This window comes from Gobio gobio, assembly GCF_949357685.1.
Source record: "Gobio gobio genome assembly, chromosome: 3".
NCBI classification, from domain to species: domain Eukaryota; kingdom Metazoa; phylum Chordata; class Actinopteri; order Cypriniformes; family Gobionidae; genus Gobio; species Gobio gobio.
In genome coordinates, this window is record NC_137099.1 from 67,219,674 (window position 1) to 67,359,506 (window position 139,833).

Here is a 139,833-nt window from a genome sequence, read left to right on the forward strand (position 1 = left end):
TTCACATTAATGCATGGCACCCAATCTGGATCATCCTTCTTGTACAGGTCAGATCTTTTACCTAGAATACAATAATAATAAATATAGCACCATTAACTAAATTTCAGTAACATTTTACAGAAAATATGTAAGTCTTGTACTATTGGAGTAGGTTAAGAAATTCGATTTTTAGCCAAGAAATTAACAAACAGCAATGTAATATCAATTTGAGAGTATAATATTACACAACAAAATTAGTTAAGATAGTAGCCTAATATTTCACCTACCTGACAAGAAATGAGAAGAACAAAGGCGAATGTTGCCTAGATTCTTGGCCTTGAAATCCTGGTTCAGCTTGGCCAACCACAAATGCCTTCTTTCCTCAGGCAGTTTTTTTTTTGTTGCACTCTTCTCCTTGATTTGTTATTACTTTTGGTAGTCTATAAAACTCCAAATGTTTTTTCCGGTCCGACCGTTTAGTACAGCCTAAAACACGACAATAATTGCCAATTTTCAAAAGCAATAATCAGCAAAAGTTTGCGAGTTCTGTTCAGTTCAGTGGCATTGTTTACGTTCAGTATAGCCAATGTGGCCGACTTCCGGATTGATGATATGTCGTGGAAACACACCATAGAGAACGTAATCGGGAATGCCGTGCCAAAAGACTTGAATTTTTTCCACATGTCTCATTCTTCAAGTCTTGAGTCAAGTTTCGGGTCAGTTGTTCGTGAGTCCAAGTCAAGTCACAAGTCATTTTTATTGCGACTTAATGCTGCCTTCATGTGCTCTCGGAATGATCAAAAATACCAGTTTCCTAGGTAAAAATAGCATATGAATGCCCTCTAATTTCAAAATTTGAACGCAATAATCAAATTAATCACGACCTCAGAAGTGGAAATTATCAAATTTCTGATAGTACGTGAAGGCGGCATAATTGTGACAACTACTAACTGTACATTATACTTTACATATTTTTTATTTAAATGGTGCTTGCAGTAACACATTAAATAAGTGCAATTTGTACATCTTTAATCAATAATAATTTACTTATTATATAATAAACTTATTCTGAATAGCTTGTGTTTTGCTCTCAACCACATTTCCTGTAGCTCAAACAGTAGAGTGTGGCAAGGTCATGGGTTCAATTCCCAGGGAAAGCAAGAACTGACAAAATGTAAAATGTGTACCTTGAATGCAATGTTAGTCGCTTTGGATAAAAGCGTCTGCCAAATGCATAAATGTAAATGTAATTGCTTATGCTGTGAAAAGGGTCAAAACAAACAAACATGGTTATTGAAAAGGCTACCAGTATTTTTCCTTTTTCAAAACTGTTTTTATTGGACACTGTTCTGCTTTTTTCTAGAACTACTTCATGACTCTTTGATTTCTGAGTAAAGCTGGTGTAACCAGTGGAACAGCTAAAATTGAAAGCAGAAACAAACAAGAGCTTTACATCGGCAAGGAAAGAGGCTGACAAAGCAGCATAAACCAGCAGGATATTTTCATGGTAAGTACACGTTTAAAGCTAATGGCTTTTCTGTATGTAATGTGTCTACTGTCTTTATATGGATAAATTATGTGAATTTTCCTCATATATAAAGTATGTATTGGCAGGGCTAACAGCTTTCTGGATATAAAGAAGAGCAACGCTGGTACTAAAATGAGTCTCAAAGAGAAAACAGAAGAGAGATGTTCTCAGTCCCGGAGATCTCCAGAACCCAGCTGTGTGTCCATGAAGAGTCATCAATCCATAGACATTCCTTTTAATTTCAGTGATAAATCAGTGACTGATCCTACGTGAGTATAAACACACTAGATCAAGTTATTTATTTATCTGTTAACATACTAGTTCATGTGTGAACATTCATTAAAAAACATATACAGAAGAATTACATTTTATAACTTAAATTTACATTCTGCATACAGCTGTAAACTATCAAATCTATGGAAGAGCCACAATTATATCTAGTGAAACCAATATATGGCATTATGCATTGTGAGAATAATTAAACACATATACAATAGATATTTGTCAATACAATAGATGGACTTCTGCACATGAAACACACAACCTTCTATGTCATGTCATCTTCAGCAAACCGTCATCTATGTAGACAGAGATGGAAATTATATCTATTAGTTACTGATGAGTACATTTTTTCACCGTTACGGTATTGTTATTTGTATAAATACTGTCAATCATAGTGCTATGAAAACAAATATAACAAATGCATCTGTCTAGGTTATGCTATAAAGTATGTGCAAAAAGTGTTATAAAATAGAATCAATCTAAATAAAAAATCTTGACGCTCACTCTCTCGACTTCAGGCTTGACATTACTTTATTTACCATGGTAAACATTTACTATATAGAATACTGTCTATAATATACTGTCTATAATAAGAATATTAAGAATGTTAACAAATTATACATTATTTGAAAGTTCTAAGGGTTTAGTGTCAATCTACGGCATCTGTTTTACGCTATAGATGCTCCAGCAACAGTAATATTGTAACTCTCCATAATCTTTCTTCAAGAAATTAGGCAGTATGAGCACCGTTTATGTTGTAAATGTCAGGGTTTCTGAAACTGAGGACCCAGATGCAGATTGAACAACAAAGATTTTATTAACAAGACTCTAGACAGGGCACAACAAGGAAGTGGTAAGGTGTTAGTTCAAACAGCAGGGCAGGGGACAGACACCACGATGACAGGCAGGGAGGATGACCACTGAGACCAGTCCAGGGAGACCATGGAATTGAGGATGCTTGGAAGGCAACACCAGGCAGATGGTGGGAAAACCAGGCTGGTACACCAGGAAACTGAGACTTTATGTCCTCTCCCAGAATCAGCTCCAGTCTTGATTGCCAGGGACAGGAGACAGTGGCCAAGGGAGACTCAGGACACAGGGCAGGAACCAACACAAGACACACACACACACACACACACACACACACACACACACACACACACACACACACACACACACACACACACACACACACGCGCACACACACACACACACACACAAGACAACAAGAAATAAACAATAGGGAAATAGGGAAAATGCAACTAAGAAACAGAAATCTAAAAAGAAAACAAAAGAGAGATAAATATATAATTCAAAAATAAACTATAACAAACAAGAGGAGCTAAATAAATACTTGAAATAAAAGACTGGAACTAGAAACAAAAATAAAACAAAATAGCAAACTTGCAGGAAACTAGAGAGAGAAAAATAAGACACTAAACTAGAGGGAAACAAAATCAAAGCTAGAGAAAACCAAAAAATAAGGCTAGGGAAAATAAGGCTAAGAACAATAACTAGGCAAGAGCAACAGCTATCACAAGGACAAGATAAGCCAGACAACGAATGCAAACAAACGTAACGAACCAGCAAGGACATGAGGGAAAGTAGCAAAATATAAAGGGACCAGAGCACATGAGGATCTGGGGCCTCATTTATAAAACTTTGCGTAGGATTTGCGTCAGAAGTGGTGTACGGATGAAACATAGGACGTGCGTACGCACAGAAATATTCAGATTTATAAAACCGTGCGCACGCACATCCTACGCAGTTTTCCCTTAATAAATCACAATCAATTCTAAATGTAGCGCAGCTTTTGCGGCTTCATGTCACGCCCATAGTTGCGAATAAATAGTCCGTGAAACGCCCACAAGTTAATATTTATCGATTGCGAAATCATGGCAAATACAGAGAGGAAATCAAAAAAACGTAACTTCACTCAATGTGAAGTAGAAATTATTGTTGGCGAGGTGGAAAAGAGGAGAAAAATATTTTTTGGAGGGCACAGTGTGGGCATCTGCCTACTAATGCCAAAAAGGCACTTGAGTGGCAAAAGGTTGCAGACGCCGTAAATGCTGTAGTCTCACAACCTCGGACCGCGGCCGAAATAAAAAAGAAATGGTCGGACATCAAAGTCGAGGCAAAAAAGCGTCTAGCGCTCCATCGCCAGAGTGTGTCTGCCACGGGTGGGGGAGAGGAACACCGGAGCTGAGCCTCTTGATGAGAGACTGGCGGCAATTATTGGGGGATCCCTATTAATCCCTATCCCTATTATCTACGTGGAAATGGGAAATAGTTCAGTGCAAATGTAATTTCTTGCAGCTTTCTGAATGGTTGAGACATACGTCATATGTTATTTTATCGAAAATAAAACAAACTAAAGGCATTTGCATGAATACCATGATTCCGTAGCTGATGAAGAAATTTTTACTATGAAAACAACTTTCCCCAGTGGACAATTAATACATCTATCTATCTATTTATCTATATATCTCCCTAATTATCTATCTATCTGTCTATCTAATTGCATCTATATCTGCTCCGCCAGACGGACACATATCTCGGTTGACGAGAGTTTTGTACATTATTTCGTTCTGTTTACCATATTATTTATGAGGATGAATTGCATAACATGCCAATATTGTTGCAGAACATATTTCACTTTTTTTTTTTTGCATTTCTGTTGTAATTTTCGTTTGATTTTGTTTGTTTTACACTGCAGATCGATCAAACGGGTGTTTGTGTAGGCTGTTAATTGTAATAGCCTACTTGCTTTGTGAAGTCTTCAAGTTATTTATGAGAGGCAGTATTGCCATTTCTTTTACACAACGGTCTGCAGTTTCACACACTTTCACGTGTTTCTTCCATCTGCCGACGGTGTCGCCATTTCTCATTTCACCCGTTTTTGTGCGTACGCCTGGGTCAGAGTTTGCGTGAAGAACCGCACATTTTCCCGTCAAGTTTGCTTTTTATAAATACCAATTATTGCGTAGAGAGTGGCGTACGCCTTCTTTTGTGCGTACGCAACGTTTATAAATGAGCCCCCAGGTGAGCACAATTAGTGAAATGAGGACTAGACAAAACTAAACAAGGGGGCGTGGTAAAGGGGTGTGAGTGTGGTGAACGAGGGCCGCAGTGGGACGTTGAGGCGGTTGGTGACACTGGGGTGTGACTGAAGTGGAAATGGAAGGAAATGACGTTGCTTCTGGTAGCGATGAGGAAATGGAAGAAGGATTGTTTGGTGGGGATTTTGAAGGTGGTAGGAATGGTAGATGGTCAAAAGTGGAGAATAGGAAAAGGAAGAAAATTGGAAGTCAGGCATCTGGATCGGATAACGAAAGGGGACAACAAAAACAGATAAAGGTAAAAAAGGTTGAATATAAGGTAATGATGACATTTTTGAATGAATCAATGAATACTCTAAACCCAATAAAAGTAACAAAAGCATTGAAGGAAGCAGTAGGTAATATAGAAAGTACTAAGGTAGTGCGAGATGGGAAATTACTGATTTTCTGTAAAGACAATAAACAGCAAAATAAGGTGGCTGCCTTAAATAATTTGATGGGTAAAAAGTCACATGCACAATAATGGATGTTCGGAAATGGGTTAGAGGAGTACTTTACAGGAGTTTCTACGAATGTATCGGTTGAGGATATAAAGGAAAATGTCATTGGGGCTTCAGTAATGGAAGTTAAGCGACTGAAATATGTCAGAGATAACGAGAAAATGGACAGTCTATCAGTAATGATTCAGTTTGATGAGGAAAAACTTCCCAATAGAGTGTATCTTGGGTTTGTTAGCTATGTTGTTCGACCCTATGTCCCTCCTCCAGTTCGATGTTACAAGTGTCAGAGATTTGGGCATGTGGCAGCGGTTTGTAAAGGTAAACAACGATGTGCAAGATGCGGAGGTGAACATGAATACGGAAAATGTGGAAACGGAGTAAATCCGAAGTGTTGCAATTGTGGGGGGGCCCATAGTGCGGGCTACGGTGGTTGCCAGGTCAGGAAAGAGGCAGAAAAGGTTCAAAATGTAAAAGTGGGAGAGGGATTGTCTTATGCGGATACAATCAAAAGTGTGCGGAAAGAAGAAAAACAGAAAGAGCAAAATGATTATGAGAAAACACCATCGATAAACCCATCTGAGAACCACTGTAGTGTGAGTGACAAAACAATGGTAGTTGAGAAAACAGCATTTATTGCTTTCATGGCTGAAGTGATTAATTGTTCTGCTCAAACAGAAAGCAGATCTGAAAGGATAAGAATAATAATAAGAGCAGCTGGAAAGTACTTGGAAATTGAAGGAATTACGGTTGAACAAATAAATGAGATTATTAAAATTCAGGTGAATAACTCGCAGGCACCATGTGGAGCTGGATATTAATGGTTTTTATTCTACTACAGTGGAATGCAAGAAGCTTAATAGCTAACGGACAAGAATTAAAAAAATGTATAGACCAATTAGAGTATAAACCACATGTTATTTGTATTCAAGAATCATGGCTAAAACCTCACCTGAGTTTTGTAGTTCAGGATTATACGGCATTACGTAGGGATAGGATAGGAGGAAATGGTGGAGGGGTAATTACTCTTATTAAATCAGGATTAGGTTTTAGGAAAGTGGAAATAAATTCTGAACATGAAGCACTAGTGGTGGAGGTGTGGATTGGGGAACAGGATGTAAGAGTAGTTAATTTTTATAATCCCTGTAAAAAATTAAGTAATGAAATACTAAGTAATATTAGTACAGGAATAAGTAGGATAATATGGAGTGGTGATTTTAATGCTCATAGTACAATATGGGGAAGTAGATGTATGGACCAAAATGGAAAAGTTGTGGAATAATTTTTAGATTTGGAGAACCTAATATGTATTAATGATGGAAATGCAACCAGAATGGATGTGGTATCAGGGAGAAGTTCAGTTTTAGATTGAACTTTTATGTATCAAAATTTAGCTAGAATTAGTGATTGGAGAGTATTGAGTAATACTTTAATGGGAAGTGATCACTTCCATATAATATGTAAAATAGGGATTGAAGTAGATTTAGAAAATAGAGAAATAATACTATTTAATGATTATATGGGGAATGATTAGGAAGATGGGTGGAACACAAAGATGTAATAACCTTCCTGTTTTAATTGGGGATGGAAAGCAATTAGTCTCTAATAGTGAAAAAGCAGAAGAATTAGTAAGAACATTTATTAAAGTGCATAGTAATGGAAATGTATCAAATGAAATGAAGAGGCAAAGGGAGCAATGTTTGAAAGAGAACCCAGAAGTTTTGATGAGAAAAATGTTTTTGGATCCTCAATGGATGTATTATTTTCTATATTTGAATTGAAACAAGTGTTAGTGCGATTGAAACATACTTCTCCTGGAAAGGATGCAGTATGTTACGAAATGATTAGAAATCTATCAGACATATCATTGAATATTATTTTAAGACTTTTTAATAGGATATGGACAGAAGGAAAGCTACTTGGAAACATGGAGTCATTGTTCCTGTAGTAAAGCCTGGTAAGGATCAATCTAACCCAAGTAATTATAGACCTATAGCCTTAACATCTCTGCAAAATAATGGAAAGAATGGTTGTTTCACGGTTAGTTTATGAAATTGAAAGTAAGAGTATGATGTATCCTCATCAAAGTGGTTTCCAAAAAGGGAGAAATACAATGGATTCAGTTATATCATTAGAAACAGATATCAGAAAAGCTGTAGTAAATAAGGAAGTTTTAATTGGTGTATTCTTTGATATTGAGAAGGCGTATGACATGATGTGGAAGGAGGGACTTTTAATGAAACTGGAGAAAATGGGAATTAAAGGAAGGATGTATAACTGGGTAATGGATTTTATGATGGATCGAACTATTCAGGTTAGGGTGGGAGCATCATATTCAAAAACTTACAAAATTGATAATGGTACACCTCAAGCTAGTGTTTTTAGTCCTATTTTATTTAATATTATGATTAATGATATTTTTTCAAAAGTTGAATCAGGAATAGGTAAATCTTTGTATGCAGATGACGGAGCATTGTGGAAAAGAGGAAGAAACGTTAAGAAAGTTGAAGGTAAAATGCAGGGGGCTATAAATGAAGTTGAAAAAGGGGCTAATAGCTGGGGATTCAGATTCTCTATAAACAAAACTAATGTAGTGTGTTTCTCAAGGAAGAAAAAAATACCAATAATAAGTCGAAGGTTGTATAAACAGGTTTTTAGAACAAGTATCAGAATTCAAGTTCTTAGAAATATGGATGGATTCTAAGGCAACATTTGGATTGCATATTCAGAATATTGTAAATGAATGTAAGAAGGGAATTAATGTACTCCGATGCTTGGCTGGGATAGATTGGGGAGCAAACCGGACATCATTAAGAAGAATATATTGTGCTGTAATAAGATCTACAATAGATTATGGTAGCATTGTTTATTCTTCAGCATCAGCATCGCAGATTAAAAAGGTTGAAAGTATACAATCTCAGGCGTTAAGAATTTGCTGTGGTGCTTTTAAGACATCTCCTGTTGCTGCATTACAGGTGGAAATGGGAGAAATGCCTGTGGTATATAGGTGGCAACAGTTGAAAATGGTTTATTGGATATCAGTAAAAGGACACAAGAATAGCCACCCTGTTAAAGATGTTCTTAAGAACTGCTGGGAATATGAATATTCACAAATAGCAAGTTTTGGATGGGATGCTAATAATGAGGCACAAAGAATGGGAATTTTTGAGTATGAAATTAGTCCGACAGTGGCAATATCAGCTATACCCCTGTGGTTGTTCCCAATGCCATTTGTTGACCTAAACTTGATTGAGGAAATAAATGACTGTAAGAGAAAGATTCCCAAAGATATGTTGGTGAAACAATATATTGATCAAGAATATCATGGGTGTACTCAAATATTTACTGACGGCTCAAAAAATCCTGAATCTGGGTTTACAGCTTTTGCAGTAGTAATTCCACAGTTGGATTTTAAGATAAGTAATAGAACGTCTAATTTTTTATCTGTTTATTCATCAGAATTGATTGCCATTCAAATGACCCTTCAATGGGGGGAAGAGGCACAGTTGCCTCAAGTTGTGATTTGTTCTGATTCATTATCAAGTCTTATTAGTCTAAAGAATGGAAGATCTGACTCTAGACAGGACATTCTTATAGAATCTTTTCAGACTCTCTTCAGAATAAATCAGTTAGGAGTAAAAGTCTTTTTTATGTGGATTCCTGCTCATGTGGGCATTGCAGGAAATGAAATGGCAGATGAATTGGCAAAAAAGGCCTTAAAACAGTCACAAATAAACGTTAATGTCCCGCTGGGGAAAGCTGAAATGAAGGGTATTATTAAAAAGATAGTGAAGAATAGATGGCAAGAGTCATGGATACAGGAAGGAAAGGGAAGATTCTTATTTGAAATAAATAAAGAAGTCGGAAATATGAGAGAAGTTTGTGGAAAAAGAAGGGATGACAGTAATTTCTCGACTTCGTATTGGACACACAGCTTTGAATCAATCACTTTTTAAAATTGGTAAACATGATACAGGATTGTGCAGCAAATGTGGATTACCAGAAACAGTTGAACATGTATTATTAAAATGCACTGGTTTTAAAGAGGAAAGATCTCAGCTCAAAGAAGAGGCTAAGGCTCTGGGAATTAAAAGGATAGCATTAAAGAACTTGCTGAACAATAATTCAAAACTGACCACTGCTTTATTAGAATACCTTAAGAAAACACATTTGATTAGAAGAATTTGATGTTTTTTTTTTATTTTATTTTTTATTATCATTATTATTATTATTTCTTTATCTTTCTTGTCCATCAAAGCTTCACACTCCACCCCAGTAGGTGGCGGAAATGCACCAAAGCTGGTTTGCCAACCGCCATTAAAATACAGAAGAAGAAGAAGAAGAAGAAGAAGAAGAAGAAGGCGTGGTAAAGGGAAACAAGGAGGCAGGACAAGAGGAACACACAAACAAAGACACAGCCATGTGCTCAAGCACAAGACAAACAAAGAAACACTAAACAAGGACAAAACAGACAAGACTGTCAGGGCAGGATCCTGACAGTACCCTCCCCCCAACGGACGCCTCCTGGCGTCCACACTGGGCAAAGGAAAAAGAGGTGGTATCAATTGGGAGGGTGGGCGGGGAACAAAACTGGGAATACCAGGGCAGACAGGAAACACGGGGGGCAGAACTGGGGAGGAAAATAATCCAGGAGAGTAATTAGGGACTGACCAGGGAGGTGCTGACTTTGGGAACACATAAGAGCCAGGTAACAGGAAGGGCGGGATGGGAGGGGTAGGGACAAAATTAGGGGTCCTTCTGGGAACATGGGTTTGCTCTAATGGGTGGGGTTTGAAGGTGACCTTGGTGTCAGAAACAGTCTTAGGGAAAAGTTCTTGACTGGGGAAAGATTTAGGGAAGAACTCAGGGGCCATGACTGCATTGGCACCGAAGGTGGATCCTTGGGGAACAGACTCAGGAAACAACCTAACATTCCTCAAGACTTCAGGGACAGACACGGGACTAGACTCGGAGGCTGCGGAAAGGCCCTCCAGAGCTTCAGGGACAGACACTGGACTTGAACAAGGAGCGCCATCCTGGGCTGCACTGGGGAGCTCGGGGAAAGGCTCGTGTGCGCCCTCCTGGGCTGCACTGGGGAGCTCGGGGAAAGGCTTGTGTGCGCCCTCCTGGGCTGCACTGGCGTGCTCGGGGAAAGGCTCGTGTGCGCCCTCCTGGGCTGCACTGGGGAGCTCGGGGAAAGGCTCGTGTGCGCCCTCCTGGGCAGCACTGGCGAGCTCGGGGAAAGGCTTGTGTGCGCCCTCCTGGGCAGCACTGGCGTGCTCGGGGAAAGGCTCGTGAGCGCCCTCTTGAGCTGCACTGGCGTGCTCGGGGACAGGCTCGTGAGCGCCCTCCTGGGCTGCACTGGCGTGCTCGGGGACAGGCTCGTGAGCGCCCTCCTGGGCTGCACTGGCGTGCTCGGGGACAGGCTCGTGAGCGCCCTCCTGGGCTACACTGGCGTGCTCGGGGACAGGCTTGTGTGCGCCCTCCTGGGCTACACTGGCGTGCTCGGGGACAGGCTTGTGTGCGCCCTCCTGGGCAGCACTGGCGAGCTCGGGGGAAAGGCTCGTGAGCGCCCTCCTGGGCTACACTGGCGTGCTTGGGGACAGGCTTGTGTGCGCCCTCCTGGGCTGCACTGGCGTGGTCGGGGACAGGCTCGTGTGCGCCCTCCTGGGCTGCACTGGCATGCTCGGGGACAGGCTCGTGTGCGCCCTCCTGGGCTACACTGGCGTGCTCGGGGACAGGCTGGTGTGCGCCCTCCTGGGCTACACTAGCGTGCTCGGGGACAGGCTCGTGTGCGCCCTCCTGGGCTGCACTGGCATGCTCGGGGACAGGCTCGTGTGCGCCCTCCTGGGCTACACTGGCGTGCTCGGGGACAGGCTTCTGTGCGCCCTCCTGGGCTACACTGGCGTGCTCGGGGACAGGCTCGTGAGCGCCCTCCTGGGCAGCACTGGCGAGCTCGGGGAAAGGCTCGTAAACGCCCTCCTGGGCTGCACTGGCGTGCTCGGGGACAGGCTCGTGAGCGCCCTCCTGGGCTACACTGGCGTGCTCGGGGACAGGCTCGTGTGCACCCTCCTGGGCTGCACTGGCGTGCTCGGGGACAGGCTCGTGAGCGGTCTCAGGGGCTGGAGCCGACACTGGACTTGGCACTGGGGCTGGAGCTGACACTGGACTTGGCACTGGGGCTGGAGCCGACACTGGACTGGTCTCTGGGGCTGGAGCCTCTTGATTCAGGCCCTCCTGGACCAACAGGTTAGGGGCCTCTAGAAGGGCATCTGACTTGCCAACATTGGTCTTCCTTCTCCTCCGCTTCTGAGGGCATGACAATTCATACGGAGCGGACTCTGGACTGGCAGGAGCGGACTCTGGAATGGCAGGAGGGTCGGACTCGACTGGCTCTGGACTGGCTGCAGGGTCGGACTTGACTGGCTCTGGACTGGCTGCAGGGTCGGACTCGACTGGCTCTGGACTGGCTGTAGGGTTGGACTCGACTGGCTCTGGACTGGCTGCAGCGTCAGACTCGATGGGCTCTGGACTGGCAGGAATGGCCGGAACTGACTTGGTGGAACAAGAGACAGATGCAGCAGTCCGAATCGCCCTCTTCCTTCTCAACCGTCACTGCTCAGTAGGACTCAGAAGATGATCTGGGACTTGACTCGACTAGGGTGGGAGAGCAGGTTGGCCACCGTGATCAGACTCCGGGGGCGTAAGTATAATAATGAAATTTATTCATGGAAAGCCCCTTGAGATGCAGCATCTCGTTTTCAAGGGGGACCAAGAACATACAACAGATACAGTGCACTCAATACAATACAAAACAAACAAAACATTACAAGACAAATCTGCTCAAAGATCCCCCCTACCCTCCCAGGACCATTTCAGAGTCTGCAGAGTATACAAATGTTTACAAAGACAGTTGTTTCAGGAACCATAACAATTACAAAAACTGACTTTCAGTTTTTAAGAACAAGATATTTCAAGAAACCATTACAATTAAAAGCATTTACAATCAGTTTTCAAATAGTTTAACAAAGAAGTTCTAAAGGAGCTTAAAGTAGTATTAGATCCCACAGATGGAGGCAGATTATTCCAGTCTGAAGGAGCATTATAACAAAAGGACCTCCGACCGACTACTTTGCACATAACAGGGACAGTAAAAGTCAGACATTGAGAATGTCGAAGAAAATAAGTTGGAGTATATTGTACAAAAAAACTTTTCAGATATGGTGGTAAGTTCAAATAGATGCATTTAAAGATAAATTGAAACCAGTGATACTGTCGTCTTTTATCAGGCAGCAACCAGTTAAGCTGATTATATAATTGGCAATGATGAGTTCTATATGGGCACTTTAAAATGAACCTACACAGATTATTAAATAGAACATCTAATGGTTTAAGATATATATTGTACATGTTTTGATAAACTATATCTGCATAATCAATAATTGGTAAAATGAATTGGGTAATTATCTTTTTTCGTACTCTAAATGTAAAACAATTTGATGACCTGTATAGAGGCATTAAACAAGAGTATGTTCGTTTTATTATGTAATCAATATGTGGTTTGAAATTTAATTCTGGATCAAGCCAAATTCCCAGATATTTAACAGAGGTCTCTTTTGTCACCGGAGTACCATTATCAAAATACAGGTTAAGTTCAGCAGATTTAAGAGAATGATTAGTACCAAAGAGCATACATAATGATTTTTTCATATTGAGTTTTAAGAGGTTACTTTTAAGCCAATTTTGAACAGATTTAAGATCTGTCTGTAATTTGTTCTGAAGAAGAAATGAGTTGGAACTTGAAAAATAGACAACAGTATCATCTGCATATAAATGTACTTGACAATTATTACACACTTGCGGGAGATCATTAACAAAAATAGAAAAAAGAAGGGAGCCAAGGATAGAACCCTGTGGCACACCTTTTTCCATAATACATTTGTCAGACTGTGCATCTTTAAATTGAACAAACTGACGTCTGTTATGGAGATAAGCATTAAACCATAAGAGAGCATTTCTATTAAAACCTATGGATTTAAGTTTGTCCAGGAGCAAGTAGTGATCTACCAAGTCAAAAGCCTTGGAGAGGTCAAGAAATATAGCACCTGTACATTGGTTCTTGTCACAGGAGGAAAATACATCGTTAGTGAATTTAAGTAAAGCAGTTGTAGTAGAGTACCCAGAACGAAAACCTGATTGATAAGGAGATAATATGTTTAATTGATTAAGATATTTATATAATTGTTGATAAATAATCTTTTCAAATATTTTGGTAACTGTACAAATAATAGAAATTGGACGGTAATTTCATAAATATGTATTGTCACCTCCCTTAAATATTGGAGTTACTCTTGCTGTTTTCCAAACAATTGGAATGGAACTCATATCTAAAGACATATTGTACAAATCAGAAAGTGGATGTATTAATATACTGGATCCAAGTTTAAGAAATTTGGCTTCCAGCCCATCAGGTCCAACACTACCATTTTTTAATTCAGAGATGGCTTGAAATACTTCAGATGGCTGAATTCTAGAAAATGAAAAGGATCCATCAGTTTGATTTGATGAACTAGAAGAAACTAAATAATCAGAATATAGTGAACTACTAATTTGAGAAAAATGTGTATTAAATGCCTGAGCGATCATAAGAGAATCAGAAATAACATTATCATTTACAGTAACGCTATTAATAGAGTCATTATTTGATTTATTAAGGAGGTGATCTAGATGTTTCCAGAACTGTTTCGGATTATTCCAATTTTGACTAAAGGCATCCTTATAATAGTTAGATCTTGCATTCCGAGTTTGTGTTTTGCAGTGGTTCCTAAGTTGTCGATATACTTCCCGATCAGTAGGGTCTCTAGATTGTTTACATTTTTCCCACGCTCGATCACGTTTTTTAAAAAGGCATATTAAATCAGGACTAATCCATGGGAGATGTTGACCTTTCACATGAATTGTTTTAAATGGAGCATGTCGATTAATTACATTGTTAACTTAAGAATAGAATAAATCCCATGCATTCTCAACAGAGGGAATTAAATTAAATCTAGTCCAATTAATATTAGCCAGGTCATTTATAAATTGTTCAGTATTTATGTTTTTGCATTGTCTAACTTTAATATATTTGGGTGGTAGTTTGGGTATTTTGATTTTCCACACACAGAAAACAATTGAGTGGTCACTAAAGCTGTCAGACAATATGCCCGATGTACTTATTCTATCTGGATTTGTAACTAGTATCCAGTCAAGCAAGGATGACGAACAGCGACCAATTCCGGTTGGTTCTTTTATTAACTGAGTGAAATTGGCACTTGCAATCATATTTCTGTCTCTCGAGGAGGAGCAGTGAAGCCAATTGCAGTTAAAATCACCAAGAACCACCATTTCACTGTTTTTTCTGAGAGAATTAATTGTATTAATAATTGACTTAATTGAATCAGATGAAGCAGATGGTGGTTTATAGATATTAGTTATAATTATATGTTTATGGTCATGGAAAATTATTTTTTACAATAAGTGATTCAAAATTAACCGGCTCAACAGTTGGAATGAGAAGTTCACCTGTTAAATTTGTAGAGACTTATGTTACTAACCCACCTCCCCTGGAGCCTCTGTCAGCTCTAAAAAGAGCATAACCATCCATCTTTATTTCAACATCTGATATTTTATTGTGTAACCATGTTTCAGAAAGGGTGATAATATGAGGCTTATGATAGGAAACCCAAAATCTCAGAAGATACATTTTTGGTACTAGACTTCTTATGTTAAGGTGAATTATTTTTAGACCCTTAAACGATTCTATTCCTCAAATTTAATAAGTATGAGATGGGGCATAGGAGAGAAAGAGGACTTAAAGCAGAAGACATACATTGACAAACACACAACAGACAAACACACAGACAAACAGGACATGACATACATAAAAGTGAAAAATAGGAGGCTCAACTGCAATTGCAGATAACAGGTACAGCCTGCTGCGTCTCTTAATTAAACTACTTTAATTAAATGTAGGAATAATAATATAATAAGGAAACTCAAATAGACACATAAAAATGTGTATTAAATCACCAGAGAAAATAAACTCAAAATAGCAAGCACATAAAAATCACAATTTGCCCACTAGGTATTTCAATGAATTACACTCTCTGAGGTCTTACGACATTAGCATAGTAATGTGCGACAGAACACCGCAGAATACGGCAAACATAGAATATGCTTGTAGAGTCATTAGAATACAAAAAACGTAAAGAAGTGCTTGCAGTGACATGACCTGGCATGTACAGTACTTAAATGAGAAGTTTAAAGTATTTACCGCATATGGTGTCAAACATTATTCAGCCGTTAGAAGAATGACCAGGATTATAAGTTACATCATGGAGAAGAGACGAGATCCCGAAAAAAACTCATATGCTTCCCCGGGAGTGCGAAAAAGCTTGGGTTTGCCATCGATAATGACTCTCAGAGTAGCAGGGTATAGTAATGAGTAACTTTTGCCTGCTTCACGCAGCTTTTTCTTGATGTCATCGTATTGGCGGCGTCTTTTAAGCAGATCTGTGCTGAAGTCGGGATTGATGTATATGCGTCTGCCTTGGAAACTGAGCTCTTTTTTCTCTCTGGCCAAACGCAAGATTTTGACTTTATCCTGGAAGTGTAGAAACTTTACAAGGATAGGCCGTGGAGATCTCGCACTACTTATGGAGCTGTATGTAGGAGAACGATGAGCCTTTTCAATCACTGGCGGTGTGGGAAAGCTGTCACTGCTGAAAAGGTGGCGTAGAAGCTGAATTATGAAGCTAGCCGTGTCGGTGCCTTCACTGTGCTCCGAGACATTATTGAAGCGAAGATTGTTAACCCTGCTCCTGTTCTCGGCATCATCGGCTTTTTCCCTCAGGTATGTGTTCTCCTTTTCAAGCGCAGCAACTCGCTTAGTCAGATCTTCGATGTTACATTCATTGGCACTTACACGATGCTCTAACTCTGTGATTTGGTCACATAGTGTAGATAATGACCCTTGTATATTGTTTAAAGTAGTCTGCACAGGTAGAATCATATTGTCAATATGGGCAGTCGTTTCCATTTTGCTTTGTTTTATGGCACCCAAGATTGTTTGGAGGGAAAACTCACGTTGATCCATATTCTCCATATTCTCCATTGTGACAGTGTTTGATAGAAATTCTTTCAATTGTTGATAGAACAGACTTTTAGGTTTAACTTTAGGTCACATAAATTTTATAGCACCTACTCAAGAAGTCAAGTTATTAATGCAGCAGGCTGAGACCTTTTGGAGCTCTCAGTCAGTAGCGGCCATGTGCGAAGGATCTGCCAGTCTTTGCGGTGGTGCAGGTAATTAGCAAAATTCCAATAGTCCAGGACCGCTAGCTGATCCACCTCCCATTGTGGTAGGGGATCATTCAAGCAGAGATTGAATGCCACTTTAAGGGATGAGTCAGGGTACTTCAAGCCCCTTGCCATGGTCCAGAAAAACTGGGCAAAGGACCGTACCTCCCGGTCCTCCTGGCGAAGCGATAATAATCCCTTCTGGAATGCCAGTCTCTCTTGGGCAGTCGCAGGGGGAAAAACACGGATGCTCATAGCTGGGTCCTGTCTTGGCTGGTTCGTTCTGTCAGGGTTTCTGAAACTGAGGACCCAGATGCAGATTGAACAACAAAGACTTTATTAACAATACTCTAGACAGGGCACAACAAGGAAGTGGTAAGGTGTGAGTTCAAACAGCAGGGCAGGGGACAGACACCACGATGACAGGCAGGGAGGATGACCACTGAGACCAGTCCAGGGAGACCATGGAATTGAGGATGCTTGGAAGGCAACAGCAGGCAGATGGTGGGAAAACCCAGGCTGGAACACCAGGAAACTGAGATTTGATGTCCTCTCCCAGAATCAGCTCCAGTCTTGATTGCCAGGGACAAGGAGACAGTGGCCAAGGGAGACTCAGGACACAGGGCAGACACACACACACACACACACACACACACACACACACACACACACACACACACACACACACACACACACACACACACACACACACACACACACACACACACACACACACACACACACACACACACACACACACACACACACACACACACACACACACACACACACACACACAACAAGAAGAAATAAACAAGAGCAAAAATAAAAACTAAGAATAGGGAAAATGCAACTAAGAAACAGAAATCTAAAAAGAAAACAAAATAAATAAAATAAAGAAATAAAAAGAAATAAAAGAAATAGAAATAAAAGACTGGAACTAGAAACAAAAATAAAACAAAATAGCAAACTTGCAGGAAACTAGAGAGAGAAAAATAAGACACTAAACTAGAGGGAAACAAAATCAAAGCTAGAGAAAACCAAAAAATAAGGCTAGGGAAAATAAGGCTAAGAACAATAACTAGGCAAGAGCAACAGCTATCACAAGGACAAGATAAGCCAGACAACGAATGCAAACAAACGTAACGAACCAGCAAGGACATGAGGGAAAGTAGCACAATATAAAGGGACCAGAGCACATGAGGATCAGGTGAGCACAATTAGTGAAATGAGGACTAGACAAGGACTAAACAAGGGGGCGTGGTAAAGGGAAACAAGGAGGCCGTACAAGAGGAACACACAAACAAAGACACAGCCATGTGCTCAAGCACAAGACAAACAAAGAAACACTAAACAAGGACAAAACAGACAAGACTGTCAGGGCAGGATCCTGACGGTAAAACAGAATATGATCGTAAACATTAGACTCTCACAAACAAATGAGCCTGCCTCCAAAGTTTATTTTTCAAAATAGGGCGGTAGTTTTATTTATAATATCCAAGCAGCGCCTGAAAATAATCCCCAGCACGCTCTCTGTGTAAGTAGGTTGTCACATTGGTTATGTTGACAGAAGTTAGCCTATTTTCAGGTGCTGTGTAATATCATTGCCCCGCTGCCCCATGGTACGGAACAAAGTTCCTTGATTATTACGCAGGAAAGAGAGTATAGTTCCTAGCCATATCGGTCTAAAAAATCACAACTTTTAATTTTCCGTCGGTCTTAGTACACAATGTAACTATACACATCACAACATGTAAATAGGAAAATGTTGGTGTTATTTTGTCACTTATTGAGCAGTAGGCTAGCTGGAGCTGTTTACCTCCAGTCTGTGTTCTAAGCTAGGCTAACGGTGGGTGCGTCAGACAGAGTTATGGCATGCACGGAGATGAGAATGGTATATATGGACTTATCTAAATCAGGGGGATACGGTGAATAAACTAAAGTCACAAAAAGTCGCCGTGTTCCTTTAAAGGGCACCTATTATGCCCCTTTTTACACTCAAGAAGTAATATAAGTCTCCGGTTTCAGATTTCAGATTAAAATTCCTAACAGTTTTTTAATATACCCTTTTGAAAATGCCAATTTTTGGGGTCTCCTTTAAATGCAAATGAGTGGCTGCTCCCCACTCCCACTCCCCACATCTGTTTGGATTTGATGATCATCTCTATTGCAGACATGCTCATGTGACATTGCAGTTCATGAAATATTTTCATCGGCATGCGTTTTAATCCAGAGCCAGATCACTCCCAACCTTATAGTCTATGCAGGGCCGGCGTTTGCTATAGGCGAGCTAGGCGGTTGCCTAGGGCGACAAATGTGTTGGGGGCGCAGCCAGGCGCCCTCTTGTGGCGCCCTTAAACTTACTTCCCATTAAGCATAGAATTAAAACAAGCGAAATAAAACAAACTGTTTATTAAACATGATCATCCTTGGGCGCCCCCTCAGCTGCACGTTTAATTACTTAACCTGATTATTAGATTGAATTGATAGTGAGTATTGTCGAACAGAGGCGTTCAGGCGGTTGGTCAGGCATGTGCTCATCACTGGCGCGTTCTTCAAATATGAAGCGGTCTAAACCCTCGAGTGCACAGGGACGGAAAAAGAGAAAGGCAGACGATCACAAGAAAGCCCAGTATAGAGGTAAGTCTTCTCATCTCAGCCATAAAGGTGTCAAACGAAATAAATTTACTTCGTATTATCGATATTATCAACTAATATTGGACGGCATTGGACGTTTTATTGCTGTCACTAAGCTATCACTAGCTAGCTAGTTATCTACATATTACTACGCATTTCACTGACAATAAGGAAATCCAGACGAGCCAAATTTTAATGCTGCGTCAATTTTGAAGGTGAATAGAAATGCCAGAAACAACTGTTCATCTTTTATTATTTAAGATAGGGATAGAGCTACAAGAACTTATATATTTTAATTTTGTAGTGGTAAGTACAGTGTATCCATAATAGCACTTTTGTTTGTAGAGGGTATAGTTAATCCAGTTTATGGGTCATAATTTGCTTAAGTGTCTTTACAGGTGCTTAAGAGAGTTTTTGCACAGTTTATGGAGTTAATATTTGGTAAATATCCTTGAACATTCTTTCTAGCATTTGTGTATGACCAATTTATTGCAGTTGATCCTTCAAGTCTTAATTTTCTTGATTAAGTGTTGGAGTGACTATAAAAGCCTTTTTGTTTGTTCATCCATAGTTTGAGTCATAATTTGTTAAATATCCTCCAACGTTCTTTGTAACATTTTTGTATGTGCAATTTATTAGAGTGTATCATTTAAGTCATAATTAGCTTTTTAAGTCTTGGAGTAACTACACAGTAAAATCCCCAGTGTTAAATTAACACTGTTCAGAGCACATATGGTCCCACTCTACAGAGTGTTAAAGTAACACTGAATCAGTGTTAAAGTTAATGAGATAATTGAGAGATTAATAAAGTGATGATTGGCCATTAGTGATGAACACCTGATGATAATGAGGAGAATCACTGAAGGAAAGAGAAAAAGAAAAACACAAGAACTAAGACTGACTATAAAAAAGACATTAAATCTCTGAAGATCTCAGCAGAGGAGGATTAAACAACTCCACAAACAGCATTACCAGCTTCACACATTACTAACCAGACTGACTTTATTTCTGTCAGACATCTCTTATTGAGAATTAACAGATTTGTTGTTTGATTTTGTTGTGAAAATTGTTAGTTTTTAATTTGACCATCATGGTGATTAGTGTTTTCTTTAGTTGGACAGTTTGATTACTTTTTAACATTAGCATTTCTCTGGCTGCTGTAACTGAGTTTGCTATGGCAAGAAAAGCAAGAGTAAACACAATCAGATGCTGTTGGATGCTCGATGTTGATAATATGATCATTGTATAGTGATTTAATTCATCGATTTTATGGCTGAGGATGAGCAATATACTATCAACTATTTTTATTGTGATTCTAGAAAAGATCCAACACGGTTTTAATCAGAAAAGCTGGATAAGTTTTGAAATAGATTGAACATTAATCACTTCTAACTCCTGCGAGATTAACTCACACACAGAGATCAAGAATCTGCCTATGAATCTCAACAATGGTGACATGCTTCATGCCACAATGCATTCAGGGAGCCATAGATGAGTTTTGCATGATGCGCTCAGAATGCATTGTGGCATGTCACCATTGTTGAGATTCATAGGCTGATTCTTGATATCTGTGTGTGAGTAAAACTAGCAGAAATTAGAAGTGCTTATTGTGTGATGTGTTATTAAAACCGCAGTACAAAACATTTGTAAACATTTTTTGATCATCGTTTAGTTTATCCGATAAAAACATTGCTGGATCTTCTGCTCTAGAGTCACAAGGCTACTAAAATCAATGATTCTCAGGAGATCAGCAAATAAGGCCATTATATGATGATAACAACTGTATCATAAACAACAAGCATCAAGTTTCTCTTGCCGTTCTCACCGTAATGAACAGTAACAGCAGCCAGAAAAAAACTTATGTTAACAAGTTAAGGGTCAAGAGCCCAACTAAAGCAAACACTAATCACCATAATGGTAACTTCAAACAACTTTTATTTTCAATAAAACATTAAAATCTAAACCTCAATAAGAGCTTCTGTAGACGTCTGACAGAAATCAAGTAAATCTGGTTAGTAATGTGTGAAGCTGGTAATGCTGTTTGTGGAGTTGTTTAATCCTCCTCTGCTGAGATCTTCAGATATTTAATGTCTTTTTAATAGTCAGTTGTAGTTCTTGTGTTTTTATTTTTTCTCTTTTCTTCAGTGATTTTGCTCATTATCATCAGGTGTTCATCACTAATTGTCAATCATCACTTAATTAATTTCTTAATTATCTCATTAACTTTAACACTGATTCAGTGTTACTTTAACACTCTGTAGAGTGGGACCATATGTGCTCTGAACAGTGTTAATTTAACACTGGGGATTTTACTGTGTATAGGAGCATTTTTGTTTGTATAGTTTTTTATAAATACTTAACCCATTTGTGCCCAATTTTTTTCTGAATGGCATGTCCTGCATTTATTTTCCCCAGGTTTTTGTATTTTTTCTTGAAAATCGTATTTTAATCTGTGGCAACTATAGTTGCCGGTGGGCAAATATGTTGTAGCCTATGCACCCCTTCAATGTCAAATATGTATAAGAGGAGAACATTTAGCATCTAAATCAAAATAACTGCTTTCAACAGATCAATCTGTATTCATAATCAAATGTATTATGTTTGACTAAGTATACTAAAAAACTATAGATCTGTTGTAAGATTTGTTATGTTTGGATGATTCTAGAGACCTTCATGATTATGTTGATATATGTCAACAAAAAATACTTATTAGTAACATGAAAATATCCTTTCTTTGGGAGGGTTTGCCTTCGTTGTGCTCCCTGGAAGTAGGGGTAGGAAGTTGGCAGTCTCATGTGACAGGAAGGAAATTAATACTTTTTTTTTCTTGAAATCCTTTATTTGGTTGTCTGCTTGTGTGTCATTAAGATATAAAACATGGATAATATCTAGAAAAATACTTACAGAAGGAAAATGACAACTATACACTGGCAACTATAGTTGCCGGTGGGCTTAACAATTAGGGGGGGGGGGTGTAGGGGGGGGCGCAAAACTCAATCTCGCCTAGGGCAACCAAAGAGCTAGAGCCGGCCCTGAGTCTATGCTCTCAACTTGAGCACACACACACACACACACACACACACATACCTGATGCATGCGCGACAGAGACTGGATGTCGGCACGTCCATGAGTATTAAACTACTCGACTAGTTCTCTTTCGTGTGTTATTGCAGTTAAACTCTTGCAGCACACTTGGTTATGTCAGAAACACACAAAGTTCACATGAAGACAGTTGGTTATGCCTGTGCACGTATGCAACAAGTACAGAAGTCCTGTGTGTGTATTAGATCTGTGTATTCCCCTACGAAACAAAAATATACTGCAGTATATTGGAAAATATCATGTAATACATTAGGCGATATATACCAATATATGGGATTTAATATTTATATTTTCCAATATATTGCAATATATTGAAAGCGGCAATCATTTGTATATTTTGCAATATACTGCAATATATTACATATATTGTATATATGTACCATCAATATATTAACAATATATTATAATATATTTCAAGTAATATATTGGTAAATATATTTTCCTTTCCTAAGGGTTATAGTGAGAGCAGTGTAATATACAACACCTACTGCTATATCTGCTGTTAATACGAATCAAACAACAAAAGATAAACAGAAAATCACTGACTGCTCTTGACTGAATGAACTTTAGTAGCTATATTAAGAACACATTTCTTATTTGAATGCTGTTGTTAAATACTCTGGCGAGGAGATAAACATGGCAGACTGTGTACAGCTCTCTGAGGGTGGGGTCTATGCTAATACGGCAGTGTCCATCAACACTCATGGGTGGGGCCTGTGAAAAAAAGGAGTAGGGGGATTTTTACCATTATAGGGTGGTTGGGTACACATTTATGTTCAAACTATCATGTTTTTGCATAATAGGTGTCCTTTAAAAACCAACATGAAAAGAATTGTGATAAGATTGTGGATAATGATCCTGCCTGGAAAAATTGGATGTAATATTTTTCCGTTATCGCCCACCCCTAGTCTAGTCTTATACCAGACGCTAGCTGATAGATTGCTTTGGTCATTATGGGAAATATCCATCTCTGTTTTTTAATTTGTGCGTCATCAGCATATCATATGCAGAACTTTCCACTCCCATCCATGCTTTTTTGGAGTTGCACTCTAATTAGCTAAATCAAATTTGCCATGTTTAGTAAATCTGGCCCTAAATGTTCTCCAAAAGCAGACTATTCAACATATGCACTGGACAGGGGTGAAACACAAAAAGGGGCATCAAAATCAAATCTGATGACTGATTTCTCCAACTGTCATTGTAAAGATATTGTTCCCTTTCGTTCAGTCACTACGACGTAACGTTAGTGACTAACGAATGGGGGTTTCGCTTAGAAGCCTATCAACTTCGAGTTTAGAGAAAACGCCCAATGGCGTGCCAATGCCATGGGGCATGCGGAATTTGCATATGTAACTCCGCCTCACCGCGTGAGTATATAAGGAAGTACGTGGCAATATCGCATTATGTTCTGCTTTCCGAGCCAAGAGAACCTACCTCTTCACTCCTACAGCCTTCTGAGACTCTGTCAGCTTCTTCGAGACGAGCAGCTTTCCAGTCGGTGTTGGTATAACGGCGCGTTCCAGTGATCGCATACTTCCTGCCTGCTGATCTGCGCAGTGGTCCGTTTGACAGCTGGTGTGTGTTTCCCTGGGCGCTTCGGCATCGACTGCGAGACTTTCCTCTCACAAAAAGAGCTTGCGCGTGACACGTCTTTTTCAAGATGGCTCGCCCGTGCACTTCCGGGTGCGATCGATTTTCCGCTGCTGTCTATGGACGCATTTACTGCTCGAGCGTGTTTGGGCTTCAGCACGTTCGGGCAGTGTTTGCGGATGTGTCACGTTTCCATTGCGGGGGCGTGACCATCGCGATGTCGCGGTCGAGACTCAATGATCTCCGTGAGGAGAGAGAGTCCCCTCTACCACACCCCAATCTACCGTCCCCGAGTGAGATGGTACTTTGGCTGGTGGCCAGGGTGACCTGAGGGCGGTGCTGTGGTATTAAGAACCCCGACGCTCATTCCTCGGGCCATGCCCCCCTCTTATACATCGCTCCCGCGAGTGTTGGATTGAATCTACGGCCCGTCTCTGACGCCCCGTTCGTTCAGTTCACGCTCCGGATAGCAGTGAGATGTCGATCGCTGCATCCCAAGGTGGGCTGGAGTCCTTTGGGGATGACGATTAGGTTGTGCTCCGCCTCCGGGTGTGTCAGCACTGCCTGATCTGACCTAAAGTTGACAGCCATGTTATCTCGGGAAGCCGCGAGTCTCGCGCTGGTGTGGAACTCCGCCCAGTCGCGGGTGCTCGTGGTTGCGCGATTGGTTTTTGGGGGCGGCACCCGACAGCTGTTGGGCCCCGCCCCCAATGCCTTTCGCTCCCGGGGTGCATGAGGAGATCACGCGGTCCCGGAAGTCCCCGTGCTTCCCGCGACCGTTTGGTGGCCTCCTCCGCCTTGGGGCCGCGGCCTAGGGTACACTGGGGCCCCCTCCCCCCCACTGTTGAACTCTCTGTTGCGCACTACGGTGTCCACAGAGGGCTTTGACATGGCGTGGTGTGGCTGTCCTAAGCACCCTCCCAAAGCCTGTGGGCTCGTCTACTTCGGTGGCGTGGTCCCGCTGAGCTACGGGCAGGCCGCCGCCCCTTTGCACATGCACAAGGGTGGAGCCGACCCAGGGCTCTTCATTGAGCTGCGTGCCGCAACTGACCCCGCCCCCGGGCAGTGAAGGTGGCCACACGCTCCCTGGGTCGGGCGATGTCCACAGCTGTGGTCCGGGAGAACACCTGGCCTTACCTGGTGATGTGGAGGACGTTGAGCGGGCCCGCTTCCTCAACTCACCCATATCCCAGGCTGGCCTCTTCGGCGGCGCGGCTGAGAACTGCGCCCAACAGTTCTCGGCCGCCCCAGAGCAGACTGAGGCTGTAACACGTACTGCCCCGGCGGCCAGCTGCTGCACCAGCCGCCGGCTCAGGCGCCTCAGTCCGTTCGCCGCCGAGGGCGCCCTCCCTCTTCCCGCCCGGCCCCAGCAGCAGCCTTCACCTGGGCCGCGCCGTGGAGGTGGTTGAGGATGTCGCCCAGTCCGCTCCCCAGACTGGTTAAACGCCAGGCTGGAGAAAGACAACTCAGAGATGGGTTTCAGTTCTTCCCAGGGGATGGTAGCAGGGCCTCTCCTTCCCCCGGTGGAGGGCCGGGGGAAAATCCTTCCGCTGCTGGCCCCGGGCTAGCAGAACTTGGGAAGAACTCATGTTCCTGTCTCTGAGGACCCAGAGACCGGTGATGACGGTGCGCGCCACCCTCGGGTCTCGCCACTCGCATCCCTCTCTGTCGCCAGCCCTCTGGCAGAGCAGACCCCAGTGGAACGTGCGTCCTTCCCTTGTCTCCTCTGTCAGGACGCAGCCGTTAACCGTGCCCCGACCCCGGGACGCCCAACAGCCTCCCCTGTCCGGGCCGGTAACGCTGCCTCGCTGCCCCACCCTGGGTACGTCTGCCGTCCGTATGACCCCGTTGGTGCAGTCTCTGGAAGCATGGCTTCAGCTTCCGGGGCTGTCCCGCTGGGTTGCGCGGACTGTCAGGCTCGGCTACGCGATTCAGTTTGCGCAGGCTCCTCCCCGTTACAGGGGAGTCCGCTATACCGTCATGCGTGCAGAGATTGCCACCCTACTGGCGAAGGGTGCGATCGAGCATTTCCCTCCGGCCGAAATGAAGTCGGGGTTCTACAGCCCCTACTTCATTGTACCCAAGAAAACCGGTGGGTTACGACCAATCCTGGACCTTCGCATCTTGAACCGATCCCTTCACCGGCTTCCGTTCAGGATGTTGACTGCGAAACGCCTTTCGAATGCGTTCGTCCTCACGATTGGTTTGCAGCGATCGACCTGAAGGACGCCTACTTCCATGTCTCCATCCTTTCTCGACACAGACCGTTCCTACGGTTTGCTTTCGAGGGGCGGGCATATCAGTACGCGGTTCTCCCATTCGGGCTATCTCTGTCCCCTCGCGTCTTCACGAAGATTGCCGAGGCAGCCCTTGCACCCCTTCGGCAGCACGGGGTCCGCATCCTGAACTACCTCGACGACTGGCTCATACTGGGCCACTCTCGAGAGCAGGTTTGCGGACACAGAGATCTGGTTCTCCACCACTTAGCCCGTCTGGGCCTTCGGGTCAACTGGGAAAAGAGCAAACTTTGCCCCGTGCAGAGGATCTCTTTTCTCGGTATGGAGATCGACTCGGTCGCCATGTGCGCGAAGCTTACGAGCGAGCGCGCGCAGTCTCTGCTGGCTTGCCTCCGTCAAATCGAGAGCAAGAGTGCGGTTCCACTGAAACTATTTCAGAGGCTCCTGGGGCATATGGCATCTGCAGCCGCGGTAACGCCGCTCGGATTGCTTCATATGAGACCGCTTCAGCACTGGCTTCGCGATCGAGTCCCGAGATGGGCATGGCTGTCTGGCACCCCCCGGATCCAAGTGACTCAGGCCTGCTTACAGACGCTCACCCCGTGGTCGAACCTCAGTTTTCTACGGGCCGGTGTGCCCTTAGAACGAGTTTCCAGGCATGTTGTCGTATCGACGGATGCGTCTGCCACGGGCTGGGGTGCCATGTGCAATGGACAAGCAGCCGCGGGCTCCTGGACAGGACCCCAGCGCCTCCTGCATGTCAATTGCCTCGAGTTGCTGGCAGTACGGTTCGCCCTGCACCGCTTCCGAACGCTGCTGAAGGGTCAACATGTGCTTGTCCGGTCAGACAACACGGCCGTAGTAGCGTACATCAACCACCAGGGCGGTCTACGCTCCCGCCGTATGTCTCAACTCGCCTGCCATCTCGTTTTATGGAGTCAGAAGCCCCTGAGGTCCCTTCGTGCTGTCCATATTCCGGGGGTCCTGAACCACGCAGCCGACGAGCTCTCGCGGTTTCAGCCTCTCCCGGGAGAATGGAGACTCCATCCCCAGACGGTCCAGCTGATTTGGGAACAGTTCGGCGACGCACAGGTAGATCTGTTTGCCTCCCACGACTCTTCCCACTGCAGCCTGTTCTTTTCCCTGACCGAGGGCACGCTCGGCACGGATGCACTGGTGCACAGCTGGCCGCGGGGCCTACGCAAATATGCGTTCCCCCCCAGTGAGCCTACCCGCACAGCTCCTGTGCAAGATCAGGGAGGACAAGGAGCAGGTCCTTTTGGTCGCCCCGTACTGGCACGGCCGGACCTGGTTCCCCGAACTCATACTCCTTGCGACAGCCCCTCCCTGGCCTATTCCTCTGAGACCGGACCTCCTTACTCAGAGACGGGGCACCCTATGGCACCCGCGTCCCGACCTGCCACCTACGGTGGTCGCCACCATCACTTCCGCTAGGGCAGAGTCCACTCGGCATGCCTATGCGTTGAAGTGGAACCTCTTCGTCACCTGGTGCTCTTCCCGCCAGAAGACCCCTGGAAATGCCCGATCGGGTCCGTGCTTGAGTTTCTCCAAGAGGGGTTGGAGCATGGGCTGTCTCCCTCCACCCTCAAAGTTTATGTGGCCGCTATATCTGCCGGCCACGATTTCTTGGAGAACAAAAAGGTAAGTCAGCACGACCTGATCATCAGGTTCCTGAGGGGGGCGAGGAGACTGAATCCTCCTCGCTCTCCTCTCGAACCCTCTTGGGATCTCTCAGTAGTTTGAAGTGCTCTGCAGAGGCCTCCCTTTGAGCCTTTGCGGTCGGTTGATATTAAGTTCCTGTCGATGAAGACGGCTCTGCTGACCCCGTTGGCCTCTCTTAAGAGGGTCGGGGACCTGCAGGCTTTTTCGGTTGACGAAGCGTGCCTGGAATTCGGGCCGGCTAACTCTCACGTGATCCTGAGACCCCGGCCTGGATATGTGCCCAAGGTTCCTACCACTCCCTTCAGAGATCAGGTAGTGAACCTGCAAGCGCTGCCTTGGAGGAGGCAGACCCAGCCTTGGCATTGCTCTGTCCAGTACGCGCCCTCCACGCCTACGTAGACATGACGCAGTGTTCAGGACCTCAGACCAGCTCTTTGTCTGTTATGGTGGAGAGCGGAAGGGAAGTGCTCTCTCAAAGCAAAGGTTGTCTCACTGGATAGTGGACACCATTGTTTTGGCTTACCAGCAGCAAGGTCGACCATGTCCCCTTGGTGTGAGGGCACACTCCACTCGGAGTGTGGCCTCCTCTTGGGCTCTAGCGCATGGCACCTCGCTGACAGACATCTGCAGAGCCTCATCCTTGGCATTCCCTCACTGGGATATGCTTCCCAGTGTACCTTGGTAATCCTGTGATAACTGGGAGTCCTTCGTCCGTACTAGTCTTACGACAGGGTACTCACACTTACGCAGGGCACTGGAAGACAGCTGAGTGGCGGGATTATATTGGGACCCCCATTCGTTAGTCACTAACGTTACGTCGTAGTGACTGAACGAAAGGGAACGTCTCGGTTACGGATGTAACCCTCGTTCCCTGAGGAGGGAACGGAGACGTAACGTCCTGTTGCCACATCAGCTGTGCTACCTGGAACGCAGGAGTTCAGTCATGGCTCCTCAAGCAGGTAACATAATGCGATATTGCCACGTACTTCCTTATATACTCACGCGGTGAGGCGGAGTTACGTATGCAAATTCCGCATGCCCCATGGCATTGGCATGCCATTGGGCGTTTTCTCTAAACTTGAAGTTGATAGGCTTCTAAGCGAAACCCCCATTCGTTAGTCACTAACGTTACGTCTCCGTTCCCTCCTCAGGGAACGAGGGTTACATCCGTAACCGAGACGTTTTTGTTTGTTTTTTGCTACTTTTGATTCAGCAGGGGACAGATAGATAAGCAGATGAGATCTGTTTCGTCCTCTATATCCCACGATCAGACTGACATCAGGCCGGACAAAACTGAAGCAGTCCAGCAGACACACACACTGGAGACTGAAGACCTGCAGAGAATCAAAGACCAACACAAAGCCAGCATGAAGAAAAATTATGAGAGATTATTTGAGGGAACTAAACTCCAAGAAAATGAAACTCTCCTGAACAGGATCTTCACACAGCTCTATATCATAAAGGGAGAGAGAGAAGGAGTGAATAAAGAACATGAGGTTTCACAGATGGAGAACACAGGCAGAACACAGCACTCACAAGACACTCCAATCTACTACAATGACATCTTTAAAGCCTCCCCTGGACCAGGACGTGAGGAGAAACACCAAATCAAGACTGTTCTTACTAATGGCATCGCTGGAATCGGAAAAACCGTCTCTGTGCAGAAGTTCATTCTGGACTGGGCCGAGGGAAGAGCCAATCAGGATGTAGATTTCATGTTTTTGCTTCCATTTCGAGAGGTTAACTTGATCCGAGATCATCAGTACAGTCTTCACAGACTTCTGCTGGACTTTCATCCTGAACTTCAAAATCTGGACTCAAAGATTTATGAGGAGTGTAAGGTTGTGTTGATCTTAGATGGTCTGGATGAAAGCAGAATCACACTGATTTTTTCAGACATTCAGAAAGTTTCTGATGTGACTGAGACTTCATCAGTGGGTGTGTTGATGTCAAACCTCATGAAAGGAGAGCTGCTTCCCTCTGCTCTCATCTGGATCACCTCCAGACCAGCAGCAGCCAATCAGATCCCCTCCAAATACATCAACCGTCTGACAAAGATTCAGGGATTCAATGAGCCTCAGAAGGAGGAATATTTCAGGAAGAGAATCAGTGACGAGCATCAAGCCAGCAGAATCATCGCACACATCAGAAGAGCAAGAAGCCTCCACATCATGTGCCACATACCCGTCTTCTGCTGGATCTCATCCACTGTGCTTCAGAAGCTCCTGGAAGAAGATCTGAGTGCAGAAATCCCTCAAACTCTGACTGAAATGTACATCCACTTCCTGCTGATTCAGATCAACATGAGGAATCAGAAGTATGAAGAGAGAGATCCAGAGAAACTCCTGCAGTCCAAAAGAGAAGTGATTGTGAAACTTGCTGAAGTGGCTTTCAAACAGCTGATGAAGGGCAATGTGATGTTCAATGAGGAGGACCTGATAGAGAGCGGCATAGACGTCACTGATGCTTCAGTGTATTCTGGGATTTTCACAGAGATCTTTAAGGAGGAATCTGTGATTCATCAGAGGAAAGTCTACAGCTTCATTCATCTGAGCGTCCAGGAGTTTCTTGCTTCTTTCCATGTGTTTTACCATTACGTAATCAAACATGTTGACACATTGCAGTTTTGTGATCTGATGCATAATCTGCATAGGAATGCAGTAGATAAAGCTCTTGGCAGTCAGAATGGACACCTGGATCTGTTCCTGCGGTTCCTGCTGGGCGTCTCACTGGAGTCCAATCAGAGACTCTTACAGGATCTGCTGACACACACAGAGAACAGCTCAGAGAGCATCAGAAGAACCACACAGTACATTAAAGAGAAGATCAAAGATGGACATGAACTCTCCACTGAAAGATCCATCAATCTGTTCCTCTGTCTGCTGGAAGTGAAAGATCAGACTCTGTCCAGAGAGATTCAGGAGTTTGTGAAATCAGACAAACACCCAGAGAAGAAACTCAATCCTGCTCACTGCTCATCAATCGCCTACATGCTTCAGATGTCAGAGGAGCTGCTGGATGTGCTGGACCTCAAGAAATACAACACCTCAGATGAGGGGAGAAGGAGACTGATACCAGCTGTGAGGAACTGAAGGAAAGCACTGTGAGTGTTTAATCATATGTTACAGTCCTTTTTTTACCAGAATGAAGATGACATTATTGAAATTCCAGTTTTAAAATAAGGTTAAGAATTTGTTTCTTGTGTGTTTTACTCTCTTTCAGTCTTGCTGGCTGTAATCCCACTTCTCAGCATTGTGAAATAGTGTCATCAGCTCTTCTATCCTCTAACTCTGTCCTGAGAGAGCTGGATCTGAGTAACAATGACCTGTGTGATTCAGGAGTGAAGTTGCTCTCGGATGGGCTGAAGAGTTTAACCTGTCAAGTGAAGATACTGGGGTTTGCCTTTCACATTGAGTAATTTATACGATGATACATGAATATTTGAATGTTAGGGTTCATTCCAGCTTTAAAACAACCCTTGTTTACTGCTGTGTGATTGTAGATTCGCCTCTTGATATTTGTCTGTAGGTGATCTGACTGTGTGTATGTAGGTTGTCAGGCTGTATGGTGACAGAGGAAGGCTGTGGTTATGTGTCTTCAGCTCTTAGTTCAAATCCCTCACACATGAGAGAGCTGGATCTGAGCTACAATCACCCAGGAGATTCAGGAGTCCAGCTGCTCAACCACAAACTGAAGGATCCAAACTGCTCACTGCAGACACTCAAGTATGTGGGTACAAGTTAAGAACCTGGATGGCTGAAGTAGTAGCTCTTAACCAAACTTTGCTTTGAAAGTAAATTGATAATTTTGGTACTTTTGGTACTTCTGATCTCTACATGTAATAATTAATTACAATGTTGGTAGAAAGTGGTTGTTGAAAGTACAACATGAAACATACATTATTTTAGGTAGAACAGTGATGTCTCCATTATCAAACTCACCTGATTCAACTCATCAGCTCAAAGACCATTTTCACATTTTCGGATTTCTCATAAGAGAAAGTCATCATAGTTGGGTAAACTTCTATAGTGGTGAATGAGAGACTACATTAAATATATTTTTTTCTGTTCATCACAGTCTTTGAAAAGGGTCCATTAGAAGAAACTCCAAGACCTCAGAACGCCAAGGGGTGTCAGATAAGAGAGCCATCCAAAATGTGCAGTACTGGGGGGTTCCAGGACCAGGGTTGGGAACCACTGTATTAGAAGATATAGATTGGGTTATTGGGTTATTACATATGCCGTTACTAATAGGTTACAGTTGAGGTGCCCCATCCTGTTACTGGAGATATACCTTCCTGCAAAGATCAGCTCTAGCCCTGATCTAACTATGCAGGAAGGTTTACCTCCAGGAACAGGGTTGCAGAGTTATTGGATGCAAAAAAATTACAACTGAATATTAAATAATTTGTTTTACAATCATATGCATATATCAAAACACTTTTAGCTCATTTAGATGCTTGCTAGAGGCTCAAAAACACTGCAACATATTTCTTATAAAGCTGTTCACTAGGACCTAAAAACACTGAGACACTGACACATATGGCTCTGTGAAACTGGTTTAGAATATGTGTCACTGTAAAGCTGCTTTGAAGCAATCTGTGTTGTAAAAAGCGCTATATAAATGAAGGTGACTTGACTTAAAGCATTATACAAATAAATATGTTTGACTCTTTAAATTAATGGATTGTACGTTAATAACTATTCCAACTATTTATGATTAATTTTGTCTGTATGTTTGTTTAATTTTAGTTTGGATAATGGAGGGCCCTTCAGGATCAAACCAGGATTACAAAAGTGTAGGTTCTTCCTGTTAAACACTCTTGCACGTTTAATGATAACAAATGAGATTAATAAACTGTTTTTATCTGTCATCTTGTGTTCAGATGCCTTTGATCTCACACTGGATCCAAACACAGCAAACACTCAACTCATCCTGTCTGAGGGGAAAAGAAAGATAACACACGTGGACAAGAAGCAGCCATATCCTGATCATCCAGAGAGATTTGCTGATATTCCTCAGGTTCTGTGTCGAGAGAGACTGACTGGACGCTGTTACTGGGAGGTTGAATGGGGCTCTTGGGCTCGTATAGCAGTGGCCTGTAAAGGAATCAGCAGGAAAGAAGGGACTGTCTGTAAGTTTGGATACAATGACAAATCATGGTGTCTTTTCTGCACTTGTGATGGATTCACTGTCTGGCATAAAAATGTGTGCAATAACATAACCCATGTACCACAATCTAAGAGAGTAGGAGTGAATGTGGACGTGTCGGCCGGCACTCTGTCCTTCTACAGCGTCTCTGACACACTCACACACTTACACACATTCAACTCCAAATTCACTGAACCCCTCTATGCTGGATTTAAGGTTTTTGAGTCCGAACTGTCTCTGTGTCAGATTTAACAACAAACAATGGCTTAAGGCAAGACACGGCAGGTGAAAACGTAGTTTTTTCTTGCAGTGGTCAATTTTGAGATTTAAGCCCAGTTTGCTCCCTTAACATGTAAGCTTTCATGTCAAAATAAAAAAAATGTCAACATTACACATTAAGTTGTTTATTTCATTATATTTTGTCACCGTGCGCCCTTAGATTTCTACCCGAAATCTTCCAAAGTTATTCTAACGCGAGCTCCCGTGCTGTCTCCATTCACAGAAACATGTCATGCTTGGTATCATTATAAAGCTCTCAATCTCACACACAGCGCTGTCTAATCAAAATATGGGCATTTCCTTTGTGGACCTAACCAACCACGAAAGTTTGCAGCCGAAAACCACATCTGATTGGTCAATGTAAATTTCTCACTACGCGCTGCCGCTTGCTTGTGTATTCTCCGCCTGAGAGAAAGTGTAGACAAGCCGAAATCGGCTCATAAACGCTCACAGAAAAGGCCAAGTAGCAAGAGCTAGTAAAAAGAAAGTAAACAACAACAGATTAGACGACGAAACCCCGTCAGAATTAGATTCAAATAGTTATAGATGGAGTGGACATACACAGTAAAATCCCCAGTGTTACTCTACAGAGTGTTAAAGTAACACTGAATCAGTGTTAAAGTTAATGAGATAATTAAGAGATTAATTAAGTGATGATTGACCATTAGTGATGACACCTGAATCACTGAAGAAAAGAGAAAAAGAAAAACACAAGAACTAGACTTACTATTAAAAAGACATTAAATCTCTGAAGATCTCAGCAGAGGAGGATTAAACAACTCCACAAACAGCATTACCAGCTTCACACATTACTAACCAGACTGACTTTATTTCTGTTATACGTCTACAGAAGCTCTTATTGAGGGTTTAGATGTGGATGTTTTATTGAAAAAAATAGTTCCCTTTCGTTCAGTCATTACGACGTACGTTAGTGACTAACGAATGGGGGTTTCGCTTAGAAGCCAATCTTCTTTGAGAATTTAACAACGCACAATGGCAGTGCCAATGCCATGGGCATGCGGAATTTGCATGCGTAACTCCGCCCCACCGTGTGGGTATATAAGGAAGTACGCTGGCAACATCGCATTATGTTTCTGCTTTGGAGCCAAGAGCGTCTCTTCACTCCTACAAGCCTGAATTCTGAAGTCCTCTCTTCAGTCTTTGAGACGAGCTGATCACCGATCTCACATTGCCTGCCTGCAGATCTGTGCAGTGATCTGCAACAGCTGTGTGTGTGTTTCCCTGGGCGCTTCGGCACTCACAGCTTTCCTCTCACAAAAAGAGCTTGGGCATGGCATGTCTTTTTCAAGACGGTTCGCCCGTGCACTTCCGGGTGCGATCGATCTCCGTTGCTATGGGCGCATTCACTGCTCGATGTGTTTGGGCTTCAGCACGTTCGGGCAGTGTTTGTGGATGTGTCATGTTCCCACTGCGGGAATGTGACCATCGCGATGTCGCAGTCGAGACTCAGTGATCTCCGTGAGGAGAGAGAGTCCCCTCTGCCACACCCCAATCTATCGTCTCCGAGAGAGGTGGTACTTTGGCTGGTGGCCAGGGTGACCTGAGGGCGGTGCCCTGGTATTAAGAACCCCGACGATCATTCCTCGGGCCACGCCCCCCTCTCGCACATCGCTTCCCGCAAGTGTTGGACTGAAACAGCGGCCCGTCTCTGACGCCTCGTTCGTTTCGTTCACGCTCCAAATAGCAGTGAGATGTCGATCGCCGCATCCCAAGGTGGGCTGTAGTCCTTTGGGGATGACGATTAGGTTGTTCTCCGCCTCCGGGTGTGTCAGCGCTGCCTGATCCGACCTAAAGTTGACAGCCATGTTATCTCGGGCAGCCGCGAGTCTCGCGCTGGTGTGGAACTCCGCCCAGTCGCGAGTGCTCGTGGTTGCGCGATTGGTTTTTGGGGGCGGCACCCGACAGCTGTTGGGCCCCGCCCCCAATGCCTTTCGCTCCCGAGGTGCATGAGGAGATCACGCAGTCCCGGAAGTCCCGGAAGTCCCCGTGCTTCCCGCGACCGTTTGGTGGCCTCCTCCGCCTTCTCTGCCCTTGATGGGGCTGCGGCCTAAGGGTACACTCCCCCCCCCCACTGTTGAACTCTCTGTAGCGCACTACGGTGTCCACAGAGGGCTTTGACGTGGCGTGGTGTGGCTGTCCTAAGCACCCTCCCAAAGCCTGTGGGCTCGTCTACTTCGGTGGCGTGGTCCTGCAGAGCTACGGGCAGGCCACCGCCCCTTTGCACATGCACAAGCTGCTCTTCAATGAGCTGCGTGCCGCAACTGATCCCGCCCCCCGGGCGGTGAAGGTGGCCACACGCTCCCTGGGAAGGGCGATGTCCACAGCTGTGGTCCGGGAGAACACCTGGCCTTACCTGGTGATGTGGAGGACGTTGAGCGGGCCCGCCTCCTCAACTCGCCCATATCCCAGGCTGGCCTCTTCGGCGGTGCGGCTGGGAACCGCGCCCAACGGTTCTCAGCCGCCCGAAAGCAGACTGAGGCTGTAACACGTACTGCCCCAGCGGCCAGCTGCTGCATCAGCCGCCGGCTCAGTCGCCTCAGCCCGCTTACCGCCGAGGGCGCCCTCCCCCCTCCCGTCCGGCCCAGCAGCAGCCTTCACCTGGGCCGCGCCGTGGAGGTGGTTGCAGGATGGCGCCCAGTCCGCTCTACAGCCTGGTTAAACGCTAGGCTGGAGGTGGACAACTCAGAGATGGGTTCCAGTTCTGCCCAGGGGATGGTAGCAGGGCCTCTCCTTCCCCCAGTGGAGGGCCGGGGGAAAATCCTTCCACTGCTGGCCCCCGGGCTAGCAGCGCTTGGGAAGAACTCATGTCCCTGTCTCTGAGCACCCAGAGACCGGTGATGACGGTGCCCACGGGTCCCGCCACTCGCATCCCTCTCTGTCGCCAGCCTCCTGGCAGAGCAGACCCCAGTGGAACGCGCGTCCTTCCCTGGTCTCCTCTGTCAGGACGCAGCCGTTAACCGCACCCCCACACCGGGATGCCCAACAGCCTCCCTTGTCCGGGTCGTTAACGCTGCATCGCTGCCCCACACCGGGTACGTCTGTAGTCCGAATGACCCCGCTGGTGCAGTTCCTGGGAGCCTGGCTTCAGATTCCAGGCCGGTCCCACTGGGTCGCAAAGACAATCAGGCGCGGCTACGCGATTCAGTTCGCGCAGATTCCTCCCTGCTTCCGGCATACCAGTACGCGGTCCTCCCATTCGCTATCTCTGTCCCCTCGCGTTTTTATGAAGATTGCCGAGGCAGCCCTTGTGCCCTTCCGGCAGCACGGGGTTCGCATCCTGAACTACCTCGACGACTGGCTCATAATGAGTCACTCTTGAGAGCAGGTTTGCGAACACAGAGATCTGGTTCTCCACCACTTAGCTCATCTGGGCCTTCGGGTCAACTGGGAGAAGAGCAAACTTTGCCCCGTGCAGAGGATCTCTTTTCTCAGTATGGAGTTCGACTCGGTCGCCATGTGCGCGCAGCTTACGAGTGAGCGCGCGCAGTCTCTGCTGACTTGCCTCCGTCAAATCGAGAGCAAGAGTGCGGTTCCACTGAATCACTTTCAGAGGATCCTGGGGCATATGGCATCTGCAGCCGCGGTGACGCCGCTCGGATTGCTACATATGAGACCGCTTCAGCACTGGCTACGCGATCGAGTCCCGAGATGGGCATGACGGTCTGGCACGCTCCGGGTCCAAGTAACCCGGGCCTGCTTACAGACACTCACTCCGTGGTCGAACCTCAGCTTTCTACGGACCGGTGTGTCCTTAGAACGAGTTTCCAGGCATATTGTTGTATCAACAGATGCCTCCACCACGGGCTGGGGTGCCATGTGCAATGGACAAGCAGCCGCGGGCTCCTGGACAGGACCCCAGCGCCTTCTGCATGTCAATTGCCTCGAGTTGCTCGCGGTACGGTTCGCCCTGCACCGCTTCCGAGCGTTGCTGAGGGATCAACACGTACTTGTCCGGACAGACAACACGGCCACTGCAGCGTACATCAACCACCAGGGCGGTCTACGCTCCCGCCGTATGTCTCAACTCACCTGCCATCTCGTTTTATGGAGTCAGAAGCACCTGAGGTCCCTTTGTGCTATCCACATCCCGGGAGAACTGAACCGTGCAGCCGACGAGCTCTCACGGATTCAGCCACTTCCTGGAGAATGGAGACTCCATCCCCAGACAGTCCAGCTGATTTGGGAACAGTTCGGCGACGCACAGGTAGATCTGTTTGCCTCCCACGACTCTTCCCACTGCAGCCTGTACTATTCCCTGACCGAGGGCACGCTCGGCACGGATGCACTGGCGCACAGCTGGCCCCAGGGCCTGCGCTTATATGCGTTTCCCCCAGTGAGCCTTCTCGCACGAGTACTGTGCAAGATCAGGGAGGACAAGGAGCAGGTCATGTTGGTCGCCCGGTATTGGCACGGCCAGACCTGGTTCTCGGAACTGCTACTCCTTGCCACAGCCCCTCCCTGGCCTATCCCTCTGAGACCGGACCTCCTCTCTCAGAGACGGGGCACACTATGGCACCCGCGTCCAGCGCTCTGGAAGCTCCACGTGTGGCTTCTGGACGGGACGCGGCAGGTTTGAGTGGCCTACCACCTACGGTGGTCGCCACCATCACTTCCACTAGGGCAGAGTCTACTCGACACCTCTATGCGTTGAAGTGGAACCTCTTCGTCACCTGGTGCTCTTCCCGCCAAGAAGACCCCTGGAAATGCCCGATCGGGTCCGTGCTTCGTTTCTCCAAGAGGGGCTGGAGCGAAGGCTGTCTCCCTCCACCCTGAAAGTGTATGTGGCCGCAATATCTGCCCATCACGACCTCTTGGGAGACAAGAAGGTAAGTCAGCATGACCTGATCATCAGGTTCCTGAGGGGGGCGAGGAGACTGAATCCTCCTCGCTCTCCTCTCGTTCCCTCTTGGGACCTCTCAGTAGTCTTACAAGCTCTGCAGAGGCCTCCCTTTGAGCCTTTGCGGTCTGTCGATATTAAGTTCCTATCGATGAAGACGGCTCTGCTGACCGCATTGGCCTCCCTTAAGAAGGTCGGGGACCTGCAGGTATTTTCGGTTGACGAAGCGTGCCTAGAATTCGGGCCGGCTAACTCTCACGTGATCCTGAGACCCCGGCCTGGATATGTGCCCAAGGTTCCTACCACTCCCTTCAGAGATCAGGTAGTGAACCTGCAAGCGCTGCCTTTGGAGGAGGCAGACCCAGCCTTGGCATTGCTCTTTCCAGTACGCGCTCTCCGCGCTTACGGAGACATGACGCAGTGTTTCAGGACCTCAGACCAGCTCTTTGTCTGTTATGGTGGAGAGCGTAAGGGAAGAGCTCTCTCAAAGCAGAGGTTGTCTCACTGGATAGTGGACACCATTGTTTTGGCTTACCAGCAGCAAGGTCGACCATGTCCCCTTGGTGTGAGGGCACACTCCACCCGGAGTGTGGCCTCCTCTTGGGCTCTAGCGCATGGCGCCTCGCTAACAGACATCTGCAGAGCTGCAGGCTGGGCGACACCTAACACATTCGCCAGATTTTACAATCTCCGAGTGGAGCCAGTGTTCGACTATGTACTCGCCCCCCCGAGGGGCCGGTAATGGACCAGGCTCTGGTGTCTCCGCTTGCTCGCCACTCCACTCCACGGACTGGATACGTGCGATATTCTCCTCAGGTGAGCTCCACGAGCGCCCTGAGTTCCTCCAGCACTGTCGACGCCGACATCAGTTCAGTCTGCCCTTTCGAGCCCAGACCCTCATGTCCGGCCAGGTGCCCCGTGTGCATGGTTCCCCTCCGGCGACCCCCACACGAGTATTTCCACCGTAAGGCTCCTCAGTGAGCAGGTGTCTTTCCCTTGGCAAGCCCCTGCCACCCCTAGGGTTAAAAATCCACCTTCGGCTGGTACCCCCATATGCAGCCCACAGCGGGTCATATGTATACTCTTTAAGTCCTCCCCACGGGTAGGCATCTTTGGCATTCCCTCACTGGGATATGCTTCCCAGTGTACCTTGGTAATCCTGTGATAAGTGGGAGTCCTATGGCCTTAAGTGGCGGGATCTCACACTTACGCAGGGCACTGGATGACAGCTGAGTGGCGCGGTTATATTGGAACCCCCATTCGTTAGTCACTAACGTACATCGTAGTGACTGAACGAAAGGGAACGTCTCGGTTACGTATGTAACCCTCGTTCCCTGAGGAGGGAACGGAGACGTACATTCCTCTGCCACGTCAGCTGTGTGGCTGGAACACGGAGTTCAGGTCTTGGCTCCGCAGCAGATACATAATACTTGCCAGAGTACTTCCTTATATACCCACACGGTGGGGCGGAGCATTGGCACAGCCATTGGGCGTTGTTAAATTCTCGAAGATGATTGGCTTCTGAGCGAATACCCCATTCGTTAGTCACTAACGTACGTCTCCGTTCCCTCCTCAGGGAACGAGGGTTACATACGTAACCGAGACGTTTTGTTTGAAGTCACCATCATGGTGTTTACTTTAGTTGGGTTCTTGACCCTTGAGTTGTTAACATTGTCTTTTCTCTGGCTGCTGTAACTGTTTGATATGGTGAGAACAGAAAGAGAAACTTGATGCTTGTTGTTGATGATAGAGTTGTTATCATCATATAGTGCCTTATTTGCTGATCTCCTGAGAGTCATTGACTGTAGTAGACTTGTGACTCTAGGGCAGAAGATCCAGCAGTGTTTTCATTAGAAACGATTAACGATTATCAAAAAATGTGTACATAAGTTTTGTACTCCAGTTTAATAACACATTCAATAAGCACGTCTAACTCCTGCGAGTATTACTCACACACAGACATCAAGAATCAGCCTATGAATCTCAACAATGGTTACATGCTTCATGCTGCAATGCATTCTGGGTGCATCAGTCAAAACTCATCTATGGCTCCCAGAATGCATTGCGGCATGAAGCGTGTCACCATTGTTGAGATTCATAGGCTGATTCTTGATGTCTGTGTGTGAGTAAATCTCGCAGGAGTTAGAAGTGATTCGTGTTTCAAAACTTATTCAGCTTTTCTGATTAAAACTGTGCTGGCTCTTTTCTAGAATCACAATAAAAAAGGTTAATAGTATAGTGCTCATACTCAGCCATTAATTAATTAAATCACTACACAATGATCATATTCTCCTCATCGAGCAGCTGACAGCATCTGATTGTGTTTCTCTTGCTTTTCTTGCCATAGCAAACTCAGATACAGCAGCCAGAGAAACACTAACATTAAAAAGTCATCAAACTGTCAAACTAATGAAAACACTGATCACCATGATGGTCACATTAAAAACTAACAATTTTCAAAACAAAATCATACTAACGCTTCAGCTCTCCAGACTGCCATCACTTCCCGTAGGTGAGGTCAAAATTTCGGCCGGGTCATAGATATATACATAGATACCTCATTAGTGCCTGCGTGGATCGCTCGAATGAGGTATCTATGTATACATATCTATGACCCGGCAGGAATTTTGACCTCACTCACGGGAAGTGATGGCAGTCTGGAGAGCTGAAGCGTTCGTCTGATATGAGGTGATATATTTGCATAAATATCATTCGGTTTCTCTCAGAAACCGATCGTTTCGTGTCTTAAGACATCAATGTGTCGTCACGAGCCGCGGGGTTTAATTTGAAGTTGTCTGTCCATGTTTTTTTTACTCTAATAGAATTAGACCCCATTGACAAGCATTATATGAGTGCACACAGCAACGGTTGGAGTTAAAAATCTTCATTTGTGTTCTACTGAAGAAACGAAGACACCTACATCTTGGATGCCGTAGGGGTAAGCAGAAAAACATCAAATTTTCGTTTTTGAGTGAACTATCCCTTTAAAGACAGACTGCATTAGTGGTTACTGCCACTTTAAGATCTGCCACTGCCGAACATGATGCGGATCTCAATACGTGTCCCATTTTATCACAACTCTTTACGTTCATTTAAAGGCACAATATGTAAAACTACTAGAACAACGTTATATATTTTGTTGACTTTTGTACTTGACAACAAATAAGCCCTTATTTTCTATTACATTCTATTATTATTCTATTACAGTTTATTTAATTGCTTACACAGAATTTCTGAAGCTCTGGCTCCATTTCTCAAAACCAACACACAAACCCACAAAACATGCACATGTTACTGTCATAGGTCAGTAAGAGCTGTGTGTGTAAACTGTGTGTGTAAACTGAGCTGTGTGTGTGATCTCAAGAGGCGCTCTAGCAACACACAAACAATTAAATGATTAGCCACATACACGTCAAACTACACACAGATGTGACAAATGTAAAACACTGGTCTCTTGTGTCTTTTGCTTGTTCAGTGGAGTGGAGTGCACACATACATTTATGTGCACAAATACACTGTATGTACAGCACAATTGATAAACTTTACAGTTATTGAACTGAATCAACACTGAACTGACTTGAGCTGAATAATGACACTATTGGCCTATTAGAGGTGCTTTACAGCAGAATTTTAATTTGTTACTATTGTGAATTTGCTTTGCAAACAATCTGTATTGTGTACAGTGTATATTCAGTATATATTTACAAAATAAACAGAAATGCAAGCGGGATAAAATATTTTATTTCTGAAAAAAATTTTTTGATTTCTAAGTGATCAATTTATGAATGTGTTTTCGCACATGATCACTGGGTGTAGGTAATTGGGAAATTATTGTGGCATTTACAGTAAAACACTTTTCAATTAAATGATTGTTAGGCTGCATTAACTAGGTCAGCCGGAACCCGGAACACTTCCCATAACACCTGATGTACTCGTTACATCATCAGAAGAACGGCATCTACGCTAATGATAGTCTCTCTGTTTTATCCCGAGGTTTACTGCAGTCAGCCGGATCCGGGCCGTATCCAGTTCAGATGGTGGACCTGCGCCCAGACATGACCAACGCATGACCCTGAAGTGTCTGAGAGACCGTGTCAATCAGACTCCCCCTGAAATTGCCTTGTCGACACGGCATCCTCAATAAACCCGTCTCCGGCTTGATGACTCCGATCGTTCGAATATTCCTATTAAATAATTGTTTAATCGATGTGTCATCCTCAATAAACCCGTCTCCAGCCGTCCCGTCTCCGATCTTTAGAATATTGCAATTTAATAACTGTTTAATCAATGCAGCATCCTCAATTAACCCGTCTCCGGCGTGATGACTCAGATCTTTTGAATATTGCAATTTAATAACTGTTTAATCGATATGTCATCCTCAATAAACCCGTCTCCAGCGTGATGACTCAGATCTTTTGAATATTGCAATTTAATAACTGTTTAATCGATATGTCATTCTCAATAAACCCGTCTCTGGCGTGTTGACTCCGATCGTTTGAATATTGCAATTTAATAATTGTTTAATCGATATGTCATCCTCAATAAACCCGTCTCCGGCGTGTTGACTCAGATTTTTTGAATATTGCAATTTAATAACTGTTTAATCAATGCAGCATCCTCAATTAACCCGTCTCCGGCGTGATGACTCAGATCTTTCGAATATTGCAATTTAATAACTGTTAAATCGATACGTCATCCTCAATAAACCCTTCTCCGGCGTGATGACTCAGATCTTTCGAATATTGCAATTTAATAACTGTTTAATCGACACATCATCCTCAATAAACCCGTCTCCAGTGTGTTGACTCAGATTTTTTGAATATTGCAATTTAATAACTGTTTAATCGATATGTCATCCTCAATAAACCCGTCTCCGGCGTGATGACTCAGATCTTTCGAATATTGCAATTTAATAACTGTTTAATCGATACGTCATCCTCAATATACCCGTCTCTGGTGTGTTGCCTCTGATATTTCGAATTTTGCACTTTAATAATTGTTTAATCGATACGTCATCCTCAATAAAACCGTCTCTGCCGTGATGACTCAGATTTTTTGAACATTGCAATTTAATAACTGTTTAATTGATACGTCATCCTCAATAAAACCGTCTCCGCCGTGATGACTTAGATTTTTTGAAAATTGCAATTTAATAACTGTTAAATCGATACGTCATCCTCAATAAACCCATCTCCGGCGTGATGACTCAGATTTTTTTGAATATTGCAATTTAATAATTGTTTAATCGATACGTCATCCTCAATAAACCCGTCTCTGGCGTGTTGCCTCCGATCTTTCGAATTTTGCACTTTAATAATTGTTTAATCGATATGTCATCCTCAATAAACCCGTCTCCGGTGTGATGACTCAGATTTTTTGAATATTGCAATTGAATAACTGTTTAATTGATACGTCATCCTCAATAAAACCGTCTCCGCCATGATGACTCCGATTTTTTGAATATTGCAATTTAATAACTGTTAAATCGATACGTCATCCTCAATAAACCCATCTCTGGTGTGTTGCCTCCGATCTTTCGAATATTGCACTTTAATAATTGTTTAATCGATATGTCATCCTCAATAAACCCGTCTCCGGCGTGATGACTCTGATTGTTCGAATATTGCAATTGAATAACTGTTTAATCGATGTCATCCTCAATAAACCCGTCTCCGGCGTGATGACTCAGATCTTTCGAATATTGCAATTTAATAATTGTTTAGTCGATACGTCATCCTCAATAAACCCATCTCTGCCGTGTTGCCTCCGATCTTTTGAATATTCCGATCTAATATGACCCCTGACCTGTAAAGTTGCCAGAATAATAATCATACGCTGTTTGTTAATTGGCCAGAGGAGAACTGGCACCCCGACTGAGCCTGGTTTCTCCCAAGGTTTATTTTTCTCCATTAGGTCACCTGATGGGGTTTTGGTTTCCTTGCCACTGTTGCCTCTGGCTTGGCGTGCTCAGTTGTGGACACAACATTTTCAACTAAATGTCCAAATAAATCTAATTAGTAAACAAAATTAACCATATAAACTAAATTACTGATCTGCCCACATTGTCACTGTATGATAATTGAAATGAACTGATGACGTCACCGTTTTCTCCGGAGCGGCTGTACAGCCGAATCAAATTCTGCTGCATTATTTTCCTGTTTAAGTCTGTGAAGCAGCTTTGAAACAATCTGTATTGATAAAAGCGCAATATAAATAAAGTTGACTTGACTAATCCATTAGAGGAAACCCAGCTATTTTATTTAATAAATGCATTAGCCAAAGGTACAAGAGCTAATGTAGATGTCGTCACTGTTTCAGTGGATCCATCTGATCCTGTTAGACTGTCACAAACTGTTAATGGGTGTTTTCTTTCTGATCAATATATTAGGCAAATAAAATCACCCCATTGTGAAATAATCCTATGCAACAATGATATCATGTATTGCAGAATGTGTTTTGTTGTAAAGTAACTTGACTCAGTCTGATTGTTACACTATTTTCTTAGTGAAGTGTTGCTATCTTTAACAGTATAATACTTTTTTTTAGTAATTCATATTTTATATACGTAATGTGTTGCTCCCTTGACATTTTATGTTACTGTTTACATTTTCCTTATTAATGTACTATTAACTATGTATTATTATATTATGACACTGATTGCCCCTAGAGGGAGTTTGTTTTTCATATGGATGCGTCAAAGGTAAACAAGACTCCTTAAAGGGATAGTTCACCCAAAAATAAAAATCCTATCATCGTTTACTCACCCTCAGATTGTTCCAAACCTGTATAAATGTCTTTGTTATGTTGGACACAAAGGATTATATTTTGAAGAAAGTTTGTAACCAAACAGATCTCGAGTCCCATTGGCAACCATAGTAGGAAAAAAAAATACTATGGTTATCAATGGAGGCAGAGAGCTGCTTGGTAGAAACGAAAGTAAAATAAGGAATAGAGACACCATTTTGAGGATGTAAACCTGTTGACACGGGGCATTTAAACAGACACATATTTTGTGGTAAGTCCAGAAATTATTCTTTGATTCTTATAACATGTATTCATATATATATGTGCAGATATTTCAGTTTTGGTCAATAGTTTGAATGGGATTTAAAACCTGAATCATATTTCAACAGTTTAATCAAACTAATCAACCAAAATGGTGGAAACAATGGTGATTAAAGTGCTTACGTAAATAACTTTATTTCTGTTGCACAAGTGTAAAAACGAAAATACAAAAAAGTGCTTTTACAAAATAATTTTTGCTTTTAACTGTTGAGATGTGGTAAATTCGACAGTACAAAGCAGTGTAGAAAACTGAATTCAAATGCTCAATGTTTAAAGGAATGTGAAATTACAGACAGTTATAAATATAATTATTATTATGAGTAAGAACTATTTTTAAGAGTATACTAAAATTAACTAATTACTTTACATTATGGGGAAGATAATTTGATTAAGAGTTTAATATAGCTGTACACAATTTAATCAGTTATTCATTTGTATTTAACTTATCAAAAGAGTTAAGAATGGTTTATTTAAGTTCTATTTGTACAATAAAGTGCCGTTTTTCATAATACTTTTAGTTGGAGAGAGCAATGTTCTGACTGGATAAAACTGCAAGCTTTTCAACCTAACAGAACCAGAACTAACAATATTACCACATTTGTTTTCAGTACTGCAGTGTACTAACGTTAAAACATGTTAACCAGTACAGCATGTACTACAGAAAACTAGAGATCATTTTTAACTCTTTTTTCCACGTAAAAGGTCTGAGAAATGAGAGTAGGAGGACATTGCCTCTAAAATGAGCCTCCATGACAAGAGAGAAGATGAATTGAGTGATGCAAGAGTGACCTCTGACCCCAGGTAAGACACTAGCTATTTTTTAGTGCTGGAAATCGATTATAAAAAATTAACTAATTAATCGCATTGTTTTCTGTAATTAATCGTAAGTTTTTAATATTTCTTGAGTTTTTAATATTTTGATATTGTAATTTCAATTACCCTCCAAATTAATATTTAAAAAGAGTTGTAATGGTATATTTTTATGAATAAAGGCCAGTATCACTGATACTAATGTCTCTATGAAACATTAATGACATTACATTTGTGAGGATTTCATAAGTAACCCCTAATTCTTGTATAGGCCCTATGTTTGTTTGGTTTATATTACTTGTATAAATGTTTATGTTTCTTATTGTTTGTATAAATATGATTTGTGGTTACCTTTTTCTGTTCTAAAAGTGCACATTAGATTAGAGATAAGACACCAAGAGTTTCTGTTTTATTTCTTTATTTAGAACTTATACATTAGTATTATGGTGACATTTTCAGAGTTTACCTTTTGTCTCCTGATTCATGGCTGCATGGTTCCGGGGGTGGGGTTTAAGAGGAAGTGCGGCCTTCCTGTTCCTCATTTTCTACCATTCTGAGGGATTCTGGGTAGTGTAGGCATAGCCTATTGTCCAGTGGGAGCAGGGGGGTTGTTTCATTGTTTCATTTGTTTATGTTGTTAAATGTATTGTATTGTTTATTATTTGTATTTTGGTTCTTGTAATATTTATGTTATTGTATTTTGATGTTTTATTGCCAAATGTTAAGGTTAATTTATGTATTTATGTGTGTTTGTATTTACCCTGTCTATTCCCCTATTGTGAAATATATACATATATAATAAATATTATATATTATATATAAATATATATTTACCGTATTTTCCGGACTATAAGCCACACTTTTTTCATAGTTTGGCTGGTCCTGCGAGTTATAGTCCGGTGCGACTTATATATCAAAATTAATTCAAACTGACTGACAAGAATAAACATTTAGCTCCATCTACAGCCACGAGAGGGCGCTCTGCTGCTCCTGTAGCCTACCCCTGAAACAATTCACTGAAAACAACTGAAAACCTGTTAACTGAAATAGTTACTTAAAGAGAACTGAGAAAGACTGAACACAAACAAAATGCCCCCCATAAAGAAAATCCTATTCTGAAAATTACAAACTGCAGGTAGTGAAATATGCAGCCGAAAACGGTAATCGAGCAGCAGAAAGAAAGTTTGGAGTGAGTGAGAAACTTGTGAGGGACTGGCGAAAAGCAGAGGTTACTTTAACTGTAATGAAGAAAAGAAAGAAAGCTAATCGCGGACTGAAAGCAAGATGGCCAGAGCTGGAGGAACGCGTCCACAGATGGTGCTTGAACACTCTGGCGGGAGAGGCTCAGCTGCGCGAGACAAACGCTGCCCGTGTGAATGCACGGCTCCTGCTCTTCACACTGCTTCTGCCCTGCCAGCGCTTGCGTGTGCGGTGTAAAGCCGGCGTTATAGTCCAGTATAATGCGACTTATAGTCCAGTGCGACTTATATATGTTTTCTCTTCATGACACATTTTTTGACTGATGCGACTAATACTCCGGAGCAGAAAATACGGTACTCGTGGCCTTCCCTGTTAGACACATACAGAAATGTAATAGTTATCAAACACCTTTCTTAACTGCATAAATAATAAATTAAATATCGATTAATCATAATTTCTCTGTTCCCGTTGTTCTTTTATTAATATTAATGACAGATGTCATCAGTGCTACTGTCACTTTAAGATCGGCTGCTGCCGAACATGACGCGGATCTGATGCGCTGTCACGCGCATCTCATTTTCTCACAAGATCATTTAAGATGTTATTTAACTAATTTAAGACTCCTATTAAGAGAATGTAATATGAAAACATATTAACCCATTTAAGCCCACTGGCAACCATAGTTGCCGAAGTGTATAGATGTATTTGTATTTTTTTTTTTGTATTTTTATTTGTATTAGGTGTATTTTCCTTTTGTAAGTATTTTTCTATCCATGTTTTATATCTCAATGACACGCAATAAAACAACCAAATAAAGGATTTCAAGAGGGAAAACAAGGTATTAACTTCCTTCCTGTCACATCAGGCTGCCAACTTCCTACCCCTACTTCCAGGAAGCATAACGAAGGCAAACCCTCCCAAAGAAAGGTTATTTTCACGTTACTAATAATTATTTTTGTTGACATATATATATATATATATATATATATATATATATATATATATATATATATATATATATATATATATATATATATATATATATATATATATATATATATATATATATCTACATAATCGTGAAGGTCTCTAGAATCATCCAAACAAAACAATTCTTACAACAGATCTATAGATTTTTGTATACTTAGTCAAAAGTCCAAGCGGCAACTATAGTTCTACATATATAATGGGGAAATGGGGTATACTGTGTTAACAGGTTAATAAATCAAGATTTTTGGTCTTTAGTGCTTTTTGCTTTCATAATATCCCACCTAAAACATAACTTAACCCTTTAACTGACATCTCTACTGTACAGTAGACCTTAATTCGATAGGGAGAAATATAATATTTTATGATATTATGTCTTGTAAGGGCCAAAATATTGAGGACCCTTCATCCAGTTTGGAATGGATGCGTTTCATTCTAATCAGTCAAGGACCCTCATTCTTTTAATGAATAGTAGCTTATGATTCCATTATAATGTGGAAATTCAGACAAGTAATGAGTTTACATTTAAATTATTATATGAAATTACCTTCTACAGTCAGCCATTGAATACTATCGGACTATTTATTTATTTTTGTTATATAGATCTAATTTTGTTTCATCATTTTATTAATTTATTTTCATTTAACTTTTTGATACACAATGCCCTGGGCTGCGTTTCCCAAAACCATCGTAAGCTTAAGTTGATCGTAGAACAATTGCCACCAATGGTCTCTACGATCAACTTAGACTTACGATGGTTTTGGGAAACGCAGCCCTGTTAGTTACTTTGTTCTGCAATATGTTCCACCATTTTAAGACAAATGTATTTGTTGTTTGTTGTATTTTCATATTCAAAAGATTATAAGATAGATGCAGCTTTTTTGAGTTTGCATCGAATGTTCTTCAACTTTTATACATAATACATTTGTTTATGAATAAAGATTGATCTGTTGAAAGCAGTTATTTTGAGTTAGATGCCAAATGTTCTCATCCTAGTCAAATTTGACATTGAAGGGGTGCATACCAGTGATGTTACGTATGACACTGAAGCGTCGATGCGCGTATCGCGCATGCGACACATTTTGTAGTGAAGCTCCGTATCGGGGTGTGTATTGGTTTCCTAGAGTCACGTGATCGATGACAAATGAAGCCTCACTTTCTGTCCAATCACGTGCGCGTTTCACTTTGCGTGTCAGAAGCTTCGAACCCCCAGATCTTACTCAACAAGTCCTTGTTGCCTCAGTCTGGTTGATGGTTTTGTGAGGAGAGTGCTGTACTTTGAAAGTTAAATAATATATTACATTTAGATAAACATTTATTTGTCACTATTTATTATTTTTTGTTTGTTGGAGTTGTGTCTTTGTATTTTGGTAAAATATTTGCCTTACTGTCATTCCTACTGTTACACAAGCACTATCACTGCCAAGTGCCAGAAGCACATTTAATTACAGATGATCCTTAGCCTGGATGCCAGCCGAACTTAGCCCCGCCCATAACATTTTTACTCGGGCAGTTTGGTCTGGACTTGCTCAATAGAGAAGTAATTATGCCCGGACAGAAGCTGTTCGGACCAATGAAATTGTCTGGGCGGGCTTTAGACGATGATGGACAGATGATAAACAGTAGCGTAATCATCCACGACATCAAAGAGCGCTTGGGTTGAATTTGTTCTAATCCTAAACGGAGAACTTGTTCATATATGCATTCACCTTTACTATTTCTATCAGAAATGATGATCGTGTTTGTAAGTACTCTATGTCTCCTTAAATTCTTTTTTTACAACACCGGCAAAGTTCGTTTACACTCATCTTTTTCTTCTAACGCTAGGCTACTTATTCCAGCGTGCGTGCAGACAGGGTTGCCAAGTTTTACAACAAAACCCGCCCAATTGCTAACGTTCCTCAAAACTAGCCAAAAACAAGCCCAAAAGTTTTCCAGGGGAGTTCTCCGGGAAAAAAAGTCATTTGGGGGGTAAAATATGTTTTTTTATTTTGGAAGGACTGCCTGCTAAAATTCGCATTCCTGGGTCTGTATATCACATAATTGGGGTCGCTTCAACCCGTGGACTTGGCAACACAGTGCAGTTCAGAGTTCTGTTGACATTTGACAACTAATGTTATGCGTCGCTCGGTCGCTCCGTTGCTCTGTTTGGTTGTAGGTCTATCCAATTGAGGTCTTTCCTGGTTCGGTTGAAACACGCCCCATAATCACAGCCCAACGGAGCAGTATCAGACTCATATTCTGACTAGAATTGAGTATGACGACGTCAGGCTAGATGATCCTATCACACAATGTCCTTATTTTGTGTGTTTGTGTGTGTGTGTGTGTGTGTGTGTGGAGAGAGAGAGTAGGCCTACGTTACATCTTATTGAATCATATAAGCTCATATTATATTTTATTGACACACTTTAATGGGTAAATTAATTTATTTACTGGACACATTAAACACAAACATATAAAGCTTTTATTTGTACACATAGCATTGAAACGATGGAGTGTGTTGTGGTTGCTTCATCTGACAGAGCTTCTTCCACAGACTTCTGCCTGCTTTATTTTAAATAAGCACCAGATGGCGCTGTTCTTGACACTCTCGAAGCTTTGAATCTTTTCCCGAAACAGTCAGGGTAAAGCCTCACTGCTTCATGAGGTTTCATTTCCACATCCCTAGTGCATACAACTTATTTGCCCACCGGCAACTATAGTTGCCGCACATTCAAATACGATTTTCATGAAAAAAAAACTAAAACTTGGGAAAAATAAATGCAGAACACTTTCACATAGGACACTATTAACATGACTATGTGCATGAAACCATTCAGAAAAATTTAGGCACAAATGGGTTAATGTGAGAATACTCAACAAAACATTTTGGCAAAATTCTCTGTGTTGTTGTTCTTGTTTATTCAAGATGTCACATCTGTTCTGTGTCTTGCATGTGTGGGACTTTTATGTTGAAGTTTATTTGTGCCTAGGTTCTGTGTTCTTTTCTGTGTCCTGTTCCTGTGGAGTTTTGTAGTTCTTTATAGTTTTTTAATGTTGATTAGTCTTCCCAGGTGTTTTCCATTTACCACTCCCCTTGTTATCTTGTTAACCTTGTTCCCCTTGTGTAGGCTATATATACCCCAGTGCTTCAGTTGTTCTCTGTTGGTTGTTGTTTAATGTCTTGCAGGTTATTCTATTCTCTGTTCTATTTGTTTTTCTTTGTTTTTTCCTCAGTGTTATTGGGTTTCCTGGTTTCTTGATTGTTTATTTTTTCATTAAATTCTCCCTGCATTTGGATAACTCATCTCTGCCTGCCGCCTGTTATTTCCCGTTTCGTGACACAAGAGCGAAAGAGAACTCGATGTGTGCACGAGACTGGCACAACTAGGGAGCGGATTGAGACAGACAGGCAGAGCCAGCCCAAGGCATAAGCGAACTAAGCAGCTGCTTAGGGCCCCCTTGGCCACCAGGGGGCCCCCAAGACCACATGAAATTACTTTTTGCTGTACATGTTATTTTCATGATTATTGAAATCGCTAAATGGCTTTAAACAATTACTAAATTACTAAGTTCAAAGTCCAAAGTGTGAGAAAATCAGCGCTAAAACGTACTCGTCAGTTGCCCGGTAACCTTTTTATGAATGGATGGATTTAGTAAACACGGACTGTAGTAAACACTGTAGTAAACACGGATGTTCAAATGATTGCGTAACGCGCGAAAACAACATGAGAGGGAGTAAATGCAGAATTAAAATTCTTGGATGAGCTAAACATTTACAGTTTGAGTGGTCATTTTGACACGTTTTCTTGTGATGAGAACTGTGACTGATTGCATTGATCATCTGAAGTGCACACGCTGTAGCCACATATCCCAGTCTGAACTGTAGTACTGTAAGGCTTTGAATATTAACATCTGACCACTCCTGTGGGTTTGCTACTGTCACAATTTAAAACTGTGTACGGGTAAAAACATGACAGGCAGACATTATATAAGCAACACAGCTAAAACTACTAACATTGATATACTGGGTGTGCGAATGATCAAAAATTGACAATAGTCAATCGTATTGGTGGCACCAAGGGGCCCCCAAATAAAAATCTGCTTAGGTCCCCATAAGGGCTTGGGTCGGCCCTGCAGACAGGGCATTGACATACAGCGCGTTCTCTTCTGTCTTATCGTGCTTAGATTGTTTAAAAGCATTTACATGAATAAGAGAGTGATCATATAATGTAACGCTGGGCAAAAATTTATATAAAAACGAACGCTGCGTTAAATGCGTTAAATATTTTAAATGCGTTAAAATGAAAACAGCCCGTGTTAACGCGTTAATTTGCCCAGCACTACTATTTTTGCTTTTGACAGATGTTTTATCCACAGCGTCTAGTGCATTACAGAAACCTGCAGTTAGTTAGTGAGTGGCACCTCATGGTACCTGTCACAGTCATGATCAGATTGTTTTGGTTTTCATTCATCATGTGTGTTCCTTTGTTCTTAATCTCACACTCATCACAGCTGCTTGTCTTTGAGATAATCATCTCTGTGTATTTAGTTCCTACATGTGTTCTGTTCATTGTCCGGTATTGTCTGTGCACAAGCACACTGTTTTATATGTTGGCTGTTATTTTAAAATTATCTATTATACCTTGTAGTATCCTATCTTCGTCTTCATTGGATTAAGGTAAGACACTACAGGTGAATAGGGATTAGGGAATAGGAAGTTATTAAACATAATTTTGGGAGCAGTACGCCCATCTAATCTTCCAATTAATACCAAGGTATAAAACCAGCTGCTTTCCTCTTCCCGTTGTTAGTTCTTGTTGCATCCCTCCTCCTCCCCTGCTCCTCCTATTTTGTACAATTTTGCCTGTAATCGGAGCTCGGGTATAATACCCTTTCCGAGCCCCTCTTTAGCAGACAGCAAGCCAAATCTGTTTACCACTTTCACTAAGATTATATGGGCACACAAACTTGTGAAATTATAAGATATCACTGTGAAACGTATCCAGTTTATTACTGGTTTAAACATAAGAACATTTTTTATTACAAGTATTGTGTAAATTAATGTTTTAATATGCACATGAGGCCTTATGTACTTAAATATACGCTAATTTGCATACATTTCCAAAACCAAAATTCTTGGTTCCATTTGTTGACATATTAGATAAGAGGGCTTTTACAGAGAGGATTATGTTTCTCTTATTTTGTGCTTTAGTAAATTAGAGAATTCTGACAATATCCTTAAAAAATTTAATTTTGCCATTTTTTTAAGTAAAAGGACCCATAACTAAGGGTAGGAATGAAATATCAAAAAAAATCCCTCAGTAAGAGACTTCAGAATATAGTCAAGTATGAGACTGGAAAGGTTGGTGCTTGTAGGTGCTACTGAAGTGGACTCTGAGTGTGAAAAAAAACTCATTTTGAGAAAACAGCCTTTAAAGTTTTATATTGTATAATTTCATACATTTCTATTGAAACTCCCAACCTACAAACAAAATATTCCATTCATTAATATCAGTGGTGTATAATATTTACACATGGAAATTGATAAATGAATAAATTATTAATAGCAATACAGCCTTAAACTGAAGAGAACTACCTTTACAAACACACATAAAAACAGTCACAAAAACTGCAGACGAACTGTCCCTGTTTGTTGTATGTCCATCTATAACTAATTGAATCTAATTCGCAGACGGGGTTCCATCATCTAATCTGTTGTTAACTTTCTTTTTACTAGCTCTTGCAAGTGACAGCTGTTGCCATCTTTTCTGTGAACATTTATGAGCTGATTTCGGCTGATTTCTCTCAGGCAGTGAATAAACAAGGGGAAACTAGAGTTGACTTTTGGTGATTTCCGGTAGAAATCTAAAATATAATGAAATAACCACCTTAAAGTGTAATGTTGACATATTTTTTATTTTGACTTGAAAGCTTACGGGCCCTATTTTAACGATCTGAAACGCAAGTGTCAAAGCGCGAAGCGCAAGTAACTTTGTGGGCGGGTCTCGGCGCTGTTGCTATTTTCCCGGCGGGATAAATGGCTCTTGCGCCCGGCGCAAATCTAAAATGGGTTGGTCTGAAGTAGCTTCATTATTCATAGGTGTGGTTTGGGCGTAACGTGAATAAACCAATCCGAGCGTCATCCAACATTCCCTGTAAAAGCAGGTGCGCAAGTTCCATTATGGATTGCTATTATTATGGCGTATTTACCAGGCGCACGCCAGGAGTGGTTCACAGCCGAGGAGACTGATGTTCTTGTAAGAGCAGTGAAAGACAGAGAGGTGAAGTTGTAATGTTGTACATTATGGTAAAGGTGATTTCACAGTCTTTTTTTTTTCAGTCTTTCAGTTTTTTCAGTTTTTCAGTCGATTTTTTTTCCTGGTTCTTGACGGACAAACCAATTTGTCAGATGTCCTTATATACATATATGTCTTGCCACTATTGGGCAAACAGGTCTTATCCTCAATTATTACAATTAGCCTGAATCATTTGTAAGCTAGATTTATGCCTATTTTTTCACATCTTCGTGGCACACCACAATGATTTCCGTCATCTCATGTGTTAATTTTTTTTAGTGTAACAATTTATGATTTGCAAAAATAACTGTTGCATCTGTGTAGATTACATGAGCAAAGTGTATGCGCGTTGTGCACGCTATACATTATGGTCAAGCATGCGCCCTTAAAATAGCATAATGAACAACGCGCAACGCGCCACTGACTTTAGACTAGGTTTTTTCTGGTCAGTGGCGCAATTGTTTAATGGAACAGCAAAATAGCACCAGGGATTGTTTGCGCCGGAACACCCCTCCTATTTTGCGCTGAACCGCCCAGGGAGCGCAAGTTCATTCACTAGTTTAGCGACGTGCTTCTGTGGAGGGAAAAGCGCGCTTTGCGCGGGTGCAAAATAGGAATGACACATGCGTCGGTGTACAAAGTCAATTGCGCTGGGTGCAAGATAGGGCCCTACATGTTAACAGAGCAAACTGGCCCAAAATCTCAAAATTGACAACTGCATGAAAAAACAATGTTTTCGCCTGCTGTGTCTCACCGTAAGCGATACAGTACCATCACAGAGAGACACATTAATTAATTTTGTTTGTCTTTTGTCATCATCATCATCATCATCATCAGGAGAAAGAGATCAGAATCCACAGAACCCAGCAGTGTAAAAATATTCCAATCAATGGAGCGACTCACCAAATTCAGTGATGGACCAGTGACCTCTGACCCTAGGTATGACAATAGCCAATTTAGCATTTGACAGATACTTTTATCCATATTGACTTGCAGTGCATTCCAGAAGCGTGCGGTCCGTGAGTAAATGGCTTTGCTATCACGGATCCTCATTGGTGAAACGATCTTACTGAAACCTAACTGAGTAACTTTTTTCAAGACACATATAAAGCCGTGGTTTTTGCTTTTAATAATAAATTAATTTTTAAAATAATGAACATATAAACATTTTAAATGTAAAAATGTATTGTCTATTCTACTGTCTTGCAACGATACAAGTTTATGTTCTTTGAATTCAGTCAGACGTTTATCCTGTGACATTAAGGTCTTCTATTGGTCATACATTTTTTCAGCATGCAGGTTAGAGTTTAACTTTTTAAAATTTTACTTTTGAACACAGTAAAAGCATGTACAGTCTCCCAGGTGTTCTGTTTAAGCACTTAATCTAAATATATTTAAAATAGTCTATTTACAATAAGTGCAAATCATCTGCCTTGTCGGCAGAGGCTATTTACACTAACTTCACCCATTATCGTCTGATTGAGCCAGACAAAATTACAAAAGAAATTCTGCTGCTAACAGGATCAGTGGCGTGGAGAGTAAGGTGGGTGGCGTTTGCCTTTGATGTGGCTGACTCGAGTTCAAATCTCAGTCTTCTCACTTTTCCCATCACATACTAAAAATTAAGTGGAAATAAATTGCCTAACAGGTATTTTATTGTGGAAATTAAGTGTTAAATGGGTAGGGTTAGGAAAAGGTGTAGGGGAGATAATGTCAAGTACAAGTAATATATAAATAAATAAAGCAGCATCCATTTATGATTTTAATAAATATAATATACACTGAATATGTTGTTGTTATTATTGCACACTGTTTTGTAATATAATACAATACACTGGGGTGAAAATAGTATCTGCCACTACACACTGTTTTACACTTAGTGTCACATGTATGCTATGTTTCTGTTTAGTTTCCTTTTTCCTTATTTCCCCACTTAGTCTCCCTAAATTAGTTCATCACACCTGTTTTTGTTCTGATAATTATCTCCTAGCTAGATATACTCTTAGTTTCCTCAGTTTCTTTGTCTGATAGTATGTTAATGTATAGCTAATGATCTCCAGTCTTTTTTCAATGATCTCCTGTGTTTATCATTAAAGACTGTTTAAAATATTCCTAGTTTGTGCATGTTGCTTTCAGCATTCCAGGTATACAATATAGCTAGTGCTCTAATGCCCTTTTGTTTGTCCTTTGTCAGTATCAGCAGGAAGAAGAGACCAAGATCAGAGTCTCAAGGACCGAGCTGCATTTCTGTAAAGAGTAACAGGTCTATGGAGCTACCCATTGATTTCAGTGATGGACCAGTGACCACTGACCCTTTGTTAGTACAAACATGTATTTGCTAATTTACTGTATTACATCTCAAATGAATAATTATATAACTGTATGCCCCAAATTATGTAAGAGAAGTGAAACACAAAGAGAGGCCCTAAAATCCTTCACTGTAGCCAATACTCTTCTGACGATTCTTAATGGCCATTGTAATAACTGTGATTTGTCTTTTTTATGAACTTTTTAATTACGTTTTTCAGCATTCAAGAGACACATGAGCTGATCAGATCTGTGCCATCCTCAACATTCCACATTCAGACCCACATCAGACAGAATGAAACTGAAGCAGACCTGCAGACACACACACTGGAGACTGGAGACCTGCAGAGAGTCAAAGACCAGCACAAAACCAGCATGAAGAACAAGTATGAGAGACTATTTGAGGGAAGCAAACTCCAAGATAATGAAACCCTCCTGAACAGGATCTTCACACAGCTCTACATCATAGAGGGAGAGAGAGAAGGTGTGAATGAAGAACATGAGGTTTTACAGATGGAGAAAACAGCCAGAACACAACACTCACAAGACACTCCAATCTATTGCAATGACATCTTTAAAGCCTCACCTGAACCAGGATATGAGGAGAAACACCAAATCAAGACTGTTCTTACTAAAGGCATTGCTGGAATCGGAAAAACTGTCTCTGTGCAGAAGTTCATTCTGGACTGGGCCGAGGGAAAAGACAATCAGGATGTAGATTTCATGTTTGTGCTTCCATTGCGAGAGTTGAACTTGATCCGAGATCATCAGTACAGTCTCCACAGACTTCTGCTGGACTTTCATCCTGAACTTCAAGATCTGGACTCAGAGATTTATGAGCAGTGTAAAGTTGTGCTCATCTTTGATGGTCTGGATGAAAGCAGAATCACACTTATGTTTTCAGACATTCAGAAAGTTTCTGATGTGACTGAGACTTCATCAGTGGGTGTCTTGATGTCAAACCTCATGAAAGGAGAGCTGATTCCCTCTGCTCTCATCTGGATCACCTCCAGACCAGCAGCAGCCAATCAGATCCCCTCCAAATACATCAACCGTCTGACAGAGATTCAGGGATTCAATGAGCCTCAGAAGGAGGAATATTTCAGGAAGAGAGTCAGGGATGAGCATCGAGCCAGCAGAATCATCTCACACATCAGAAGAGCAAGAAGCCTCCACATCATGTGCCACATACCTGTCTTCTGCTGGATCTCATCCACTGTGCTTCAAAAGATCCTGGAAGAAGATCTGAGTGCAGAAATCCCTCAAACTCTAACTGAAATGTACATCCACTTCCTGCTGATTCAGATCAACATGAGGAATCAGAAGTATGAAGAGAGAGATCCAGAGAAACTCCTGCAGTCCAACAGAGAAGTGATTGTGAAACTTGCTGAAGTGGCTTTCAAACAGTTAATGAAGGGCAATGTGATGTTCTATGAGGAGGACCTGAGAGAGAGTGGCATAGATGTCACTGACGCCTCAGTGTATTCTGGGATTTGCACTGAGATCTTTAAGGAGGAATCTGTGATTCGTCAGAGGAAAGTCTACAGCTTCATTCATCTGAGCATTCAGGAGTTTCTTGCTGCTCTCTATGTGTTGTACCATTATGTAATGAAAAATGTTGACACATTGCAGTTTTGTGATGTGATGCATAATCTGCACAAGGATGCAGTAGATAAATCCCTCACCAGTAAGAATGGCCATCTGGATCTGTTCCTGCGGTTCCTGCTGGGCATCTCAGTGGAGTCCAATCAGAGACTCTTACATGATCTACTGACACACACAGAGAACAGCTCAGAGAGCATCAGGAGAACCACACAGTACATTAAAGAGAAGATCAAAGATGGACATGGACTCTCCACTGAAAGATCCATCAATATGTTCCTCTGTCTGCTGGAAGTGAAAGATCAGACTCTGTCCAGAGAGATTCAGGAGTTTGTGAAATCAGACAATCACTTAGAGAAGAAACTCTCTCCTGCTCACTGCTCAACAATCGCCTACATGCTTCAGATGTCAGAGGAAGTGCTGGATGAGCTGGACCTTAATAAATACAACACATCAGATGAGGGGAGAAGAAGACTGATACCAGCTGTGATAAACTGCAGGAAAGCACTGTGAGTGATTTATTGTGTATTACAATGAAGAGTTTCTGAATATAATTACAATTGTTGTGATACCATCCATCTTTAGTATATTTAGCTATTTTTAGAATGTCTTTTTACAAGAATGAAGCTGATATTATTTATTGAATGCAGTTAAAAATATAAAATGTATTTTTCAGTCTTGTTGGCTGTAATCTCACTGGTCAGTCCTGTAAAATTGTGGCATCAGCTCTTCAATCCTCAAATTGTGTCCTGAGAGAGCTGGACCTGAGTAACAATGACCTGCAGGATTCAGGAGTGAAGCTGCTCTCAGATGGACTGAAGAGTCTAAACTGTCAGCTCCAGATACTGAGGTTTGACTTTCACATTGAGTCATTTAAATGTTAATGATTATTTGAAGGTTATGGTTCCATACTGGCGTTAAAACAACAAATGTACTGCTGATGTGTGTCTTTAGATGATCTGACTGTGTGTTTCTGTAGGTTGTCAGGCTGTATGGTGACAGAGGAAGGCTGTGGTTATGTATCTTCAGCTCTGAGTTCAAACCCCTCACACCTGAGAGAGCTGGATCTGAGCTACAATCACCCAGGAAATTCAGACAAACTGGACCATCTAAACAATAAACTGCAGATACTCAAGTATGTGGGATACAAGTTAAGAAACCTTAATATTTGCAGCGGGAGTCATCGAGTAACTGCTTGCTTTAAAACTAAAAACAAACAGGACATTTGTTAGAAGATGTAAAATAGATTCATAAGAATTGAATTAAAAGGATAGTTCACCCAAAAATGAAAATTCTGTCATCATTTTCTCACCCTCAAGTTGTTCCAAACCTGTTCCATTCTTCTGTTGAACACAAAAGACATTTTGAAGAATTTTATTACTAGAAAGTTGACACTAGCCATTGACTTCCATAGTAGGAAAATAACATACCGTATTGTTCCCGATACAAGAAAAAGTTTTTTTTTCTTGGAAATACATCTGAAAAAACGGGGTTGTCTTATATTCCATGTCTAAACTTTTACATGTCAATAATACACCCGCAACAATAGGGGCAACCAAATACATGTAAATACGAATCATCAAACATCAATACGAGTCATCAAACAACTCTCATTAGGCAGCCAAGAAAAATGATTTGTGAGAGTGTAATGTTAGAAGATGTAGAGCCCAAAAACACTTGGTAACAGTCAAAGAAAAGTTTATTGCAGTACTAAAAGTGCCCGCTTTGAAGAAACTGACAGGCAAGTGTGTCAGTGCGCAGCTGTGCTGGGGCTGCCGAAAACCAGAGCTGTCATCCAGCTGAAATCAACATTAATATCCCCCCTGGATCAGATATGGTGTGAAATCAGTATTGTGAAATCTACTAAATGGGGGGGGGGGGGTCTTATATTCAGGGTCAGAACAATGCAGTACTATGAAAGTCAGTGGCCACCATCAACTGTGTGGTAACCAACATTCTTCAAAATATCTAATAATAATAATAATTTTGTGTTCAACAGAAGAGCGAAACTCATGCAGGTTTGGAACAACTTGAGGGTGAGAAAATAATGACAAATTTTTATTTTTGGGTGAACTATCCCTTTAAGAATTTAAATATGCCAAATATTAATATATATGTGTGTTACTGGATGCAAAGAATTTACAACTAAATATTAAATGGCCAGTTTCACAGACAGGGCTTAGACTAAGCCAAGATTAGGCCTTAGTTCAAGGCTTAATGCATTGCGATATATGGCTCTGTAAAGCTGCTTTGGAACTATATGTATTGAGAAATGTGATATACAAATATATTTGACCTGACTCTTTATATTAATGGACTGTGTGTGACTATTCCAATTACTTACGATTCTTTATGATTGTATTTTTTACGTCTGTATTTGTCTTTAGTTTGGATTATGGCGGGCCCTTCAGGATTAAACCAGGATTACGAAAATGTAGGTTATTTTTCTGACACACTCTTGCTCATTTATTGATAGCAAAGGATTTCTGTGAAGCTGCTTTGAAACGATATGTATCGTGAAAAGCGCTATACAAATAAATTTGAATTTAATTGAATTGAATATTAATAAACTGTTTTTATCTGTCATCTTGTGTTCAGATGCCTGTGATCTCACATTAGATCCAAACACAGCAAACACGCATCTCATCCTGTCTGTGGACAACAGAAAGATAACATATGTGAAAGAGAAGCAGTCGTATCCTGATCATCCAGAGAGATTTGCTGATATTCCTCAGGTTCTGTGTCGAGAGAGACTGACTGGACGCTGTTACTGGGAGGCTGAACGTAGTGGTTGGGCTCGTATAGCAGTGGCCTATAAAGGAATCAGCAGGAAGGAAGGGACTGTCTGTAAATTTGGATACAATGACAAGTCCTGGAGTATTTTTTGCACTGATAATGGATGTGCTGTCTGTTTCAATAATACGTTCACTGACATACCTGTCCCATCATGCCCCTCTACCAGAGTAGGAGTGTATGTGGACGTGTCGTCCGGCACTTTATCCTTTTACAGCGTCTCTGACACACACACACTCACACTCTTACACACATTCAGCACCACATTCACTGAACCCCTATATGCTGGATTTAAGGTTTTTGAGTCTGAACTGTCTCTATGTCAGGTTTGACTCAAAACTGAAATACACACATCTTTCAATTCTTTCTACTTCAATGTTCTTCAATGTATTTCTATAATAAAATAATAATGGGAAGAATAACTGAGTAGTTTCAGTCTGCTGCCTCAACTGATGTACACAGCAGAGATGAAAACTCAAGATTGCGACTTGGACTCATGAACAACTGACTCGAGACTTGACTTGGACTTGAAGACAGAGACTTGTGAAAAATTATTTTGGTACATATTTTTGTACCTTGAAAAACAAGTATTTTTGAAGAACACATTTTTTTGGTATGACAATCATAGTTCCATATGTGCACTTTATTATGAAACACACAGATATTTATGTAGTTAAATTGCAGCCTTTGCTGCAAACGATACACTAGTGTCACGATTCGATATAAATCACGTTACTGAACTCTCGATATGATATGTATCACAATATTTTAAGCTCAAAATAAAAAATAATAAAGGAGAGGGTTTTTTTATATAATAAAATGCCCCCCCCATTGCATCATTATACATTATATAATAGCATACTATATCTAATTCCTCTCTATATAAGATAAGTTGTCCACAGAATGCTATTTAATTACACAGAACCACATGTATTCAACCCATTTTTGAGCTAAAATACAAGCTAAACCTAAATTGAGCTAAACCTATACAAATACCACAGCTGTACAATTTTCAATCCCATTACTAAATTTACCCAATACAATAGCCTACTGACATAGCATTATTTAAAACTCTTTGTACTTCTGTCCAACTTCCGACTTTTCGGTTATTTTTTTTTGTTCCAGCTATATATCATTTGTTGCGTCTAAATATGAATGAGGATACGTTTATTGATAAATAAAATTGTTATTGTTGTTGTTCTTATTATCATTTAGGGGGGCTTAGGAACATTTTGGGGTAGCTTCAGCCCCCCTAAAATAGGCCCAACGACTTCCCTGGTAATGTCACTGAAACTCTGTAAACTTTCAATGCAGACAGCATTCTCTCCCGGTGCTCGCTATGTCTCGCCTCTTCCGCTATTACAGTTTTTTACAGATGCTAGGACACATTTCTCAATACTTAGGTCACTTTTGCAAAACTCTTCACACAGTGAGCACTGTGGGCTAATCTGAGGATCAATTATCATTGCTTTGGCACAAAATGCATTCAATGACTACATCTCTCAAATTTCATGAATTATTTTCTCACTCAGACACAACAACTGCCAAAACTCTACCCAAAACTGAACGTACAGGCCAATTTGCACATGCTTACATACTGTTTTCAAAACTGTTAAACTTATGTTCACAACAATAACATAATACAAAACTGAATAAGACACAAATCGTACATTCCTACAGTAATATTTTAATGAAATACATTTTAAATCTTACAATTAAATGCTATAAGGACAATTTGACCAGCCACAGCTGATTCTCCTTGTGGATGGTGTGTGTACAAATTCTTGTATTTTAGAATTACTCAAAAATATAAAATAAAAATAAATAAACAACATCAAATATTGACGAATATTCTGCATCATGTCGGATTCATTCCAGTAACATATATTGCAGTGAATTATAAACAGAGATGTGTCCTTGTTTTAAACAAGAAAACATTGTATAATGCTACATGTTGTTAGTGTTTTTTAGGTCATTGTTTTGTGGGTGACAAAGTGTGTTTGTCGGCTGTCAATATTTGCTAGTGTTCTGGAATAATGAGTTGATTTGAGACCTGAATAAAGTGTTTTGGTAGTTGTAGTGCATTTTGAATGTGAAATGAACTGCTTTGCCAAGCTGAAAGTTGGTTAGGAGAACTGTGTGAAGAGTTTTGCAGAAGTGACCTAAGTATTGAAAAATGTGTCCTAGCGTTTGTAAAAAAAACTGTAATGCACTATACATATAAGAATAAACCACCTAAAATGCTTTGAAAAATCATGCTACTAAAACTGAATGTGATCTGGTGATTTAAATGACGTTTTCTCTTTGACCATTCTGACAGCGCTTGCACTTCAGATCAACGCAATCTGTCACAGTCACACACAAAGCGTGTCAAAATTATTATTCTCAAACTGTATATGTTAAGCTTATCCAAAAATGTTAATTCTGCATTCACTCACTCTCATGTTGTTTTCGTGTGTCACACAATCATTTAAACGTCCGTGTTTACTACAGTAAATCTGCCGTCATGTCTCTTCAGAAGATTTGGATTAGATACTCGATTAGTTATTTTTACGATGCCTTTATGATTTTTTTGGATCTTTTAAGTTTGAGAGGAATGGACTTTAAATGGAGGGACAGAAATATCTCAGATTTCATAAAAAATATCTTCATTTGTGTTTGGAAGTTAAACGAAACAACATGATGGCAGAATTTACATTTTTGGGTGAATTATACCTTATAAATACAGCAAGTTGAGCCTTGGATAAAACAACTCTATATCGCAAATCAACAATACATATCGTCGTGATTAACGATATATCGTTACAGCCCTAATGCTTTCCCTCGCTGTTGCATTCATTAGAAACGCATTAAGAATATCCAACCCTATGCATGTATACCTTTTTTTTAAGTAATAGTAAAAAAAAAAAACTACTATTGAAACAATGCTAAATAAGTGTTAATGTGTCAACGTTAATTGCATTAAATCAACATCACTTATGCACCCGCAGTTATTGTTTAATTTTTTTTTTTAATATTATCAATAATCAATGGTAATGGCATTGAATCAGTGTTACAATGTGATGTTGGTTCAGCATCATGTTTGGTAGCAATGTGGTTGATTATCGAATCCAGTCATTCTGAATAGTTAGCACATTTGATTTCCTTAAAATGTTACTGTAGAGATTGGAGTTAGTAAGAGTTCTCCCTACAAGAAGTGTGTGTGTGTGTGTGTGTGTGTGTGTGTGTGTGTGTGTGTGTGTGTGTGTGTGTGTGTGTGTGTGTGTGTGTGTGTGTGTGTGTGTTGTTTGTGTGTGCGTGTTTGCATGTATGTGTACATGTGTGTGTGTTTGTGTGTGAGAGTGTGTGCATGTGTGTACACTCTAAAAAATGCTGGGTTAAAAACAACCCAAGCAATTGGTTTGTTTTAACCCAGTGAATGGGTTGTTTTAACTCAGCCATTGGCTTGAGTGTTTGCTTAAAACAACCCAATTGCTGGGTTAAAACAATTGTTTATAACCCAGCATTTTTGAGTAGGGCTGGGCAAAAAATATTGATTTCTAGATTTTAATCGATTCTCACTTTTACAAAACAATATCGATTCTTAAATCCCAAGAATCGATTAGTCATCCTGTTTTCAATTAATGAATGAAATAAACATTGTAGCACGCCTCCCATCCAATAAATCGCAATAATCTTTGTGCTTTATTACTATTGATATGAAACAAAGTCTCAGATTTCAAATGTCTATTTTTTTACGAAATTCAAAAACATAAATACTGTTTTGGCGCTGTGGCGCGAGATCGTTCTGCCGCTCAGCTCAAGAGAACCAGCAGCGCGGAGCAAACATGAACGGATCTCCTCTTCCGCTTTATACCAGTAACAGCGCGAAATAAACACGAATGAGCTTCTGAAAGTGTGTTAAAGGTCCCATGGCATGAAATTTTCATTTTATGAGGTTTTTCAACATTAATATGAGTTCCCCTAGCCTGAATATTGTCCCCAAGTGGATAGAAATGTTGATCGGTGTAAAACCGAGTTGTGGCTGTCTTTCTCTGCCTTTGAGAAAATGACAGGCCAGACTAGCCAATCCTGAAGTCTCCTGGTTTGACGTCCAAGCAGGCACGGTTTCCTCCCTTTCCTCCGCCCAGAGAATCTGGCACGCCCATGCAAACGCTCGTCGAGAGATCATTGCATCATTGCTTGTGAACGAGTGAACGCTGGCAGTTTCTCAGTGTTTGGATGTACAAATGAAAACAGAAGTCTTTTTTCAGTTCCTTCTGATCTGTGATCAGTGATTTCTGATGTGTAGCTAATTATTTATTATTCGTGCACACAATGCGGCTTCTCTCTCTCCAGACAGAACGGTGTTTTCGTGTTTTATATCTTGTGAGTCAGTGTTTTTGTACGTCCTCGTCGCGTCTATCGGTTCTAAAATGTGCATACAGTCATGAGTTTCTGCTCAACATCTTTAGAGATAAACCTCACACACGCCGAAGCTCGGCCTTCAACATCCCCGACCCACAGTACTGCATCTGGCCCACAGCGGAGGCACCAAACGCGGCGTGAGATTAAGCAGAAGGGGGGTAAGCTTGAGCATATCCGGGCTAGCCAGCCTAGCCCCACAATAAACTGGATTACATCCGATTACTGCTGTTGTGTCTTTGTTTGCGCTGTGTACTCAACGCGCGTCACTGACGCTTTTATTTTATTTTAAAAATAATGCTATTATCAACACTTACTTTTAACTCGTTCATCTCGACAGCTGTAATGGTACTTTGCATGTGTTACAAAGTTGGTAGAATAATGATGAAGAGACGGACTCGGTGTGACTGTTTATTCAGAACTCTCAGATACAAACACAATAAACTCGCGCTGACTGACAGCGCTCTCATAACTCAGTAGTTACTATAAATAACTTTGTTAGCAATCGCTGAGCTCAGTCTCTGATACATTAGTGATGTCCGGTTCGCGAACGATCTTTCTTTTGAACCAGTTCTTTTTAGTGAACCGAATCAGTTCACCAAATCGGACTGAATCGTTCTAAACGGTTCGCGTCTCCAGTCAGCGCTGATCCATAATTTACTAAAGTTACTAACTTTCATACATGAGTGACAGTCCCTCCGACTAGAAATAGACTAATAACCTAAAGTATATGCTGTAACTAAAACAGTTCAGACATGCTGAGAACTGATGTGAAGTGAACTCAGGTCCATCCGTCTCCCTGGCAGACTCGTGCCTGCTCGTGCCTCGATAAACCACGCCCCCTCCGCTCATATAAAATGCAAAGATGTCAGCCAATCACAACAGTGGGCGTTTTTACTGAAGTCTCACAGCAGACACGCCTCTTGAAGCAGGGCATTCAGCCACAGGGCAAACAGCAGTATAGAAAAAATGCCTTTTATTTCTAAATTATGACATTTTATGATGTAAAAGTCATACTAACAATATAAGTACAGCTCAGGAAACATTATACAATAATAGAAAAATGCCATGCCATGGGACCTTTAAAAGATACAGGACAACTTACCGAAATCCGTATCATGTCACATAGAATCGCTCAATCAGTGTTTCAACCACAGAAAATGTGTGTGTGTGTGTGTGTGTGTGTGTGTGTGTGTGTGTGTGTGTGTGTGTGTGTGTGTGTGTGTGTGTGTGTGTGTGTGTGTGTGTGTGTGTGTGTGTGTGTGTGTGTGTGTGTGTGTGTGTGTGTGTGTGTGTGTGTGTGTGTGTGCGTGTGTGTGTGTAATAAATAAACGTGTGTTTCTGAAACATTTGTCTGAGGTCTAAAACCTAGAAACCTCCTGACTAAAACAGGAAAAACAGGTCAAGCAACACACACACACGCACGCACACAGGTAATTCGACAAGGAAGTTGGCTGTAACAGCGGGAGGGTTCTTCTACGTAAGTACATTTATATACACCAGCTAGAAATGTGTTGTTTAGATTATAAATCCATGGTTGTTATTTTGCAGTTGTTTTTGAGAGTGTTTTTAGAAATGGTTGACGGGAAGGGCGTTGTTGTTGTTGTTACGACGCAGTGGAAAATTAACCTGGATACATGGCGTCTAAGGTGACTGAAAAAAAATCCCACAACAAATTAAGTTAGGTGTTATGATGTTATAAACTGGAGAGATACACGCGCACGCAAATCATTTTACCCGGCTTTCCATTAGATCCGGCGACAGATTCGTCAAATGCTATTTTGTACAAAACACAAATAAACCAAAAATGTTTCCACATTATTTGAAGGCTAAATGTTAGTATCATTATTGGACCGTGTTGATTGTTTCCTCGGTCTCTGTTCAAATGTATTTAATGCAGTTTAAGGGAGAGTTTTAATGTGTTTTCATGACGTGCCTCACAAGCCACGACCATGTTATTGTTAGACGTTTGTTTCAATGGAAACTGAGGGTGACACTTTAAATACATTTGAGCAAGTAAAGTAAAGTTGATTTATTTTGTTTCTTTGTAGCACTAGTCTATAGGCATTTTTATGGCTATATAAAAGCTATATTTATGGTTTATTTACATTTTGAGGTTATAAACTTAGTTGTATTATTATACAGTACTTTCAGACCTTTGCATCGCCAATACTACAGCCTGTTTCATCATTCATATTGAATGCAGGGTCATTACACAGGAGCATAAATGGAGAAAACTGAGTCATTCCCATTGCATTTAAGCATCATCGACTCATGACCTTGGAATTGCCAGTGTCATCCTTTACTTTTTTGAGCTACAGGAACTTGGCATCAAATAAAGTCTAGCGTATGCATCATATCAATTATGAATAGTTAAAGACTTTATTACATGTCACTTTAATGAGCCATACATGACACATTGAAAAGGTAAATATGACACTGTCACATGACATGAATAACTTGTATAACTCACAATATTTGTAACTTTATAACAATGTGAAGAGCACAAACCACATGGAATCTGACTTCCATATGTGGTACTAAATCAGATACAGGTAATACAGATACAGATAATTTTGCAATGTGACCAGTCTGAACAAATCATAATTCATGCAACTTATCCCTTACGGAACAAAAATATATGGAAATATAAATGGAGAAAAGTGAGTCATTCCCATTGCATTTAAGCATCATCGACTCATGACCTTGGAATTGCCAGTGTCATGTGAAATGTGAAGAGCACAAACCACATGGAATCTGACTTCCATATGTGGTACTAAATCAGATACAGGTAATACAGATACAGATAATTTTGCAATGTGACCAGTCTGAACAAATCATAATTCATGCAACTTATCCCTTACGGAACAAAAATATATGGAAATATAAATGGAGAAAACTGAGTCATTCCCATTGCATTTAAGCATCATCGACTCATGACCTTGGAATTGCCAGTGTCATCCTTTACTTTTTTGAGCTACAGGAACTTGGCATCAAATAAAGTCTAGCGTATGCATCATATCAATTATGAATAGTTAAAGACTTTATTACATGTCACTTTAATGAGCCATACATGACACATTGAAAAGGTAAATATGACACTGTCACATGACATGAATAACTTGTATAACTCACAATATTTGTAACTTTATAACAATGTGAAGAGCACAAACCACATGGAATCTGACTTCCATATGTGGTACTAAATCAGATACAGGTAATACAGATACAGATAATTTTGCAATGTGACCAGTCTGAACAAATCATAATTCATGCAACTTATCCCTTACGGAACAAAAATATATGGAAATATACTGCAAAATATAATGCAATATATTACATAGTACATTTCCATATGGGAAACTAGTGCTTATATCTTTCAATACACTGCAATATATGTATTGACCAGGTGTGGCTTTATATTGATACATATAAAATATTTAGAAATTAAGACAAAAATAGAATTACATGTAATATTCATAAAGTTTTATCCACTTTACAGGGAGATCTGTTAAAGTTGTATTATTTTGTAATTGAAAAGGGTTTCTGGTGTGTGTGAGTTGTTGGGGTTACCATTGACCTGTGGCGAGGATGACGATTGGCTGAACACCATTAAGACTATAATTACTTTATTTAAAAAGTAACGTCTGTGCTCTCTTCAGTGCAGTGACAGTATCTTTGCTAGTATATATAGTATATACATTAAATGTGAAACATTTATAATGTAAGTTAATATAAATATAAGAAATAAATTACATTGTATATTTCTCTATGTAAGTGTGTTTATACTGCATGAGTAAATATATCTGCAATATATTATACACATGGACTATCATGTCTGATCACATATATTATGAAATGTATTACTGAATATATAATTACATACATTATGATATATTTGTAAATATACAGTCACATATTTTTCAATACATGAAAAAAATCCTTATGTATTATGCAATATATTTTAATAGATTAACACAATATATTCTTCTGTATATTTTAAAATATACCGTTATATTATTTAATATATGGATTATTCATATATAGGGAAATATATTTTCTTTCCATTAGTGTAGTAGTAGTAGTAGTGGGAAGTTCAGATCATAATATGAATTTGGATCTTTGAATCTTGTTCAACAAAATTAACAAATCTTTTTTTCAAGTCATTTTGTTCATTTCAGCAGAATATAATTAATGTCACATTAAATTCCCTAACACATCTAGTGCTTACTCAAACAATTGGAATAAAAAATAAACTATAAGCTAATACAGCCAAGGCCAAATTATGAGAAAGAAATGATTAAGCTGGGTCTTCGGGCTATGAAGTCTGTTAGTTCTCCAAATCTGAGGCTGAATCCAAATATTTGTAGTGGTGTCCGAAATAGTGGACGTTATTGAGTGCACTCAATCAATCTCACATTGCACTGCAATAACGAGTGTTCAACCGATGTACACACAATGGCTGTCCAACTTCACGCACTTGTTTTCATTCACTCCTTCAAGTGAACTGTATTAGTGGACTAACGTAGGGAATAGTGAATGAGGGTATAGGGGGCGATTTGGGATTCAACCCGAAACGTTCTTTCTTTTGTAACTTCACATTTAATCACGTCTGTTCCCTGGAAAGATACACCTCTCGTGTGTTTGGGTTCGAGTCGTTAGTTTCGTCATCAGTGTCTGTTCTGGGCCGGGACAGCCCCATATAAGATGCATGTGTAACGGAGGTCAGCTAGTAGTCGCTGTGCGAGTAACCCTCACTCCTCTGATCTCAAGAGATGCTCTAGCGACTGATGCTAGAGGTTGCAGCCTTTAACCTCCTTATTAGAGCGTCCGACTCTCATGCCGGCAGATCCGGGTTCGAGTCCCGCTTGGAGCGGGCGGTTCGAACAGGAGGGGTTACACATGCAGTCCCGGAAACAGAAAATATTAGTTAATCTCTCGAGGGTTCAAGTCGTTCGTTTAGGTCACAGCCCCATAGGCTGAAACAGAAAAGATTAGTTAATCTTGCGAGTCTTCGGGTCTGAGTCTCATTCTTTTGTCACGTGACCGCTTCCCGGTTCAGTGACTCGCAAATTATTCAACATTATATTCATATTTTTGATTGTATGCTGTAATACTGTATATTTAGGAATTATTATAAAATCAAAAGATATGTGCAATAAACATTTATGTTGTGCCACTATCCCTTCTGACCAATCCAATATGTCCAGTCTTCATAGAAAAATCTGTTATTATAGGCTACTAGCTAAAATGACCCAAATATTCAAGCATTTGTATGAACTGTATCAGACTGGACTTCATGCTGGATTGTCATTTGAAAATCTAGTTCCTCTTTGAACTCTGATGATCATGTAGCGCCTCCTCCTGGACAGAGATGGTCAGATACACAATCAGATTTGTGTAAGTAAGATGAAAGCACTTTAACAACTAAAACTTAAAATTAAACAACTGTTTCTTTTAATATGTTTTATGGATCAATGAGGTCTATAACACCTGGAGCTCATTATTGTAACCATTGCCATTCGTCTCAGTGGTAGTTGCTTGGCTAGAACGTGTCCTGCTCGCTGCCATGTCTGAGACAGACATTGTAGTTGGACCACAGGCCATAAAGATAGGAATAAAAACTAAAACTGATGTTCACTATATGTTGATGGCACAATTTGTTGTAGGCACAATATGATGATATGCTCTGAACCACATTGCTTATGCTGTGAAAAGAGTTAAAACAAACAAACATGGTTAATGTAAAGGCTACCAGTATTTTTTCCTTTTTCAAAACAAAACACTGTTTTTATTCAACACTGTTCTGCTTTTTTCTAGAACTGCTTCATGACTCCTTGATTTCTGAGTAAAGCTGGTGTAACCAGTGGAACAGCTAAAACTGAAAGCCGAAACAAACAAGAGCTTTACATCGGCAAGGAAAGAGGCTGACAAAGCAGCATAAACCAGCTGGATATTTTCATGGTAAGTACACGTTTAAAGCTAATGTCTTTTCCATATGTGGTGTCTAGTGTTTTATATGGATAAATTAAGTGAATTTTCCTCATTTATTAAGTATATGTATTGGCAGGGCTAACAGCTTTCTGGATATAAAGAAGGCGATGCTGGTTCTAAAATGAGTCACAAAGAGAAAACAGAAGAGAGATGTTCTCAGTCCCGGAGATCTCCAGAACCCAGCTGCGTGTCCATGAAGAGTCATCAATCCATAGGCATTCCTTTTAATTTCAGTGATAAATCAGTGACTGATCCTATGTGAGTATAAACACACTAGATCAAGTTATTAATTTATCTGTTTACTTATTAGTTCATGTGTGAACATTCTTTACAATACATAAACAGAAGAATTACATTTTATAACTTACATTTACATTCTGCATACAGCTGTAAACTATCAAATCTATGGAAGAGCCACAATTATATCTAGTGAAACCAATATAAGGCATTATGCATTGTGAGAATAATTAAACAAATATATGAGTCAATACAATAGATGGACCTCTGCACATGAAACACTCAACCTTCAATGTCATGTCATCTTCACAAATGCGGGTTATTACTATATGCCTACAGCATATCATTAATCTACAGTAGGTCTATGTAGACAGAGATAGAAACTATATCTATTAGTTACTGATGAGTTCATTTTGTGCAGTCTGAGCACCGTTTATGTTATAAAACTGAATGCAATTGTATACATTAGACTCTCACAAACAAATGAGCCTACCTCCAAAGTTTATTTTTCAAAATAGAGCTGTAGTTTTATTTATAATATCCAAGCAGTGCCACCAGATTCTGTGACGTCTTGAGAAGCCTATTCTCCAGTCATTGTCGTTGTAGTAAATCTGTCGGACAATACGTTTATTCAAGTGTTCTATTAGTATACTTCTTTTAAACTAAAAATAAGAATACTTTTCAGTCTTCTTTTTATATACTATACTACTTTTTATATTCTTTATGTACTTCGCAGAAATATACTTAAAATTGCACTTAAGTATACTTGACTTATACTGACAGAAAACTCTAAGTATATTTGTATATGTTCTTAAAAGTATAATTAAGTTTTCAAAGTGTACTTTGCTTGTAGTTATGTTTAATATTTTGATTGAGTACCCTATTAAATATACTTTCTTTTACATGGTTTTACATACAGTCTCATTAAACTTACATTGTTGAATAAACTTACAAATATTGATTAGAATACTGATATAAAACAGATATGTTCCAAATTCTGCAAATCTGAATTTTTGTGTAGGCCAGTACACTGTAGTGTACATAGGAATTTACTTAAAGGGTTAGTTCACCCAAAAATGAAAATTCTGTCATTAATTACTCATCCTTATGTCGTTCGACACCCATAAGACCTCCGTTCATATTCGGAACACAAATGAAGATATTTTTGTTGAAAGCTGATGGCTGAGAAAGGCTTCAGACAGGCCTCCATTGGCATTCAGTACATTAATACTCCCAAGACCCAGAAAAGGCACTTAAAACATCTTTACAAAGTCCATCTCACCACAGTAACTCTACAATCATTTTACGATGCAACGACAATAGTTTTTGTGCGCAAAAAAAAATCTAAATAACACCTTTATCCAACTTGTTATTGCCTTCCGTGTGTGCCTCCACGACGCATGCGCGAGAATATGACGCAGATCCGGCATTTCGGACAGATGACCCAGAAGCGATTTGTTGACAAGCAGAGGAAGACGCACGTGTCTAAGCTGTTGGATTCTACATTGATCGTGCTTAAGGTCTCGGTGTAGTTCTCAAAATGGGACTAAAGTGTGCATTTCATGGATTCCCGAACCCCGGCGCTACGTCATATTCTCGCGCATGCGTCGTGGAGGCACACACGGAAGGCAATAACAAGTTGGATAAAGGTGTTATTTTGATTTTTTTTTTGCGCACAAAAACTATTGTCGTCGCATCGTAAAATGATTGTAGAGTCACTGTGGTGAGATGGACTTTGTAACGACGTTTTAAGTGCCTTTTCTGGGTCTTGGGAGTATTAATGTACTGAATGCCAATGGAGGCCTATCTGAAGCCTTTCTCAGCCATCAGCTTTCAACAAAAACATCTTCATTTGTGTTACGAATATGAACGGAGGACGGGTGTCGAACGACATGAGGGTGAGTAATTAATGACAGAATTTTCATTTTTGGGTGAACTAACCCTTTAAACACTAAATTAATCTTTCCCCTTGTCTGGCTATCACCAGACCAAGCTCAATTTAAGATTGAACATTGTTCTGGGGAGTCTGTTCTGTATTTTCGCAGCATACATTCACACAAGAGGCGTGATAAACAAGTATAATTAAAATGACTCTGTACGCAATTGGATAGTCCTTCAACCAATCAGACCACAAGAGGTGTGATCAACAGGCATTGATCCATCACTTCTCTATCCGTTATTGTGTTAAACCAGCCAATAGCGCGCCAGGTGGATAAGCCAGAAGTCTTCTAATCCCTTTAATAATTTCATTACACATCGTGCATCTCTGTAGTTAGTGGATGGCCCTGAACCCCTGTATACACTTATTTTTCTTCTTGTTTCAGCAGTGTGGAAACAGATGATCAGGCTGCAGACCAGCAGCCGGATTCTCCTAAACCAATGGGTGATGTTTTGCTTAGAGTCAAAGATCAGCACAAAACCGGCATGAAGAACAAGTATGAGAGATTATTTGAGGGAATCAAACTGCAAGAGAATGAAACCCCCCTAAACAGGATCTACACACAACTCTACATCATAGAGGGAGAGCGTGAAGGAGTGAATGAAGAACATGAGGTTTTACAGATGGAGAAAACAGCCAGAACACAACACTCACAAGACGCTCCAATCTACTGCAATGACATCTTTAAAGCCTCACCTGAACCAGGACATGAGGAGAAAGACCAAATCAAGACTGTTCTTACTAAAGGCATCGCTGGAATCGGAAAAACCGTCTCTGTGCAGAAGTTCATTCTGGACTGGGCAGAGGGAAAAGCCAATCAGGATATAGATTTCATGTTTGTGCTTCCATTTCGAGAGCTGAACTTGATCCGAGATCATCAGTATAGTCTTCACAGACTTCTGCTGGACTTTCATCCTGAACTTCAAGATCTGGACTCAAAGATTTATGAGGAGTGTAAAGTTTTGCTCATCTTTGATGGTCTGGATGAAAGCAGAATCACACTGATGTTTTCAGACATTCAGAAAGTATCTGATGTGACTGAGACTTCATCAGTAGGTGTGTTGATGTCAAACCTCATGAAAGGAGAGCTGCTTGCCTCGGCTCTCATCTGGATCACCTCCAGACCAGCAGCAACCAATCAGATTCCTTCCAAATACATCAACCGTCTGACAGAGATTCAGGGATTCAATGAGCCTCAGAAAGAGGAATATTTCAGGAAAAAAATCAGTGATGAGCATCAAGCCAGCAGTGTCATCTCACACATCAGAAGAGCAAGAAGCCTCCACATCATGTGCCACATACCCGTCTTCTGCTGGATCTCATCTACTGTGCTTCAAAAGCTCCTGGAAGAAGATCTGAGTGCAGAAATCCCTCAAACTCTAACAGAAATGTACATCCACTTCCTGCTGATTCAGATCAATAGGAGGAATCAGAAGTATGAAGAGCGAGATCCAGAGAAACCCCTGCGGTCCAACAGAGAAGTGATTGTGAAACTTGCTGAAGTGGCTTTCAAACAGCTGATGAAGGGCAATGTGATGTTCTATGAGGAGGACCTGAGAGAGAGCGGCATAGACATCACTGATGCCGCAGTGTATTCTGGGATTTGCACTGAGATCTTCAAGGAGGAATCTGTGATTCATCAGAGGAAAGTCTACAGCTTCATTCATCTGAGTGTTCAGGAGTTTCTTGCGGCTTTCTATGTGTTCTACTGCTACTTAAACAGCACCATGGAGGCCCTTAAGGTTTTTGATGGAATGCATAATTTGCTTAGAGGAGCAGTAGATAAAGCCATTGAGAGTGAGAATGGAGAGCTGGATCTGTTCCTGCGGTTCCTTCTGGGCATCTCACTGGAGTCCAATCAGAGACTCTTACAGGATCTACTGACACACACAGAGAACAGCTCAGAGAGCATCAGGAGAACTACACAGTACGTTAAAGAGAAGATCAAAGATGGACATGAACTCTCCACTGAAAGATCCATCAATCTTTTTCTCTGTCTGCTGGAAGTGAAAGATCAGACTCTGTCCAGAGAGATTCAGGAGTTTGTGAAATCAGACAAACACTCAGAAGAGAAACTCTCCCCTGCTCACTGCTCAACAATCGCCTACATGCTTCAGATGTCAGAGGTTATGCTGGATGAGCTGGACCTCAAGAAATACAACACATCAAATGAGGGTAGAAGAAGACTGATACCAGCTGTGACCAACTGCACAAAAGCCCTGTGAGTTTTTAATAATACGTTACAGTCCATAATAAATTGAAATAACAATTCTTTTGTTGTGCCAAAAAATATGTGTTTTTTTGGTTTTTTTTTTACCAGAATGAAGATTATATTATTGAAACACTAGCTTTAAAATAAGGTTAAGTATATGATTCTCGTTTGTTTTACTCTCTTTCAGTCTTGCTGGCTGCAATCTCACTGATCAGTCCTGTGAAATTGTGTCATCAGCTCTTCAATCCTCAAACTCTGTCCTGAGAGAGTTGGACCTGAGTAACAATGACCTGCAGGATTCAGGAGTGAAGCTGCTCTCAGATGGACTGAAGAATCCAAACTGCCAGCTGGAGATACTGAGGTGTTAAAAAGCATTAATCGTTTATAAATTCTCTTGCATTTTTGTCAAGGCAACAGGTCATTAACATTGCTTGTTGCCAACCAACTTCTGCATTGCTAATTATGTTTTTGAGTACTGGTGTACAGGCCCTTTGCAATAAACAGACTATGATTATGTCAGGCAAATCAATCCAGCTATTTGTTCGGACATTTGAAAAACTGTTAGCCAGTTGCAATTATTTGGCTGTAGTATTTTAAGTTTTTTTTTTTTTTAAATCAAATTCATAGGCATCTGCCAGCTTAATGATTTGGGTACATGTAATGCAGTTTCTCTAATGAGTGAGGTCAACAAAAATTCCTCAGCTGTTTGTGAATTGAGGGCTACACAGATTGTCATTATCACTGTTCATGTGTGTTTGTATATAATCTGTCTCTGTGTGTATGTAGATGATCTGACTGTGTGTGTCTGCAGGTTATCAGGCTGTATGGTGACAGAGGAAGGCTGTGGTTATGTGTCTTCAGCTCTGAGTTCAAACCCCTCATATCTGAGAGAGCTGGATCTGAGCTACAATCACCCAGGAGATTCAGGAGCCAAACTGCTCTCAGACAAACTGAAGGATCCAAAATGCTCACTACAGATACTCAAGTATGTGGGGTACAAGTTAGGTTTGCATTGGAAGTTGCAATAATTTCTTCTAGGACTTATCTGTGTGTACTGATTAAATCCCTATAAAAGCTCAACAAATGTAATAACATCATATTTTTAATGCTGTTTTATATATCGACTAGTATTTTACACTAAAAGTGCAGCATGGGCAAACTAAAAGTTAAACTGTTAAGTCTAAATCTAAAATGGAGAAAGTCTGAGTTGAAAATAAAACAAACAACAAACAGGACATTAATTTGATGTAAGTTGGGTTAATAGAAATGTGAACATGGCAAAGATAACCATAAGATGATATTTATAGATAACAGAGTTACTAAATGCAAATCATTTACAACTGAATATTATATAAAGCAAATAACCTGTAAAGCTGTTCATTCGGATTTGACGATATTGAGGGTCCTATTTTACTGATCTACCTATTTACCGAGCGCATGGTCTGCACCGCATGGTGCAGGTGTACTTAGGGTGTGTCTGAATCCACTTTTGCTAGTTTACCAACGGAAACGTCTCTGTTACGTATGTAACCCTCGTTCCCTGAAGGAGGGAACGGAGACGGACGTCAGAACTGACCGACGAATTGGGATCTGTTTTCAGAGATCTACTTTCACATCTACTTCGAGTGTATAGAGACGAGCCAATAAACATGGTTTCTATACACTCGAAGTAGATTGGTCTCTGAAAACAGATCCCAATTCGTCGGTCAGTTCCGACGTACGTCGAACGTGACCGACTGAAAGGGAACAACATTCGTGCAATATACGAATGCTCAAAAAGGTTTCTACCTAGTCTCTTAATGAGTCATGGGTGTGTTTTGGGCTTCCAAAGTCCAAGTCCAGTCTCATCTCCCATTCCCTTTAAATGCGCTTGTATCATGGTGGATTAGATATTTACACAGCGGAATTTGCGATCGGAAAGACTGAATGCTTTTCCAAAGAGGAATCCTTTTATTTGTAATATTTAAAAATGTGTGTGCCCTATAAATAACACAAAAAATACTGCGCTATTTACTTTAGACCAGGTTTATGTTGGTCAATGGCGCAGTCGTTTTCAGTTGCTGCAAAATAGCAACTAGCCAAAAATGCGCCTGAACACACCTCATTTTCAGACTAGCACACCCATGGGTGAACAGATGCACCAGTGCATTTGCTGTTTTTACAACGTCTGGACATGAAAATGATAACTGCTTCGGGCTCAAACTATCAGAACACAGTTGGGTCCCACCTGGCATCACCGGGTGTATGATAGGGCCCTGAGACTGCAAAGCTGCTTTAGCTCTTTAAGGTGCTATAAAATAAATATAAATTGACTATATATTGTGGACCGGATGTGAATAATAATTCCAGCTTCTTATGATTATTTTTGTCTGTATGTTTGTGTGTCTCTTTAGTTTGGATCATGGAGGACCCTTCAGGATCAAAGCAGGATTACGGAAATGTAGGTTATTAGTTTTGCTAAGTTTTTGCACATTTAATGAAAACAAATGAGATGAATAAACTGTTGTTAACTGTCATCTTGTGTTCAGATGCCTGTGATCTGACGATGGATCCAAACACAGCAAACACTCAACTCATTCTGTCTGCGGACAACAGAAAGATCACATATGTGAAAGAGCATCAGCCGTATCCTGATCATCCAGAGAGATTTGCTGATATTCCTCAGGTTCTGTGTCGAGAGAGACTGACTGGACGCTGTTACTGGGAGGTTGAACTGGGCTCTTGGGCTCGGATAGCAGTGGCCTGTAAAGGAATCAGCAGGAAAGAAGGGACTGTCTGTAAATTTGGGTACAATGACAAATCATGGTGTATTTTCTGCACTGGTAATGGATTTGCTGTTTGGCACAATAATGAGAGCAGAAACATACAAGACTTTTTACCAAAATCTAACAGAGTAGGAGTGTATGTGGACGTGTCGGCCAGCACTCTGTCCTTCTACAGTGTCTCTGACACACACACATTCACACACTTACACACATTCACCGACAAATTCTCTGAACCCATCTATGCTGGTTTTAAGGCTTTTGATTCTTCGCTGTCTCTGTGTCAGATTTAACAGCATACACACAAATATCATATATCCATTTCATAGTGTTAAAGGGGTGGTTGATTTATGATTAATTAGTTAGTGTGTAATGTTGCTGTTTGAGAACAGTTACGATGTTCAAAGTTCAATGCAAAGGGAGACATTTTCCTTTTTAAAAATCGCTTTTTAAGGACTTTCCTGTAGCTCAAATAGTAGAGCATGGCCAAGGTCATGGGTTCGATTCCCAGAAAAAGCAAGAACTGACACAAATGTAAAATGTGTACCTTGAATGCATTGTAAGTCGCTTTGGATAAAAGCGTCTACCAAATGCATACAAGTAAATGTAAGGACTACAACAAACAGCCGGTAAGGACTACAACAAGCTTCTCATGGGTTAGTGACATCACTAATGTCATGGTTAGAACGATTATATGAAAAAGGCTACTAGGCAATCATGTATTCTGCTGTACTAAAGCTTTAATAACGCTAAAACCGTATATATCAAAGCTAACATAAACAGTAGTAACTTTTAAAAATAACAGCATAGAGTATGAGACCACTACAAATAAAAAACCATACCATTCTGAAATGTCCTGTAACAGCTGTTCTTGCACAGGTTCTGCTCGATCCTCTTCACTAATATTCTATGGGTCTGATTCGAGCTCAGATTGATAAGGCAATACATGCAACTACCCATAGTGCTGAGGAGCTTGACGATTCCCGACAATAAGCACTAGGCGGTTAGCGAGTCACAACACACTGGGCCAGCTAACCAATCTGAGCCCATTGCATATTTATAAGGAGAGGCTTCATAGAACTAGAAACTCAACAGATCGAGTTTTTACGAGAAGGGACACAGCGGTGTAGAATAAAAGTAAATATGTCAAAAATGATGCAGGTTTTTTTTTTTTTTTACTTCGAAAAAGGCTGATCAACTACCCTTTTAAGACCGCATTAGTCTCTAATGACTTACTATCAGCTGCTGACTCTGGACTTTTATGTTTACGATTTGAGTGCAGCATTTGATACTATCTCACACAAGTCGATCTGGGGTGTGTTTCCTGTACAACGACGTTACTCATTGCTTAACTAAGAAATCAACTAGCTAGTCACGTCTGTTTCCCGAAACCGTATTGTCGCAAATCTGTCGTTCACCTCGTTGGTTAATGATGTCACGCAAGTGGTGAAGTAAAAACTATGGACATGGCATCTGAGCACTAATTCTTATTTTCTCAGTTATTTTACTTTATTTCCAATCACAGGCTTGTTCTTACGTACTAGAGCACGTCCGCACATGCGCACTCTTCAAAAACGGTGCTTTAAATCTCTTGAAAAAACTGAAAGACATAAATGACATTTGTATGTATTCGAAATAAAAGATACAGATTGTACTAAATTTCAGTTTGCTTATTTTGCTCAAGGTAAGGATTTATTAAGTCATGCACATGTCATAAAAACAAGAAACTCAGCTTCTATCCACAGGTCGAGAGCTGTCGTTCCAACCACACAAGTGTGCGATGCTGTTTGCGAATGTTCATTGGAACTATGGTTTCGGGAAACACCGACTCATTGAACTATGTTGATAACGACGGAACTTGCGACCATAGTTGGCTAATGATGCTTTTGGGAATCGCACCCCTGTCAGACATATTGGAATCATTGGCACCCCCTTGGCTTGGCTTCGATCTTCGACCTCAAATTCTTCTTGTTGGCTCAAAAACTAAATGTTCATGTTTATCTGTGAATATTCTTAACTTTCCAGTGTCTGTTTCTAAACATGTTAAAATTTGGGTGTCATCTTTGACAGTACTTTTTCATTTGAAGCACATATAAACAGTGTTATTCGCGCTGCATATTTCCACATACATAATACTAACTTCATTCAGCTCTCTCAGTAAAGAGTACTGCGATTCTTGTTCATGCTTTAGTCACATCCTGTATTGATTACTGCAATACTCTTTTTCATGGCCTGCCTTCAAAGCTTCTCTGCAAACTCCAGCTAGTACAGAGTTCAGCTGCTCGAATCATCTGCAGAACTCCTCTAACTGAACACACTACTTCCATACTACAACACTTGCATTGGTTCCCAGTTAAATATCATATTGATTTTAAAATTCTTCTTCTTTTTTACAAGGCACTCAATAATCTTGCCCCTTCATACTTATCTGACCTTCTTCATATTTACACTCCTACCCGTACTTTAAGATGATCTTCTGCACTTACTCTTGTTCTCCCTTGAACTCGCACTACTTCTATGGTCCAGAGCCTTTAGTCATGCAGCTCATTTATGGAACTTGCTGCCACAGGATGTGCAAAACTGTGAAAGTCTTAGTGTTTTTAAATCTCGCTTTAAGACCCATCTTTTTAGGCAGAGTTTTATGTGATTACTTTTATGCTTGTATCCAGTCTGTCCAGGCTGTAATAATGATTGTTTGTTTAATGTTGAATGTTTTATTGTATTTGTAAGGTTCTCATGTGCCTATAAACAAAATGTATAATAATAATAACAATTGACAGAAATACACTTAATGTGAGAGACTTCATGTCGCTCTAACACAAACACACACATCAGTCGATGCTTTCTACCTCCATAATAATCTTGGTCATATGTCTATATATGAAAAAGATGAATGACACCTGTATACTTATATTATTATAATAATCACGTTATACATTATATAATGTATGATTTTAATTACAAAATTAGTAAATGCAAAGTGTAATACACGTAAATATTTAGAAAAACATTCTGTAAATGCAAGTGTGTTAAAATACTAAATATAGTCAATCATATAAGAACAATTGACATATCTTCTTTATCGAAATTCATTTTAAGTGTATAATACTGAACTTGAGCTTTCAATGTGTTATTAAAACAATGCAAAATTACAGTTATATTATAGTCCTAGTCGCATTCAGCAGGTTTGAAGTTCATCTGTGCATCTCTGGATCTTCTCTGTGATGTTTCTTTGAATCAAATTATCAGTCATAGATGGTGCTTCTAGTGCTGGATTCACCTCTTGATTCTCGGGAAAGTCTTTAGATTTTAGTGCAGTAAAGTTAAACTGTAAATAATGAAGTTCATCAAACCTTTCTGGTGTTGGGTCTAGTTTCTCTGTGAGATAGCTCTCTCTACACGCTTCAGATCTTAGAGACTGTTTTGTAAGCATGAGGCTGGTGGAACCATAATGTATTACAACCCTATCGTTTGTGTTTTGTGCAACGCTATCTCACGACCAATTCGTACATATTTTACGAGGTGGCTAATTCGTACGAATTTGTACGACCTTACTTGTACGAATTTGTACGTTTTGTCTAAACCCCACTGACGGGTAGGTTTAGGGGCGGGGTTTGAGGTAGGTCATTCGTACGAATTCTTACGAATTTGTCAACTCTCGGCAACTCGTCAAATACGTACGAATTAGCAAAAATCGTACACATCCGTACAAATTAGCCACCTCGTAAAATATGTACGAATTGCCGTGAGATCGGATTGGTTTTGTGACATCTCTATAGTTTTGTGAGTCTCTGTGTGTGTCTGTCCAGGAAGTTCATCTGATTGGTTCTTGCAGGCTAATTGATACTTTGTCCTGATTGGTCCACAGTACTTTAAAAAGCATGTCATCACTTCCTCTATCCAGAGAGAGAGAGCGCGCAACCCAGAGACCTTGTGTTTTGAGAGAGTTTTGTGACCTGTATAGTGCAGAGTGTGTTTGTCTGTTTTCTGACACTGATTTGGACTGCCCTTTTCAGTTTGTTTGCCTGGTTGTACATGTATTGTAAATACTGATTATTTGGCAAAGTAGGGAGTCTGACGCCATTTTTGTTTTTTGTAAACTGCTTTTGACCTCGTTTTTGGTTAGGGAGTTAGGTTTGTATATTGTATTTTCCCTTTCTTTTCTTTTTGGTTTAGGGTTTAAGAAAGAAGTTTTAAAACAAGGAAGTTTTGTTTGTTATTTTGGCCCAGTCAACTCCTGAATCTAAGGTCCCAAATTAAATCAATAAATTATTTTTGTTCATATTATACTGCTTTTCAGAGTTTTCATGTTGCACCCTTTTCCCTAGACGGGGCGTAACAAATGTTATAAGAACTGTATTTTGAGTAATGCAGTCATTGAGATGCTCCTGTTCTTTCACAATTGGCAAATATAAATTAACCGGTTCCTCCAGATGTACCATTTATGCAGCTTGTTTAGTGTAAATCTGATAATGAGCATCCCGTATCTCTGACACAACCCAAGTCTGACACAACCCAATTCAGTCTGTGTGTACTGTCGGTTTGCTAATTAATTATTGAACTGTACATGGGATTACATTTGTTTGTTGAGCTCAAATTCACGTTTACACAAATGCACATATTATAAAAGGCAGATGACCATATATTATACGGATAAATGCACTAAGACATTATGAATGCTTAAATTATAAAATTGAAAGTTATGATGTAATATCTGATGAGCATGTCAGAGATGGGACTGGTCAGATTTTCTGTTGCGTACTGGAGCATTTAGAACATTGTTAGAACATAAAGAATTTAGAACATAAAGATTGTTAAGATTGATTGGTGTTAAGATGGCGCCGCCGTGCTCGGTCGCCGTTCAGGTCGCTCCGCTAAGACTTTGCTTTTATTTATTATTCTACTCTCTTTTACTCTCTATTTTTTCCAACGGATCATCTGCTTTGATCTGTTACGACAGCAAAACACTTCTGGAAATTGGTTACCGCTACACTGACCTGATTCAGGACACTTTCTCCAATCTTCCATCTGATATTCGCCGGGACGCCGAGTTGAACAATGGCCACTCGAGTCGACGGCGAAGATTCAAAAAACACCGCGGGAAACGCGCTGGGATCCGCAACAGACTGAGAAAAAGAGCATTCAGTCCTCCTCTCCCGAGCATTTTGCTCGCAAATGTCCAATCCTTGGAGAATAAGATGGACGATCTTAGAGCCAGGATAAGTTTTCAACGGGACATGAGAGACTGCAACATCTATTGTCTGTCCGAAACATGGCTCACGCCAGCGGTCCCGGATACAGCCGTGACGCCGTCCGAGAACTTCTCTGTTTTTCGGATGGACAGAACAGCCGAGGCCGGGAAATCTAAAGGCGGTGGAGTGTGTTTCATGATAAACAAGAAATGGTGCGATCCTAGGAACATCTCCATTCTTTCGCGATCCTGCTCGCCTCACTTGGAACATTTAACTCTCATGTGCCGGCCTTTCTACCTGCCGAGGGAGTTTTCCTCGGTCATCGCCACTGCCGTTTATATTCCACCACAGGCAGACACGGGGCTGGCTTTATCTGCCCTCCATGATGTGACCAGCGGCTTCATAAACAAACACCCCGACGCTGCTTTCATCGTCGCGGGTGATTTTAACAAAGCAAACCTAAAGAAAGTATTGCCAAACTTTCACCAGCATGTCTCCTGTCCCACACGAGGAGCAAACACACTGGATCATTGCTACTCTCCGTTTAAGAACGCCTACAAAGCTCGTTCACAGCCAGCTTTTGGCAAATCGGACCATGCCGCCATTTTCCTCACACCGGAATATAAACAAAGGCTCGTTCAAGAGCCCCCGGTGAGGAGGGAAGTCAAACGCTGGTCATCCCATTCAGAGATCACGCTACAGGCAGCTCTTGATGACGTCGACTGGGACATGTTCCGCGCGAGTTCTGAAGACGTCAGCGAGTTCACAGAAGTGGCGCTCTGCTTTATCAACACACTGACAGAGCAAGCCACACAAACAATAACTATAACGTCCTTCCCTAATCAGAAACCGTGGGTGGACAGTTCAATCCGCACTGCAGTTAACACGCGCACTATCGCGTACAATGCCGGTCTCCAAACGGGGGATATGAGGGAGTACAAAGCTTCATGTTACGCCCTCCGGCGCGCCGTTAAAGCCGCAAAACTCCGCTATAAAGACAGAGTGGAATCTCATTTCCAACTCAACGACTCCCGGCGGATGTGGCAGGGACTGAGGACCATCTGTGCTTTTGGAACTAAATCCTCTGCAGAGGTGAGAGCTGATCCGTTGCTGGTGAACGAGTTAAACTCTTTCTACGCTCGCTTTGATGGTAATCGCGGCAGCGCGACTCCGGCGAGTGACGCGTCAGAGAGAGTCCCTCAGAGCAGCAACGGTCACGTGATCTCTGTCTCTGGAATAGTCTTCCGGATATTGTTCGAGGTTCAGACACGCTGTCCCAGTTTAAAACTAGATTAAAGACGCATCTCTTTAGCCAAGCATTCACATTATAATTAAGTTTTATACTACAGTTAAATCGCACCAACAGCATTAATATTCTGAACAGCAGCTATGCTAATTATTTCCCATCTGCTTTTCTGTTGTTATCTCGGGACACTAGTCCCGAGGTAACTAGTTCGTCAGCTCCAGTTTGTATCCAGCCTCTGATGGAGACTTCAGATGCCCCGACACCTGTGATGAGACGACTCGACGCCTGTGAAGAGACGACTCAACGCCAGCGTTGTTATGGCCTAAAATAATACATGATTGATTAACTTATCCTAACATTTTTTCTTTAACATTCTCTTTTCTAACATTTTTCAATGTACATTTATGAAATGCACTTTCTGTGAAGCTGCTTTGAAACAATGTGTATTGTGAAAAGCGCTATACAAATAAATTTGAATTGAATTGAATTGAATCGGAGGACGAGGTTCGGAGGGCACTCAAACGTGTGGATGTCAGGAAAGCTGCTGGGCCGGATGGTATTTCAGGTCGTGTTCTGCGGTCCTGTGCTGATCAGCTCGCAGGGCTCTTTACATCCATATTTAACGAGTCCCTTGCTACATCTGTTGTCCCCACCTCTTTCAAACGATCCTCCATCATCCCTGTACCTAAGATCAGTAAACCCTCTTGCCTAAATGACTATCGTCCAGTGGCTCTCACATCTTTAGTCATGAAGGTCTTTGAGAGACTCATTAAAAACAACATTTGCTCCTCCATTCCTGACACTTTGGACCCTCTTCAGTTTGCCTATCGTCCCAATAGATCGACTGAAGATGCCATCTCTCACGTCCTTCACTCCTGCCTCACTCACATCGACAGCAAAAGTGGGAACTATGTCAGGCTGCTATTTATTGACTATAGCTCAGCCTTTAACACCATAGTTCCCATTAAGCTAACACACAAACTCCTGGATCTAGGCCTGAATTCTTCTCTCTGCCTCTGGATTGAAGATTTCCTCACTGGCAGACCCCAGGCGGTGAGAGTAGGCCAGTTCACCTCCACCTCCATCACCCTGAGTGTTGGAGCTCCACAGGGCTGTGTGCTGAGTCCCCTGCTCTACTCTCTCTACACCCATGACTGTTTGTCCACACACAGCTCCACCTCGATCATCAAGTTTGCTGATGATACTGTTGTCCTGGGTCTCATCTCCAACAACAATGAGACGGCATACTTGGACGAAGTGGAGCAACTGACATCATGGTGCCAGGACAACTGTCTCTCTCTGAATGTTAACAAGACCAAAGAACTGATTGTGGACTTCAGGAAGAGACAGCATCGGTCATACTCCCCTCTCATGATCAGCGGGACACCGGTAGAGAGAGTGAGCAGCTTCAAATACCTGGATGTGAACATCTCCGAGGATCTGACCTGGACTACACACATCCAGACACAGGTGAAAAAAGCCAGGCAAAGACTGTACCACCTGCGCCAGCTGAGGAAATTCAGGGTTTCACCAGCCATCCTGAAAACTTTCTATCGAGGGGCGATAGAAAGTGTCCTGACTCAGTGCATCACAGCGTGGTACGGGAACAGCACCAGTCACGATGGCAAAGCCCTGCAAAGAGTGGTGCGCTTATCCGAGCGCATCTCAGGCTCAGCTCTCCCGTCTCTGCAGGACATCTACACCAAACGCTGCAGAGGTAGAGCTACTAAAATCATCAGAGACATTAATCACCCTGCAAACTCTCACTTCACCCTGCTGCCATCTGGTAAGCGCTTCCGTAGCCTGATGGCAAAGACTGAAAGACTCAGGAGGAGTTTCTTCCCCCAGGCCATCAGACTCCTGAACTCAGTCACGTGACTTCACTTCACCCCGCACACGCATAAACATCCAGTTTAAACATTAACATCCACATACTGCCATTGCACTGCACTTTACTTTCCTATTGTTACTGCGTAACAACCTGTAATAAACCTTGCACATTATACTTCTTTATATATACATATATATATATATTGATGTTAACCACTTATTTCTAAGTCTACAGTTTATCTCACTTATCATATCCACTTATTTTTCTATATTTTTATATTTTAATTTTTATATTTTTATTTTTATCTTATTTCCTATTTTTATCTTTTACTTGATTTATTTATAATTCTACTTATGTTAATACTTTTTATTCTAATTTTATTCTATTTCTATTTTAATTTCTTGTAACTGTTATTTGCACTGTCCATGGAGCGGACCTGTTTACATTTCACTGCCAGTTGTATATTGTGTATATAACTGTGTATGTGACAAATAAAACTCTTGAATCTTGAATCTTGAACAGAGCTCCTCAAATAGTGGACTGTGGTCTGATTTCGGACCCCGACTTGGCTCCACCAGACCGTGAGACATAATTACACAGTAGCACCATTTTTCTGTCCCTACAGTTTAAAATGAACAGCACGTCAAAACAACGGAGCGGGGCTCAACACAAGTGCTCAAGGTTGTATGATATTATCTTTCAGCGCTATATTATATAATATTTTTATCTAGAGCCAAACACACTTCATTCAAGGCCTTTCCTGCCCCATGTGTGTTGCTTCTCTCTGCTAAAGAGGTAAACCACTACAAGAGCTGCAGATGACACAGTTACTTTAACAACTGAAGCAGAAACATGTGAACAGCCAAATAGATTGATACTTTCACTAAAACACTGCAGAAATAAGAATGCAGCTAATACAGATATACAATCAAGAGGCTACCCTTGATAGCCCCATTAGTACCACTTGCATGGTGTCTGGGAGCCTGGCTACACCTTCTCAGCCCATCTCACTGGCTCATTGGGATCATCAGACATGGCTATGTGATTCAGTACATGATCAGCGGCATCTGGTTTACCTCAGTGGCAAAAAAGGATGCTCCAGTGTCCGGAGATTGTGGTCCTACAATGGATGCAAAAGAGCTGGTCCCTCCAGCCAATATGAGGTAAGAGTTTTACAGCCTGTACTTCATTGTTCCAGAGAAAGGTTGTAGGTTACGGCTCTGCATGTCATGGGCATATTAGTACAAGGTCCTCCCCTTTGGGCTGCCCCCGTCTTGTTGAGGAGGCTGTCCTTGCATCCTCAACTATGAACTGTCCTTTTTCCGCCCCACCAGGTGTAGGGGGGCTAGGCAGCTTACACGGGGCACTGGGAAGGTGCAGAAGTTGTGGTCATTTTCTTATGGATCCCAATTCGTCAGTCCGTTTTAAAATAACGCAAGCGTGACTGTCTGAAAGGGAATGTCTTATATAAGACCCGTTCCCTGAAGGAGTGAACAGATGGAGCCAGAGCCTAGTTTCAAATCGGTTCTTGGTTTTCAACACCCAAAGCACCAGCTCCGAACCAGGAAAAGTGATTCTTAAGTAGCACCAAAACATTGCTGCTCTAGAACAAAGAACTGTTCACGTCAGGGGCTAGGGGCGGGGTTACCGTGACCAACAAGACGAACACAAACTTGTGACCGTCATTTTTGAAATAGCAGCTAATTGAGCTAATAGCTGCTCGATTGTTATCTCTGTCTATACAAATTATGGTGAGCTGCACGAATGTTTTGGATTTGCTGTGTTTTGATGCCGTTCGCCATTGTTGATGGAAGGCTTGTTCAAGATGCATCGCGGTATGACATCAAAGTACAACAAGAGCATAAGACTCCTTATGTTTTTTTAATCGCTCTTGCGGTATTTTGATATCAAAGATGAGATGTACAGTGATGTAAGACCTGGATCTGTGGTGGCTCTCTAGTCTGTGGAAAGGCAAACCGGTTTTTAGAAGGCTTGTCAGTCGAACCAACTCCGACCCGGCACTAGCACTGGCTCTGAACTAGTGATCCATTCTGGTGGAAAAGGGGCAAGAGATGTTACGTCCTTTCGCCACAGCTCCTGTGTCCGCTGCCCGTTTGTATGGGGAGTGGCTTGCAATGCAAATCTCACTCAACAATGGCCATTGGCCAGTTTTGTTCCCACAAAAGATAATTGGGTAACAGGTGAGATCCCAATTCGTCATTCTGTTCTGACGTAATGTCCTTCAGGAGTCAGCGGTTAGACATTATTTTGTGTGAGTCTGTTGAGACTTCAGTGAGTCAAAGATTATGGTCTGTAGAAACACTCTGGTTCTTCATTTGGTGTGATCTGATTGATGATTGATTGACATGATCATAAAAATAAAAAAATAACTTCTGCAACACTGGAAAGTGCAGTTTTTACAGCTTGGGCTAAAAACAACTGTACAGATAAGTTTTTTGCATATTGTATGCTCTTGTGGTAATTCAGCACTTTCAGACAATGTTTATGTATGTATGTGCAGGAAAACTCCTTTTATAGTATATTCATTTTCTTTTTATTTATTGAAATGTGGCACTGTAAATGCTGTTAGCTTATTGTCAGTGCACAAAGGGGGCAAATATTAGTTTTAATCAATTTAGTGTTGTTTCTTTTAGTGTTGAAACTGCTCTGTGAGAAATGCTTGATCATTTTGGGTTACGAACAAACTGACCAGGACCCGTAATTGTCACAGATGGTTGCAGACAAACAGACGATGATGATGAATACATTTTAATAACACAAATAGTCCTCAACAAGACAGGCAGTGGCAACACACATTATACATAGACGATACCAGGCAAATAGAGAATGAAACAGAAGAACATATATCTGGTGCTGGGTGGTGATTGAAGCATGCATGCAGGTGGTGGACCAGGAAGGATTCTGGGTAATGTAGTGCTGAATGTGACAGATGATCGTGACAGTAATGTCTGTATATAATAACAGTCTCTTTACTAATCTAGAGATACTTTAATATGTGAAAAAAATGCAGCAGCTTGACTGTCAGAGAGAAGCTACACTATTCATGACAAAAAAAATCTACAGAAGAACACATTCACTCAGACAAAAAGAAAACTCAGAAAAATTGAAGAGTAAACATTCTCAGGCCTATCTAGTGGCTTGTGGCACCTGTTACAGGTATTCAGTGTTGTTTTCTCACAGGTGAACGTGCAAGAGAAAAGCGAATGAACCGGTTCATCCAGATATGTTCCTGCTCCATAACACACCACTTCTATTAGTGACAAAACATTTTAAATATTTAGGCTGGGGCCCGTTTCAGAAAGGAGGTTAAGTGAAAACTCTGAGTAGGTTAACCCTGAAATAAGGGAAACTCTGGGTTTTCTGTTTCAGAATGGGAGGTATGTCAAACCCGAGAAAGCAGGGTAAGCCAAGCCCGTTTCCGAAAGAGAGGTAACTTATACTCAGAGTCAGTTACCAGGGTAACTTACTCTGTGAACCTAACCTGGTCAGAAGCAGGTTTTCTTTGGTAAACCCAGAGTTTCTTTCGTTCTCCTCCCCCTTTTTAAAGCACCAGCAGTGTTTAAATACTTTATTCATTCATTCAAACGCCACAAATGCTTTTCTTACTGAGTATTTTGGTCGTATTTCAAGTATAAATATAAACAAATTATAAATTTAATCTAAATCTAAAGTAAGCAAAGTTTACTTAAAACAAATACAATTTTCTGCCACTTGACAAAAATACAAAGTAAGAAAAGCATTCTTTGCAGGAACATTCATTGCTCATATTTCCATCATGAGGACACTGTCAAAGTGACAAAACTGGCATGTCCTTTTATACAGGATCCTGACGTTCACTTGATAATCCTCTAGAAGTAACCTAATAATTAGAATTTCCTTTAGGATTTCCAGGTGTTGGGTGCATTTATGACACTCATATACCCATCATCACACTTTCTGAAAACGGATTATTGTATGGAATGGAAGGATGCTGCCAGATGGTAGTACGAGATATATGCCATAACCACCACCACAGCTGTTAAATACATTTATTTACATTTTTTATAGTCATCTTCATTTCCTACAAATACTTTATTCTTTTTCCTGTTGGATGTTAATATTCTTCCTCCATCTCCTCTTCATCTGTCAGTGGTGCTGGAGTTTGGCTGGCCTGAGTAGAAGTCAAATGTTAATATCATTCCCCTGATTAATAAATGTAACAGGTGGGATTAGAGCACATTTCATTATGTGAAAAGAGCATAGACCCTTTCACATTTCAGGGTTTCCTAAGCTGAAGTCGTCATAGTTGGGTTAACTCTTATAGCGGTGAATGAGAGAATACATTAAATATATATTTTTGTGTCTCCATTTGCTCAAAGAGCAAAAGAAAAACTCCACAATAGTGATTTCACAACTTTCAAAAAGATGGAAAAATTAAAGTGAGATTGATAACTGCAGTGAAAAGAGAGAAAGATGTTAATTTTAACTATCACTCCCATAGACGCTTTATTAGAAACACTCTCACAGCAGCGGTAACTTGTTTTTTGTAATTTGATGCACAAGTAATATAATACAAAGTATTAGAGTTATAAATGTACATGCATAAAAAAATTTAAAAAAATTTTTAAAACTTTGCACGATTTACGATATTGATGACCATTAAAACGCGTCATCACAGTCTGTGAAAAGGGTCTATGTGGGAAAAGCTGCTGCACATTGGACACTGAATGACATTTATTTAATATGTCAAATGTTTGTAAAGTCATTAAACCTACACCCATTAACATTTTATGCTTAAAGCTTTTCCTGATTGAATTTTTTTTTTTTTTTTTAGCTGCTGCCACATTCTTTGTTTGCCTTTTGGATACCATGAAAATTAAACTTAATTAAAATAATTAAGAATTAAACTTGTGTATTGACCCGGAAGTATGCAATCGTCTTTTTGTTGGGTGCTGTTGCCATGGTGAATCGTAATTTCGGAGCTCCATTGATCGTGGCTTTTCATAGTTGGAATGCATGAGCTTAACTCAGAGTCAGTCTACTCAGAGTTGATTGAACTAACTCAATTCAGCTGTTCTGAAACCCAAAACTCAGAGTTTCCCATCTCAGAGTAAGTCAACTCAGAGTTCAGGTTTAAACTCAGAGTTGGTTGAACCTCCTTTCTGAAACAGGCCCCTGGTCCGTCTCAGCGGTCTAACAGCACTCATCAATGTAAAAATAACTGAGATGACCAATCGAATCAAAGGAGACAGGGCTTTATTGTTCACAGAAGACGAGTAGGAATTCAGTTAAATTCAAGGACTGTGAGAAAAGATAGGTCAATAAATAAACATTCAATGTCTTACAACTGTTTAGAAATAAACAATCAATGCCCAGTAAAGCAAACATCTCATCAAATTATTTATGTGATTTGTCACGCGAATTACGCATACGATTAAGAGTGTCCATATTTTAAAACAAAATTATTAAATATTATGATTAATTAAAATAGAAAAAATACATTTGTGACATTTGTTTTACGAAACATTTATGAGGTCTTCACTTAGACACGTGTTTCTTTTCATAAACCTGCTTCAGAAAAACACACATTTACACTAATGCACATCATGGCAGAGGACCAACATATATTAGTTTAAAATATTAAGACATTATAAATGTTTACTAGATAAGTTCATAACGCTTCAGCACACACAGATGTGTACCTGGACGTTTTGTGGTGGATTCGTATGTTTTATCTGTGAGGAACATGTAGCGCACCTTCTGGAAAGAGAAAGAACATTCTCCATTAAAACTTATTATTATATTCACCATTCAAAGTTGAATTGATAACATCTTGAATTAATTGAATTTAAAGTAAAGAAGCCAACAAGATTTAGAAATGTAATTTGAAAAGTTAAATTAAGGAAGTGTGTTAGTTACATTTTAATTAATTACTTTGCATTTCATTTTGAGTTTACTATGACTTGTTATGATAAACTAAGCACGTGGTATTTACGGAAACATAAGACTGTTTCAATGCTTTAAATGATACCTGGGATTTTGTATTTAATGAATATTTCATTACCTATATTTTCATCAACTTCATCACCCTATATTTACATTTTTTTCATGAACTGTCAGGATGTTTAGCCCAATTTTGTATAAAGAAATTCACCTGATGACTGAAAATGACATGCATCTATTTCCGCTCATTCACATCTCAGTCTCATGGCTCTAACTGAAACCTGGATCAAACCAGAAGACACTGCCACTCCTGCTGCTCTCTCAAATAATTTCACTTTTTCACACACCCCACGCCCGATTGGGAGGGTTGGAGGTACTGGTTTGCTCATCTCAAATGATTGGAAATTTGAGCCCATTCCATCTCTATCTGGCAACTGCTCATTTGAATCACACTCAATCACTATCACTCACCCGGCTAAAATCCATGATTTAGTTATTTATCGCCCTCCAGGTCAACTGGGTAACTTCTTGGATGATTTGGATATTTTACTCTCTCACTTCCCTGAGGATGGCACTCCTCTGGTACTGCTTGGTGACTTCAACATCCACCTTGAAAAACCCCAGGCTGCAGACTTCACCACTCTTCTGACCTCATTTGACCTTAAGTGAGTATCTACTACAGCTACTCATAAATCAGGTAACCATCTGGACCTGATCTACACACGCTACTGCTCCACAGACAACACTTTAGTTACTCCACTGCACACCTCAGATCACTTTCTCATCACTCTTAACCTCATACTGACTCCGGACACAACACGCACTCCCCCACAGATCACCTTTCGGCGTAATCTACGCTCGCTCTCTCCCTCTCGTCTATCCACTATGGTTTCATCCTCACTCCCTCCACCTGCTCAGTTCTCAGCACTAGACACTAACAGTGCTACTGACACTCTTTGCTCCACTCTTAACATCTTGCTTAGACAACTTCTGTCCCCTTACATCCAGGCCATCCCGCACCACTCCCTCTGCCCCCTGGCTGTCTGATGTTCTCCGCGAACATCGCTCTGGACTCCGGGCAGCAGAGAGGAAGTGGCGCAAAACTAAAAACGCTAATGACCTAACACTGTATCAGTCTCTTCTCGCTTCTTTCTCTACTAATGTCTCCACTGCTAAAACTACATACTACCACAACAAAATCAACAACTGCTCTAACTCTCGTGCACTTTTCAAAACATTCTCTTCGCTCCTTTGCCCCCCCCTCCTTCGTCAACTCTTACAGCTGATGACTTTGCATCATTTTTCACAAACAAAACCTCTTCCATCAGCAGCCAATTCTCCACACCACAAACCGACACACACATCTCAACAACCATCACACACACGCTCCCCTCCTTCTCTCTGCTCTCCAAAGCAGATGTCTCCAAACTCATCCTTTCCAATCATCCCACTACATGTCCGCTTGATCCTATCCCCACTCACCTCCTTCAGGCCATTTCTTCTTCTGTTACTCCTGCACCCACTCACATTGTCAACACCTCTCTTCACACCGGGACTTTCCCCACAGCATTTAAGCTGGCTCGGGTAACCCCACTGCTTAAAAAACCCTCTCTAAACCCAGCACTTTTAGAAAACTACAGACCGGTATCCCTTCTACCTTTCATTGCAAAGACACTTGAGCAACTTTCATTGCAAAGATAACTGAGACTGCCCTGCTCTCAGTTACGGAGGCACTGAGACAGGCAAGAGCAGCCTCCAAATCCACAGTACTTATCTTACTGGATTTGTCTGCTGCTTTTGACACAGTTAATCACCAGATCCTCCTGTCAACTCTCATGAAGATGGGCATCTCAGGAACCGCTCTCCAGTGGTTCAAGTCTTACCTCTCAGGTAGGTCCTTCAGGGTGTCATGGAGTGGTGAAGTGTCTAAGTCACATCATCTAGCTACTGGAGTTCCCCAGGGCTCAGTGCTTGGACCACTTCTCTTCTCCATCTACATGTCATCATTGGGATCGGTCATTCAGAAACATGGCTTTTCCTATCACTGCTATGCCGACGACACTCAACTCTACTACTCATTTCAAGTGTTCGTATCGCTGCCTGCCTAACAGACATTTCAGCCTGGATGAAGGAACATCACCTGCAACTCAACCTTGCAAAGACAGAACTGCTTGTGGTCTCAGCCAAACCAGCACTGCATTACAATCTCTCCATTCAGCTAGGATCATCAACCATAACTCCGTCCAGGACAGCCAGGAACCTAGGGGTTGTGATTGATGATCAGCTAAAATTCACTGACCACATTACTGCAACAACCCGGTCCTGCAGATTTGCACTATTCAACATTAGGAAGATTAGACTTTTCCTATCAGAGCAGGCCACACAACTACTGGTACAAGCTCTTGTTCTCTCCAGACTGGACTACTGTAATGCTCTTCTAGCGGGCCTTCCGGCATGCACTATCAAACCCTTGCAACTGATCCAGAATGCAGTGGCGAGGTTGGTCTTTAGTGAGCCGAAGAGAGCACACGTCACACCTCTCCTCATAAGTCTGCACTGGCTACCAATAGCCGCTCGCATTAAATTCAAGGCACTGGTGCTCGCCTTCAAAACATCCACTGGCTCTGCACCAATATACCTAAACTCGCTTGTTCAGACTTACACACCCTCCAGGAACTTGCATTCTGCCAGTGAACGACGCCTTGTGGTGCCATACCAGAGAGGCATGAAATCGCTGTCAAGGACCTTTTCCTGGACCGTTCCCACCTGGTGGAATGACCTGCCTATCTCAATTTGTGTGGCCGAGTCTGTAGCCATTTTCAAAAAAACTAAAGACACATCTTTTCCAGCAACACCTGACCGATCGAGAATAGCACTTATCATTCTATTCATTGTCAGTCTGTCTAATTTATTTATAAAAAAAAAACAAAAAAAACATTATTTTCTGTGCTAGATTAACTGAGACTTGTTACAGCACTTGCATATTATTGATATTGTTGCCCTTGACTGCTCCAGCTGCTTCTATTGCCCTCATTTGTAAGTCGCTTTGGATAAAAGCGTCTGCTAAATGACTAAATGTAAATGACATGCCATTATAACAATTTTTTTTAAAGTATATGAAAATATATAAATTCCACATATATGCTGTTCATTTTATGTTAATTAAATTATCTTGTAAATCATGCTAAATCTTAACACAATTTTTTTCAGAGGCTAATTTTACTAATGAGCTAGTAATAGTAATAATTAAAAAAGAAAAAAAAACCTAGTAATAATTTTAGCATATTAGGTATACAATTAAATGTGATTGTGTGCATTTAAAAAATAAATAAAACAGAATTATATTTCTAAAATTTGAATTTATATATTGTACTGTATGAGGCCTTCACTCACTCATACACAAACTTTTTAAAAAGCAAATTAATTTAATGCACATCAAGGCAGAGGGCCAACATATTTTATTAATACAAAATAAAAATATTAATGTTTACACTTGATTGGTTCACAACACATAGCACACAAATGTATTTGAACTGTATCAGACTGGACCTTTTATGGTGGATGGGGATAAGGAGGCTGAACCATCTCTGTGATGAACATGTAGCGTCCCCTTCTAGAAAGAGAAAGAATTAAAATTATCCTTTAATAATTGTTCATTTTTGTTCCCCATCAGAATTGAATTTATAATGTCTTGAAAATTGCCAAATTTTAGTTGAATGTAAAGTAAAGAAGCAAACAGGATTCAGAATAATAATTTGAATGTGAATTTAAGGAAGTTGGGTTAGAATGGTATTTCAAGAAAAACACATTTCCCAGAATGCTAAAATTTTTGGTTATGTTTAGTGCCAGGATGTTGAGCAGATTTAATATAAAGAAAAACACCTGATGTTGGTGAATCACTGCTGCCTTTGTAAAAATGACTGATATAATGAATGCTACAAAATAGCTCAAAACCTTCTGAAGTGTGAGACAGTAAAATGGTCATTAAAAAAACAATCCAATTCATGTTTGATATTATTTAAGTTATTTGTTAATCGCTTAATATAAACAGATTTTTTATTTTTTTTTAAACTGATTGACCCGCTATACTCTGTGGATCTTAATTGTTTTCATTGCAAATCGTGGCGATGTTTAAGAATGATAACGTAGAACAGAATATGATTTTTAATCATTTTAATATTTAAAATTAAAATAATATTATTCTTTCACACACACCTAGCACGCATGTGCTGAAAGCCTCTCATAGACTTGGTCGGCATTACTGGGAACGCCCACAAAAAACGTCATATCTGTTTATGCAATGGGGTAAAACAAGTAATTCGAATGAATGCACTTAGATCTTGTTAGGCGCTTGATCTTTACTGTTCGTGATGATTTTTGCTTAGTGCATGTTTGTGCTTCAAGCTCACAAGCTGATATAAAGGATTATTAGGAACACCATACTAATACTGTGTTTGACCCCCTTTCACCTTCAGAACTGCCTTTATTCTATGTGGCATTGATTCAACAAGGTGCTGAAAGCATTCTTTAGAAATGTTGGTTCCATATTGATAGGATAGCATCTTGCAGTTGATGGAGATTTGTGGGATGCACATCCAGGATACGAAGCTCCCGTTCCACCACATCCCAAAGATGCTCTATTGGGTTGAGATCTGGTGACTGTGGGGGCCATTTTAGTACAGTGAACTCATTGTCATGTTCAAGAAACCAATTTGAAAGGATTCGAGCTTTGTGACATGGTGCATTATCCTGCTGGAAGTAGCCATCAGAGGATGGGTACATGGTGGTCATAAAGGGATGGACATGGTCAGAAACATGATGCTACCCCCAAAGCATGATGCTACCACCCCCATGCTTCACAGTAGGGATGGTGTTCTTGGGATGGTACTCATCATTCTTCTTCCTCCAAACACGTTTAGTGGAATTATGATCAAAAAGTTCTATTTTGGTCTCATCTGACCACATGACTTTCTCCCATGACTCCTCTGGATCATCCAAATGGTCATTGGCAAACTTAAGACGGGCCTGGACATGTGCTGGTTTAAGCAGGGGAACCTTCCGTGCCATGCATGATTTCAAACCATGACGTCATAGTGTATTACCAACAGTAATCTTGGAAAAGGTGGTCCCAGCTCTTTTCAGGTCATTGACCAGCTCCTCCCGTGTAGTTCTGGGCTGATTTCTCACCTTTCGTAGGATCATTGAGACCCCACGAGGTGAGATCTTGCATGGAGCCCCAGTCCGAGGGAGATTGACAGTCATGTTTAGCTTCTTCCATTTTCTAATGATTGCTCCAACAGTGGACCTTTTTTCACCAAGCTGCTTGGCAATTTCTCTGTAGCCCTTTCCAGCCTTGTGGAGGTGTACAATTTTGTCTCTAGTGTCTTTGGACAGCTCTTTGGTCTTGGCCATGTTAGTAGTTGGATTCTTACTGATTGTATGGGGTGGACAGGTGTCTTTATGCAGCTAACAACCTCAAACAGGTGCATCTAATTTAGGATGATAAATCGAGTGGAGGTGGACATTTTAAAGGCAGACTAACAGGTCTTTGAGGGTCAGAATTCTAGCTGATAGACAGGTGTTCAAATACTTATTTGCAGCTGTATCATACAAATAAATTGTTAAAAAATCATATATTGTGATTTCTGGATTTTTTTTTTTTTTTAGATTATGTCTCTCACAGTGGACATGCACCTACGATGACAATTTCAGACCCCTCCATGATTTCTAAGTGGGAGAACTTACAAAATAGCAGGGTTCAAATACTTATTTTCCTCACTGTAATAGCCTTCGTCATAATCACCCAGTCTTTTAAGGAAGATGGTTGCTATAAAAAAGCAAATAAAAAAACGTTGGTATTGTCAGTAATTTGAAATATAATATTGTGACACTGACATGTCAACTCCAAATTTTCTTTGTAAAATGTTAATTGTGAACTAATTCATTCGTGCATGGCTGTACTAACAAGAAAAACAATGAAATAAATTAATAAAGCCACATGCAAAACAACAGAAAACTGACACATGTCTAAACTTGATCTAAAGCTGCGTCACTAATGCCAAACAGCTCATCATATCACTGGATTTGAGGCTTTTGACAGATGTTAAATGTGGCACTGCGGTAAATGAACAGTAAATTACATTAGACTGTGCATTTCATGTTTATAATCTAGCCCAAACAAACTTATACATAAACAAACGCCCTTTTGTCACATGTCTGTCCTGTCTTGTCTAGCACATGTGGCTTTTTGGTTTATTTCTGGGCCATGTGCTCTTGTCTTCTGTCTGGACCCCACCCCTCAATAATCAGATAACGAGAGGGGTGGGGTCCAGACAGAAGACAAGAGTACATGGCCCAGAAATAAACCAAAACACCATATGTGCTACACATTTGCATTGCACACTTGAGGCATATTGAGAAGAAAATAAAAAAAAAACCATTTCATAGCACAAAAACGTTAAATGTAATGTCATACATATTTTTTAAATCCATTAAATTCAACTGAATAAACATCTTCATCGAAAGACTGGTGATTTATGAAGTCGGCACGTCATACTTATTTGGGGGAGCATTTTGACAAGAAAATTATATCTTTGGCCATTCATTCTGTCATTCGTTTGTCCAGTCACAGATACTCTATGGACAATCCAACCCAGTACAGCTCAGTTTTTCTATATATCTTGCTCTGCAGAGCGGCAGAAGTGATTTTACGCAGGCTATACTGGGTTAATGCCATGCATTTCCCGTGTGGGGGAATGGATTGTTTTCCCCCGTGCCACGCCCCCAGCTATGACACGACGCCGACCATTTGGAATTTGTTGTGGTTTACCTGAAGAAACCAGTTTCAGCCCCGCCCACGAACCGTCTGAATGTCTGGCAGGGCGAGACTAGAAGCAAACAAATCCACATACTGGGAAAAAAAACTGCTCCTTGATCACGTTGCGTACATAGGATAAGTTATGGTATCTTGTATACCCTGAAAGTTACAAATGTTGTTGAAAGCAAAATCTTTGGTGAACAACTTTAACACGGTTTAGCTGTTGTATCCAGGTATTTGAAAGTAAAAGCCACAGTGTTTTTTATCGACAAGGAACAAGGCTGAAACATTCCCCAGCTGGGGAATTTTACTTATTAAGTACTTAATATATGAAACACTGCATGTAATGAGTTAGATTATTTAAAATGATAGAGCTGTAATATGTGAAATGTTTGTAGACGTAGAAATCACCTGCCTGTGAGACCCACTGTTAAAAGTCTTTAAATTACAAATCTAAAATATAACTCTTTAAATATATATCAAATGTTCGCCCTTATTAATAACAGTTGCAAATGTATGAATATTTTCAGTGAACAGATTAAATAAACAAATACATTTATTCATTAATCAAGGTGATTTTATCTGACGTGACAATTAGTCAAGTAAATTAGGAGCATTAAATTCACCTTTATTTGTACCCTTACAAAAATTAACCATGGTTTTACTACAGCTTTAGCAGTGAAAGCATATAGTAACTACAAACTTAACCACAAAATCTATGGTTAGTATAGTCATGATTACCACAATTTTACCCATTACTACAATATTGCTATAGTAGAACCATGGTTTGAATAAAAAAAAAAACATATTTACTACAGTTTTGCCATAGAAAAACCATATAGTGCAGTTGACATATACATAAGTAGCTTTACAGGAAATGCAGGTTTCAATGTTACAATTAAAAAATCCAGCCAGAGATGACTGTGACTCACTGAAGTGCATCTTCTGGCAACAAAGAAATATGTCAAGCTCTATAGATGTCATGTGTTTAAAGTCGTGTTCAGTTAAACAGACAAAATAATGCTGTCCTTCAAAATTATTAAAGGGTTTGCAGATTTTCAACCCGCTTTGTACAATAGTAATATTTGGTAATATCTGTAAATAAACGTTTTCAGGCAAAAGATGACCATCCAAAAGATGAGCACTTTTTACTATTTTCAATCAAGCGCCAGCGTTAGTTCTGGCAGGCCACGTAGTCAAGCTCCGCTATCAGCTGATTGGGAAATTCTAACTCCGCCCCTCTTTCAGCTGATCTGTTTCAGCTGATCCTATGCTCTCAATTGGCTTCTCTCAAACAGGGCGGCTTACTTAAGCATAGCTTCACTTCAATCTGCCTGCTTGGACGCTTCTGCTGCACGCTGCTTTGCGATCAGGATAAGAATTTATGGTTTTCCTATGCTTTATCATCTATGCATTTTGTGCAGTCTGCTTTATCAAATCACCAAACCATACACAAGGCTTTTTAAAGTGCAATTGCCTTTCACGTTGTATTCATGTATCAAACGGAGCTACAGCAATTCTATGTTCGTTTTGAGTGAGATAAGTAGGCTATGTGTTGGCTAATGATTCAATCACGCAATGTGAGCATTATTTTGGCAAATATGTATTCGATATTTACATACTTGCGTAAGACGAACGTGAGCTGCAGCTGCATTTTCATCAGAATTATACCAGGACATGTACTATTTCATAACTATGGGAGCAGTAACAATTATGACCATGTGTTGGATACTTTCGTCAGCTTATTACTAGACTAACTGCTGTCTCGTACGTACGAATGATTTATTTATTTATTTTTCCCAGCTTACCCGAGTATGGCGGTTCAAGTCTAACGTTACAAGCTATTTCCTCAACGAAGCAACCCCACTTGCTGAGCCTGTTATTTTATCATTTGGCAAACGTTTTACTGGGTTTTGTGTCTCGGGCTCTGGGATACGTGCTCCATTGCAGCGTGTTTGCAGCGATGGGTGGCGGCCTATCGTCATGAACGTGATCCTGAGAGGTGGTCGTCAGAGAGGTATTTATTAGTTAAAATCACTCACTGCTCAAATGCATGTTTTGCTTAAAACAAGATTTGTCAGGAGCTAATTCAATGTGGAATTCGGCAAGCAAAACAGAATCATATCACAAGGAATTGAGTAGAGCGAAATATAGCGAGAGCAATTCGCCCCCACACGGTTCACCTCACATTCATTCAGGTTGTAAACGTAAACTCGCGTTTTCGTCGCATGGTTCACAAACTGTCTAATTTGGAGTTTGCATCTCTGCATTATTTTCATGGACTCTCTGAAGGTATACTAATATGTTATGTGACTGACTCAAGAACCATTTCAGAGAAATCTGCACTCCACAAATTAAGTATATCAAGCCTATGTCTCAGCTGGCAATTTCACACTCATTCATCCGTCTTCACGAAGCTAAGTTTATTTTTAACTCTGTTAAAATTATCAGGTCATTGGCAACGTAATTGCCAATGGTATCTGCATTGCTTAAGCTTAGTCGTTTTCAGTAAAATGCTAGGCTTATGGATATTGTTCTTGTCTCTATAGTTGGTATTTGTGAATTGTAACTCATTTTAAGCTAAAGTTGATATGGGAAATTGTCTAAACTATAGTTGAGATTGGGAACACATTTGTCTTAAAGCTATTATTAATATTGGAAGTGCTCGTTCTTAAAGCTATATCTAATATTGAGTGCTTGCCTTAAAGCTATACTTATATTGGAAATGCTTGTTATTAAAGTTATAGCTAATATCGGAAGTGCTTGTCTTAAAGCTATAACTAATATCGGAAGCGCTTGTCTTAAAGCTATAATATTGAAAGTGCTCATTCTTAAAGCTAAAGTTGCTATTAGAAATATTGTCTTACGCTATAGTTGAAATCGGGAACGCACTCGTTCTTAAAGCTATAATATTGGAAGTGCTCGTTCTTAAAGCTATAATATTGGAAGTGCTCATTCTTAAAGCTATAGTTAATATTGGAAATGCTTGTTCTTAAAGCTATAATTAATATAATATTGAAAGTGCTCATTTGTAAAGCTATAATTAATATCGGAAGTGCTTGTCTTTTAAAGCTATATTAATTTTCAAAGTGCTCATTCTTAAAAGCTATACTTAATATTGGGAATGCTTGTCTTAAAGCTATAATTAATATTGGGAATGCTCGTTCTTAAAGCTATAATTAATATTGGGAATGCTTGTCTTAAAGCTATAGTTAACATCGGAAATGCCTGTTATTAAAGCTGTAATTAATATGGGAAAAGCTTGTTCTTAAAGCTATAGTTAATATCAGAAGTGCTCGTCATTAAAGCTATAATTAATATTGGAAATGCTCGTTCTTAAAGCTATAGTTAATATCGGAAGTGCTTGTTATTAAAGCTATAATTAAAATTGGAAGTGCTTCTTATTAAGGTTATAATTAATATTGGAAGTGCTTGTTTTTGAAGCTATAATTAATATCGGAAATGCTTGTTCTTGAAGCTACGGTAATATCGGAAGTGCTTGTTATTAAATCTATAATTAATATTGGAAATGCTTGGTCTTAAAGCTATAATTAATATTGGAAATGCTTGTTCTTAAAGCTATAGTTAATATTGGGATATGTGTGTTCTTAAAGCTGTAATATTGGAAGTGCTTGTTATAGTTATAGTGATATTGGGAACATGCTTGGTAAAACTATAAGTATATTGGAAATAGCTTGTTGTTAAAGCTATGGTGTCAGGAACATGCTTGTCTTAAAGCGATATAGCTACTGGAAAACTACGTTTTCTCAAGCTATAGATGTTGGAAATGGGCTTGTCTTAAAGCGATATCGTTAGCTATAGTAGAGTTTGGAAACGTGCTCGTTTTAAAACTGTAGGTGCTATTGGAAACACACTTGTTCTTAAAGTTATAACTAACTTTAGAGTAGAACTTTGGAGGTACTTTTCAGATTTGATTAAGATTACCACTACACTATTTTTCTGGTGTATCAACTTGCACCGATTACTCTTTCACCCTTAGACTCACCCTAAATAATAAGCTTTTCCTCAAAGCTATAGGCACTATGGGAATTTGATATTATTAAAGCGGTAGTTTAAACCTGATATATTGCTAATACGTTTTACTCGCGGTCACATGACCTCACATTTCTTATGTATCAATTTATTCCTAGCACTTCAGCATAATCCTAAACACACTAAACTGATAGGATAAGGGGATGAACGGCGTTTTATCTCTGAATCTGACTCTGCTTTGTCATCTATGTTAGCCTACCTGAGGAGCAATCCACAAGCTGTTCAACAGGATCCATTATTTGTCTTGGAGGAGGGAAAGCTTGTGCCCAGAGTCTAGTTTGCTTCCTGTCTCCGCCTGCTATGCCTACCGCAAGCTTCACTCAGAGCATTATACAGCTCATTCTCGTGCATAGAGGCTGCTACAACTGCAGCTTCCTGCAACTGCAACTCCAGTCTCTACATTGAGGCCATGAAGCGATGTGTCTTCAGCGCTTATGATCGTTATATTTGGCCCGATGCGTGAGCCATCCATTAGAAACCTATGAGTGCTACTCCATATATAAATTTAAATTACTTATATTATTAGCTGGTTACATTCATCATGCTAGCTTCACGTAGATCGATTAGATCTTACAATTAAAATCAGTTAGACGACCTTCTCGGGACGCTTTTTTATTTCTTGGATCCTCCGTGGCTCTTCGATTAGAAGGAAGAGCCAGGGAGGATTGCCCGGTATGGTCTGTTGGGGGGATTTTCGCTACTTTCCAGTCTATTAAATAGGAGGATTGCCCCTAGAAGCTGCTGCTGTTCCCTGTTTTTGATTTCATGGAGCTCACCATGATAACGAAGGGAAATTAAGAACAGTGCCATATCGTCTATTTACTATTTATTTACTCGTATCATTAACTGTAGCTACATTCCTCGTGCTAGCTTCACATAGATTACATTTTCTCATCTTCGTATCCTCTGCTGTCTCTTCAATCAGCTGGAAGAGCCAGGGAGGATTGCCTGGTATGGTCTGTTGGGGGATTTGCTCTGCCCTCCCAGTTAAATGGGAGGTCGTCCCCAGAATCTGCTGCTGTTCCCTGTCTTGGCTTTTCATGGAGCTCATGAAAGGATGGGGAATTTGGAACAGAGCCATACCGCCAAATCTAAATCTTTACAAAATATGCAATTAAAAAATTGTACTAAATGTTTGTCTATTGTGTTTTTTGACTTTAGTGGACCTGACAGAAATCAAGCGCCAGCGTTAGTTCTGGCAGGCCACGTAGTCAAGCTCCGCTATCAGCTGATTGGGAAATTCTAACTCCGCCCCTCTTTCAGCTGATCTGTTTCAGCTGATCCTATGCTCTCAATTGGCTTCTCTCAAACAGGGCGGCTTACTTAAGCATAGCTTCACTTCAATCTGCCTGCTTGGACGCTTCTGCTGCACGCTGCTTTGCAACCCACCTCCTCCCCAGCTCCTCCTTAAATTGCTAACTTAATCATTTCATTCTGTTGTCATTGATGCATGCTCTGTTCTAAATGGGGGATTTGCTCTGCCCTCCCAGTTAAATGGGAGGTCGTCCCCAGAATTTGCTGCTGTTCCCTGTCTTGGCTTTTCATGGAGCTCATGAAAGGATGGGGAATTTAGAACAGAGCCATACCGCCAAATCTAAATCTTTACAAAATATGCAATTAAAAAATTGTACTAAATGTTTGTCTATTGTGTTTTTTGACTTTAGTGGACCTGACAGAATTGCATATAACTTTGGTCGCATCGTGCTGCAAAAGCTAGATGTCTGTTTTTGTCAGCCAAACCCCACATAAAATATTTACTTGAATTTATTTAAATTTACATTTACATTTAGTCATTTAGTAGACGCTCAGAGGGGAAGGGAGGTGAAGAAGGCGTCACAAATGTAAAACAGAGCACTTTAAAAAGCATTAATCTATCAATTTGTACAGTGAAAACTATGCAGTATTTTATATTTGATTACTTTATTAGATGTCTTTTGTAGGCCATTACCCGAACAGTAATGTTAGTAGACCTTTCCTGAGATTAAAGCACCATATTTCATTTGTATCTTTGTTTTATTGTATGTTTTCTTGTATTTATTCAACCATTTTATTTTTGTACTTTGTTTCTTTGTTCTTGTTCTTATGCATATAAAAAACAAAAGATGTCTGTAAATGCACTGGTGCATTTAAAAATAACTGGTTTATATACATTTTGTTCAAACATTTGCTGTTTATTTTGATATAGTTACATTTTCAGACTATAAAGCAATGTTAATTATGTTCTTAGTTTTTCTTTTTAGTATAAAAAAAAAGTAGAATTGTGCCCGCAGCCAATCACACACTCCGAAGGCACACAATGTGTTTTGGGGTTTCATGACCCTTTAAGGTACATCATTTGAGCTCTGTGGATCTTCTCAGTGAACTTCCTTTGAACCAGAGTCTCAGTTGTAGATGGTGATTGATTCATCTTTTTCTCCTAAACACTAGAATGTGCTGTTTTTACAGCTTGGGCTAACAACAACTGTAAAGTTGTTGTTTTTTTGTTGCATATTCTATGCTCTATTTAGAAATTGCAGACAATATTTATGTATGTAAGTACATTACAGTTTGTTATATTATATGGCACTGTATGTTGGCCTATTCTCAGACTAAAAAAGTAACAAATACAAATTTTCTGACACAAACTCACTATATGTAAATTGCTCTGTAAGAAGGGCTTAAAGGGTGTGGGAATTGATCAGGGGTTACAAACACTGACTTGGGTGTTTGTATTTGGGTATTTGGGTATTTGGTGATATCTGACTGCTACAGCTTTATTTTGCTATTGAGGATTTAGAGTAGTTATAAAAGCATAACAGGAGGGCGGTAAAACCATGTTATCATGAGATCTGGTTTGTGGAGTGTGAATGATAAGGCAATAAACCGGTTCCTCCAGATTCAGTTCCTATTTGTTTACTGTAAAGTTTTGGCTCGTTTTTTACCCAAAAATTTGTCCCAAGAAGATTGAGTGTAACCTTATTGAAATGAGCAGCCTGACACAACACAGTTCAGTCTGTTACTGTCAGTTTCATCATTGATTGAATAACTGTAATTAGAATGCAGATACATTTATTTGTTGTTCATGTGAATAACTGATGACAATATGAATAGTACTGTTAGAGATTAGAGGGTGTAACTGTTTTAGCACACAGAAGTTTTTCTATGAACTTTCAAAATGGATTAGGATTAGATGATTTTATGATCATTTAGCTCCATCTTCTGGACAGAGAACGAGCAGACAGATTTTAATAAGAGATGAAAGCAGACGACTTTACCTTTGAGTTAAGAGAATATGGCGTGGAAGACTATGAACAAATTAAAATTCAGACTTCTTAGACTTATTTGTTATTTAGCTACTGTTAAATTATGTTTTGTGGCACATTTATTATTTTATTTCTACATAAATCAACCGCAGAGATAATTCTGGTACTTTAAGATATATCAGAAGTAGCAACCAGCTATATAAAATGTTAACAAAAAAACAACAACAAAAAAACAAACAAAATAAAAACCCAACGCAGCCGACTCTGCTTGTGCGGAGCTTAATTCACCTCTTCAAACTGACAGTGGAAGTGGAATCCTCGACAGATGACATTTTCAACATTTATATTAACCACAACCTAAAATAACATCACATAAGTTCCTTATTTAATTTTTTTTTAATGTTTGTGCCTAGGGCTACTTAGTCTATAAATGCATAATTTATGTCAAGCTACACACTGTTATTTTACCGTTATTTCCTGATTGTTTAGACTTCCTGCATGTTGAACTTTTTTTTTATTTTTTATTAAAACGTTAAATTCAAACATAATCTAATTTAGATTATGTTTGATCTAAATTATTTGTACGGGGCACAACCTAACACAGGATTAGTTGTAACATACATGGTTTAAAACTTTCCACACATGCCAGAATGACGAAACTTAGTGTATTTACTAGTTAATCAACAGTATATCGAGAAACAAATGTGCCACATGTGTTTATTTTTCATCTCTGTTTTTTGTGTTTATTTAAAACTCGACAAATCTGATAGTAATGTAATCGTATATGTGTTATTGAACAGTTGAGATTGTTGTTTAATGCTGATCTAACAGCAGAAGACATGAGCCAGGTTAATCCCTGTTGTGCAGGCGGGGCATGTTGTCACAGTGAGCCCCTATTAGAAAACTACGATATTATATTCTATACTTGTATTAATTTTATTGAGAAACCATGAGAAAGAGGTGAATAATGACAGAGAATCAGTGTTCCAAAATTATTATTTATTATTATGTTCTGAACTAAGCTGTGTTCTACTGTGTTTGTTGTCAAACTCAAAAAAATAGTATAGTTTTAATTGTTAAAAATGCCATTATTTTATATGAAAAAGTTAATAATTGTACTTTATTTACAAAATATTTTAATTTGCCTTGGATATTTTTTTATTTATTTTACCAGATAACATGTTACACACACACACACACACACACACACACAGGCCCTCAAGAGAAACAAAACTGGAGGGTTTTCGCATTTTGTGGAAAGAGAGCATGATCGCATACAGAAAGGCCGTAAAAACTGCTAGATCTGCTTATTTTTTGACTATCTTAGAAGAGAACAAACACAACCCTAGGTCCCAGCCAGCACAGTCATGTGGGGCCCATATGGGCGTCACCTGGGCTGTCTAACTGGGGCCCAGCCAGTTTTGTCCTCAGTTTCCATGTAGGCCCCACATGGGCTAGCCCAGATGAACTGAACACTGCTCAGTGTGCACACTACAGGCTGTTAAATGTAACTGAATCAGTGTTGGAGTTAATGAGATAATTAAGTGATTAATAGAGTAATGACTGAATATTACTGAAGACTCCTGATGATAACAAGCAGAATCACTGAAGGACAGAGAAACACAACAGACTTCAGACACAACTACACAAAAGCATTATCAGCTTCCCTTTTTACCTATTAGATTGACTTTCTGTTATCTTAGTTTTTATTGATAATTCCCACTGAGCAAAGGTGTACGTTGAAAAGACGTCCACTGAGGAGCCAGAATGAAAGTTTTTATGACGTCTGTTTTTGACGTGCTCTGCATGTCCGATATAGACGTTCATGGAACCTCAAGGTTAAAAACTAGTTCAAATTGTGGACATATTTTCCATTTGTAATTGCAAAGCAACTCACAGAGAGTGTGTGTTTGTCCAGAAATCATGAAAATAAAAGAAACTTAGCTCACACCTTTAGACACTTTAGAAAACGTATCATCTGTAATTCACACATCTTTGGATCGTGAGAGAATCGTGGGATTCAATCCAGGATCTTCTTGCTGTGAGGAGACAGTGTTTCCCACTGAGACACTGGTGCTGCCCTTAATCACAGACATAAGACACACTTTGACTATTTCTGTCAGACGTCTACAGAAGCTCTTACTGAGAATTAACAGAGGTTTAGATGTTGATGTTTATGTTTCATTTGAAGTCACCATTGTGGTGGGAAGCGTTTGCTTTAGTTGGGCTCTTGGTCCCTGTACTTGTGTTAGCTTTTCTTTGGCTGCTGTAACTGTGAATGAGAAACACAATAGTTATGGCTGAGAAAGCAAAGATAAAGCGACTTCAGGTGTTGTCAGCTCCTTGTGGATGACTAAATCATCAGAAGTCTAGAATCTGATTTTATGCTTTTGAGTTTTGTGTTCTTGTTTGGCAAAGAATAATTTGTTTATATACTATAACCTTGTGAATCCACTGTATCGGGACTAATAGCAATAAAATAATCACTTATCCTGAAAGATGATAAAACAGCATGTGCACATTGTTTTGAGAAAATATTTCACATAGTCACACGCAGACATCAAGATTTTGCATATGATTCACAACAACGGTGACAATCATAACAAAAAAAACTTCATGCTGCAATGCATGATGGGTAGCTTCAAAGTACAAAACTCATGCTTGATTGTCACCGTTGTTGTGAATCATATGCAAAATCTTGATGTCTGCGTGTGACTATGAGAAAAATTTTCTCAAAACAATGTGCACCTGCTTTTTTATCATCTTTCAGGATGAGTGATTTGTTTATTGCTATTGGTGTCAATACAGCAGATTCACAAGGTTATAGTATATAAACAAGTTATTATTTGCCGAACAAGAACCTAAAACTCAAAAGTACAACATCAGATTCTAGACTTCTGATGATTTAGTCATTAACAAGGAGCTGACAACACCTGAAGTCACTTTATCTTTGCTTTCTCAGCCATAAGTATTGTGTTTCACACACACAGTTATAACATCCAAAGAAAAGCTTACACAAATACGGGGACCAAGAGCCCAACTAAAGCAAACACTTCCCACCACAATGGTGACTTCAAATTCACCATAAATATCAACATCTAAATCTTTGTTAATTCTCAGTAAGAGCTTCTGTAGACGTCTGACAGAAATAGTCAAAGTGTGTCTTATGTCTGTGATTAAGGGCAGCACCAGTGTCTCAGTGGGAAACACTGTCTCCTCACAGCAAGAAGATCCTGGATTGAATCCCACGATTCTCTCACGATCCAAAGATGTGTGAATTACAGATGCTACATTGTCTAAAGTGTCCAAAGGTGTGAGCTAAGTTTCTTTTATTTTCATGATTTCTGGACAAATACACACTGTCTGTGAGTTGCTTTGCAATTACAAATGGGAAATATGTCCACAATGAGCACATTCGAACTAGTTTTTAACCTTGAGGTTCCATGAACGTCTATATCAGACATGCAGAACACGTCAAAAACAGACGTCATAAAAACTTTCATTCTGGCTCCTCAGTGGACGTCTTTTCAACGTACACCTTTGCTCAGTGGGAATTATCAATAAAAACTAAGATAACAGAAAGTCAATCTAATAGGTAAAAAGGGAAGCTGATAATGCTTTTGTGAAGTTGTGTTTGAAGTCTGTTGTGTTTCTCTGTCCTTCAGTGATTCTGCTTGTTATCATCAGGAGTCTTCAGTAATATTCAGTCATTACTCTATTAATCACTTAATTATCTCATTAACTCCAACACTGATTCAGTTACATTTAACAGCCTGTAGTGTGCACACTGAGCAGTGTTCAGTTCATCTGGGCTAGCCCATGTGGGGCCTACATGGAAACTGAGGACAAAACTGGCTGGGCCCCAGTTAGACAGCCCAGGTGACGCCCATATGGGCCCCACATGACTGTGCTGGCTGGGGTATTTATTCGATACATTAACTAAAATTAAAATTGGCTAAATTAACCAAAAACTTCTGATGTTTGTAAACAGCACAGCAGTAATGACTTTATGAACTTCTTTACGTGTAAGATTGATAATATTAGGAAAATAATTATAACCATGCAGCCGTCTACTACAGTATCACATCAGACAGAGCATTGTAGTTTGTCTGGCTATCACCAGACCAAGCTCAATTTAAGATTTAACATTGGTCTGGGGAATCTGCTCTGTATTTTCTACTGCACAAGAGGCGTGATCAACGAGCATAATTCAAATGACTTCAAATTAATGAATAGTCCTTCAACCAATCAGACCACAAGAGGTGTGATCAACGGGCATAGACCCATCGCTTCTCTATCCGCCATCATGTTCAACCTGCCAATAGCGCGCCAGGTGGATAAGCCAGTCTGTGATTTGTTCCCGCAAAAGTTCCAGACTGAGTTGCAGGGCGAAATCAAATCGCTGGCAGATCAGGCGGGGTTTACCCAGTCTAGCATGTTGTCATGTTTCACTTCCATTTTCTCAGGGTAAATCAAGAAAAAAGTATACACTGTATTAATGAGGGAAAAAAACACATAATTGTACTAGACATGTTAGAAATGAATGTGGGAAAAAATAAATACTCTGAACCCCAAGTGGATTTACACAAACTGAGTCTACACACTCTCCGTTACTAGTGTAGATAACGCAATTTTCCAAACTGGTTGCAACGGATAAAACCGGGGAAAAACACAAACACGAAACTTGTAGTTTTATACACTGGTAATTCTGAAAAGTACAATGCACAGATAACATTTTAAAGGGATAGTTCACCCAAAAATGAAAATTACCCCATGATTTACTCTCCCTCAAGTCATCCTAGGTGTTTATGACATTCTTCTTTTAGACAAACACAATCAGAGATATTTTAAAACATGTCCTGGCTATCCATCATAAAAGTGCATCTATCCATCCATTCTGACGCGAAGCGATGCATTTGTGTGAGAAAAATATCCATATTTAAAACTTTGTAAACTAAAATAACTAGCTTCTGACAAACGACTGTAGGCATCGATTTACGGCAAAAGAGTAACCCCTGACCTGACGCATGATGCATGGCGTATTGATGAATGCAAAAGCGCAGAGGATAGAGCAAAACAAAACACTGGTCATGAATTAGAATTTAAAACAAGTATTTTTTAAAGAGAAATGGCGAAGGATTTCGATATAAGAGAAGAGAGGCTTGAGTTTGTTGCCCAGCACTATTTGCTTGAACCGCGAGAGGCGTGAAAGCTTGCAATACTCCTACATCATGTGACATACGTCATACATCGCGTCAGGGGTTATTCTTTTGCTGTAAGTCGACTTACGTAGGCTGTCTGCCGGAAACTAGTTATTTTAGTTTTTAAAGTTTTGAAAATGGATATTTTTGCACTTTTATGGACTTAAAAATAAATCAGCCATTCACTGCCATTATAAAGCTTGGAAGAGCCAGGACATTTATTAATATAAGTCTGATTTTATTTGTCTGAAAGAAGAAAGTCATATACATCATGGGGTAATTAAATTTTTTGGGTGAACTATCCCTTCAAGTTACTTCTGTTTTCTGAAAGTAGTAATTGGTGTCATAAATGAATTTTGTTTTAGCCTATTGTCAGGAACTATCATACATGACGGATAAAAAAAATCACAATTATCATGCTTAGCTTACATTTATAATTTAATGAATAAATAATTAAATAATAAAACAACCTAGCCTATATACAGTTTATTATGTAATGTAATTTGATTTCAAATGAGGAAAGTGGATTCAATCTAAAGAGCTCAAAAAAATTCTAAAGTTAAAGGCAGCATCCACAATTGAAGGCACGCTGTCCGCAGACAGAGAGTCAAAGACCGGCTCTATACCAGCATGAAGATCAAGTATGAGAGATTATTTGAGGGACTGAAACTCCAAGAGAATGAAGCCCTCCTAAACAGGATCTACACACAGCTCTAAATCATAGAGGGAGAGAGAGAAGGAGTGAATGAAGAACATGAGGTTTTACAGATGGAGAAAACAGCCAGAACACAACACTCACAAGAAACTCCAATCTACTGCAATGACATATTTAACGCCTCACCTGGATACTAATATATAACCGTTAACCGACAGTAAGAATTTTTTAACATTAATAGCCTACTATCTTTTGCTGTAAGATTAAAAAACGCACTAGACATATTTTTAGTTTTATTTAATAATTCAGAAATAATACCAGCAACATAAAGCGAAATGTTAAAATGGACAAAAATTATAAACACAAGCCTTTAAAACATTTTAGTTCCCCCCTTTCCCCAAAACAAATCTTTTAAATGTAACCGTATTCAAAGCAGAACAAGAATAAAGAAATATAAGTTAAAACAAATTAACCACATTTTTCCATATTTGTGTATTTAGATGCTAAACTATTATTTATTATTTAAGCGAAGCTTGTCACATGCTTGTCACGCACAATCCAATATAGATTAAAAAAAATAATCTTGAGCCAAAATGTGCCACAATGGGCTTTAAATTGAGGAATTTTTCAATTGAAATTGAAGTTTTTATATTTCAAATTTAGCAAAGTTTTTATATGTTTGGTTGACTGAACAGGCTGCGATGTCAAGTTTGCAATGCTAGAAGATGTAGTGTGCGTGAGGTGCCGGGGTGATTGTTGACCAGTGGTTCGGGGGCACAGTGACCAAAGTGGCTGGGCCCCCTGTGGCGCAGACACTGACATTTGTGCATATTTTGTATGCACAAAGTCAAGTCAAGTCAAGTCAACTTTATTTATATAGCGCTTTTTACAATGCAGATTGTTTCAAAGCAGCTTCACAGTGTTAAACAGGAAAATAATTCAACTGAATTTTATTCGGCCGTACAGCCGCTCCGGAGAAAATGGTGATGTCATCTAGCTCATTTCAATTGTCATACAGTGACAATGTGGGCATTAGATTAGTAATTAGATCAGTAATTTAGTTTATATGATTAATTTAGTTTAGTACTTAGTTTTATTTGGATATTTAGTTGAAAAATTTTGTGCATTCTGTCAGAAAGTGAGGCTGATTCCACTGAGTCTGTACCTTGTGCTCACCCAAAATGTATTTCTTTAAATTTACAGATTTCAATGTGTTAAAATTCATTGTATCTTTTATGTATTGTGTTTCCTCAAACAGATCACTGATTCCAGAGAGGATGGATGGAGGCGCTGCCTCTAAAATGAGTCTCCATGAGGAGAGAGAGGATCAGACAGAGAAAGCAGCATCTGCAGTTTTCAGCTGTGTGTCTTTGAAGAGTAACAACTCTATGAGGCAACCTCCTTCATTGAGTGGTGGAGCAGTGACCTCTGACACCAAGTAAGATGCTATTTTAACAACAAAAAACAATAGCGTAGAGATGTAACATTTTTTAACTGATTAGCATTTTAGACTATTTATGGTAGATGTGTATATGCAACTTTTAATCATGAATATTATTGAGAGACATTTTTATAGTTGAGTTTTGATTATGCGCTAATTCGAATTGATTTGCAGACAGTCGGTCAGAACTGTGTAATGACATCAAGTGGAGGAAATTCACTTTGCAGACTCCAGAATCTCTTTAAATGATTTTACTGATGATTATTCAAATTGAACAGGGTTGGTTCTGGAACAAAATACAGAAATATACATGAATGTACTTTTGACATTTTACAAGTCTGATTATAACACAACCATTTAGAGCCTTTTATACAGGTTCTAGGCAAATAAATAGAACAGCTATTCTATGAATGCCCACAAGATGGCGCCCTTCACGCATTAACGATACCTGAAAACATTTAATCCATAACAAACAAATACTCTTCAATTGCAAATTAACACTCTGAAACATTAGCATATTTCACTTTACATCGTGTGCATTTCTTGCAGTGACTATAATAGACATTCAAGAAATAACAGGATGGCAGAATTACGTAAATAATCCCGAGAATGCACTTTAATATAGCTCTAGATGCATCCAAACCGCAGCATGAAACAATCTGCGTATTTTAAAGAACTGATACTATTACTTTGTATTCACGCACACTATATTACATCAGGAATTTGCGATGAAGTTGATTTATCTCGGGACAGCTCGTGTTCACTACATCTACTCAGTGCACCTGCTTTTTCTTCTTGCCTTTCTGCCTTGGCATGTGATCTGTGTTGACGTTACGGGATGCGATTGGTAAAATATCTGAGAAGCTTTTTAACAGTTGTCAATATATTTTTTTCAACCATAGATTCACAAGTATTAAGATAATATATGTCATTAACATATTTTATTTATCAAAATATCACTTGGTAACTGTCACATTTATGTTCTGTTTAGTTGTTTCTGTCATGTCTGTATTAGTTCTCATTAGTTACTATTGTGTCTGATTAGATAATCTCTGTCCAGCTGTTCCTGTTTAGTGTCCTCATTTACAATGTGTATTTATTCTCCCTGCTCTGTTCTGTCCTCGTCGGTTGTTGTTTATATTGAAAGTGAATGTGAAGGTTTTTCCTGAGTTTGTTATTAAAGACTGTGTATTTCATCATCTCCTTCGTTGTATGCTTTCTACAGTCACTTATCTGTAACCGTAACCTATACACATATTTAACTGTCAGAGTGAAGGGAGTGTTCACATAATTCACACAGAATAAAGAACAATGCAGGAGTTAACGAACTAACATTTTAAAATTAAGAGCAACATTCCAGTGTTGGCCAGGTTTCAATAGTGCATGATGCACGGAAAAATAGTTTTGCTAAATATTTTCTTTTCTGTTCCACAGAAAAAAAATACATAGCGTTTGAATGTTTTGAGTTTTTCATTGAAAATGTTTTTCTTTGTCTGTTTCTTAATTTCTCTGAAGAGAGGAGAGAGATGGCCTGATCAGATCTGTGAACTCTTGTCATACCCACATCACACAGCAGGAGGAGACTGAAGACCTGCAGAAACCAGTAAATGATGGACTACAGAGAGTCAAAGACCGGCTCAAAACCAGCATGAAGAACAAGTATGAGAGTTTATTTGAGGGAAACAAACTGCAGCAGAATGAAGCCCTCCTGAACAGGATCTACACACAGCTCTACATCATAGAGGGAGAGAGAGAAGGAGTGAATGAAGAACATGAGATTTTACAGATGGAGAAAACAGCCAGAACACAAGACACTCCAATCTACTGCAATGACATCTTTAAAGCCTCATCTGAACCAGGCCGTGAGGAGAAAGACCAAATCAAGACTGTTCTTACTAAAGGGATCGCTGGAATTGGAAAAACCATCTCTGTGCAGAAGTTCATTCTTGACTGGGCCGAGGGAAGAGCCAATCAGGATGTAGATTTCATGTTTCTGCTTCCATTTCGAGAGCTGAACTTGATCCGAGATCATCAGTACAGTCTTCACAGACTTCTGCTGGACTTTCATCCTGAACTTCAAGATCTGGACTCAGAGATTTATGAGCAGTGTAAAGTTGTGTTCATCTTTGGTGGTCTGGATGAAAGCAGAATCACACTGATGTTTTCAGACACTCAGAAAGTTTCTGATGTAACTGAGACTTCATCAGTGGATGTGTTGATGTCAAACCTCATGAAAGGAGAGCTGCTTCCCTCGGCTCTAATCTGGATCACCTCCAGACCAGCAGCAGCCAATCAGATCCCCTCCAAATACATCAACCGTCTGACAGAGATTCAGGGATTCAATGAGCCTCAGAAGGAGGAATATTTCAGGAAGAGAATCAGTGACGAGCATCGAGCCAGCAGAATCATCTCACACATCAGAAGAGCAAGAAGCCTCCACATCATGTGCCACATACCTGTCTTCTGCTGGATCTCATCCACTGTGCTTCAAAAGCTCCTGAAAGAAGATCTGAGTGCAGAAATCCCTCAAACTCTGACTGAAATGTACATCCACTTCCTGCTGATTCAGATCAACATGAGGAATCAGAAGTATGAAGAGAGAGATCCAGAGAATCTCCTGCATTCCAACAGAGAAGTGATTGTGAAACTTGCTGAAGTGGCTTTCAAACAGCTGATGAAGGGCAATTTGATGTTCTATGAGGAGGACCTGAGAGAGAGCGGCATAGACGTCACTGACGCTGCAGTGTATTCTGGGATTTGCACTGAGATCTTTAAGGAGGAATCTGTGATTCATCAGAGGAAAGTCTACAGCTTCATTCATCTGAGCATTCAGGAGTTTCTCGCTGCGTTCTATGTGTTTTACCATTATGTCATGAAAAATGTCGATACATTGCAGTTTTGTGATCTGATGCATAATCTGCATAGAGATGCAACTGATAAAGCTCTCGGCTGTAAGAATGGACAGCTGGATTTGTTCCTGCGGTTCCTGCTGGGCGTCTCACTGGAGTCCAATCAGAGACTCTTACAGGATCTACTGACACACACAGAGAACAGCTCAGAGAGCATCAGGAGAACCACACAGTACATTAAAGAGAAGATCAAAGATGGACATGGACTCTCCACTGAAAGATCCATCAATCTGTTCCTCTGCCTGCTGGAAGTGAAAGATCAGACTCTGTCCAGAGAGATTCAGGAGTTTGTGAAATTAGACAAACACTCGGAGGAGAAACTCTCTCCTGCTCACTGCTCATCAATCGCCTACATGCTTCAGATGTCAGAGGAGGTGCTGGATGAGCTGGACCTCAATAAATACAACACGTCAGATGAGGGGAGAAGAAGACTGATACCAGCTGTGACCAACTGCACAAAAGCTCTGTGAGTGTTAGAAAGAAGAAAATATTTCTGCAGAGCAGCATGATCCTTTCTGAAACATTATTATCATTTATGTTAACATGAAATAAAGTTATATTGAATTTTGAAATGTAATAATTTGAAAATAATTGTTTTACTCTCTTTCAGTCTTGCTGGCTGTAATCTGATCAGTCAGTCCTGTGAAATTGTGTCATCAGCTCTTCGATCCTCAAACTCTGTCCTGAGAGAGCTGGACCTGAGTAACAATGACCTGCAGGATTCAGGAGTAAAGCTACTCTCTGATGGGCTGAAGAGTCCAAGCTGTCGGCTGCAGATACTGAGGTTTGTGAACAGAGTGTGCATTCCTGGGTAGATTACTTACAATTTGTAGACTGATTACACAATCCAGATTACATGTAATCAGGTACTACCCAGCACTTTGAAACGTGGGTGTTTTTACACAAAGACAAATCATTTTGCATTCCATCTATTCCGGGGCTGTTCAAACATAATGTGTTTTTCAACATGCATTGCTGGAAAGTGAAACTTTGTGTAATGTTATTTTATATTTCAGAATTTAAAAAAAAACATTACTTACCAGTCATTCTAGCTGGTGGCCAAACAACTCCGAAATATATTAATAATAATAATAATAATAATATTCTTTAGAAAAAATATTTCCATGTTTGATCTCTGCAGTGTTCTGGTATCATGTATGTGTAGTGTTTTCTACATTAAAATCATAATGCAGGATGTGCTTTTTGTTATTGACAGTGTTTTTAATGTCCTGTGTATTTCAACTTTATACGCTAAAGCTGAGAATGAACTTCTATTGTCTGTGTTTGGCTCTGGCTCGCGGACAGTCAGTGTGATATTATTTTTATGCAGTTTGTTCGCACAGACAACAGTGCATGTACGAGTGATTTGAGCCCTGCACTGAATGTGTTTATTCGAGCTTACAGACAATAGAGTAGGCAAGTTAGTATCAGTGGAATTATTCTTAATATATATAATTAATCGACACAAGAGTTGTACACATATTTTTTAATAAATCCTTAGGTAATTCACATAATTTGATCACATCTCACTTGTAGGAGCAGTACAGGTGCAAGTAAAACATTTTTTATAAATGTTTAATAAGCACCTTGCTCAGGTTTGTGTGGGCATCTGGTGTCCGCAATCTTCTTGAAAAATAAATATTAAATAAATGTTAAATATAAGTTAAGTGTTTAAATGACATTTAAACGACTAAAAGCTAGGGAGCCCTAGGGATCTATACATTTACCTCATACTGTACTCACACTGCCTCGTGCGCAAAAAAAAGCCGGTCTTAAGTGATAAAAGTTAGACATTGATGTGAATTGCTCGTCAATTCTGTCAAATTTTTTAAATATTTTAAAATAGCTTGTTTGGTACTTTGCCCATATTCAAAAAGTTTGATTATTCATTCTTATTTTGGATGTGATTTCAGCAATCACCATAGAATATAAAATATTTCAAAATTTTAATGTGTAATTCTAATGCAACCAAATATATATCTTGCTGTAGGTTGTCTGGCTGTATGGTGACAGAGGAAGGCTGTGGCTATGTGTCTTCAGCTTTGAGCTCAAACCCCTCATATCTGAGAGAGCTGGATCTGAGCTACAATCACCCAGGAGAGTCAGGAGTCAAGCTGCTCTCTGAAAAACTGAATGATCCAAACTGCTCACTGCAGATACTCAAGTATGTTTGGTTGTCTGATACATTTGTTTGTGTGTGTTTGTGTATAGTAGGGATTGGTTTTACTCTTAACTATTAAGATAAACACTGCATTGTTATCTTGTCTAACATAGATTCTCAACCATTTTTGCCCAAATTTGTATATAATGCAATGATAAATTAAATACTTTTACCTTTAATACTTTAATACTTTACTTTTACCTTAATACTTAATAAATACCTTTGTAGCTATTAATAAGCTATTAATTAGATCAACGTGAATGTCAGAGATTTGTTTGTGTTAGTGTTAATGAGGTTCTCCTGTTTCTCTGACACTTTTTAAATGTCTGGTGTGTGTGTATATTTGTCTAGTTTGAATCATGGAGAACATTTCAGGATCACACCAGGACTGCAAAAATGTAGGTCTTCAAACACATGCATTTAATATATCTTAAAAACTGTGGACAGTACAGCTCTAATTTTTCTTCTTGTGTTCAGATGCCTGTGATCTCAGACTGGATCCAAACACAGCAAATGTTAAACTCATTCTGTCTGGGAGTAACAGAAAGGCAACACTTGTGGAAGAGCCACAGCCGTATCCTGATCATCCAGAGAGGTTTGAGAATTATGAACAGGTTCTGTGTGGAGAGAGTCTGACTGGACGCTGTTACTGGGAGGCTGAATGGAGCGGCTGGGTTGATATAGCAGTGACATATAAAGCAATCAGCAGGAAAGGAAGAAGTGATGATTGTGATTATGGACTCAATAAAAAGTCCTGGACTTTGAGCTGTATTAAAGGCAGGTTCACTGTCTGGTATGATAAAATCAGCATTGATATTCCTGTACCTTTACCACAATCTAATAGAGTAGGAGTGTATGTGGATGTGTCGGCTGGCACTCTGTCCTTCTACAGCATCTCTGACACACACACACTCACACACTTATACACATTCAACACCAAGTTCACTGAACCCCTTTATGTTGGCATTGGGGTTTTTTATTCCAACTGCTCAGTATATTTGTGTTAGATTTAACAATCTACAGCAGAGAAATAGCAAGGAACATTTCTCACACACCAAGTGAAATATACAGGGCTTGTACAAGGTGCTCGAAGTACTTGAATTTGACTTTTTTTATATTTATGTTCTTGAAAACACTTGAAAATAGACATTTATGAAAAGGTACTTAAAACGTGTTTGAATGATCAAAAAACAATATATATGAAATTAGTGTTTTTACTTGTTAAAAAACACAAATATCATATTTTAGCAAATCTAACACAGTAGTTTGTCTGATATAGATTTAGAGCCATTTCACGTGGCTGAGTGTGATATTGTTCATGTATTTCCAAGTATTTAATATAGCTTTCATATTTCAAGTCAATCATATATTCATATGATTTCCCATGATGACAGGATTCAGAGCTGGTCAATGGATTGATTTCTTTGAAGTCAAGCTGCTTTGCTTGTTGGTTGTGTTGTTGTTCAAATGAAAATAATTTCTTTGAAATTTTTAATGAATGGTCTACTAATTCACACTTAAAGTCAGTCCCTTGCTGCCACCTGCTGGCATAACTATGTGACCTGCACTAAAGTCAAAAATGAAATTCACCCATCGTGTCCTCAGAGGCTCTGATGCCGGGAGTCTATGAGACTTGTGTGTTTGTTGGATTATCAACAGAACATTAGTCATGTTTTTGGCGCAGACATTGTAATTATCGAGCCCTGATACAGCGAGTAAACAGAAATGTCGTCTCTGCTAAATGGGCCAATCATCAACAGTCACGGGCAGGGTCATCCCTACTCTTATGTAGGAGTGGTGGAAATATGAGTGATTGATAATGATTGATGGGGATTATAAAAAAAGTATTGGGTGGATTTTTACCATTATATGCTGGTTGTTTACACACACTGTGTTCAAACATCTTTTAAATGTGAATTTTGCATAATTTGTCCCTTGTAAACTGCTTCACATTTTACCAAATAAATCCTTTATTTTCTTTTGTTATTACAGTACATCTTTATTTTTAAAGTGTATGCCCTCTTTCTATTTGCTCTTCTAAGCACTGATAATGTTCTCATACTTTAAGTTGCCACAGTCATTACTGCTGCACTCTATTTGTACCATTTTGTTTTATTAGAGTATTTTTATTTATCTACTTACCTTGTTTGGAATGTAAAAGATAATAAAGATATTTATAGAAGACTTTATTAAGTGAGATCTATGATTATTTTCCTTGAAAACCAAAAAAGTATTACTTGAAAAGTCCTTGAAAGTGTCTTTACAAATGCTGAAAATAACTCTCTATTTCTCCTTAACACAAAGTTTCAAGTTTCAGACCAACACATTCTTTCTTTGCTCTAATCTTTGTTGTTGTTGAAGTGAATAAATGTGTTTTATTGATCCGGTAAAGTCTGTGAAACTCAAAGCTTACTCACACTCATTTAATTAATTATAAATAATGTAGCAAAATCAAAGTCTGTAAATTATATAAATTGATATATAAAAAAAAAATCTGGTTTCAAACTGACATTGACAACAAAGAAGAACATGATTGATGAAAAGAGGCACTTGTCGGGATAAAAAGTGAAAAAGTAGGGATTATCAAAATGACAAGTAATTGCACAATAAACTACAAAATACTTAAGATTCTTAATCTTGTAGTTAATATAATAAACATTGCAATATGTAATTGTAATTGAGTATACAAGTACAGTGCATAAACATTTGATGAATGCTTTATTCTGAGGACATGGTTACAGGTTAAATAAGAATTTTTTTTTTTTAAACACAGCTCTAATATAACCTAATTTAATGATTAGTTAATGATAACTTATGTTATAATTATTTACAGGCATATATGTCATCAAACCTAAAAATGTCTCTTTTTAATGCACAGGGCACCGCTTTAACGCCATTTTCCCGACACACAGAACTCCATTGATTTCAGTTGTTTGCCCAATGCGTCAGATCAAGACGCATTTCATTCTTTGCAGTTGTGAAAGCAGACATGATTTTATTAATATGTATAGGCTACTTTTATATTTTGGAGCAACTAACCAAGCTCCTACCCTAATTCTACCCACTTCTCAACAATATAAAACACACAACAGGCAAATAAAATTACAGTCACAGGTATTTATTGCAAAAACTGAGCATACAGTATAAAAGTATAAACAGTATAAAAGTGTGAACTTATGTTGTATTCAATGTCTTCTGAAGTCATACGATATTTTTATGTAAAGAACAGAGTTGATCTTAATGTTTTAATCACTGAAATTATGATTCCGCCGCTCATGAACGTACACACACACACACACACACACACACACACACACACACACACACACACACACACACACACACACACACACACACACACACACACACACACACACACACACACACACACACACACACACACACACACACACACTCATATCTCATTCAAAAGATACACCCAACACTTTAGCATGACACGATTGGTCACGAGACACACAAGAGCCAATGACATTTCACTAACAAAGCTGATGTAATGTTTCTTCGGGGCGGCAATTTTTTATCGTGGATGGAGGCTCTGACCGCTTTTGGGAATTTTCTTCACACAAAAAATAAATCGTTTGAACTTGGAGTATTTGTGCCTGCAGTCGTATCTGCTGTTATATCCTTTGTTTTATATCATATAATACACAAATGGGTAGGTTTAGAGATAGATTACATGTTCAAACGGGTCTAAATAGTGTACATAAAAATAAATAAATAAATGTAAATAAAAGTATGCTGGCTGATTACATTGAGAATCACGCTCCAACATGTCATAATGGCAAAATCATATCCTAATATATAATTTCATCATGCCGGTAACATTCACATGCCCAATGCGTCTGTGTATGACGGCAAATGTTTCTAATTGAAATCAATGGAGTACCCCGTGAGACGAAAAATGCGTTAAAAAGTGATCCCAAAGGGTCCTACCCAAGCGTCAATATGAGACAAGTTGGGTGTGAGAACGTGTTAAACACAAAGGAAGATATTTGTAAGAACATTGGTAACCAGAAGATGTCGGGCCCCATTGACTACCATAGTAGAATAAAAATACAATGTAGTCAATGGGGCCTGAGATCTGCTTGGTTACAAACATTCTTCCAGATATCTTCCTTTGTGCTCAGCAGAACAGATACATTTGTACAGGTTTGGAACCATTTGAGTAAACAATGAAATAATTTTTATTTTTGGGTGAACTATCACTTTAACAAACCAAATTACTGTTTTTGCTGTCGTTGTTGTTGTTACACGCCAAGATTTTACCTTGTAGGTGAAAATAAATCAGAAAGTTGTCTTGCCATATAATCTATAAGCTCAGTTACACTTGACAATACTGTTAATGCTGCAGAATCTCATTGTTAAATATCTCTTGTGTTTATTTTAAAACACATTGTATCCTACAATCAATATATGAAAGCCCCAGTCAACTGCAGACAAACCTGCCCGAAGTTGAGAATGCCTCCATCTAGAGGTGTGTTTCTGTCATCACATCAGTGAGAAACACCTGTAGCAGCAGCAGAGAGGCTTATGGGTAGAGTTTATTTGACTTTCATTTAGACATAAAAGTCCTTAGTAATCAAACCTTCATTTCAGCCGGGATGATTTTTCATCTCAGACACTGGCCATATGGACACTTTTCACATGTGATGCCTGGTTTTAACGTAAATCCTGCATTGTTTTAAAAAATATATATTTTTAATATACATGTGCCCCTGGAGTTCAACAGCAGTCCTGCGTCTCACAGGTATATCTGTGGCAATAGCCACTAAATACATTATATGGGTCAAAATTATAATTTTTTCTTTCATGCCAAAAATCATTAGGATATTAAGATCATGATCCATGAAGATATTTAGTAAATCTCCTACCGTAAATATATCATAAATGTTTTATTAGTAGCAATATGCATTGCTAAGGACTTAATTTGGAAAACTTTAAAGGAGATTTAGATATTTAATATTTAGATTTGTTTTGCACCCTCAGATTCAAGATTTTCAAATAGTTGTATCTTAATCAAATATAACAAAGCACACAATGGAAAGATTATTTATTCAGATTTCAGATGATGTATAAATCTCAATTTCAAAAAACGGACCCTTATGACTGGCTTTGTGGTCCAGGGTCACATATGTACATTTACAACCCTATACTTAGAATTATATCACCTTTGCATCCAATTACAAAAAAATACAGCGGCTATGGGAGTGACAGTAAAATTGACATCTTTCTCTCTTCACACAGAGAAATAGGGTGTCAAAATTGTACCTTTAGGGGTACAACAGCTTGTCGCCGGGGCAGTACCCTTAAAAGGACACATTTGTACCTTTTTTACCACAAAAATGTTGGACCTTAAGGTGCGTATTTGTACTCTAAGGTACTAATATGCACCTTTTAGGAGTAAAACAGGTACAAATATGTCCTTTTAAGGGTACTGCCCCAGCGACAAGTTGTTGTACCCCTAAAGGTACAATTTTGACACCCTATTTCTCTGTGTGTTCCGACTGCCGTCATCAATCTCTCTTTATTTTCCCCCTCTTCTTGAGAGCCGTGAAAACACAATTGTGGAGATTTTCTTTTGCTATTTGAGCAAATGGGCACACAAAACAATATATTGAATGCAGTCTCTCATTCGCCGCTATAGAAGTTTACCCAACTATGACAACTTCCACTTCCATTTATAATGAAATGATGTGAGAGTAAAAAATAATCATATAATCTAATCTCTCATAATATGGTTTATTATGGTTTTAGTTAAGCTTCTGTTTGAATGTATTATTTGTTGATTTAGTGAAAGTTTCTTGTGTGTGTTGTGTAAAGAGTGCCTGTGGTGATTGTCATTTCTCTTGTGCGTAACCTTGAGGTAAGTTTCCTCCCCCCCCCCACCGGCTCTGTGGTTGATCTATATTGATACACATATTCTATTTAAGTGGACAAGGCATATGCAAATGTTTGTGAACATGCAAAAATACAATCATCCAGTCGACCCCTGAGGCACTGGAGGAATTTAGAGACATTTGCATGAAAGCAATGCAACCCTCCCCACGCAAATGATAAACGATGACACTGGGATTATTGAGCCTTACCTAAACTATACCTTTCCATTTCAGTTTATTTGAGCTGTTTTTCAAATAATATTTTATAGACATTATAGTCTTTACCCTTGTCCCAAAACAGACTTTCAATCTTGCACAATGAAATCCATTACAAAAATATAAGTTATTACGTTTAAAATATGATGATCTAGACCAAAGGGAAAGCGTTAACCATTATTGTGTGTAAATTATAATTAATGTTTTTCAAATAATTGACTTTCCCACAGTTGTGGCATCATTTCCACAAGTGATTACTCCCCTATTAAACTACTTTAAATTATCAAACTATGCAAAAAGCATGAAAATATTACTTCATGTTGTTCAATATTAGCCTACACAAGAAAGTATCCAGTAGAATTAGACAAATACCACTGAATGGTGTCAAACACAATGTATTTTCAACCCAACACATACTTTCAGATGTGATGGGAGTTTATGACTGTCAAAAAAGGACAAAAATTACATTAATTTCAGAATGCATTCATGTTGAGGTCCTGTCATGACTATATATATATATATATATATATATATATATATATATATATATATATATATATATATATATATATATATATATATATATATATATATATATATATATATGATACAGAGAAGCGCGCGCGCACAAGAGAGCGAGCGAGCGCGAGGGAATGAAGCAGGGCGTTCGTGTTCTCTCTGTCAAAGCGTTTGCGTTATGTTCGCATGGTCACGCCTGCCGCATCCAGCACAAACGGGAATAGCATTTCTCTCCCGTCAGGAACCGACACGCTTCCACAATAGAGTCAATCGTTAGGGTTCGGTTAATTCTTTTATCGAAACGCCGAGGCCTGTGCCTTTTTTCCGCCACTCCTGTCGCCGTGTGTCTCTATTGTATGCAGTAGAATCCATGACAGCCGCATCTTCCATTGATCTGTTGATATCTCTGGGATCTTCACTGCTGTCCTTTACTACGAACAGCACATCTGGACACGATCGCAGACTCTCCTCTTTTATATTCCTCCGAGTATCCTGTTTTGATGAAGAGATTTTTTCTCACACGGTGAATGTAGATGTGAACGCAGCCTTTTTTTGTTCATATAAGCCAAACGGTGTTTTTAGTCGTCGTGTATTTGTGGTGTAGATGCAGCCAGGCCGTGGTTTTAGTCACGGATGTCCACGATGGGTTTCTGCGCTAAATGTCGCGGATGTTGTTGATTATCGGTGTCATTTTATTACAGGGATTTAAATCGCTGCTCGGGGAGCGGCGCGAGGCGGGAATTTGACGCATTTGTTTTTGCCTGAACTCATTTTCCCCTTTTTATTACTATGATTATTTCTTGTTTTCGATGAAAATCTCCTGTCTACCAGACTAGGATCACCCTCTGTATGGTTGGTCGTGCAAGGGGAGCGGCGCCAGAGGGAATTTACTACGTAGCCTACAATATATATTTTTTGACCGCTTCTCGATTCCTCATTAATATTATTGTTCTTCAAGTGTTTAATTTTTGATGAAAATCCCCCATCCACCAGAAGAGGATCCCCCTCAGCTCATCGTCTCATTGCAATACCCTTGACGATCAACAGTTCGTCGCGTAAAGGCGACATGCCTCGGAATCCATGCGATTAATCGCAGCGGTTCGACGTCGAATCGAAGAATTTCTGTTGTGCTCAATATGAGTAATAAACCAAAACCTTTACTCATGGATGCTTTTGATGCTATATGTTAATTTGTCTTATCAACAGGGTCAGGAGACTATATTCATATTGGATTATATCATCCCCCCGTGTTTATTATTCCTCCCGCGTGTTTAAGACTGAAGACACTCTGTAAGGTGGATTTTAAATATCATGTTTTTTGGCCCTTTTATCGTCTGGAAGATGGCAGCTGATTAAATTTTAATCTTGATGCATTCTGGCGACACGGGAGGAGAAGAGGAGAAACGAGTGAATCGGGGAGGAGAGGAGAGAGGAGAGGGAGAGGAGAGGATGTAGGGTGGATACGGGAACACCAGAAGGTAGGTAAGAATGAATGAATGAATGAATGAATGTATGTCAGTGTGTGTTCAGTTAAATCCCATACACGCATCACTGTCTATTCCACATCTACACCTATCATTCACACACGTTTATGTGGCTATGAGAACATATCACATTTCTATTATTTTGTTGTATTTTAGAATTTGCAGAATATAATGCCTCCAAATTACATATTTTACTTACAAATGTACACAATTTCATATTTAGCTTACATCTGAGGACAAACCTATCCCAAAGGTATAGCCTAGTACACGTCATTGCATACACTCTAAAAAATGCTGCGTTGTTTCAACCCATGTTTGGGTCAAATATGGACAAACCCAACCGTTGGGTTGGGTTTTAAACCCAGTGGTTGGGTTTGTCCATATTTGGACCAAAAAAAAAAAAAAAGACTGTTGGGTTTTAAACCCAATGATTGGGTTTGTCCATATTTGGACAAAAAAAAATTAGATTTTAAACCCAATGATTGAGTTTGTCCATATTTGGACAGTTTTTCATTGGATGTTTGTCCATATTTGGCCAAAAAAAATTGAGATTTTCAAACCCAATGATTGGGTTTGTCCATATTTAGACAGTTTTTCATTGGATGTTTGTCCATATTTGAAGAAAAAAAAAAAAAAAAAACGGGTTTTAAACCCAATGATTGTGTTTGTCCATATTTAGACAGTTTTTCATTGGATGTTTGTCCATATTTAAAAAAAAAACAAAAAAAAAAACACGGGTTTTAAACCCAATGATTGGGTTTGTCCATATTTGGACAGTTTTTCATTGGATGTTTGTCCATATTTGAAAAGAAAATAAAAACGTTGGGTTTTAAACCCAATGCTTGGGTTTGTCTATATTTGACCCAAACATGGGTTGAAACAGCCCAGCGTTTTTTAGAGTGCTGTACGCACACACATAAGCACACATTCTGCATGCACAGACCTATATATCATACATACACACGCACACGTTGTGGTCATTTTTCATTGGATGTAAATTGAGTTACAGGCCAAAGGCGCGCTGAACGCTGCGGCGCGTGAGTGGTGTGTAAATGTGCTGGCGCCAGTGACTGCTGGTGCATTCTGTCAGACCTCCATCTCTCCCCACCCAACATCTCCTCCATCTCTCTCACACACGCTGCATCTGAGCGATGCACGGACCTGAACTATTGCATATGAGTAGAGGTGTGTGTGTGATTTAGGGACGAAATATGATTGCTATACATGAGCTAAATCTGAAAAACACGCCCTCTTTGTTTGTCTTCAATTGGGAAAATGGTTGCTAAATAAGGTAAATGCTGTTTTATATGTAAAATGTTTTCTTTTAGGATTTGTTTTATAGGTTTATATAAGGTCTATGGTACTGTATGGCCCCTTTAGATATAAGTGTGTGTGTTCAGGGTTACTTACCTAAATTTTGAGGATAAATTTGTCTACAGAAGTGAGCTGAATCTGACAAAACTGGGACATCAGGGGGCGTCATTTGGTGGGCGAAAATATTATGCTAATGGTAAAAAAACGAGCTGTTTAAGGTAGGTTTCAGTCCTCATTTGTCCTTGGTTGTGTAAGTAAGCGTGCATGTGTTGCTTTGTTTAATATGCAGAGAAAGAGTGAAGAGAGAGTGTGTTTATAATGGAGCTAATAATGATCTTGTGAAGATTCACGGATGGTTGAGCGAGCAAAGACAAACACAGACTCATGCAAAAACACTGGTTACTAGTCAAAGCAAGTGGATGAAGAGCAGAAAATGATCTTATATGTCATTTCAGTTGTTTGTTTATTGGTAAAAGACAAAATAAATAGTGGAAAGCAGTATATCTGTGGAGTGATAAAGAAACAGTGTGTATGTAGGATAAACTTGAACGTTCAGTCATAAATAGATAAATACATTGGCACAGTCTATTGACCCCTGAGCTGGTGGTCATTCATTCATCCTCTAACATTTGTGGTCATATTTATAGCGCTGAATAAATAGGTATTATTTATGTATCCTTCTTGTCTTGCTTTCTCAGCGGTTTTGGTGTTCGTGTTGGTAAAAAATACATTCTCTTGTCCCAGTGTAGCATAGAGAAGTCGTTTGTAAGCTGATTTCCTTGAAGTGTAAACCCTGTGGCGCTTTCATTAGTCTTTGGGAAACCTATTTGAGAACAGTCATTATTTTTGCAGTTTTGTTTGGTTTTGCGCCTTAAATCTCTCAATCTCCATCTTCTTGGGTTCTCTACGTGTCTGCCTGGTGTCTTTAATGTAACTTCCTAACTCATTTATTCCAACTCATACTTGAAAAAAAAAAATTTGGATTTTAAACCCAATGACTGAGTTTGTCCATATTTGGATGACAAAAAAATTGGGATTTTAAACCCAATGATTGGGTTTGTCCATATTTGGCCAGTTTTTCATTGGATGTTTGTCCATATTTTGTTTGGTTTTGCGCCTTACATCTCTCAATCTCAATCTTCTTGGGTTCTCTACGTGTCTGCCTGGTGTCTTTAATGTAACTTCCTAATTAATTTATTCCAACCAACATAATAAAGATTTGAGATGGGAGAATCATTATGTCTGTCACCAATAGTGTTTGATGAAAATGGGTGTTTGGTAGAGTAACTTAATTGGTAATACAGTCCAAGTTGTAACTGTTTCTTGGCAGAATCTTCTGTGTATTTATTAATTTGGTAAGTAACAGTGAAATAAACCCATTACCGTAGACTTGATGCAAGACCAGTCCTTCTGTAGGTGTTCATTCTGCTATGGTAATTGGGTAAATGGGCATTATATCTAAATATACATTTGCTTATTTTTTCTTATGATTGTTGAGCATTTCATACTTTTGCTTCACCATATGGTCCAAATGGTCTAATTAAATCAGTAGTAATGTAGTTTTGTATGATAATAATACTTGGACACAATTTATGTTTAAAAAGGGTTTAAAATCCACGTATTTACTTCAGATCTGCTGTTTCAAGAGTTGAAGCAAAAGCCTTTAGATCAAAATAATTGACAATTATGAGAAACAAATTCTGTCAAGTGTGTCTGAATTGGTGACTGGGAGTATGTAATATGCATATGATACAATACATATTTATGACAAACGAATCATATTTAATCATTGTGCATGCTTTTATGTTTATAAGTCACCAGCCAATACTGGAAATCTAATCAAATGTATAAATATATTACATTTTTTACCATCGTTAAGGCTACTTTTCAAATTCATTAGTGAAAAAGCGATGTTCGATAGAGTGTGCATGTGAAAAGTGTGAAAAGAAAAATCGTTTTTTGTGATGTTTCATCCAAATGTTTTAACCTGACGTCATCAATCTCGCTTGTTTTTCACCAACCGAACCATTTTTATTATTATTATTATTTCGGAAGTAAAGTTGGTTGCGAATGCTGTTTTTCATTGACTGACTTCAGCCATATATATGTTTTCCCAAAACACATGAAATCTTCGAAAATATTATTATTATTTATTTATTTTCTGGTAAAGAAGCATTAATGGTGGTTTTGGTTATTTTTGGGGTTTATGTCTTATCTCTGTGTGTCAAACAAAATCTGCTAGCATGCAAATTTATAATAATAAATAAATTAAAAATATTTAATGTTGGCTTTGGGAAGACAGATACCACTGCGGTCCGTCTAAAAGTGAACGTGATACAGCGTTTGCAACCAATTGAATTGCCAAAAGTGCCGTATTTCCAAGAGAAACCGGATATTGAATAAGAATTGCTTGTATTTGACCAACGTGAATAGTGTGCATGCTTTTCAGTGAACTTTATCAGTCCCTCTTATTTTTTACCAATTGATTCCTGAATCAAATAAAAACAATTCATGTCACGTTTGGGAAGTAAAGTTGGTTGAACCATGTTGCGACTGCTATATTCCCCAGTCCAGTCGAGTGTGTGTGTGTGTGTGTGTGTCTTGCACTGATGAGAGTGGTGTGTTTGTTTATGTCTCTAACGCAGAGGGTGAATTCAGAACAGAGGAGTTTTCTCTGCATGAGGGTGAATTATAGCAATTACTCCAGCCTGATTATTACACACACGCGTGTGCTCTGCGATGGCTCGGGAATCTCTCCAGATGAAGCGCTCTGTTGTGTTTGATTCTCTGAGCTCCAGCAGCGAGCGCTCCACAAATGCAGGTTTTGATCACAAAGCTGAACTGGTGCCGTTCAGACTCACTGACAGACGAGGACGGCAGCATTTCCTTGGATGTCGTCCACGGTTTTCTCACAACAGTGCAACACAGCCGGACTTTAATTAGAGCTTGACATTTAATTACACCTGAAGGCAAATTCATCTTCAACAGTCATAGAATAACATCTTATGAATGTTTTTTATTGCGTTATTCATGCACAATAATTTTCAATTTTCCTGTTATTGATTAAACCTTAATTTAATTAAACCTTATTAAAATATATTTATCTTGGGGATAAACCCTGATCACAGACTGTTATTTGTATTTATTACTTAAATAATTCATTCAAATGTATTTCTGACAGCGAAAATGCGTGTATAATATGTTAGTCACTATACGATTAGTGATCAATTTAATGCACATCTCGTTTGCGGTCATTAAATTGTAATTTATATCACATTATAGTAGCCGCTGGATTTCAGTGACCACTAATTTCAATAATAATTAATTGATAATGTGTTTTTCTCTTTTGTATCTGTGTGTGTGAGAGAGAGAGGGTGTGTCAGTCTCTAGTGTTTTGCCAGAACTAAAGTAGAAGGTGTTATTTGCGTAAGTTACTGAGCCATTAGGGATACTGTGTGAGTGTGTGTGTGTGTGTGTGTGTGTGAGAGAGATATACAGTGACTCATAAACTCTGATGGACGGACAGAGTATTTAAAGTCTTAATGTCATTAAAATATTCACATTATTCTTTCCATCCACGTATTTTTATGCAAAGTTTGAGGTATTGCATAAAAAACACTGGATGGAAACTCATAAAAACATGCATAAACAACAATGGAAATACTGAACAAATGTATTATTCCTGGCCTCAACAGGTCATGGGATTGGATAACTGGGATAGATTTGATTTTGTTCTCTTGAACAAATGGGATGGTGCTTTACTCACATGTTTTATGCGACGTCATTCTGAGATAGTAGTGTAGAAAAGTGCCCTGAACATGGACTTCTAGATTACTTAGTCAAGCACTAGTACTAATGTTGTATTAAAGTATTAAAGTTGAGTGTGTAAGTGCAGCGTTGGAGCTCCGAACATGAATAATTCCTCAAATCATGCGTGTTGAAGAGACTGTGCTTCTACTTAGTGATCAGACACACTACTTTATGAAATACTATTTCAGTCGTTCTACCTCAAATAATATGTTTGTTACTTGCCTTAATTATTTTTGATATTTACTAGAAAAAGTGAAGATGGTTTCAAAGTAAACCCTACAGCAGTTTTGTTTTTGTTGAAGATTATAGTTACATACAGCACAGTGGAGCAGAAACGAGATGCGGGCTTGTGATTGGCTGGATCTTCAGCTGTCGGTGCTTGTTACAGGCTCTTCACTTCATTCGCTGACAGAGACGAACTCTGTGTTTTGAGGGTGTTGATGGTGTCTGAAGTGTGACACTTGTGTCTGGACTGATCAATCGTATGGGGCTTTTGAGTGCGTGTGTGTGTGGTTTATATGTAGCCAACTTTATTTAGTCAGCATCATGTTTCTGATTTCCATAAGGCTGTGGGGATCTAAATGTGTGTCCACCTTCATTTGTATAAAATCAGTCAATGGGAACCTCAGTGACAATCCGTGAATGTGTGTGTTTAGCTGCGTTTCCACCGAAATTACTCGGGAACAATTTAAGTTTAAGTTTATTTGTTTACAGGGACTGTGCACATTAATAAACATGAATGTAAATGTGTCAGAATAAGACCAAAAGGCTATTTTTCATCTGTAGACTCTTGACAGAAATGCTGCAAAATCTACAAAAACACAGAATCTTATATAACACACACAAAAGAGAAAGAAAAAGGAAAAGAAAAGGAAAAAAATTATCAAATTATCAAACAAGTACATGAATTCCCAATTTGTCCCAGGAACTTTTTTCCCCCAGACCTGTTGCCGTCTGTGTTTCAATCTCGGTCTAAAGTGACGGTGACGTAGGACTGTGCACGAAATCACGGATTTTGTCCCCACATATAGTCTTAATAAAGCCTAAACCTCGTTGTCGGCCCATCGATCATATTTTTTAAACTCCATTGTTGATTCGAATAGCAAACAACTCTTACTGGATGCACCGCAACAGACTTTTAAAAATGGTGGTTGAAATAAAATGCAGTGTGGAATCAACTAATTGGCAAGTTTAGAGCCCAAGTCCCACCTCCAAAAGTTCCTGAACTTTGAAAAAGTACTACCTCACAAGACGGGGACTACCTACTTTCTGAGGGTGACATTTTTACCCGGAACTTCATTTAGACCCTGGTTCCTGTGGTCGAAACACCCCAAAGTCTCTAGTTCCTGGGGAAAGTTCCTATGGTGAAAATGCGGTCCTAACCGGTCCTACTCGACCCGCTCAGAGTGGGAATCGAACCGGGGTCTCTGGCGTAGGAGACGGCCTCTTGAGATAAGGGAAGTGAGGTTTACACACACCGTGCTTACTGGCCTACGTTACACTCACCCCCCTAAATCTTACTCCCATCCGGGTCACGGCACCAAATGTAACCTGTCCTACTTGACCCGCTCCGAGTGGGATTCGAACCGGGGTCTCTGGCGTAGGAGACGGCCTCTTGAGATAAGGGAAGTGAGGTTTACATGCATAGCTCTGACTGGCCTACATTACACTCACCCCTAAACCTCACTCCCATCCGGGTCACGGTACCAAATGTAATCTGTCCTACTTGACCCGCTCTGAGTGGGATTCGAACCGGGGTCTCCAACGTGGGAGGCGACCTCTTGAGATCAGGGGAGTGAGGTTTACACACACTGTGCTTACTGGCCTATGTTACACTCACCCCCCTAAACCTCACGGCACCAAATGTAACCGGTCCTACTTGACCCGCTCCGAGTGGGATTCGAACCGGGTTCTTTGGCGTGGGAGTTGACCTCTTGAGATTAGGGGAGGGAGGCTTACATGCACAAGTTTTACTGTCCTATGTCCGTTACATTTGTACCTTCTTATTCATATTTTAGAGACAAATTTGTACACAGAGTGTGCTAAATCTATCAAAACCTCTCAGGTTAGGGTTAGGGTCAGGTTACACGTCAGGGGACGTCATGACCAGGAAACTAACTATAAAGCATACACAGCGATTTTGAGGTTTTTACAGAAATTAGTTCATTAAGCCCTCGTCTAGCGATCCCAATGCTCCAAATAGCAGTTCAACATCTAAAAGTGTCTTTATTTGTACGTTTTCAGACTGACAGATCCGAAGTGTGTGCACAAAGACTCTCAGACAGCGAGTAATCCCGATATACACAGAATTACAGTACAAAATATTTGTCTTGGCGAGTAGTCACGCAAACATCATCTGTTATTTCTTAAGTGATCGTTTGGTTAGCAGTTGTGGAGAAACATCTGATGTTTAACTATATTCAATGCGTGCGGTACAGAATGTCTTAATATATAGACTGTCTGTCTCATTAATGTTAATCAAACAATTGGTGTCATGGGAAAAAAAGTTGAATATATATTTTTCCTATTGATATTTGGTTTTGACTTGGTGTGTGCCAAATGTGGTGTTCTTAGCAGGGATTTTAAGGAATGGTTGCTGGTGATTTTGTTTTGAAACCTTCAGAAAACTTTAACTCAATTTTTCCCAAAATTAACTTAGCTGAAAACAAATCATACATCATTTAAAAGTTTTTTTTAATAGAGAATGGAAATAACAATAACTTTTTTCATTTGCTTTATAGAAAGTCTTTTGAATGTTAACAGATACATTTTTAACCACATTTTCCTTTGTATAAGTTGATTAATTATAAAGGTTTATACATTATTTACACTTGTGGATACTAATCTAAAATTAAGATGTTAAATTATTGTCAGATGCATTTAACATGCTGTGGTTGGATTATATACTGTGTATATATTTAAGCAGTATTTGTATAGGTGTGTATTTCTGGTCTTGTTTTAGTTTTGAGTCTCAGTGAACATTTTTGTCAGTGATTTCATTGAGTAGATGACCAGATTCAGATGGTCATCGATCAGGAGCCTGATGTGAAGCGGAGCCTCTTGTTATACGGCCACTTACTGGATAAATAAATGGACATGTAATATTGATTTGAGTCTAAATGATTTTATTATGTGAGAAGAAAGAGAGTGTGGAGATGAGACGAGAGACATGAAACCAGTGCAGCGATGGAGGGAATCTCAACGATCAAGAGTAGTATAAAGTACAACGACATACGATCGATCAATCTCTATCAAGTGTTCCAGAGAAGCATTTATAACTTCTGTTGTATTTGCATACATGATTGGCGTGTGATGGCAGACGGGCGGTGCTCTTCTTGTAGGCCGTGATGAAGCCTGAGGCTGGATTTTAGCCCTGGTCCTCACGCGAGCTGCTGTGCCTGGGGAAATGCTCGTGATAAATCGTCTGATCCCGTCTCCTGGGATCAGGGAGTATTTTTGTAGCACCATCAATAGAGACGGAGCCCGCAGGGGTTTCACAGCACTGGTTACTGTGAAAAAGAAATGAGACATAGATCATAGCAGGGAAAAAAGCCATCCAGAGAGAGAAACACAAATGAGCGAAACGGCACAGCCCTTATTGCAGCGTTGCCATGGCGACCGTACGTAGAGAGACGGCCGCCGACTGATCGATGTGTATGCGAGTCTGTCTGAAGGGATCTTGGATTACTGATCCTAAAAATGTAGTTTTCCAGAGCATACAGTCGTAATAACCATAGACGCACTGTATCAGATTTCAGGCCTGACAGTCACAAATCCGCTGTGTTTTAGCTCTGAAGACGCAACATCTGATGGCCTCGGTCTGCCTTGACACGCTTGAAAGGGACTTTGAGCGTTGACAACCGCACAAGGTTGGCCAGTTCTCGACTTTTTGCGAATATCAAGCGGAAACCGCTTGAGTGTTCAAAAATATGCAGAGTTTATGCTGGATTTACTGAGCAAATTCATATTGTTTACACATTGAACGCTTCAATATTGCAGTTTGGATGCTTTTATTGTGATTACACTGGTTGGGTTTACAAAAGTTGACAGCATACCTTTACCTCGGCATTCTGAAACAAGGCTTGCCTATGTAATCGTGTGCATCTCTGATGATTATACTGGCCGTGTGTTGAGATTAAACACACACTCACTACAGCAGCTGTTTCCTTCTAAAGTTGCAAATTTAACAGGGGCAACATTGGAATAGCACACAAAACATTTGCGAATAGAGCAGCGTTTCCATCCCATGTGTTAAGGAGAAGAAAGGCCCTTCTAAGATGTGTCTCGGTTTTATCAGATCTTGTGTTGACGAGTGAACACATTCCCATTCACACCTGGTGTTTTAATCCGTCTCTTTTGTCCACTTTCAGCCACTTCTGATTTCTTCTTCTATGGGCGGGGAAATGTATGGGCTTTTTCAGATCTTTCGATCTCTTGTGCACTTCAGACGAGGGAGACGAGGGAAAAACATACAGAGAGCATGAGCTTTAGTTCCTGCTCTGACAGACTCAAGACCAGCCGAACGCTGTTGGTGTGTGTTAGCAATCAGGAATGGAGAGAGAACATTGTGCTTGGGACGTTTTTAATCTTCAAACCAAACTTGGGTTTTCAGCCGACAAAGTTTAAATCCCGTCTGGCTAGCGCTCTTCCCATAATGTTCACGCATTAGGTCAGTAGGTGGAGAGTAGGTGGTCTTTTAGGGTGCTTTCACATCTCTGCTTTGTTTCATTTGGTCCGAACCAAGGGCAAACAATTATTAATTGTAGCATTTTTCTTTTTTTTTGGTTCCTTTTCACACCACACTGATTACTTTGGTCCGAACCAGTTGAAACGAACCAAAATGCAGTCACATGACAACATCCACATCACTCATTGGCCATGGCGTATTTCCTAAACTGCGACTGCGTGGGCTGGTTTTGTCCCTGGCCATAATGTATTACATTGTTTGTATACACCACAATATGCAAACAATAAATTTCTATAATGAAGCGCGGATCACTTCAAGCGAAGATCGCGCTGTTCTTGTGAGTTTTCGAAAGTTGGGACCTAATATGGTCATCAGACCAAATTTCTATGAGGCTCCGCCTCTCCTCACTACTCCAAGTTTGTCCGCGAGCTCCCATGCTAAAGTGCAAACTGTCAACAAACACTTCCTCATCACATAATGTACAGCGCGGCTGACTACGGCAGCTGGTTTAGTCCAAAAATAATCAGTACTTTTTGCAGTTGGGTCTGTTGGAGGTCGGATCACGTTCTCACCACAAACGAACCGCTCCAGAGTTCGTTTGAAAGCGTACAGACACCACCTCTTCAAGGAGCTCTCGTACTCTTGTTTGGTCCGAACCGCACCAAAGGGGAAAACCAACTCTAGTACGATTCAACCAAACTAAATGAGGCAGGTGTGAAAGCACCCTTAGAGGCTGTTTGTGTGCAGTTGACCACATGAACGTCTACACTATGAAAGCAATCTGGTCAAATGAGTTTTCGACTAACTCAAAGCGTTTCAGACCCTGTTTACACCTGTATTTAGCATTGTCCACTTGTGATCCGATCAACCAAAACGTATCTTAACACCAGCTGTATACAGGGCCAATATCGTCACTTCCTGTAATATTGGCTCAAAATATCAGTAATAAACTGTAAGTTTATTGAAATACTGTAAATGAGTGTTAGAGCCTCACAGACGACACACACACACACACACACACACACATCATAAATGAGATGCATCTCAGAGCGTCAGGCGAAACACAATAAACGCTGTCATGTTCTCTTGCGTTGGGATGCTGGTGTTTGGGAACTCAATCGTGTGAGATGCTTCTGGAGGAATACACTCACACTCACACTCGCACTCACACTCTCAATCAATCGCGTGAGACGCTTCTGGAGGGGATTAAACAAAATCATTCAGATCTCAGACTTTGACTCAGTTGTTTCATAGCCACCAAACCAACATTTGAGATGTTCTCTCTCTCAGCCTCTGCTGAGGCAAAGTCACGTGAGTTTATTGAGGGATTTATTTGGTAAACGTGTTTAGATCGTAGTTTATGTGCATGTCTTCTTATCGGATATAAAATGATGCCCTCCATTGAGGCGCAAGTATTCACATTTTAAGAAATGCAATATCCCAACATGCGCATACAAAGAAGTGGATGGAAACAGTCTTTTCTGTTCATTCATCAACTAAAAACAGACCAAAATACTGATTCAGAGGATCTAAGAATGGATTACAATTGAGAAATCATCAGTTTTTACCCAGCTCTAGTTCACCGTTCAGACACAAACGTCATGTTTTAGTGGCGTCCGCTGTCACTGCGGGGGGGAAACAAACAAGCGTTCATCTGCTTCGTGTAGCACCTGCTTTGTCCGGTGTCCTGGAAGACATAAGCAGTGTCCCACATTTCACTAAGGCTATGTGTAATACTATGTCTGTATTACTTTTTTCTTCCCTGAAATTACAACACCACAATAAGAAGAGCGTGGAAAATAGCCAGCCATTGGTGGAGAGAGGGTTTTTTCAGTTGATGGCGACTGCGTGGACGGACTCAAAATGAAGATGTCCTGATGGTTTCCTCAACCCCATCTCATCCAAGATGTCTTTCTTCAATTGTAAAGAAATTAAGTTTCTTGAGGAAAACATTTCAGGATATTTCTCCACATAATGGACTTCAATGGGAACCAACTGTTGAAGGTCCAAATCAATGCAGTTTCAGAGGAAGGGCTTCAGAGGCTCTGACCGATCCCAGACGAGGAACCATCCGCCATTTTAACGTTCATGCGATCTTATTCCTAAATGACAGTCCGTTGTCAATCCGATGACAGTGAACATTCAGATCTGCCGCTGATCCGGATAGTTATAAAACCGTCTTTTCATCCACACAGCATCATTATTTCTGTCTAACAGTCATTCAGATTATCACAGAAGAACCGGATAAAAGTTTACAGATATAAACACTAAAATAGAGTAAATCACCTTTTGAAAGAAACTTGATGCTTCAAATAAAGATTATTACATCGATACACCAGTAGGTGGAGACAAGTGACAAGTGTTAAACATGTTTTTGTCATGAATCAATCATTTAAGAGA

General features: G+C 40.1%; 5 protein-coding genes across 5 annotated transcripts in view; all 5 read left to right on the forward strand.

Annotated features, from left to right (window-relative positions):
* Positions 1-29,172: 29,172 nt before the first annotated feature.
* LOC307124249 (protein NLRC3-like) lies at positions 29,173-31,333 on the forward strand (the record flags this gene model as incomplete). Its single annotated transcript, XM_079813295.1, has 3 exons — positions 29,173-29,871; positions 29,995-31,040; positions 31,160-31,333. The coding sequence occupies 2 exons, from the start codon at positions 29,173-29,175 to the stop codon at positions 31,027-31,029; spliced, it is 1,734 nt and encodes a 577-aa protein (XP_079669421.1). The 3' UTR covers positions 31,030-31,040; positions 31,160-31,333.
* LOC307124250 (stonustoxin subunit alpha-like) lies at positions 31,082-34,054 on the forward strand (the record flags this gene model as incomplete). Its single annotated transcript, XM_079813296.1, has 5 exons — positions 31,082-31,107; positions 31,160-31,333; positions 31,489-31,662; positions 32,689-32,735; positions 32,823-34,054. 5 exons carry the CDS (start codon positions 31,082-31,084, stop codon positions 33,338-33,340), a joined length of 939 nt encoding a protein of 312 aa, XP_079669422.1. The 3' UTR covers positions 33,341-34,054.
* Positions 34,055-45,175: 11,121 nt separating this feature from the next.
* On the forward strand, positions 45,176-83,101 carry LOC307124251 (uncharacterized protein). Its single transcript, XM_079813297.1, has 15 exons — positions 45,176-45,240; positions 45,993-46,091; positions 55,403-55,504; positions 56,760-56,882; positions 57,094-58,983; positions 59,151-59,324; positions 59,454-59,609; positions 60,862-60,908; positions 61,073-61,593; positions 67,223-67,320; positions 74,227-76,062; positions 76,241-76,414; positions 76,865-77,038; positions 78,447-78,493; positions 78,582-83,101. The coding sequence occupies exons 2-15, from the start codon at positions 46,030-46,032 to the stop codon at positions 79,106-79,108; spliced, it is 5,931 nt and encodes a 1,976-aa protein (XP_079669423.1). The 5' UTR covers positions 45,176-45,240; positions 45,993-46,029; the 3' UTR covers positions 79,109-83,101.
* Positions 57,158-120,513, forward strand: LOC307123820 (NLR family CARD domain-containing protein 3-like; the record flags this gene model as incomplete). Its single annotated transcript, XM_079812539.1, has 6 exons — positions 57,158-57,223; positions 116,025-117,811; positions 117,956-118,129; positions 119,336-119,509; positions 119,858-119,904; positions 119,984-120,513. Exons 2-6 carry the CDS (start codon positions 116,085-116,087, stop codon positions 120,511-120,513), a joined length of 2,652 nt encoding a protein of 883 aa, XP_079668665.1. The 5' UTR covers positions 57,158-57,223; positions 116,025-116,084.
* A 7,005-nt stretch (positions 120,514-127,518) lies between these two features.
* The window catches only part of LOC307123882 (adhesion G protein-coupled receptor L1), a 47,438-nt gene continuing 35,123 nt past the window's right edge, over positions 127,519-139,833 (forward strand). Inside the window, exon 1 of the mRNA XM_079812667.1 lies at positions 127,519-127,616. The gene's annotated coding sequence lies outside the window, so the exon portion shown is untranslated. The remainder of the gene's footprint in view (positions 127,617-139,833) is intronic.

Coding starts and splice junctions, on each gene's coding strand:
- LOC307124251 (XM_079813297.1), top strand. CDS start 46,030: ATGAGCCTCCATGACAAGAGAGAAGATGAATTGAGTGATGCAAGAGTG. Junction 59,325..59,453: donor TGTCAGCTCCAGATACTGAG/GTTTGACTTTCA, acceptor GTGTTTCTGTAG/GTTGTCAGGCTGTATGGTGA. Junction 76,415..76,864: donor TGCCAGCTGGAGATACTGAG/GTGTTAAAAAGC, acceptor GTGTGTCTGCAG/GTTATCAGGCTGTATGGTGA.